At 48.4% G+C, this 144179-nt stretch overlaps 1 protein-coding gene across 1 annotated transcript; it reads right to left on the minus strand.

Annotated features, from left to right (window-relative positions):
- Positions 1–373: 373 nt before the first annotated feature.
- On the minus strand, positions 374–105507 carry LOC135054852 (gastrula zinc finger protein XlCGF57.1-like). Its single transcript, XM_063958256.1, has 4 exons — positions 105370–105507; positions 51953–52071; positions 50140–50263; positions 374–4981 (listed from the first exon to the last, which is right to left on the minus strand). The coding sequence occupies exons 3-4, from the start codon at positions 50222–50224 to the stop codon at positions 3120–3122; spliced, it is 1947 nt and encodes a 648-aa protein (XP_063814326.1). The 5' UTR covers positions 50225–50263; positions 51953–52071; positions 105370–105507; the 3' UTR covers positions 374–3119.
- Between the last annotated feature and the right edge of the window lie 38672 nt (positions 105508–144179).

Genomic DNA, 144179 nt, shown 5'->3' on the forward strand with positions numbered 1-144179 from the left:
CTTGTGATTTACCATTATGATAGTTATACACCAACATATACATACAATCCAGACAATATAATGCAAGCCTACTTCACTGTATGTGAGAGAAGATAGAGAGAAGGCACCAGCACACCCAAGCTATATATAGTAGCCTCAGTGAGGCTGCTAGCTGTAACTCAGTGAAACAGTGTATTTACATTTCTATCTTCCCTAATGGGACGTAGGAATATGCACAATAGCGGCTTTCCCCCTGAGTTACACCCTGTACCAGTAATCCAGCGTGTCCCAGTGTCTGGAGGAGCTGTGTGGGGCTGCTGCTGCTGTGCAGAGGAAGGCGCCAACATGCAGCTGAGCCTGCTGTGAGGTAGCTCTACCCCCCCCCCCCCCCCCCTCCCCCAATGATGCCGGAGATACTGATATCTTTATACTGGCAAAGTCTCCCAAAAGTGCTTAAAACGCCACACAAGTGTTAGGTTAAGCCACCGCTAGCCAGTTTACACAGGGGACTATAGCGGGTCCCCCCCCCTAGGAGGGTCCCATATGCCTACCCAGCTGACATATGTCAGCTGCACCATGAACCGGGGGCCCAGTCTGTACTCACCACTGTTGTCACCTTCAGGCTTAGGTTAGGGGTGTGTGGCGTGCTGTGATCGCGACAGCTAAGACGCAGTGCCCCGCTGAACAAACAACCTCTCAGGACGGTGGTCCTGCAGCGGGGAAGCTGCTCTGACACCTCGCGAGGCTGGTGACCCCGCGCCCCCCCCCCAGCTCCCATGGCGCAGGTATGAAATAAAACTGAAGAAAACCCTGGAGCTACAGAGATGTGCATCCTCTCCTGAGGGCACTTTTTTCGAAACTGCCTATGGGAGGGGGCATAGAGGGGAGGAGCCAGCACACCGAGTGAAGAAATTTAAAGTGCACTGGCTCCTTTGGACTCGGTCTCTACCCATCATACTAATGTGTCCCCAATATCCCTTATGGATGCTACAGAAACACTGTTTCGGTAGGACAAAACCCAGGACATGTGTGACACAATGGAACCCTTGCATTTGGAACAACTTTAGTACTTATTTCTACATTCTACCCTATCAACTATACAATTAGAAGAGTCTTACAGTGTGGTATTTAGGGCCTAATTCAAACCTGATCGCTGTGCTGCAAATTTGCAGAGGTCTGTGATCAGATAGTCACTGCCCAGGAAGAGTGAAAACCCGCCCCGTGCAAGTGTGCAAATGGTTGTGTACGGCGTGCGAAATTTCCGCCAGATAGCGGACAGCTGCAAATCCGTTAGCAACTCACTCACCATCGAATGATTTCACCAGTCTATGCGCAGCCCAGGACTTACTCCTACGTTGCGATACAAACCGGCTGTTTGGGTCCGGAGCCGACGTCACACACCCACCCTGAAAACGCTTGGGAACGCCTGCGTTTTTCCTGACACTCCCAGAAAAACAGCCAGTTACCACCCACAAATGTTTGCTTCCTGTCACTCACCTTGCGAACACCCGTGCAATCAAAATTTTCGCACCATCTTGTCGCTGTTTGGCGACGCACCTGTGCATTGCGGTGCATACGCATGCGCAGTCATTCAATAATCGGCTGCTGTGTAATTTCGCACAAAAGTGATCATGTCTGAATCGGGCCCTTAGCTCCATAAAGAGACCACCCCTATATTAACTATATACAAACCCCCCCAATCTAATTTGGTGGAAGTTACTTCTTTCCCAAACAGAAATGAGAATGGTGACCAAATCTCACAGGCAACAGCTCTGCAGGACAAGACTGGCAGGTAATCCAAGTCATCTATGGACAGGAGGTGTGGCTGGATTGTGAATTCTGATTGGTCAAGAGTCACGACCAAAGTACCGAGTTTACTTCTGTCTATAGTAAACGGAATACAGTAGACGGTTTCGGATCCCTCTCTCTAAAAGCTGCCAATCTACTTGGTAATTATTAAATATGGAGTTTGTTTCATTGTACACGGGCATGATCCATGTTTGCACGCACATGCCTACGCAATTGCAAATTTTAGGCTATGAACTTGCTTATCGTCGCAAGTGAAGCTGCCGCCCAGAAAAGAATACAAATGCCCACCATAGCCATCGTAAAGTCCACAGCAACTGTGTACACATAGGGAGCACCGGCGCAGTAACGAGGAACATTGACTCCTCGAGTGAGTCTATGGTGGTCACGCAGACTAGCCGCGGCGGTAGCGACGCTGGAGCCATGTTTCTCTACGTACATGATTGCAGATGAAGGCAGATACACGCCCCGAAAATAGCCGTGACACACCTTCCGTTTTTGCCACCACTCCCCGCAGATGTAACATGTGCAGAGAGAGTTAGATTTGGGTGGGGTGTGTTCAAACTGAAATCTAAATTGCAGTGTAAAAATAAAGCAACCAGTATTTACCCTGCACAGAAACAAAATAACCCTCCCAAATCTAACTCTCTCTACACAGGATCCCGTCTAGGTGCAAGAGCTCCATCAGGAACCGGATTCCCTTGCCTGTACGCACGACTCTAAACAGCACAGAGGTTTTGATACATGCCCACTGCACTCCAATAAGTCAGGACGGTTCTGTGTATTTGCATTGGTTGCCAACCTAAAAGACCCAATGTCACGGAGAGACAGATCTGACCGAGTTCTGTTCCACTCAGAATTAGAAGGAGATACTCAAAGATGAGTAAACTGGCATCTGTGCATGGCTGTATGCAAACACTCGCTGCTTGAGACCCAGCACTCAGATCTGCCCGACTCAGAAGCATTCCTATAATCTGTTCTCCTGATGAGATTTATCCATTACTATGTTTAAAATAACTGGACCAGCAAAAAACGTAAACTTGAGGGCACTTACAGAGGCTGGAATAGAACGATTGCCACAGAACAGTAAATAAACACGATTACAATAAATACCTCTTTTAAGTGTTGGAAATGACTAGTTTTAAAAAGGGACATTTACCTTTCATCAATGATGTCAATTAATACTCTTGGGTCCACTCCCATCTCCTCACTAGTATGTATAACGATGCCCTAATCTCTACACAGCAAATAAATACTCCCAAATGCACCCACAATGCTTTGCGATTAGCCCTCAACACCCTCCCTTCGGTACACGCATCCTTAGAGACCTCCTGTCATTTTTCTTCTTCTTCTTCGTGAGTTGCCTTATGCTTTGAAAGTTGTGCCTTCCTGAGGAAGCTTTTACCACACTTGGTACAACTGTATGGCTTCTTTCCCGTGTGAATTCTCTGATGGGTGGCAAAATTGGAGCTATTGTTAAAGCACTTCCCACACTCGCTGCAAGAGTAGGGTTTCTCCTTCGTATGGAGTCTTAGGTGTCTAGCGAGAGCGGAGTTACAGGTGAAGCTCTTCCCGCAGTCGGTGCAAACATAGGGCTTCTCTCCGGTGTGAATTCTCTGGTGAATAACCAGATGGGACTTCCGGATGAAGGACTTTTCACACTCTGAGCAGGCGAAGGGTTTCTCCCCTGTGTGGCTTCTCTGGTGCACAGTGAGGTTTGAGGCGCAGACGAAAAACTTTCCGCACTCAGTGCAAGTGTACGGCTTCTCTTCAATGTGAAGCCGCCGATGTCTAGCCAGAGCGGAGGTGTTGGTGAAGCCTTTGCCACACTCCGAACAACCGTAGGGCTTCTCCCTGGTGTGAATCCTCTTGTGTATGACGAGGTGGGAGCTGCTGATAAAGCGTTTCCCGCACTCGCAGCAGGAGTAGGGCTTCTCCCCCGTGTGGCTTCTCTGGTGGGCAATGAGGTTCGAGCTGCTGATGAAACACTTCCCGCACTCGAAACAGGAGTAAGGCTTCTCTCCAGTGTGGCTTCGCTGGTGCTTAATGAGGTCGGAGGTGCTGTTAAAGCATTTCTGGCAGGAGGGACAAGGGTAAGGCTTTTCCCCTGTGTGAATTCGTTTGTGTTTAACAAGCGCAGAGCTGTCGGTAAAACATTTCCCGCATTCTGAGCAGGAGTACCGCTTGTCGCCGGTGTGAATCCTCTGGTGCGTGGCACGTTCTGAGATGGTGGTGAAGTACTTCCCGCACTCGGTGCAGGAATAGGGCTTCTCCCCCGTGTGGATTCTCTCGTGCCTGACCAGGGTGGAGCTGTCGGTGAAGCACTTCCCACACTCGGTGCAGGAGTAGGGTTTCTCCCCTGTGTGGATCCTTTGATGCTTAATGAGATTGGAGTTGCCGGTGAAGCACTTACCGCACTCTGAGCAAGAGTAGGGCTTCTCTCCCGTGTGCACTCTCTGGTGCCGGACGAGTTCCGCGTTCCATCTAAAGCACTTCCCGCATTCGGGGCAGCGCAGCAGTTTCTCCTTCGATTGAAGTTTCTGCCCATTCTCACTGTGTTCCTCAGAATGAGTGGATGCGCTGGGTGTACTCCCATTAGCGTCTGTTATACTGTAATAGGATTCCTCCTTAATGATAAAAGATGTATACTGTATTTCCTCTGTGGGTGTGTACATGTCAGTGTCCGTGAGGTCTCCCTCTTCACAGGAGACGGATTCCTCCTTAATATGATTAGCTGTAGAGTGTGTATGATCTGTGGGTGTATAAATCTCAGTGTCCGTGAGATTATCATCATCACAGGAGACAGGTTCCTCCTTAATAGATGTATACAGTGTGTGATCTGTTAGTGTAAAAATGTCCGTGTCCGTGAGATCTTCGCTGGAAACAGATTCCTCCTTTATGTGAAAAGATGTTCTGTCAGTATAATCGTCACTGTCTGTGGGATCTCCCTCGTCACTCGAGACGGAGCTCTCCTTTATAGGAACAGAATCACTCTGCGTATGAGGTGTGTGTGTACAAACATCTGAATCTCCAATATTGCCTTCTTCACTGGAGGCCGATTCAGCCCTAATATCAGTATCCGTCTCTGGGGCCCGGCCTGCGGCTGCATTATCTGAGGGACTTCCTTCTTCACATGCGACAGAATCCTCCATATTATTAGTGGATGAATATTCCGATGTAGCACACTTACGTAAACCTGTTGGAAGAAAAATTAATTGATTAGATTGTGTTTAAAGTCAAACTAATTACTGATTCAGTGGTGAACATGAATTATAATGTGCTAATAATTCCATGGCAGCCCTTACCATGGGTATGAGGCCATTCTAGGTATGTAGAGACCAAGATGATTGGTTGGGCACCACGGATGGTGTAATTAGTTAGCATTACTGACTCACAGCACTGGGGTCATTGGTTCGATTCCCACCATGGCCCTAACTGTGTTGAGTTTGTATGTTCTCTCCGTGCTTGCATGGGTTTCCTCCAGGTACTCCGATTTCTTCCCACAACCCAAAAATTGGTAGGTTAAATGGCTCACAACAAAAAATTACCTCATGTGTGTATGTACATGTGGTAGGGAATTTAGATTGTAAGCTCCACTGGGGCAGGGACTGATGTAAATAGCCAAAGATCCTCGCTGCGGAATATGTGTGCGCTATATAAACGTTTATAAATATAATAGAGTCCCTTGCATGTTGTAAAAATATAAACATAATGAAACTATATGGGTGTGAAATCCGGGCTGCCATAGAGTGTTTTGATTTTGAACAAAAGTTCTAATTTGCCTTATTCCTCATTCATACTCCAAGGTGGTCCTTACAATGAGTTGTAATACAACTGGAAGTGAAAGCTACGAGACACACCACAACATGCTGCAAAATCAACATTTAATGAAGAGGGCATGTGGAGCACGTGACTCACAAAAGGAGTCGGAGGATAAAATATCCAACTGATAACGAATTGAGGACTATAGTATAGACAGATGCCCGTCCTGCTGCCTTGCAAAGGTCCGGCACCAGGGCCTGAGCCTTCTACGCCCAAGAAGATGCCACTGCTTCAGTAGAGCTTTTAGTATTTGTGGTCACTTTATGTCACTCTTCTGGCATGCATGTGATATACATGTAATGCACCTGGAAATAGTCTGGAAGATTGTGGCTTTTCTGTGCTCCAGTTGTAATCAAACAGCTGTATTCCTACGTCCTTCAGCCTAGACAAATACAGGGCTGTTATAATTAAAGCATTCCTACTTAGAGCACTCTGGAGCGTGCCGCGTACACACGGTGCGACCCGTGCGGCGGCCGATACGGACTATATTGATGCCGGAGGCATGAGCCTCCGATATAGTCAGTATCGGCCCTGCCTGCACCCACTATTTTTCCTTGCAAGGCCAGTCCCGCGGGACCGCGCATCAGCATCGCAAGGTGCATACACATGTGCGATATGCACTAGCTTTACTTCCGATATGGACTTGACTATATAGTCCATATCGGAGGTAAAATTGCACTGTGTGTAGGCCCCTTAAGGCTCATACTTTAGAGAGATTTGGGCAACAAGTACTGTTATACTAAGTTTTGTTACCAGGTGGCGTTGTGGAGATACAATCGTTCATTGGGACTTCCAGTGTGGTCAACATCAACTTCCATTCGAAGAACAGCAATTGCTACCAAAAGTCACAAGGCAAAATCTGATGCTCGGGGTGGACAATATGTCTGAAAGTAGAGGATGAGATCACGTTGTTAGGCAAAATGTAGCGCTATTCAAGTGATTTGAACGCCACCTGGTGCCAAATGTGTAACTTTTCGTAAATAAATTCCTAGAGAATAATCTGAAGTACCTGTTGTCCAAAGTTCTCTTCATTACAAAGTCTTAAGGGCCCCATACACTACAACGATATGTCTGAAGCTGAAGTCGGGAGTCATTTTCCTTGAACTCCCCCGGGACCTTCCCGGGAGTGATTCCATACGATTTGGTACTTATGTGCTATTTTTGCATGAGATATATCGCATGCGATTGATGAAGCCACTATACATCGCATGCAATGTATCGTACGGCATACAATTATACCATGAGATATATTTGATGGGCTGGATAGAGGGCTACGGGAGCTGGGAGTGTTCTGAGAATGCCAGTCAAACTTCCCTGTGATACATCGCATCCGATATATCACATGCACAAAAAACACACTTTTTTCATCCGATTCCATCCAATTCCGATATATCATTAGTGCAGCACCAACGACCTAGGGGATCCTATCAGACAGCCACGGGGACGTGCATCAGATTGGATACGATCTAAAACACATACGATTGTACACAATTTCATACAATATATCAGACGGATATATCGGAATTGTATAAAATCGTGTAAAATCGTACTAGTGTATGGGGCCCTTTAGAATTCGCTCCAGAGTATTCCAAGGGGTAGCAGTTGATTTACAGAGGGACACAATACCGATAGTCATAATTCCGACAGCCATTGACCGACAGTCAAAATATCAACACGGTCTAAATACCGACATTCATTATGCCGACATGTTCAAAATGCCGACATAGGCAAAATACCAACACGTCAAAATGCCGACATGCGTTTTTTTTAAAGGACTTTTTGCCCCAAAACAGAATTGTTCATACTTAATAGGGGGAATATAATAGTGTGCCGAGCGCACGCGGTACACTTACACGGTGTCCATGTCGACACTGACCAGAAAAACTCATACTGGTATTTTGACATGTCGGCATTTCAAATGTCAGTATTCTGATTATGTCGGCATTTTGAACATGTTGGCATAATGAATGTCTGCATGTTGACCGTGTCTGTATTTTGAATGTCGGTCAATGGCTGTCGGGATTATGACCGTCGGTATTGTGTCTGTTGGTAAATCATACTGAACCCGCTCCAAGTAGGGATACTTTAATATTAACAGCACGGTACACAGTGACTGCTCTCACTAGATCTAATGAAGTTTCTTATTTTTTTTCCCATCAACTGGCTGTGGATAACACTTTGCTAATAAAATATCCTTGTTGGTATGAAATACAACCTTTGACAGAACCACTGGATTGGCTCTTATGACCATTTCACTTAAAATAACGAGTTTTATGGTAAGAACTTACCTTTGTTAAAACTTTCTGCGAGGTACACTGGGCTCCACAAGTCTGGACAATGGGGTGTAGAGTAGGATCTTGATCCGAGGCACCAACAGACTCAAAGCTTTGACTGTTCCCAGAATGCATAGGACCGCCTCCTATATCACCCCGCCTCCCAGCACAGGAGCTCAGTTTTAGTTAACCAGCCCAATGCAGTAGCAGAAAAAGGGACGACAACGGTTAGTAGCCACATACACCACACTCTCACGACAAGAGAAGTGTCAGCGGCTAATGCCATATCAACCCAGAGAAGCTAAGTGCGTCAGGGTGGGCGCCTTGTGGAGCCCAGTGTACCTCGCAGAAAGAGTTTTAACAAAGGTAAGTTCTTACCATAAAACTCATTTTCTGCTGCGGGGTACACTGGGCTCCACAAGTCTGGACAATGGGGATGTCCTAAAGCAGTTCCTTATGGGAGGGGACGCACTGTAGCGGGCACAAGAACCCGGCGTCCAAACGAAGCATCCTGGGAAGCGGCAGTATCGAAGGCATAGAACCTTATGAACGTGTTCCCGGAGGACCACGTAGCCGCCTTGCACAATTGATCAAGGGTCGCACCACTGTGGGCCTCCCAAGAAGGTCCAACAGACCGGGTAGAATGGGCCGTAATATGAGCAGGAGCTGACAGACCAGCCTTCACATAAGCATGTGCAATCACCATTCTAATCTATCTGGCCAGGGTCTGCTTGTGAGCAGGCCAGCCACGTTTGTGAAATCCAAACAAAACAAAGAGAGAATCAGATTTTCGAAATAGAAGCAGTTCTCTTCACATAGATACGGAGAGCCCGTACCACATCCAAAGACCGCTCTTTGGGAGACAAATCAGGAGAGACAAAGGCTGGAACCACAATCTCCTGATTAAGGTGGAAATAAGAAACCACCTTAGGTAAATATCCGGGACGAGTCCTAAGAACCGCCCGGTCACGGTGAAAAATCAGATATGGGGAACTACAAGACAAGGCACCCAGATCCGACATTTTTCCAGCAGAGGCAATAGCCAGCAAGAACACCACCTCAAGGGAAAGCCACTTAAGGTCAGCTGAACCAAGAGGTTCAAATGGAGGCTCCTGCAACGCCTCCAAAACCACCGACAAGTCCCAAGGAGCCACAGGCGGGACATAGGGGACACACCCTGAGTGAAAGTATGAACATCAGGTAAAGTCGCAATTTTTCTCTGAAACCACACCGACAAGGCAGAAATATGAACCTTGAGGGAGGCCAGACGCAGGCCTAAATCTAGGCCCTGCTGCAGAAAAGCCAAAAGTTTGGCTGTACTAAACTTGGAAGCGTCATAATTGTTAGATGCGGACCAAACAAAGTATGAATGCCAGACCCTATGGTAAATCCGAGCAGAAGCCGGTTTCCGGGCCCGCAACATAGTTTTAATGACCTCTTCAGAAAAACCCTTATCCCTCAAGACGGAAGTTTCAAGAGCCACGCCGTCAAAGATAGCCGGGCTAGGTCCTGGTAGACACAAGGGCCCTGAACGAGGAGGGCGTTGTGGAAGTAGAAGTGGACGCTCTGACAATAGGCCTGGCAGGTCTGAGAACCAGTGCCATCTGGGCCACGCCGGAGCTATGAGAAGCAGATTTCCTTTTTCTTGCTTGAACTTCCGAATTACCCTGGGCAGGAGTGACACCGGAGGGAACACGTACGGCAGCCGAAACCTCCACGGCACCGCCAGCGCATCCACGAATGCTGCTTGAGGATCCCTTGTTCTTGCTCCGAAGACCGGAACCTTGTGATTGTGTCGAGACGCCATCAGATCCACATCTGGAAGACCCCACCTTTCCTCGAGGAGTTGAAACACTTCTGGATGGAGGCCCCACTCGCCGGCATGCACGTCCTGACGACTGAGAAAGTCCGCTTCTCAATTCAGGACTCCCGGAATGAATATTGCCGATATTGCCGGTAGATGGCGTTCTGCCCACTGTAGAATCCGTGAGGCTTCCTTCATTGCCAAACGGCTTCGAGTGCCGCCTTGATGATTTATGTAAGCCATTGTGGGGTGGCGTTGTCCGACTGTACTTGAACAGGATGGTTCTGAATTAAATGCTGGGCCAGGTTCAACGCATTGAAGACCGCCCGCAACTCCAGAATGTTGATCGAGAGGAGAGATTCCTCCTTGGTCCACCGACCCTGTAAAGAGTGCTGCTCCAGCACCGCGCCTCAACCTCTTAGACTGGCATCTGTCGTCAACAGGACCCAGTTGGATATCCAGAAGGGACGGCCCCTGCACAATTGTTGGTCCTGGAGCCACCAGAGCAGCGAAAGACGGACCTCCGGAGTCAATGAGATCATTTGAGACCTGATCCGGTGAGGCAGGCCGTCCCACTTGGCTAGAATCAGCTTCTGGAGGGGGCGAGAATGGAGTTGAGCACCTGCATCGCCGAATGTTTTGACACTTGCGGACGAGAAAGGAAGCAACGAATCCTGTCCTGAAGCTTCAGGACTTTCTCCTGAGACAAGAACAACCTCTGGTTGTCAGTGTCCAACAGCGCTCCCAGGTGCACCATGCTCTGAGCAGGGACCAGGGAGGATTTCTTTAAGTTGATGAGCCACCCGTGGGCTTGTAGAAACCGGACCGTCATATCCAGATGACACAGGAGAAGATCTGGGGAATTTGCCAGGATTAACAAGTCGTCCAGATACGGCAGTATCCTGACCCCTTGACGGCGGAGTACCCCTTCACCGCCATAACTTTGGTGAAGACTCGCGGAGCCGTTGTTAAACCAAAAGGTAACGCCCAAAACTGGTAATGGATGTTGCCAATAGCAAACCTCAGGTATTGTGAATGTGACACTGCTATAGGAATATGCAGGTAAGCATCCTGTATGTCCAAGGAGACCATGTAGTCCCTAGGTTCAAAGGCCAGAACTATAGAGTGAAGGGTTTCCATACGGAACTTGGAAATCTTCACAAACCTGTTCAATGCCTTGAGGTTGAGAATGGGCCGGGAGGACCCATTCGGTTTCGGGACTAGAAACAGCGGAGAATAGTACCCCCGGCCCCTCTGAGCAAGAGGCACCTGTACTACAACTCCTGTATCCAGGAGGGTCTGTACCACAGAGTGTAGAGTTTTAGCCTTTGTCCGGTCCAAAGGGACGTCTGTCTGGCAAAATCGATGAGGGGGTCGGTTTTTGAAGGCAATGGCGTAACCTCGAGTGACGACTTCCCGTACCCAGGCATCTGAAGTGGTCTTCAAACATTCCTGGGTATACCCTAGAAGCCAGCCCCCCACCCTGGGATCCCCCAGAGGGAGGCCCGCCCCGTCATGCGGCAGGCTTATCGGTCTTGGCAGCTGGCTGTTGGGCAGCCCAGGCTCTTTTGGGCTTCGGCTTACCAGGTTTGGAAGTGCGGGCCTGCTTATGGTACGCCTGACCTTTTGCTTTACCTGAAGGACGAAAGGACGTACCTTTAGCCTTCGACACAGAAGGAGCGGTATTAGGTAGACAGGCAGTTTTGGCAGTAGCCAAGTCAGCCACTATCTTATTTAAGTCCTCCCCAAACAGAATATCACCCTTGAAAGGGAGTACCTCCAGGGTTTTTCTAGAGTCCAGATCCACAGACCAGGATCTCAGCCACAATAGCCGTCGAGCCAGGACTGACGTAGTAGAGGCCTTGGCTGCCAGGATACCGGCATCAGAAGTCGCCTCTTTAATATATCGAGAAGCTGTGACAATATATGACAAGAATTGTCTAGCATGGTCAGAGGATATTTCAGCTTCTAACTCCAAGGCCCATGCTTCTATAGCCTCAGCAGCCCATGAAGCTGCAATAGTAGGCCATTGTGCAGCACCCGTGAGGGTGTAAATCGCTTTTAGACAACCCTCCACACGTTTATCCGTAGGCTCTTACAGAGACGTGACGGTAGTGACAGGTAGAGCTGAGGAAACCACCATCCTAGCCACATGTGAGTCCACTGGAGGAGGTGTTTCCCAATTCTTAGACAGCTCTGGCGCAAGGGGATAGCGAGCCAGCATCTTCTTTTGAGGCACAAACTTCGTACCCGGGTTTTCACTAGGTGACACTTGAACCAATCTGGTTTCTTAGGAGGCACAGATGGCTTGGGATCATCCGTAATCTGCAGAATTAACTTAATAGCCTCCAAAAGGTCAGGAACATCCACATGTGAACTACCCTCCCCATCAGCCGTATCTGAGTCAGAACCTCTGGGGTCAGTGTAAGTGCCGTCCTCATCAGACGAGGTGTCAGTGACAGCAGTAGATTGTGAGGAGACGAGCGCTCGCTTAGAGGACCTCTTGGACTTAGGCGAGTGTTGGTCAGACTTTTTAGTAGTCAAGGACTGGTTCAACTTCTTTAATTGAGCAGATAAATCGTCCGCCCACGGCCCACATACGGTTGTACCGGCATTGGGGGTCCCATAGGGGGTGTTAGTTTATGAACTAGCGTATGCAGAAGCGTGGAAAAAGCGGCCCACGGTGGGTCAGTATGTGCCTCCGTTGCCACAGTCCCACTGTGGGGCAAGGAGCCCCCAGAACCAGAGCCCACAGCTGCTATATTCTCCTCATATGTGCCTGTGGCTTCAGCAACACCAGCAGTGTGTTCCGCCCCAGAACCGTTACCCTCTAAAGCAGACATGATATAACTTGCAGTATGAGGTAACACAGTATAATTATCAGAAGCACAATATCCCAAACCCAAACCCCTGCGCAGTGTAGTCAGCACTAGCAGAGATAAAGGAGAGATATGGTGACCAAATCACAAAGAAAAATACGTAATACAGTATATCTTTGTGAAAATCCTATATTAGATAACACCTGACGCACCAAGCCCCCTCAGGTTATAGAATATAGGGATAGCAAGTTGAGTGAAAGACACGAGATGGACAACACCCAGCTATCAAATGCACACACAGAAGGTCACAGTTTGTACAATGCAGAGGTTATTACAGACAATAATACTGCACTGGACTAGCTTACACAGCTATATAACAGTAGATATAACAGTACACAGTAAGAACTGGATGTATATCACAGGGTAATTGTACTATAATAAAACCCTGACTAAATGCACTCTTTCTTAACTATCACTGTCTAAAAAGGCAGGTAGAATACTTAAGTGTCATGTAAAGGCACAGCACTGACAACCAGGCGGCTTTACATAGGAGGATTTGCCCAAGCAGTCCCAGGAATAGTGAGCTGAGGGATAGTGACGCCGCAGACACTGACAGGGAGTGAGAAAAAGACAGACATGCAGCTCCAGGGCGGGAACATTTCCGTGAAATGGCGCCCTGGGGCTGGGGGAGGGGCTTCAGGTCTAAGCCTTATCCCCCTTGCTGGCAAAACCTCCGGGTACTGTGGGCGATATAAGAAGTGGTTTAGAGAGAAAACCCGACCTGTGCCCATGCCCTGGTGATCTAGTGGGATCGCCTGTACGGCCACAGTGTCCACCGCCAGCGCGCGCGGCCCGCCTCCCACTGACCGCGCCGGATCGCGATAAAGACCGGGTCCTGCGAGCGGGACCCACTTACCACCTCCCGAAGCGCGGCCACGCGATCCTGGAGAGCCCCAGCCGTGTGTGTCTAACATGAAGAAAACCGGAGCCTCCGCTGTAGGTACCCGGCAACCAGGGCTCGGGAGTGTACAGCGCCGCTGGGGAGAGCTGGAGCTGCAGCAGTGAATGTCACAAAACATTTACCACCGCTGCTGCCCTTGAAGTCTTCACTTTTTACCTCATAAAAAGCTTTTCTCAGGGCTGCTTGAAGCAGCCCCTCTGTTAAGTGCCTGCTTACTGCAGCACCAACTGACAAACTGAGCTCCTGTGCTGGGAGGCGGGGTGATATAGGAGGCGGTGCTGTGCATTCTGGGAACATTCAAAGCTTTGAGTCTGTTGGTGCCTCGGACAAGATCCTACTCTAAACCCCATTGTCCAGACTTGTGGAGGCCAGTGTACCCCACAGCAGAATTTTTTTTTTTAACCACTTAACTGATGATTTATTTTGCCGAAAACCGCTCCGAAATTGTTGGGGTTTTTTAAGAGTGAATTAGGTGAGGAACATGACTTTACCATATCCCAAATGATTTTAGTTAAAAGGAAAAAAATCAAAAAATTGTAAAGACATTTTTAAACATCGAAACATTGATCGGAAACATCGCAACCATCGGAACATTGCGACTATTGCGGCTTTCATTTTGAAAGCCGGGACAGCCTGCAGGTACACAGGGGTGGCTTGGGAGGGTTAATTTACTCTCCCCAGCGGCTGCCATTGTCTGCAGCCGCTGGAGGGGACAGATCCTGCCGTGCTGACCGATCAGCAGTGATCGGCAGCACAGCAGACACATGGGGAGAGTGCAGGGAGGCAGAGGGACCTTCCGGTCCCATTGACAGCAGCAGCGGAGGGAAGTTTCTTTTCCCTGCCGCTGCTAACACTCTCTATCTGACTGGTCGCATCCCGTGCGACCAGGTCAGATACAGCACTTGCAGGTATGGTCGCATCTGATGCGAGCATGCCAGGCAAGTGGTTAAAGGGAACTTTGCCTCATAGTCCATTTAACTCACCCACTTCTGACAAGAGTAATTGCCACCAGAAACACTACTGTCACTGTCACTCATCTCATAGGAAACTCATTCAGTGGTTCAAACGGTGTTGCTGCAATGCTCTAAGCCAGCGGTTCTCAAACTGTGTGCCGTGGTCCCCTGGGGTGCCTCGGGACACTTGCAGGGGTGCATAGGGTCGACAGTCAGTAGGTCGACAATGACTAGGTCAACACCTGAAATAGGTCGACATGAGTTTTTTTACATTTTTTTGGTGTTGTTTACTTCGTAAAGTGACGGGGAACCCCAATTAGTGCACCGTATCCACTCGCCATGCTTCGGGCATGGTGCCTCGCTGCGCTCGGCACAGGTTACTATTTCCAATTGTAGTCCATGTGGATCGTAAACTATGAAAAAGTTCAAAAAAATTTATTTATTTTTTAAAATACTCACGTCGACCTTGCCCATGTTGACGTAGTGACCATGTCGAGCTAATGCATGTTGACCAATAGTGGTCGACCTAAGTGCTATCGACCTAAAGACCGGATACCCTGGATTAATGGTCCAGGACCAATTCAAATTATTCATGGTCAGTATAATAGGCAAAACCAGTGCTGGTGGCTGCCAGTCATAAAATATGTGGCCAAACAGAAGCAAATCTTGTCCCTCACCACATAACTGACCCTAAGGATGACATATAAACACAATTTAATTAGTGTAGTATTTCTTTCTAAATTTATCAACAAGAAACATTTGGCCTAGAGCAGGTATGTCCGAACTGCGGCCCTCCAGCTGTTGAGAAACTATACATCCCAGCATGCCCTGACACAGCTTTAGCATTCTCTGACAGCAAAACTGTGTCAGGGCATGCTGGGATATGTAGTTTCACAACAGCTGGAGGGTCGCGGTTTGGATATGCCTGGCCTATGGGTACCATGAAAAAAATTCTGATACTCTAGGGCGCCGTGATTCAAATAAGGTCGAGATTCACTGTTCTAACCAAGTTATGGTCCCAAAGAGCCATAAATAATTAGAGATGAGCGGGTTCGGTTCTCACAGAACCGAACCCTACCAGACTTCACGTCACGAGCCCAGATCCGAGTCAGGCTCGGGTTTTCCCGCCTGACTCGGAAACCAGAACGAGGCAAAACAACGTCATCCCGCTGTCGGATTCTCGCGGGATTTGGATTCCATATAAGGAGCCGCGCGTCGCTGCCATTTTCACTCTAGTCTCGGAGAGTGTAGTAAGAGGACGTATCTCCTTCCTCAGTGCCTGTGTGGGCGGGAAAGTGGGGTGGCGATTCTAGTGCTGTCTTGTACTGCTCAGTCCAGTGTAGTCAGTGTCTTATGCTGCATCAGTCCAGCCAGTCACAGTGTTGGTGTCCTCTGCTGCTATATGTCCCCAGTGCTGCTGGCTGCTGTATAAGTCCCTTGCAGTTTTGCGGTGTTGTCTTGCATCCGACCGGAGGTAGTGTCTTGTACAGCATCAGTCCAGTGACCAGTCACAGTGGTGGTGTCCTCTGCTGCCATATATCCAGTGTTACTGGCGTATAATACCAGTGATATTGCCGTATAATACCCGTGATATTGCCTTATAATTCCTGTGAAATTGCTGTATAATTCCCGTGATACTGGCGTATAATTACAGTGATATTGGCGTATAATTATCGGGATATTGGCGTATAATTCCTGTGATATTGCCATATAATTCCCGTGATACTGGCATATAATTATAGTGATATTGCCGTATAATTTTCGGGATACTGGCGTATAATTCCTGTGATATTGCCATATAATTCCCGTGATACTGGCGTATAATTACAGTGATAGTGCCGTATAATTCTTGGTATACTGGTGTATAATTACAGTGATATTGCCGTATAATTCCCGTGATACTGGCGTATAATTCCTGTGATATTGCCGTATAATTCTCGAGATACTGGCGTATAATTCCAGTGATACTGATGTATAATTCCAGTGATATTGCCGTATAATTTCCGTGATACTGGCATATAATTACAGTGATATTGCCGTATAATTCTCAGATACTGGCGTATAATTCCTGTGATATTGCCGTATATTTACAGTAATATTGCCGTATAATTACAGTGATATTGCCGTATAATTCCAGTGATACTGGCGTATAATTACAGTGATATTGTTGTATAATTACAGTGATATTGCCGTATAATTCCTGTGATACTGGCGTATAATTCCTGTGATACTGATGTATAATTCCAGTGATACTGATGTATAATTCCAGTGATATTGCCGTGTAATTTCCGTGATACTGGCGTATAATTACAGTGATATTGCCGTATAATTCTCAGATACTGGCGTATAATTCCTGTGATATTGCCGTATATTTACAGTAATATTGCCGTATAATTACAGTGATATTGCCGTATAATTCCAGTGATACTGGCGTATAATTACAGTGATATTGCCGTATAATTACAGTGATATTGCCGTTTAATTCCTGTGATACTGGCGTATAATTCCTGTGATACTGGCGTATAATTGCAGTGATACTGCCGTATAATTGCAGTGATATTGCCGTATAATTGCAGTGATATTGCCGTATAACTCCAGTGATACTGCCGTATAATTGCAGTGATATTGCCGTATAATTACATTGATATTGCCGTATAATTACAGTGATATTGCCGTATAATTACAGTGATACTGTCGTATAATTCCTGTGATACTGTCATATAATTCCTGTGATACTGGCGTATAATTCCTGTGATATTGCCATATAATTACAGTGATATTGCCGTATAATTACAGTGATATTGCCTTATAATTACAGTGATATTGCCGTATAATTCCAGTGATATTGCCGTATAATTACAGTGATATTGCCGTATAATTCCTGTGATACTGGCGTATAATTCCTGTGATACTGGCGTATAATTCCTGTGATATTGCCGTATAATTACAGTGATACTGCCGTATAATTACAGTGATATTGCCGCATAAGTCCAGTGATACTGCCGTATAATTACAGTGATATTGCCGCATAAATCCAGTGATACTGCCGTATAATTCCAGTGATACTGCCATATAATTCCAGTGATACTGCCATATAATTACAGTGATATTGCCGTATAATTACAGTGATATTGCCGTATAATTACAGTGATACTGTCGTATAATTCCTGTGATACTGTCATATAATTCCTGTGTCCTGTGATACTGGCGTATAATTCCAGTGATACTGCCGTATAATTGCAGTGATATTGCCGTATAATTACAGTGATATTGCCGTATAATTCCAGTGATACTGACGTATAATTACAGTGATATTGCCGTATAATTACAGTGATATTGCCGTATAATTACAGTGATATTGCCGTTTAATTACAGTGATACTGGCGTATAATTCCTGTGATACTGGCGTATAATTCCTGTGATACTGGCGTATAATTGCAGTGATACTGGCGTATAATTGCAGTGATACTGCCGTATAATTGCAGTGATATTGCCGTATAATTGCAGTGATATTGCCGTATAATTCCAGTGATACTGCCGTATAATTGCAGTGATATTGCCGTATAATTACATTGATATTGCCGTATAATTACAGTGATACTGTCGTATAATTCCTGTGATACTGTCATATAATTCCTGTGATACTGGCGTATAATTCCTGTGATACTGGCGTATAATTCCTGTGATACTGGCGTATAATTCCTGTGATATTGCCGTATAATTCCAGTGATATTGCCGTATAATTACAGTGATATTGCCGTATAATTCCAGTGATACTGGCGTATAATTACAGTGATATAGCCGTATAATTACAGTGATATTGCCGTATAATTCCTGTGATACTGGTGTATAATTCCTGTGATACTGGCGTATAATTCCTGTGATATTGCCGTATAATTACAGTGATATTGCCGCATAAGTCCAGTGATACTGCCGTATAATTCCAGTGATATTGCCGTATAATTCCAGTGATACTGGCGTATAATTACAGTGATATTGTTGTATAATTACAGTGATATTGCCGTATAATTCCTGTGATACTGGCATATAATTCCTGTGATACTGATGTATAATTCCAGTGATACTGATGTATAATTCCAGTGATATTGCCGTATAATTTCCGTGATACTGGCGTATAATTACAGTGATATTGCCGTATAATTCTCAGATACTGGCGTATAATTCCTGTGATATTGCCGTATATTTACAGTAATATTGCCGTATAATTACAGTGATATTGCCGTATAATTCCAGTGATACTGGCGTATAATTACAGTGATATTGCCGTATAATTACAGTGATATTGCCGTATAATTACAGTGATATTGCCGTATAATTACAGTGATATTGCCGTTTAATTCCTGTGATACTGGCGTATAATTCCTGTGATACTGGCGTATAATTGCAGTGATACTGGCGTATAATTGCAGTGATATTGCCGTATAATTGCAGTGATATTGCCGTATAATTCCAGTGATACTGCCGTATAATTGCAGTGATATTGCCGTATAATTACATTGATATTGCCGTATAATTACAGTGATATTGCCGTATAATTACAGTGATACTGTCGTATAATTACAGTGATACTGTCGTATAATTCCTGTGATACTGGCGTATAATTCCTGTGATACTGGCATATAATTCCTGTGATACTGGCGTATAATTCCTGTGATATTGCCATATAATTACAGTGATATTGCCGTATAATTACAGTGATATTGCCGTATAATTACAGTGATACTGTCGTATAATTCCTGTGATACTGTCATATAATTCCTGTGTCCTGTGATACTGGCGTATAATTCCAGTGATACTGCCGTATAATTGCAGTGATATTGCCGTATAATTGCAGTAATATTGGCGTATAATTACAGTGATATTGCCGTATAATTCCAGTGATACTGGCGTATAATTATAGTGATATTGCCGTATAATTACAGTGATATTGCCGTATAATTACAGTGATACTGGCGTATAATTCCTGTGATACTGGCGTATAATTCCTGTGATACTGGCGTATAATTGCAGTGATACTGCCGTATAATTGCAGTGATATTGCCGTATAATTGCAGTGATATTGCCGTATAATTCCAGTGATACTGCCGTATAATTGCAGTGATATTGCCGTATAATTACATTGATATTGCCGTATAATTGCAGTGATATTGCCGTATAATTACAGTGATACTGTCGTATAATTCCTGTGATACTGGCGTATAATTCCTGTGATACTGGCGTATAATTCCTGTGATACTGGCGTATAATTCCTGTGATATTGCCATATAATTACAGTGATATTGCCGTATAATTACAGTGATATTGCCGTATAATTCCAGTGATATTGCCGTATAATTCCAGTGATACTGGCGTATAATTACAGTGATATTGCCGTATAATTCCTGTGATACTGGCGTATAATTCCTGTGATATTGCCGTATAATTCCTGTGATATTGCCGTATAATTACAGTGATACTGCCGTATAATTACAGTGATATTGCCGCATAAGTCCAGTGATACTGCCGTATAATTACAGTGATATTGCCGCATAAATCCAGTGATACTGCCGTATAATTGCAGTGATACTGCCGTATAATTCCAGTGATACTGCCGTATAATTGCAGTGATACTGCCGTATAATTCCAGTGATAATGCCGTATAATTCCAGTGATACTGCCGTATAATTCCAGTGATACTGCCGTATAATTGCAGTGATATTGCCGTATAATTACAGTGATATTGCCGTATAATTACAGTGATACTGTCGTATAATTCCTGTGATACTGTCATATAATTCCTGTGTCCTGTGATACTGGCGTATAATTCCTGTGATACTGGCGTATAATTCCTGTGATAATGCCGTATAATTACAGTGATACTGTCGTATAATTCCTGTGATACGGTCGTATAATTCCTGTGATACGGTCGTATAATTCCTGTGATACTGGCGTATAATTCCTGTGATACTGGCGTATAATTCCTGTGATATTGCCGTATAATTACAGTGATATTGCCATATAATTACTGTGATACTGGCATATAATTACAGCGATATTGCCATATAATTCCCGTGATACTGGCGTATAATTACAGTGATACTGGCGTATATATATATATATATATATATATATATATATATATATATATAGGAAGAAGAGAACACAAGCGCCAAAATGTGTTTTAAACTTATAAAAAAAGGTGAAAGAAAGTATATGGGGTGATAGGTTTAGCTTGATCACTTATCTGGTTTATATATGCAATGATCTTTCAGCCTTCATTTGGATTCAGTACATGGAAATGAAAAACAGCAAAACATAGTGTGTACCATTCATAAACATATCGCATAACACTGTCTGAATCAGAGCGGCATCATTAGGGAATTAGCAAGTTCCCACTAGTAAATACTTCTTAGCCACATCAGTGTAAAATCCCCTTGATGAAGTCCAGACACTGACGGACGAAACGCGTTGGGCCGCTTTGCAGATATCCAATTTATGGACAGATAAGCTCTATATGTTTTAATTCTTGTACGTGTGTTATTCAGCCATTCTTATGTTATTGTATTAAATGTATGTTTTTAAATTTTACACTGATGTGGCTAAGAAGTATTTACTAGTGGGAACTTGCTAATTCCCTAATGATGCCGCTCCGATTCAGACAGTGTTATGCGATATGTTTATGAATGGTACACACTATGTTTTGCTGTTTTTCATTTCCATGTACTGAATCCAAATGAAGGCTGAAAGATCATTGCATATATAAACCAGATAAGTGATCAAGCTAAACCTATCACCCCATATACTTGCTTTCACCTTTTTTTATAATTTTAAAACACATTTTGGCGCTTGTGTTCTCTTCTTCCTATATTCACTGTATGTGTCTAACAAACACATTTTTCTGATTCACAAGCTGCCACTCAAAGAAAATTGAGGAGTGTTATGTATCAACTCTAGATGTTTATACCTCATTATATAAGTTTAGTACCGCAAACAGTACCTAAGCGCCGGCTCCTTCGCTTCTCTACATTATATATATATATATATATATATATATATATATAAAATATACACCCTGCTGCAAAGTGGATTACTGAGGCCATACAACTATGCTGGTGTTAGACGTGTGTCCAGTATCTGCCATTAGTGCAGTGGGACTGCAGTGCCAACCCTAGATGGGCCAGGTGTTGGTGCTGAACACTTATGTTTTTTATTTTTATATCTGCCCTCCTGTCTGACACTGCAGTGAAACTCCTAGATGGGCCAGGTGTTTGTTCCACACACTTGTGTCTCTTAGCTTAAGGCCCATACACACTTGACGATGCACACATCGTTAACGACCGTCGTTAACGACTTCCCTTGAACTTCCCTTGAACAGCTGAGCAAACGACATGAGCATACACACTACCAACGACCAAAGACGAAAGACCAAAGACGAAAGACCATAGACCATTCATCGTTGAAGCATCCAAGCTGAACAGTTTATTAAAATAATGAGCTGGGAACAGGGCTGGTGAACAGTGGCTTGGTCGTTGGTCTTTCACACCATACACATTCAACGACGTCTCTGGTCGGTAACGACCATAGTGGAAATTGAGCATACATGCTCCACAGATAAGCGAGGGTCGTTAACGTCCCGCGGGGCCGCGCATCGGTGGTCGTCGGATGCATACACACTTGACGATATAATGAGCGACGTCGTTGATGAGGGCTGAAATGAACGACGTCGTTCATTTTATCGTCAAGTGTGTATGGGCCTTTAGTCATACAGCTACCTCATTGCACCTCTTTTACATCTTTGCATGATGTGCTGTTTGGGGCCATTTTTATATCTGCCCTCCTGTCTGACACTGCAGTGCCACTCCTAGATGGGCCAGGTGTTTGTCCCGCTTGTGTCGCTTAGCTTAGTCATCCAGCGACCTTGGTGCAACCTTTTGGCCTAAAAACAATATTGTGAGGTGTTCAGAATAGACTGTAAATGAGTGGAAATGAATGTTATTGAGGTTAATAATACCATAGGATCAAAATTACCCCCGGATTCTGTGATTTTAGCTTTTTTTATGATTTTTTTCCAAAAATCATCCAGATCCAAAACCTAAACACGAAAGGGTGGTTTTGGCAAAACAAACCAAAACCAAAACACGAGCGGGGAATTAGAACCAAAACAAAAAAAGTGCCCACCGCACATCTCTATAAATAATATGATGGAGGGATGAATAGTTTTACTCCTTGGAGAAATAAAGATTAACCTGTCTGAAGCTAAATTCCAGTCTATGTGGATAGCGGATCATTGAGTGTAGATAAAGCAAGACACATGCACAGTCCATCATGCAAATAATTAAGCATCTGTGGGATCGTAACTTCACACCCAAGAGAGAAACCTCCAAGCTCTGTAATAAGCGAGTTCTTTTTCTCTGAAAGTCCCTGGTCCCTGAGCAGTTGTCCATGCCATTAAATGTAGCTGATTAGTCAGACTCCAATCCTTCACCGAAGTATAGAACAAGTAGGCAAAAATGGGAGAGGCCAGGATTCTGCCAGACTACTGACAACCATGCACGCAGTGACCAAAATTGGAAGGATCACTCTCACTTCTTTCTTCTCTTTATGTTTCTCAACGTGTGAGAGACGAGAGGGAATGCATAAGCTAGCTGGACATCCATGGGAGTGACAGGTGCATTTACTCCTACTGACTGATGCGGTGGGGAGAAAAGAGTTTTGGGAGTTTTGCAATTTGATCCATTGTGATTATGGGGAAGCAATTAGCTTCCAGGCAGATGGGATCCTGACGGTAAATGTACCAAGGGAGGACTCAATGCTGGAGTCTACATACCGACGCATCATATTACCGTCAGTCAGCATCCCGATCGTCCTCACAGCGGGACGCGCTGGCTGGGGGGGTAGTTTTAGGCAGAAGGGGGGTTAGGGAGCAGGGACGGGAAGTTTAGGGACCGGGGAGGGAGGGAGGGCTAAGTTTAGGCACATAGAAGGGGAAGTTAGGGTTAGGCATCAAGCGGGGATGGTAAGGTTTAGGCAGCGGGGAAGGGAGGGTTAGGGTTAGGCACCACCGGGAGGGTTAGGCACTCACAAGGGAGGGTTAGGGTAGAGAAAAGATGAGGGTTAGGGGGATTATTGGGGGTCTGTCAGAATTCTGATAGACGGGATGCCGCCGTCTGTATACTGACCGCGCATCGCTGTCGCCGGCACCCCTCCACATGGAGCGATGTTCAGCTAATTTCTAAGCAATCTAGTCAGATTGCTTAGAAATTAGCTGAACATCGCTCCGTGTGTACCCCTCTTAAATCTGACTGCCCTGGCTCAGTTAATCCTATTAAATCCTATCTGTATGTCCACTGCTTAAAAGACTAAGAGGTATATTTACAGGTTTCCCACTCAAAAAGTAAAGCAGCGTTAATAGTAAGTGCAAAACACATCGGGCTATGCATGTAACATTAGTGTTGCTTTACATTCTGAGCACAAACCTGTGGAGAAGTGATGGCGGTGGCTTGCAAAGGCAGCTGCTTTGTAAATATGCACTAAATCTTGTTATCAGTAGCTGAAAGACTGCTTGATATAGAGGCCCTTCTCTTGGGGTCACTAGCCTTCCCTCAGATAATCTACTACTACTTTTTCCATATGCCCGTGACATGGAAAGCGGAAAGTGACCTTACACTTACTTCTGGCCTACATCACAGGTCAGCTAGTTCTTTCAGCATTGCTCTGCTTCTGGTGCCCCCTTGATGATTTATGAAGCCACCCTGCTATGAATATCCTGACCTGCTTTCCCATCACTTGTAGATCAAACCTCTGTACTGTCTCGTTTCTAGTAGATTTAGATCATGATTCCTCTCTTTCTTTGACCACAGCCCTAGTGATAGGTCTAAGAGGACACAGGTTCCTCATGCCGTAGCACTATAATCTATCATTATGATTAGCCAGTGTCTTTATTCTGATCGCGCAATGGAAGAAATTTGTTTTTTGCAAGTCTGTAGAAGAGGCTATCTACCCTTGGCTGAGGTTCCCACCCAGGCTCGGACTGGGCCACCGGGAAGCCGGTGAAATCACTGGTAGGCCCCACCGATTCTTAGCCACACCCTCTTTTGTGTGCGGGCGGGCCTACTGTAGTAGTGTGGTGCTCGAGTAGCAGCGGCGAGAGGAGCCGCCTGGTTATAGTAAGATGAGTCGGCTCAGGGGCAGGAGAGGCGCGCTGCTCCCCGGCCCCGACACAGGAGTAGCAGCAGTCACGTGGCCACACCCCTTTCAGCATATGGCAATGCCCCGTAGGGGCCCCCTGTGATTGCGCCCCTGGTGGGCCCTTCATGCCCCAGTCCAACACTGTTTCCACACCTTGATGGTTTTGATGCGGCTGCAGTATGGAGGTGCTGTTTCTCAGCAAGTTCTGACATTGCTAGAAAATCAGTGCACAATGCAAATGGACGGACAGTGCGGATAATAAATACCCAAGTGGCTTTGATCACGTAAATAGGTAAGCATATGGAAATAGGATTTTTTTTTAAAATTGTTTTAATGAAACCACTTAAAAATATGTGCAGGGGGTGTGTGGCCTGTTGGCTGAGCAGGTAGGACGCATCCTCAGCGTGCTCCTGGGACCCTATCTCTAAATTCCCATCCTGACTCCTATTACCCCTAATCTGTGTCCCCCATTAGCCAGCTTCCAGACGTAAGAGGGCGCTGGACTCGGTGGGTTTTGGCTGCGGAATCGAGGAGCCGGTTTACTGGCTCCTGCGGGTTGCGACCGACTCGCCTGTGAACAGCCGGGATCTCGACTACCCCGTCCTCCCTGTATCCAGCTGTAACTCTCCCGTGGACGCCGCTGGTGAGACTAAACTTTTCCCCCGGGTGGACGGAACTCGGGCCACCGACACTGTGCCAGGAAGCGGAGGGGCGCTGTGGGTCTGAGGAGGCCAGGGACCCGTGGTACGAGCTCCGGAGCCTCAGAGTACCACAGACGCCGTTGGAGAGAAGCACCTTCCCCTCCGGGCAGACAGGATACAGCTCGGATCACAGGCTCTGCGCCAAGCAGAAGTGGAGCTCTGTGGAGCTGGGGGGGCCGTGGATCCGCAGTATACGCTCCGGAGACCTGGGCATACGATACGAGTGTGCGGCGGCCATCTATGCTCAGGAGGTTGGGCTCACAGGACTCTGCAACGTCTCACAGAGGGGTGCTCCCCTCCTGGAGCGACCAGATCTACAGCTCCTTTGGTCGGGTGAGGTCACTGTTTCTCCCCTCCTTTGCTCTGGCACCTTACACATTTATAGGGAGCCCTGGCCTTGCTTTCCAGAATTGTGCGGACCCGGAGGTGACCACCATCTGCATTTGGATCCCCTCAACAGGCTCTCATACTTTACTTTCCCACCCAGCAATGGCACCTCAGCTGAGGTACTGCATCTACATTATTGTCCACTGCAGGGGTAATCTCTCTTTTCTTATTGTGAATTATCTTCTAGCATAACTGTCACTCTAACGCCATCTAGTGTCCTTTTTATGATATAACTACCCTGGTTTATATTTCCTGATGGCAATTTCTCCTGGTGTTGCAATACAATTTGTGATGATTTGAACACTCCGTGGGGTAAATTTACTAAGATGGGAGTTCTGTTTAAGATAGGATGTTGCCCATAGCAACCAATCAGATTTCAGGTATTATCTTCTAGCAGGTACTAGATAAATGAGACGTAGAATCTGATTGGTTGCTATGGACAACAGCCCATCTTCAATAGAACTCCCATCTTAGTAAATTTACCCCCTTGTCTGTTCACCCGGAACCTCAACTTTCACAACTGGAACATACACACAAACATTCTCACTCCTCTCACGTTCTCACCCAGTTCCAGAGTGTCAGGGGGAGCTTCAATCCATTCTTGCTGAACGCACAAAAAAATCCCTCAGATATTTAAGCCAAAAATTCTCTGAAAAAAAGCACCAAATCAGACTCTCTTTTAGCTTCTAAATTTAGAGCATACAGAGCCTCCCAAACTATTTCTGCTATCCGAAATGATCGGAGTGACTTTATTATGATCCGGGACTTATCAATAAATCTTTCTACAAATATTACAAATCGCTCTATCATCTTAATGAACTAGAGGCTGGTCCCAACTTGTTATCAGCATTAGCACAGGATTACTTAGATACTTGCAACCTTCCTAAACTCTCAAATTCAGCTATAAATGCACTAAATTCCCCCAATACCCCCGAGGAATTAATTCAAGCATTAAAATCACAAAAACCATCTAAGACACCGGGTCCTGATGTGTCTTACTACAAGTCCTTTTCGGGGCTATTAGTTCCTCAATTGGTGGCGGTTTTTAATAAAGTTATGCTAGGAGATAGATTTCACGCCGAGTCGTTGAAATCAACAATCATTGTACTCCCCAAACCGGGCAAGGATCCCACAAGTTGCACGAGCTACAGGCCAATTTCACTCATTAACGCAGACATTAAGCTACTCGAAAAAGTTTTGGCCATGAGATTAAATTTATAACTGACGCTATTGATTGATGCAGATCAAGTGGGCTTTGTTCAGACAAGGCAAGCCCTTGATAATATGAGGCGATCAATCTGATTTCACACATCAACAAATCTAAAACCCAGGCGATTCTGCTGTCGTTAGACGCAGAAAAGGCCTTCGATCGCCTATCCTGGCCCTTTTTGTTTCAGACGTTGAGAGCTTGGTAGCTTTCTGTCTGCAGTGCAAGCTCTATATCATAGCCCGTTCACAGCAGTGTCCACGAATGGCATTTCTTCCCCTTCTTTTAGGTTATGTAACGGCACTAGACAGGGATGTCCCTTGTCTCCCTTACTATATGCACTTAGTATTGAACCCCTGGCAGCTCATATTAGGGGGAACCCTAATAAAAAAGGGATCGCTGTTCGGGGATCTCAATATAAAATTTCACTTTATGCCGATGACGTCCTGATCTCACTTTCCTCTCCTTTAACTTCACTTCCGAATTTACAGGCCGAACTCTCATTGTATGGCACTCTGTCAGGTCACAAAGTGAACAATACTAAATCGGAAGCAATAGCTTTCCACCTCCCCAGTGCTTCTGTAAGGCTGCTGGAATCGAATTTTGATTACGTCTGGCGGCCTAAATCTATCACATATCTAGGTATCCAGATTATAAAACACTATAATCAATTGTTCAAAGCCAATTATATCCCTATTCTGCATACTATGAAGAAGGATTTAGCTAAATGGGCCCCCTTGTACATCTCCTGGACGGGAAAAATAAATTTTATTAAAATGAATATCCTACCACGGCTGCTTTACTTGTTTCAAACCACTCCCATAGTTGTTCCGGCCTCATTCTTCCGCATCATACAATCTTTGTGTGGCAAATTTATATGGTCAAACAAAACCCCTAGACTTAGCAGGTCATGTCTAGCAAAGTCTTCACTCAACGGCGGCTTAGGCCTCCCTATTTTCGAACACTATTTCCAAGCAGCGCGACTGAGCCTTGTTGTAGCCTGGCACACTAAAGAAGGGGATAAGAAATGGGTGTCTCTGGAAAGCGAACTAATTAATCATCAATCGGTTAGCTTTCTCCCATGGTTACCATCCCGACTGAGACCAGCCTCGGTAGTGGAAATTCCATGCGTTTATTCTGTACTGAAAACCTGGGATTTCCTGAATAAGAAACTTCATCTAGCTCTGTACCCCTCCCCAATAACTGCTCTTTGGTGCCACCCTGATTTTCCCCTGGTTGTATGACACCCTATCTATGGCCATGGGTTTCGGTGGGTACAACCAGAGTATCGCATATTTCTGGGAAATTCGCTCCACAAAATTTCACGGAGTTATGTGAGAAGTACGATGGCCAGAACCTTAGATATTTTGATTACCTACAGATAATCAGTTTTGTGCGATCTCTCACCAAATCGGTTAAACCTAGAACCCCACACCCCTTCGAACGCTCTTTTGGCCGGCTCACCACCCGCTAAAGAAACATTTGAATTAGCCTGGGAACGGGATCTAGAAATAACGTTGGATGAGGAGGAGTGGTCAGAAATAAGGGAATTAGTTGCAAAAACCTCTATAAACTTGAATTTTAAAGAGAATGCTTTTAAGGTTTATTCACGGTGGTACATGGTCCCCACGGTCATACATCATATTTTCCGGGTTGTCTTCAGTATGCCGGCTGTCGGAATCCCGGCGCACAGTATACCGGCGCCGGGATCCCGACAGCCGGCATACCGACACTTATTCTCCCTCGTGGGGGTCCACGACCCCCCTGTAGGGAGAATAAAATAACGTGGCGCGCATAGCGCGCCACCGTACCCGCAGCGTGGCGAGCCCGCAAGGGGCTCATTTGCGCTCGCCACACTGTCGGTATGCCGTCGGTCGGTCTCCCGGAGCCGGTATGCTGGTCGCCGGGAGCCCGACCGCCGGCATACCATACTACACACATATTTTCCCATTCAGTTCAGATCAATGCTGGAGAAATTGCTGTTCTAAGGGCTCATTCATACATGTCTGGTGGGAATGCCCTCAGATTAGTTCTTATTGGGATGTAATTTTCTCCCTCTTGGGTAACATCTATAACTCCACCTTTCCCAAATGCCCTTTACAAGCTCTACTTTGTAAACCAGTGGAAGGGCCCTCGAACCCTAAAAGCAAATTATGTAATCATATATTTAACTCCGCCAAATTGTTGATTGCTGCAAATTGGAAACAACCCGCTGCTCCGTCCATTCAGGCTGTAATCAATAAGGTTTGGTTTGCAGCATCAATGGAATATATCACGGCTTTGCTTCATGATTCTGTAAATACCCCTGGTATTCATATTTTCAGAAACAGCTGCCCTGTAAGATGTAGGCATTACTTTTGGTCCTGTGGTGTGATTAACTTTTACTCTACTAATTAGTAGATTCTACACCTATAAGAGTATTTGAATGTCCATTTACCCCCCACCTATGTTTCCTTCTACTCCGGTCCCGCCCCCCCCCCCCCCCCCCCTCTCTCATTTCCCTTATTGTTATCTTATTTTAGTTGATGTTTGTTTACAAAGTACACAAACCCTAAGTGGTAACCACAGAAATCTTTTATTTCAAAATACACCACTTTCTTTCTGTTCCATCTGTTGGACTGTACTTTTTGTATGTTTTATGAACCGTGTATTTTTGTGATATATTGCACTGTTTACCACTTTTTCAAAATAAAGGAGTATAAAAAAAATACATGTGTAGGCTTCCCCTTCCTCAAAAAATGTATGAGTCACTCTTTATTTGTGCAGGGAAAGATCACTGTTTAAACACTGTTGCAGCATTTTTAGGGTTTTTGCATAAATGGGGATGTTTTCAGAATGTGCCACCAATCGCACGCAATCGTCGTCATCAGTGCTACAATTCCACCAGGATGAGTGCACTCGTAGTTCAGACCAGGGGCGTAGCCACAACTTTGCGGGGCCCCATATCTACATTTTAAAGGAGCCCCTTTCCAAATGCTTCTAGAGAGACACCTCTCTGTTGTTGTTGTTGTTGTTAAATTTATGACCAATAATAGTACCCTAGTTGATTTTCTGAACCATAGTAGTACCCTAGTTTACATTATGTCTAATTGTAGGGCTGTCAGTACACATTATGCAACACAGTACCCCCAATACACATTATGACATACAGTGTCCCCAGTTTATATTATGCCATGTTAGTGACCCCAGTTCATATTATGCCACATTTAAGTGCCTACACTTCAGATTGTGCCACATTACAGTGCCTCAGTTCATATTATGTAACATTTTAATGCCCTCCAGTTCATTTTATTTATTTAGTTATTATTTATTAACAGTTTCTTGTATAGCGCATCAAATTCCGTTGCGCTTTACAATTGGGTTGTGCTTTACACCACATTAAAATGAGCAGGTCCAGGGGCATAGCTAGATATATTGCATGCCCCAAAGCAAAAGTTTTTATGGACCCCTATTTATCTACCACTGGGGAAAAATGTATGTAAACAGAAGTAACTTTGACAGAGAAGGTGGGCCCCTCTCAGCTCTAGGCCCCATAGCAGCTGCACTCCCTGCACCTATGGTAGCTACGCCCATGGTTGAGACCCTACCAGGAGGTTACGATGGCGACGTTTAGATGGCCATATTAGTATTGATGCGTTCTTACAGTACTTTTGCACATATGCTTTCCCATTGCCCACATTTCAGGCCTAATCTCAGCCCTCTTGCCATGGGGATATGGACATAAGAATGTCTGCATTAGGTTTAGGCTGCAGCAGGAGGGTTAGGCCCGAAGGTGAGGGAGAGAATACTCAGCAGAATGCCCCTCATCCGATGTCTCTGCCGACTTACACATGTCGTCGGGACCAGAGATGGCTTGTCGACATTTTATCATGTTGACATGGCTCATAACGACATTATGAATGTCGACCAGGTATACCACACCCAAATAATGGGGTATGCTGTTACTTGGTTGTTGTTCTAATGCAGGGGTCAGGGAACTTTTTGACCTTTTACCCCAAAATATATTTAGATACGCCGACGTTACCCCCTTGATTTGAAAGGAAGGAAATCATATATTATTGTGCATATATATATATATATATATATATATATATATATATATATATATATATATACACTGGTTATCCCTGTTTATGTGGCTTTTCTGAGATATTGTGTGTGTGTGCGTGTGTGTGTGTGTGTGTGTGTGTGTGTGTGTGTGTGTGTGTGTGTGTGTGTGTAATTTTATTTTTATTATTTTTTATTATTTTCACCAATTCTTTTTTGGCAATGAATGGGTTAATTAACACTTTCTCCCCAAAACACCAGAATGAATGTAAGAAAGATGGATGAGGGGGGAAGACATGACTTTTAGGAGACAGATGGTCACATCCTCATCTCAGTAATGTCAGTGGGAATTTCCCACTGTTATGTGGGCCACTGTCTGGTCCTGTGGAACTCCGTCAGCAGTCAGTCACAGAACACTTCAAGTTCTGTGTGTGGGTTGGCGGGCCGCGGACGGGAGGACAGGACAGCGCAGGACAGGTGGGTGTGAGGGAGCGCGGTGTGACGTCAGCACTTCAAACCACAGCCAGGAACACAGCACAGGGCAACCAGGAGAATAGCGCAGGGCGGGCAGGAGGGAGCGTGGTGTGACGTCAGCATGTCACATTGCGAGCTAGCTGGTGCTGGCATGGGGCTGTGTCTCGGCAGTGTGACCGTCCATTACCCCCAGGAATTTCATTTTTACCCCATTTGGGGTAATTTATCCCTGTCCCCTGACCACTGTTCTACTGAAAGAACTGTGTTTCATCCTGCACCACAAATCAGTAGTTTAAACTGATGACCGTCAACCTTTTCTATAAGCGTTGCAGAACGCTGACCAGCTGTAGAAGAGCAGGGTTTCAATTGTTGGAGTTGAAAATGTTGACAATGCAGTATTGCCCCACTGTTTGTAGGTAAAGCTTTCTATCGCCTCTTCCAATTTGTTCCTCAGTACCTGGACAGTTACATTCACCTAATTCAGGCATTCCCAACCTCGGTCCGCAGCGCAGGTTTCAATGATATCCAGGCTTCAGCACTTAAGATCAAAATAACTGAGGTATTAATCACCTGTGCTCAATTCTGGATATCACTAAAACCTGGACTGTTAGTGTGCCTTGAGAACCGAGGTTGGGAATGCCTGACCTTTAGCTAGAACCTGACACGCTGCGACGGCCAATGGGGGTCATTCCGAGTTGATCGCACGTAGCAAGTTTTTGCTGCTCATGCGATCAACTTGACGCCGCCTATGGGGGAGTGTATTTTAGCATAGCAGCCCTGCTATGCTAAAAAAAGTTTACTGCAAAACAAGACCAGGGTCAGACCTACTTACCCTGTGCGACGGATCCAGCGACGAAGGTCCCGGGATTGACGTCAGACATCCGCCCTCCAAACGCATGGATCTGCCTGCGTTCGCCGCACCTTGCCTTGAAAACGGTCAGTTGATGCCCCGGAACGCCTCCCGCCGGTCAGTCTTCATGCGATCGCCGCTGTGATCACTTTCTGCGCTGGCGCCGTCGCTCGGTGGTCGCCAGGCAATGACGCACGGGCGCCGCGCAGCTACAGTCCCAACCCTTTCACACCGCAGCGAAGAACTGATGCGTGCGAACGGATCGGTATGACCCCCAATGCCTCCACTTTTCCAAATCACTGGAATGTCCATGCAAGACCCTGGCAACACCAGAGCCTCGGATCTTCCCGCTTTTCCATTTGTCAGAACAATTCACACTGCAGTTTTATAAGATTACATAAATTAGTTATCTGGTTATTATTTTCAGAGATAGAAAGATTCTCAATTCAATGATGCACCATTAAATATTGCTTTCTTCAAGATATAAGATCATTAAAATATTATATGGAAAAAAAGGGTGGGGAAAAAGACCAAAATGAAGAAAGTGATAGGCCACAAAAAAAAAAAAAAGTGTGAACTTTTATTTTTAATAAAATGTTTGTTATTTGACTATAATCTGGTGCAAAATCAGACTCTCTCACACTGCTATAAGCGAGAATTGAAGAACTAAAAATAATGGATTTGCGCTATAAAATGCGTTAGGTGGGCGGTGACAAAAATTCCTGAAGCAGGGGGGCAGAATAATGTATGGTGGCCACCATTAAGGACAAATCCCTCAACCACTTGCCTGGCACGGTCGCATCACACCAGGCTGGGCTTTATCTGACATGGTCGCATCTGATAATCTTCCAACAGTCACCAATCTCAGAGGGACCTCCCAGACCCTCTGCACCCGTGGCCCTGCCCCAATTTTTCCTGGTCATTTTGGCCAGCAGTGATAGGACAGCCCCCCCCCACACACACACACACACACACACACACGCCTGGCGGCTGCATAGAGCAAAAAAATATTACTTACTTGGTTAAGTTTTAATATATAAATTTTTGTTAAAACGTGTACAAAATGTCCCGTACGTGGCAGTGGAAAGGCCCAGCTGCAGTGTGGTTGCCTCCATCATGTCGGTGCTGCCAGGCCCCTCCAGCAACCTGGGGCGGTCTATACACGCCATTTACATCTGAATCTATCAGAACTGCTCCTGAGGCAGCAGACTGTAGTGTCCTGGGTAGCCAGGACTGTTCTGATCTGCAGCATGAAAGGTGGTGCGTTCCTGGGACACTCCAGAGATGGTAAGTCATTGAACGTTAAGGTTTGGCAGGCAGGTAGAAACACAGGAAGAGGAGGAGCTCCATAATATAACAACATACCAGGGAAGGGGGGTATGAAAAACTACTAGGGATGTGCACTTGAAATTTTTCGGGTTTTGTGTTTTGGTTTTGGGTTCGGTTCCGCGGCCGTGTTTTGGGTTCGAACGCGTTTTGGCAAAACCTCACCGAATTTTTTTTGGCGGATTCGGGTGTGTTTTGGATTCGGGTGTTTTTTTCAAAAAACCCTAAAAAACAGCTTAAATCATAGAATTTGGGGGTCATTTTGATCCCAAAGTATTATTAACCTCAAAAACCATAATTTCCACTCATTTTCAGTCTATTCTGAACACCTCACACCTCACAATATTATTTTTAGTCCTAAAATTTGCACCGAGGTCGCTGGATGACTAAGCTAAGCGGCCCAAGTGGCCGACACAAACACCTGGCCCATCTAGGAGTGGCACTGCAGTGTCATGCAGGATGGCCCTTCCAAAAAACACTCCCCAAACAGCAAATGATGCAAAGAAAAAAAGAGGCGCAATGAGGTAGCTGTGTGACTAAGCTCAACGACCCAAGTGGCCGACACAAACACCTGGCCCATCTAGGAGTGGCACTGCAGTGTCACGCAGGATGGCCCTTCAAAAAACACTCCCCAAACAGCACATGACGCAAAGAAGAAAAAAAAGAGGCGCAATGAGGTAGCTGTGTGAGTAAGCTAAGCGACCCTAGTGGCCGACACAAACACCTGGCCCATCTAGGAGTGGCACTGCAGTGTCACGCAGGATGGCCCTTCAAAAAAATACTCCCCAAACAGCACATGACGCAAAGAAAAATTAAAGAAAAAAGAGGTGCAAGATGGAATTGTCCTTGGGCCCTCCCACCCACCCTTATGTTGTATAAACAGGACATGCACACTTTAACCAACCCATCATTTCAGTGACAGGGTCTGCCACACGACTGTGACTGAAATGACGGGTTGGTTTGGACCCCCACCAAAAAAGAAGCAATTAATCTCTCCTTGCACAAACTGGCTCTACAGAGGCAATATGTCCACCTCATCATCATCCTCCGATATATCACCGTGTTCATCCCCCTCCTCACAGATTATCAATTCGTCCCCACTGGAATCCACCATCTCAGCTCCCTGTGTACTTTGTGGAGGCAATTGCTGCTAGTCAATGTCTCCACGGAGGAATTGATTATAATTCATTTTAATGAACATCATCTTCTCCACATTTTCTGGAAGTAACCTCGTACGCCGATTGCTGACAAGGTGAGCGGCGGCACTAAACACTCTTTCGGAGTACACACTTGTGGGAGGGCAACTTAGGTAGAATAAAGCCAGTTTGTGCAAGGGCCTCCAAATTGCCTCTTTTTCCTGCCAGTATAAGTACGGACTGTCTGACGTGCCTACTTGGATGCGGTCACTCATATAATCCTCCACCATTCTTTCAATGGGGAGAGAATCATATGCAGTGCCAGTAGACGACATGTCCGTAATCGTTGGCAGGTCCTTCAGTCCGGACCAGATGTCAGCATCAGCAGTCGCTCCAGACTGCCCTGCATCACCGCCAGCGGGTGGGCTCGGAATTCTGAGCCTTTTCCTCACACCCCCAGTTGCGGGAGAATGTGAAGGAGGAGATGTTGACAGGTCGCGTTCCGCTTGACTTGACAATTTTCTCACCAGCAGGTCTTTGAACCCCAGCAGACTTGTGTCTGCCGGAAAGAGAGATCCAAGGTAGGTTTTAAATCTAGGATCGAGCACGGTGGCCAAAATGTAGTGCTCTGATTTCAACAGATTGACCACCCGTGAATCCTTGTTAAGCGAATTAAGGGCTCCATCCACAAGTCCCACATGCCTAGCGGAATCGCTCTGTCTTAGCTCCTCCTTCAATGTCTCCAGCTTCTTCTGCAAAAGCCTGATGAGGGGAATGACCTGACTCAGGCTGGCAGTGTCTGAACTGACTTCACGTGTGGCAAGTTCAAAGGGCAGCAGAACCTTGCACAACGTTGAAATCATTCTCCACTGCGCTTGAGTCAGGTGCATTCCACCTCCTATATCGTGCTCAATTGTATAGGCTTGAATGGCCTTTTGCTGCTCCTCCAACCTCTGAAGCATATAGAGGGTTGAATTGAACCTCGTTACCACTTCTTGCTTCAGATGATGGCAGGGCAGGTTCAGGCGTTTTTGGTGGTGCTCCAGTCTTCTGTACGTGGTGCCTGTACGCCGAAAGTGTCCCGCAATTCTTCTGGCCACCGACAGCATCTCTTGCACGCCCCTGTCGTTTTTTAAATAATTCTGCACCACCAAATTCAAGGTATGTGCAAAACATGGGACGTGCTGGAATTTGCCCAGATTTAATGCACACACAATATTGCTGGCGTTGTCCGATGCCACAAATCCACAGGAGAGTCCAATTGGGGTAAGCCATTCCGCGATGATCTTCCTCAGTTGCCGTAAGAGGTTTTCAGCTGTGTGCGTATTCTGGAAACCGGTGATACAAAGCGTAGCCTGCCTAGGAAAGAGTTGGCGTTTGCGAGATGCTGCTACTGGTGCCGCCGCTGCTGTTCTTGCGGCGGGAGTCCATACATCTACCCAGTGGGCTGTCACAGTCATATAGTCCTGACCCTGCCCTGCTCCACTTGTCCACATGTCCGTGGTTAAGTGGACATTGGGTACAGCTGCATTTTTTAGGACACTGGTGACTCTTTTTCTGAGGTCTGTGTACATTTTCGGTATCGCCTGCCTAGAGAAATGGAACCTAGATGGTATTTGGTACCGGGGACACAGTACCTCCAACAAGTCTCTAGTTGGCTCTGCAGTAATGATGGATACCGGAACCACGTTTCTCACCACCCAGGATGCCAAGGCCTCAGTTATCCGCTTTGCAGCAGGATGACTGCTGTGATATTTCATCTTCCTCGCAAAGGACTGTTGGACAGTCAATTGCTTGGTGGAAGTAGTAAAAGTGGTCTTTCGACTTCCCCTCTGGGATGACCATCGACTCCCAGCAGCAACAACAGCAGCGCCAGCAGCAGTAGGCGTTACACGCAAGGATGCATCGGAGGAATCCCAGGCAGGAGAGGACTCGTCAGAATTGCCAGTGACATGGCCTGCAGGACTATTGGCATTCCTGGGGAAGGAGGAAATTGACACTGAGGGAGTTGGTGGGGTGGTTTGCGTGAGCTTGGTTACAAGAGGAAGGGATTTACTGGTCAGTGGACTGCTTCCGCTGTCGCCCAAAGTTTTTGAACTTGTCACTGACTTATTATGAATGCGCTGCAGGTGACGTATAAGGGAGGATGTTCCGAGGTGGTTAACGTCCTTACCCCTACTTATTACAGCTTGACAAAGGCAACACATGGCTTGACAAATGTTGTCCGCATTTCTGTTGAAATACTTCCACACCGAAGAGCTGATTTTTTTGGTATTTTCACCAGGCATGTCAATGGCCATATTCCTCCCACGGACAACAGGTGTCTCCCCGGGTGCCTGACTTAAACAAACCACCTCACCATCAGAATCCTCCTTGTCAATTTCCTCCCCAGCGCCAGCAACACCCATATCCTCCTCATCCTGGTGTACTTCAACACTGACATCTTCAATCTGACTATCAGGAACTGGACTGCGGGTGCTCCTTCCAGCACTTGCAGGGGGCGTGCAAATGGTGGAAGGCGCATGCTCTTCACGTCCAGTGTTGGGAAGGTCAGGCATCGCAACCGACACAATTGGACTCTCCTTGTGGATTTGGAATTTCGAAGAACGCACAGTTCTTTGCTGTGCTTTTGCCAGCTTGAGTCTTTTCATTTTTCTAGCGAGAGGCTGAGTGCTTCCATCCTCATGTGAAGCTGAACCACTAGCCATGAACATAGGCCAGGGCCTCAGCCGTTCCTTGCCACTCCGTGTGGTAAATGGCATATTGGCAAGTTTACGCTTCTCCGAAGACAATTTTATTTTAGATTTTTGAGTCCTTTTTTTACTGATATTTGGTGTTTTGGATTTTACATGCTCTGTATTATGACATTGGGCATCGGCGTTGGCAGACGACGTTGATGGAATTTCATCGTCTCGGCCATGACTAGTGGCAGCAGCTTCAGCAAGAGGTGGAAGTCGATCTTGATCTTTCCCTATTTTTGGAACCTCAACATTTTTGTTCTCCATATTTTAATAGGCACAACTAAAAGGCACCTCAGGTAAACAATGGAGATGGATGGATACTAGTATACTTATGGATGACGAGCGACTGCCGACACAGAGGTAGCTACAGCCGTGGACTACCGTACTGTGTCTGCTGCTAATATAGACTGGATGATAATGAGATAAAATTAAAATATATATATATAAATATCACACTAGTACTGCAGCCGGACAGGTATATATTATGTAATGACGGACCTGCTGGACACTGTCTGTCAGCACTGCAGACTCCTAAAGTAAGCTACTAGTATCAAGACGATAGGAAAAAAAAACCATGGGTAGGTGGTATACAATTATGGATGGACGAGCGACTGCCGACACAGAGGTAGCTACAGCCGTGGACTACCGTACTGTGTCTGCTGCTAATATAGACTGGATGATAATGAGATAAAATTAAAATATATTTCTCTGACGTCCTAGTGGATGCTGGGAACTCCGTAAGGACCATGGGGAATAGCGGGCTCCGAAGGAGGCTGGGCACTCTAGAAAGATCTTAGACTACCTGGTGTGCACTGGCTCCTCCCACTATGACCCTCCTCCAAGCCTCAGTTAGATTTCGTGCCCGGCCGAGGTTGGATGCACACTAGGGGCTCTCCTGAGCTCTTAGAAAGTAATAGTCTTGGGCGGAGGAGCCCTGAGGCAGCAATAAAAACACCTTGGCTGGCTAAAATACCTCAATATATAGCCCCAGGGGCTATATATGAGGTAAATACCCCTGCCAGAATTCCATAAAAAGCGGGAGAATAGGCCGCGAAAAAGGGGCGGAGCCTATCTCCTCAGCACACTGGCGCCATTTTTCCCTCACAGCTTCGCTGGAAGGAAGCTCCCTGGCTCTTCCCTGCAATCTACAGTACCAGTAAGAGGGAAAAGAGAGGGGGGGCATTAAATTTGGCAGTATATATATATTTTATTGAAAAGCAGCTATTAGGGACATAACTCAGTTAGTCCCTGTATATATATATATATATAGCGCTCTGGTGTGTGCTGGCATACTCTTACTCTGTCCCCCCAAAGGGCTTTTTGTGGGTCCTGTCCTCTGTTTGAGCATTCCCTGTGTGTGTGGAGGGTGTCGGTACGGCTGTGTCGACATGTTGGAGGAGGATAATGATGTGGAGGGGGAGCAGATGCCTTTAGCAGGGATGTCACCCCCTGGGGGGCAGACACCTGAGTGGATGAGTTTATGGCAGGAAATGAGTGCACGTATAGACTCCTTACATAAAAAATTTGACGACATGCCGACTGTGGGACAGCCGAGTCTTCAGCTCGTGCCTGTCCAGGTGTCTCAAAAGTCATCAGGGGCTCTGAAACGCCCGCTATCTCAGATGGCACAAGTAGATGTCGACACGGATACTGACACCAGTGTCGACGACGATGAGTCAAATTTAATGCTCGTTAAGGCCATTCACTGCATGATTGAGGCAATGAAAGAGGTGTTAAATATTTCTGATTTATATCCAGGTACCACAAAAAAGGGTATTATGTTTGGGGAGAAAAAACTACCTGTAGTTTTTCCCCCGTCAGATGAATTAAATGAAGTGTGTGAAGAAGCGTGGGCTTCCCCTGATAAGAAATTGGTAATTCCTAAGAAGCTACTAATAGCGTTCCCTTTCCCGCCAGAGGATAGGTTACGTTGGGAAACACCCCCTAGGGTGGATAAAGCGCTCACACGTTTGTCTAAAAAGGTGGCACTACCGTCCCAGGATACGGCCGCCCTTAAGGAACCTGCTGATAGAAAGCAGGAGGCGATCCTGAAGTCTGTATATACACACTCAGGCATTATACTTAGACCAGCTATTGCGTCAGCATGGATGTGCAGTGCTGCCGCTGCGTGGTCAGATAAACTGTCAGAAAATATTGACACATTAGACAGAGACACGATTCTGCTAACAATTGACCATATCAAAGACTCAGTCTTATACATGAGAGATGCACAGAGGGAAATCTGCCGGCTGGCATCTAAAGTAAGTGCATTATCCATCTCTGCTAGGAGATGCTTATGGACTCGCCAGTGGACTGGAGATGCAGATTCCAAAAGGCACATGGAAGTTTTGCCTTATAAAGGGGAGGAATTATTTGGGGATGGTCTCTCCGACCTAGTTTCCACAGCAACGTCTGGGAAGTCAGCATTTTTACCCCATGTCCCCTCACAGCCTAAGAAGGCGCCATTTTATCAGGTTCAGTCCTTTCGGACCCAGAAAAACAAGCGGGGAAAAGGAGGGTCTTTTCTGTCTAGAGGCAGAGGTAGGGGAAAAAGGCTGCAGCAAACAGCAGGTTCCCAGGAACAAAAGTCCTCCCCCGCTTCCTCTTCCAAGTCCGCCGCATGACGGTGGGGCTCCACAGGCGGAGCCAGGTACGGTGGGGGCCCGCCTCATGAATTTCAGCGATCAGTGGGCTCGCTCACAGGTGGATCCCTGGATCCTTCAAATAGTATCTCAGGGATACAAGCTGGAATTCGAGGCGGCTCCACCCCACCGGTTCCTAAAATCTGCCTTGCCGATTGCTCCCTCAGACAGGGAGGCGGTGCTAGCAGCGATTCACAAGCTGTATTCCCAGCAGGTGATAATCAGGGTACCCCTATTTCAACAAGGCCGGGGTTACTATTCCACACTATTTGTGGTGCCGAAACCGGACGGTTCGGTGAGACCCATTTTAAAATTGAAATCCTTGAACACATACATAAAAAAATTCAAGTTCAAGATGGAATCGCTCAGGGCGGTTATTGCAAGCCTGGACGAGGGGGATTACATGGTATCCCTGGACATCAAGGATGCTTACCTACATGTCCCCATTTACCATCCTCACCAGGAGTACCTCAGATTTGTGGTACAGGATTGCCATTACCAATTCCAGACGCTGCCGTTTGGACTCTCCACGGCACCGAGGGTATTTACCAAGGTTATGGCGGAAATGATGATACCCCTTCGAAAAAAGGGAGTTTTAATTATCCCATACTTGGACGATCTCCTAATAAAGGCACGATCCAAGGAACAGTTGTTAGTGGGAGTAGCACTATCTCAGGAAGTGCTGCGCCAGCACGGCTGGATTCTGAATATCCCAAAGTCACAGCTGGTCCCCACGACACGTCTAATGTTCCTGGGAATGATTCTGGACACAGTCCAGAAAAAAGTGTTTCTCCCGGAGGAGAAAGCCAGGGAGTTGTCTTCTCTAGTCAGAGACCTCCTAAAACCAAAACAGGTATCGGTGCATCACTGCACGCGGGTCCTGGGAAAGATGGTAGCTTCTTACGAAGCAATTCCATTCGGCAGGTTCCATGCCAGAATTTTTCAGTGGGACCTGTTGGACAAGTGGTCCGGATCGCATCTTCAGATGCATCGCTTGATAACCCTGTCCCCAAGAACCAGGGTGTCTCTTCTGTGGTGGCTGCAGAGTGCTCATCTTCTGGAGGGCCGCAGATTCGGCATACAGGACTGGGTCCTGGTGACCACGGATGCCAGCCTACGAGGCTGGGGGGCAGTCACAAAGGGAAGAAACTTCCAAGGACTATGGTCAAGTCAGGAGACTGCCCTTCACATAAATATTCTGGAACTAAGGGCCATTTACAATGCCCTAAGTCAAGCAAAATCCCTGCTCCTACACCAGCCGGTGCTGATCCAGTCAGACAACATCACGGCAGTCGCCCATGTGAATCGACAGGGCGGCACAAGAAGCAGGATGGCAATGGCAGAAGCCACAAGAATTCTCCGATGGGCGGAGAATCATGTACTAGCACTGTCAGCAGTGTTCATCCCGGGAGTGGACAACTGGGAAGCAGACTTTCTCAGCAGGCACGACCTCCACCTGGGAGAGTGGGGACTTCATCCAGAAGTCTTCCAAATGATTGTAAATCAATGGGGTCATCCACAGGTGGACATGATGGCGTCCCGCCTAAACAAAAAACTAGAGAGGTATTGCGCCAGGTCAAGAGACCCTCAGGCGATAGCTGTGGACGCTCTAGTGACACCGTGGGTGTACCGGTCAGTTTATGTGTTCCCTCCTCTACCTCTCATACCAAAGGTATTGAGAATAATAAGAAAGCGAGGAGTAAACACAATTCTCGTGGTTCCGGATTGGCCAAGAAGAGCGTGGTACCCGGAACTTCAAGAGATGATCTCAGAGGACCCGTGGTCTCTGCCGCTCAGACAAGACCTGCTACAGCAGGGGCCCTGTCTGTTCCAAGACTTACCGCGGCTGCGTTTGACGGCATGGCGGTTGAACGCCGGATCCTGAAGGAAAAGGGCATTCCGGAGGAAGTCATTCCTACGCTTATTAAAGCCAGGAAAGAGGTCACAGCAACTCATTATCACCGCATATGGCGGAAGTATGTTGCATGGTGTGAGGCCGAAAAGGCCCCAACAGAGGAATTTCAACTAGGTTGATTTCTGCATTTCCTGCAAGCAGGAGTAAATATGGGCCTAAAACTGGGCTCCATTAAGGTACAGATCTCGGCTCTGTCGATTTTCTTTCAAAAAGAACTAGCTTCAGTACCTGAAGTTCAGAAATTTGTGAAAGGAGTGCTGCATATTCAGCCCCCGTTTGTGCCCCCTGTGGCACCTTGGGATCTCAACGTGGTGTTGAGTTTCTTAAAATCACATTGGTTTGAACCACTAAAAACCGTGGATCTGAAATATCTCACGTGGAAGGTGGTTATGTTATTGGCCTTGGCTTCTGCCAGGCGAGTATCAGAATTGGCGGCTTTGTCCTGTAAAAGCCCTTATCTGATTTTCCATATGGATAGGGCAGAATTGAGGACTCGTCCCCAGTTTCTCCCAAAGGTGGTGTCAGCGTTTCACCTGAACCAGCCTATTGTGGTGCCTGCGGCTACTAGGGACTTGGAGGACTCCAAGTTGCTAGACGTTGTCAGGGCACTGAAAATATATGTTTCCAGAACGACTAGAGTCAGAAAATCTGACTCGCTGTTTATCCTATATGCACCCAACAAGCTGGGTGCTCCTGCTTCTAAGCAGACTATTGCTCGTTGGATTTGTAATACAATTCAGCTTGCACATTCTGTGGCAGGCCTGCCACAGCCAAAATCTGTCAATGCCCATTCCACAAGGAAGGTGGGCTCATCTTGGGCAGCTGCCCGAGGGGTCTCGGCTTTACAACTTTGCCGAGCTGCTACTTGGTCAGGGGCAAACACATTTGCAAAATTCTATAAATTTGATACCCTGGCTGAGGAGGACCTGGAGTTCTCTCATTCGGTGTTGCAGAGTCATCCGCACTATCCCGCCCGTTTGGGAGCTTTGGTATAATCCCCATGGTCCTTACGGAGTTCCCAGCATCCACTAGGACGTCAGAGAAAATAAGATTTACTCACCGGTAATTCTATTTCTCGTAGTCCGTAGTGGATGCTGGGCGCCCATCCCAAGTGCGGTTTATCTGCAATACTTGTACATAGTTACTGTTAACTAAATCGGGTTATTGTTGAGCCATCTGTTGAGAGGCTCTGTTGTTTCATACTGTTAACTGGGTTTCATATCACGAGTTGTACGGTGTGATTGGTGTGGCTGGTATGAGTCTTACCCGGGATTCAAAATCCTTCCTTATTGTGTACGCTCGTCCGGGCACAGTATCCTAACTGAGGCTTGGAGGAGGGTCATAGTGGGAGGAGCCAGTGCACACCAGGTAGTCTAAGATCTTTCTAGAGTGCCCAGCCTCCTTCGGAGCCCGCTATTCCCCATGGTCCTTACGGAGTTCCCAGCATCCACTACGGACTACGAGAAATAGAATTACCGGTGAGTAAATTCTTATTATATATATCACACTAGTACTGCAGCCGGACAGGTATATATTATGTAATGACGGACCTGCTGGACACTGTCTGCAGAATGCGTTTATAAAAACACCACACGACGAGTGTTTAACTTTTTCAGGCAGACAATCACAATATACTGGTGGTCAGCAGACAATCACAATATACTGGTGGTCAGTGGTCACTGGTCAGTCACACTGGCAGTGGCACTCTGGCAGCAAAAGTGTGCACTGTACTTAAAATATGTACTCCTGCTATAACTGCTCCCCAGTCTCCCCCACAATTAAGCTGTGTGAGCAGTGAGCACTCAGCACAGTCAGATAATGATATACAGTATTACATATGATGCAGCACACTGGGCTGAGCACAGATATGGTATGTGACTGTGTCACACTGTGTATCGTTTTTTTTTCAGGCAGAGAACGGCTTAATTAAACTGGTGGTGGTCACTGGTCACTGGTCACACTATCAGCAAGTAGTACTCCGTCCTAAGCAGACAATCACAATATACTGGTGGTCAGTGTGGTCACTGGTCAGTCACACTGGCAGTGTGGCACTCTGGCAGCAAAAGTGTGCACTGTACTTAAAATAAGATTTTACTTACCGATAAATCTATTTCTCGTAGTCCGTAGTGGATGCTGGGACTCCGTCAGGACCATGGGGAATAGCGGCTCCGCAGGAGACAGGGCACAAAATTTAAAAGTTTGACCACTAGGTGGTGTGTACTGGCTCCTCCCCCTATGACCCTCCTCCAAGCCTCAGTTAGGATACTGTGCCCGGACGAGCGTACACAATAAGGAAGGATTTTGAATCCCGGGTAAGACTCATACCAGCCACACCAATCACACCGTACAACTTGTGATCTGAACCCAGTTAACAGTATGACAAACGTAGGAGCCTCTGAACAGACGGCTCACAACAATAACAACCCGATTTTTTTTGTAACAATAACTATGTACAAGTATTGCAGACAATCCGCACTTGGGATGGGCGCCCAGCATCCACTACGGACTACGAGAAATAGATTTATCGGTAAGTAAAATCTTATTTTCTCTGACGTCCTAGTGGATGCTGGGACTCCGTCAGGACCATGGGGATTATACCAAAGCTCCCAAACGGGCGGGAGAGTGCGGATGACTCTGCAGCACCGAATGAGAGAACTCCAGGTCCTCCTTAGCCAGGGTATCAAATTTGTAGAATTTTACAAACGTGTTCTCCCCTGACCACGTAGCTGCTCGGCAGAGTTGTAATGCCGAGACCCCTCGGGCAGCCGCCCAAGATGAGCCCACCTTCCTTGTAGAATGGGCCTTGACAGATTTAGGCTGTGGCAGGCCTGCCACAGAATGTGCAAGTTGAATTGTGCTACAAATCCAACGAGCAATCGTCTGCTTAGAAGCAGGAGCACCCAGCTTGTTGGGTGCATACAGTATAAACAGCGAGTCAGATTTTCTGACTCCAGCCGACCTTGAAATATATATTTTCAATGCTCTGACAACGTCCAGCAACTTGGAATCCTCCAAATCGCTAGTAGCCGCAGGCACCACAATAGGCTGGTTCAGGTGAAACGCTGAAACCACCTTAGGCAGAAAGTGAGGACGCGTCCGCAGTTCTGCCCTGTCCGAATGGAAAATCAGATATGGGCTTTTATACGATAAAGCCGCCAATTCTGACACTCTCCTGGCTGAAGCCAGGGCCAGTAGCATGGTTACTTTCCATGTAAGATATTTCAAATCCACCGATTTGAGTGGCTCAAACCAATGGGATTTGAGAAAATCCAAAAACTACATTAAGATCCCACGGTGCCACTGGGGGCACAACCGGGGGCTGTATATATACTCCTTTTACAAAAGTCTGGACTTCAGGAACTGAAGCCAATTCTTTCTGGAAGAAAATCGACAGGGCCGAAATTTGAACCTTAATGGACCCTAATTTGAGGCCCATAGACAATCCTGTTTGCAGGAAATGTAGGAATCGACCCAGTTGAAATTCCTCCGTCGGGGCCTTCCTGGCCTCACACCACGCAACATATTTTCTCCAAATGCGGTGATAATGTTGTGCAGTCACCTCCTTCCTGGCTTTTACCAGGGTAGGGATGACCTCTTCCGGAATGCCTTTTTCCCTTAGGATTCGGCGTTCAACCGCCATGCCGTCAAACGCAGCCGCGGTAAGTCTTGGAATAGACACGGTCCCTGCTGAAGCAGATCCCTTCTTAGAGGTAGAGGCCACGGATCTTCCGTGAGCATCTCCTGAAGTTCCGGGTACCAAGTTCTTCTTGGCCAATCCGGAGCCACGAGTATCGTTCTTACTCCCCTTTGCCGTATAATTCTCAGAACTTTTGGTATGAGAGGCAGAGGAGGAAACACATACACTGACTGGTACACCCATGGTGTTACCAGAGCGTCTACAGCTATTGCCTGAGGGTCTCTTGACCTGGCGCAATACCTGTCCAGTTTTTTGTTGAGGCGGGACGCCATCATGTCCACCATTGGTCTTTCCCAATGGACCACAATCATGTGGAAGACTTCTGGATGAAGTCCCCACTCTCCCGGGTGCAGATCGTGAATCTGCGGCCCTCTAACAGATGAGCACTCTGCAACCACCATAGCAGAGACACTCTTGTCCTTGTGGACAATTTTATCCGCTGATGCATCTGCAGATGCGATCCGGACCATTTGTCCAGCAGATCCCACTGAAAAGTTCGTGCATGGAATCTGCCGAATGGAATCGCTTCGTAAGAAGCTACCATTTTTCCCAGGACTCTTGTGCATTGATGCACAGATACTTTTCCTGGTTTTAGGAGGTTCCTGACTAGATCGGATAACTCCCTGGCTTTCTCCTCCGGAAGAAATACCTTTTTCTGAACAGTGTCCAGAATCATCCCTAGGAACAACAGACGTGTCGTCGGGATCAGTTGGGATTTTGGAAAATTCAGAATCCACCCGTGTTGTTGGAGCACTACTTGGGTTAGTGCTACTCCGACCTCCAGCTGTTCTCTGGATCTTGCCCTTATCAGGAGATCGTCCAAGTAAGGGATAATTAAGACGCCTTCTCTTCGAAGAAGGATCATCATTTCGGCCATTACCTTGGTAAAGACCCGGGGTGCCGTGGACAATCCAAACGTCAGCGTCTGAAACTGATAATGACAGTTTTGGACCACGAACCTGAGGTACCCTTGGTGTGAAGGACAAATTGGAACATGAAGGTAAGCATCCTTGATGTCCAAGGACACCATAAAATCCCCTTCTTCCAGATTCGCTATCACTGCTCTGAGTGACTCCATCTTGAACTTGAATTTTTGTATGTACAGGTTCAGAGATTTTAGATTTAGAATCGGTCTTACCGAGCCGTCCGGCTTCGGTACCACAAATAGCGTGGAGTAATACCCCTGTCCCTGTTGTAGGAGGGGTACCTTGACTATCACCTGCTGAGAATACAGCTTGTGAATGGCCTCCAATACCGTCGCCCTGTCGGAGGGAGACGTTGGCAAAGCAGACTTTAGGAAACGGCGAGGAGGGGACTTCTCGAATTCCAACCTGTAACCCTGAGATACTACCTGCAGGATCCAGGGGTCCACCTGCGAGTGAGCCCACTGTGCGCTGAAATGTTTGAGGCGACCCCCCACCGCCCCTGAGTCTGCTTGTAAGGTCCCAGCGTCATGCTGACGCCTTTGTAGAAGCCGGGGAGGGCTTCTGCTCTTGGGAAGGAGCTGCTTGTTGCAGTCTCTTACCCTTTCCTTTGCCTCGGGGCAAATAGGAATGTCCTTTTGCTCGTTTGTTCTTATAGGAACGAAAGGACTGCGGCTGAAAAGCCTGCGGCTTTTTCTGCTGGGAGGTGACCTGGGGTAAAAAGGTGGATTTTCCGGCCGTTGCCGTGCCACCAGATCCGATAGACCGACCCCAAATAATTCCTCCCCCTTATACGGCAATACTTCCATATGTCGTTTGGAATCCGCATCACCTGACCACTGGCGCGTCCATAAACTTCTTCTGGCAGATATGGACATCGCACTTACTCTTGATGCCAGAGTGCAAATATCTCTCTGTGCATCTCGCATATAAAGAAATGCATCCTTTAACTGCTCTATAGTCAGTAAAATACTGTCCCTATCCAGGGTATCAATATTTTCAGACAGTGACTCCGACCAAGCCACGCCAGCACTGCACATCCAGGCTGAGGCGATTGCTGGTCTCAGTATAACACCCGTATGTGTGTATATACTTTTTAATGTATTCTCCAGCCTCCTATCAGCTGGATCCTTGAGGGCGGCCGTATCAGGAGACGGTAACGCCACTTGCTTTGATAAGCGTGTGAGCGCCTTATCCACCCTAGGAGGTGTTTCCCAGCGCGCCCTAACCTCTGGCGGGAAAGGGTATAATGCCCATAACTTCTTTGAAATTAGCAGTTTTCTATCTGGGGTAACCCACGCTTCATCACACACTTCATTCAGTTCCTCTGATTCAGGAAAAACTATCGGTAGTTTTTTCACACCCCACATAATACCCCTTTTTGTGGTACTTGCAGTATCAGAGATATGCAAAGCCTCCTTCATTGCCGTGATCATATAACGTGTGGCCCTACTGGAAAATACGTTTGTTTCTTCACCGTCGACACTGGATTCAGTGTCAGTGTCTGGGTCTGTGTCGACCGACTGAGGTAAAGGGCGTTTTACAGCCCCTGACGGTGTCTGAGACGCCTGGACAGGTACTAACTGGTTTGCCGGCTGTCTCATGTCGTCAACCGACTTTTGTAGCGTGCTGACACTATCCCGTAATTCCATAAACAAAGCCATCCATTCTGGTGTCGACTCCCTAGGGGGTGACATCACCCTTACAGGCAATTGCTCCGCCTCCACGCCAATATCGTCCTCATACATGTCGACACACACGTACCGACACACAGCAGACACACAGGGAATGCTCTGATAGAAGACAGGACCCCACTAGCCCTTTGGGGAGACAGAGGGAGAGTTTGCCAGCACACACCCAAGCGCTATAAATATATATAGGGACAACCTTAATAAGTGTGTTCCCTTTATAGCAGCTCAAATATTATAAATATCGCCAATAAGTGCCCCCCCTCTCTGTTTTTACCCTGTTTCTGTAGTGCAGTGCAGGGGAGAGTCCTGGGAGCCTTCCTCGCAGCGGAGCTGGGCAGGGAAATGGCGCTGTGTGCTGAGGAGAATAGGCCCCGCCCCCTTTTCGGCGGGCTTCTTCTCCCGGTTTTTTTGGAACCTGGCAGGGGTTAAATACATCCATATAGCCCCAGGGGCTATATGTGATATATTTTAGCCAGAATAGGTATATTACATTGCTGCCCAGGGCGCCCCCCCCAGCGCCCTGCACCCTCAGTGACCGCTGGTGTGAAGTGTGCGGAGAGCAATGGCGCACAGCTGCAGTGCTGTGCGCTTCCTCATGAAGACTGAGACGTCTTCTGCCGCCGGTTTCTGGACCTCTTCTCTATTCGGCATCTGCAAGGGGTTCGGCGGCGCGGCTCCGGTGACCCATCCAGGCTGTACCTGTGATCGTCCCTCTGGAGCTAGTGTCCAGTAGCCTAAGAAGCAAATCCATCCTGCACGCAGGTGAGTTCACTTCTTCTCCCCTAAGTCCCTCGTTGCAGTGAGCCTGTTGCCAGCAGGACTCACTGAAAATAAAAAACCTAACAAACTTTTTCTAAGCAGCTCTTTAGGAGAGCCACCTAGATTGCACCCTGCTCGGACGGGCACAAAAACCTAACTGAGGCTTGGAGGAGGGTCATAGGGGGAGGAGCCAGTACACACCACCTAGTGGTCAAACTTTTAAATTTTGTGCCCTGTCTCCTGCGGAGCCGCTATTCCCCATGGTCCTGACGGAGTCCCAGCATCCACTAGGACGTCAGAGAAAATATATTATTTATGTACTCCTGCTCTAACTGCTCCCCAGTCTCCCCCACAATTAAGCTGTGTGAGCAGTGAGCACTCAGCAGTCAGATATACAGTATTACATATGATGATGCAGCACACTGAGGCTGAGCACAGATATGGTATGTGACTGTGTCACACTGTGTATCGTTTTTTTTCAGGCAGAGAACGGATTAATTAAACTGGTGGTCAATGGTCACTGGTCACAGCAAGTAGTAGTACTCCAGTCCTAATATGCTCCCCAAAATTAGTAAATACTAAATAGTGTCTCTAACTCTCTACTCTCTTCTCTATAAACGGAGAGGACGCCAGCCACGTCCTCTCCCTATCAATCTCAATGCACGTGTGAAAATGGCGGCGACGCGCGGCTCCTTATATAGAATCCGAGCCTCGCGAGAATCCGACAGCGGGATGATGACGTTCGGGCGCGCTCGGGTTAACCGAGCAAGGCGGGAGGATCCGAGCCTGCTCGGCCCCGTGTAAAAAAAGCTGAAGTTCGGCGGGTTCGGATTCCGAGAAACCGAACCCGCTCATCACTAAAAACTACCTGTGTTTATATGTATTTATTGGATTTATACCCACAGTAAGGGCTGCCGTGGATATTCAAGGAAAAATATAAGTATGTTTAAAGTTCTCCAGCACACATATATATAGGTTAGTATATATGGAGATGATGTCTGCTATAGATACGCAAACAGCATAGTGATCTCCTCTTACCCAGTGATGTGTTTGGCCGGTGATTCTCCGTCATGGCGTCCTTGTACAGATCCTTGTGCCCCTCTACATACTCCCACTCCTCCATGGAGAGATAGACAGTGACATCCTGACACCTTATAGGAACCTGACACACACAATGACACAGTCATCACCCAGACACCTCCCCTGGTGACACTGTATAATGCCCCATTCCCAGCAGTCACCTCTCCAGTCATCACCCAGACACCTCCCCTGGTGTTACTGTATAATGCCCCATTCCCAGCAGTCACCTCTCCAGTCATCACCCAGACACCTCCCCTGGTGTTACTGTATAATGCCCCATTCCCAGCAGTCACCTCTCCAGTCATCACCCAGACACCTCCCCTGGTGTTACTGTATAATGCCCCATTCCCAGCAGTCACCTCTCCAGTCATCACCCAGACACTCCCCTGGTGTTACTGTGTAATGCCCCATTCCCAGCAGTCACCTCTCCAGTCATCACCCAGACACCTCCCCTGGTGTTACTGTATAATGCCCCATTCCCAGCAGTCACCTCTCCAGTCATCACCCAGACACCTCCCCTGGTGTTACTGTATAATGCCCCATTCCCAGCAGTCACCTCTCCAGTCATCACCCAGACACTCCCCTGGTGTTACTGTGTAATGCCCCATTCCCAGCAGTCACCTCTCCAGTCATCACCCAGACACCTCCCCTGGTGTTACTGTATAATGCCCCATTCCCAGCAGTCACCTCTCCAGTCATCACCCAGACACCTCCCCTGGTGTTACTGTATAATGCCCCATTCCCAGCAGTCACCTCTCCAGTCATTACCCAGACACCTCCCCTGGTGTTACTTTATAATGCCTCATTCCCAGCAGTCACCTCTCCAGTCATCACCCAGACACCTCCCCTGGTGTTACTGTACAACGCCCCATTCCCAGCAGTCACCTCTCCAGTCATCACCCAGACACCTCCTCTGGTGTTACTGTACAACGCCCCATTCCCAGCAGTCACCTCTCCAGTCATCACCCAGACACCTCCCCTGGTTTTACTGTTTAATGCCCCATTCCCAGCAGTCACTTCTCCACTCATCACCCAGACACCTCCCCTGGTGTTACTGTATAATGCCCCATTCCCAGCAGTCACCTCTCCAGTCATCACCCAGACACCTCCCCTGGTGTTACTGTATAATGCCCCATTCCCAGCAGCCACCTCTCCAGTCATCACCCAGACACCTCCCCTGGTGTTACTGTATAATGTGTTACTGTATAATGCCCCATTCCCAGCAGTCACCTCTCCAGTCATCACCGAGACACCTCCCCTGGTATTACTGTATAATGCCCCATTCCCAGCAGTCACCTCTCCAGTCATCGCCCAGACACTCCCCTGGTGTTACTGTATAATGTCCCATTCCCAGCAGTCACCTCTCCAGTCATCACCCAGACACCTCCCCTGGTTTTACTGTTTAATGCCCCATTCCCAGCAGTCACTTCTCCACTCATCACCCAGACACCTCCCCTGGTGTTACTGTATAATGCCCCATTCCCAGCAGTCACCTCTCCAGTCATCACCCAGACACCTCCCCTGGTGTTACTGTATAATGCCCCATTCCCAGCAGCCACCTCTCCAGTCATCACCCAGACACCTCCCCTGGTGTTACTGTATAATGTGTTACTGTATAATGCCCCATTCCCAGCAGTCACCTCTCCAGTCATCACCGAGACACCTCCCCTGGTATTACTGTATAATGCCCCATTCCCAGCAGTCACCTCTCCAGTCATCACCCAGACACTCCCCTGGTGTTACTGTATAATGTCCCATTCCCAGCAGTCACCTCTCCAGTCAGCAGCTGAATGATCTGGTTGGTGAGTTCCAGGATCTTCTGCTCATTGTCTCTCCCATGTGTCAGTGAGTGAGGTGGAGGCACTGCATTGCGGATATACCTCACAGCTCCTGACAAAGAAACAGAAATTAGTAAGTGTATCTGATGCTTCAAGCAGACCAGGTCTATTTCTGATAGCGTATCCACTATATTCCATAATAAAGAGCTGACCTCTAATAGGTTCTCAAATTCTAACAGCCTAGGGTCCTGTGGAAGAGGTTCTTTCATCTTCCTCTAAAATAGCAAGCCCCAGCTTCCCTGTAAAGCCTGGTTTGCAAGACTACATTGTTATAGCAATGTCCATCACATCATACACTGTAGTTACCCTTCATGAGCCTTTGCAAGACTAAAGTCTAATACGACTGCGGAGTTGGTAACCGATCCTTTTACTCAGAGTTGCCCATCAGTAAAGCAGGGGCTTTGAAGGTGTGGCTTACCGACTCCGCAGCCCTGCTTACCATTCCATACAGCAGAGGTTTCCAAACGCGGCCCTCAAGACACCCCAACGGTCCAGGTTTTAAATGTATCCATGCTTGGCCACAGGTGACTTAATTAGCACCTCAGTCAATTTGATTTAACCATCTGTGCTGAGCCACGGATATACCCAGAGCCGGATTAAGACAGGGGCGGCCGTCCTGGGGCCCCCACACACTTCATTTTGAATTGCAGATGTCACCCTATTACTATGGCCTGTCAGCAGGCATTAACTCCGCTGCTGGGGACCATGCTGGTGCTGCTGGCGGCAGGGACGAAGGAGACTCCAGGGCGGAGTGGACGTGTTTACTGATCGGGGTAAAGGTACGCAGCAGCTATGAGGCAGGAAACCCCGCTGGCGGCAGCGCACTAATGGCTCTGCTCCCACTTTCACTGTGCAGGAGTACCTCGGCGGCTCAGCTGTTTAGTAATAGCGGCTTTGAGTTTTCTGAGATTTCTTCTTTTTACCTTACTTATAACCCTTCACTTCAGGAAATAAATACTCTGTAAACAATTAAAAAAATGTGGGACTTTGCAGAATAGTCCGGCTCAAAATGAACATCCTACCCAAAGATTTATAGCTGTTTTTTTTTTTTGTAGGGAAGTTCCTTTTCCTCGGACATAAACACTACTTTAAAAAATTTCCCTTTAACAGAGTGAAAAAGAAAAAAATATATTTATTCCAAAACCAACCAAAAGAAAACCAAAACTCTCCCTTTAAAGATAAAAAAATAAAATATATATATATATATATATATATATATATATATATACACATACAGGTTGAGTCTCCCTTATCCAAAATGCTTGGGACCAGAGGTATTTTGGATATGGGATTTTTCCGTATTTTGGAATAATTGAATACCATAATGAGATATCAAGGTGATGGGACCTAAATATATATAAAAAATAATAATCATCATCATAATAAAAATAATTAATAAGTAACAAATTGTAAATAATAATAATAATAATAATACAGGTTTGAGTTTTGGATAAGGGATACTCAACCTGTGATAATAATAATAATAATAATAATAATAATAATAATAATAATAATAATAGGATTTTAATACCTACTGGTAAATCCTTTTGTCTTAGTCCGTAGAGGATGCTGTGGACACTTCAAGAACCATGGGGTATAGACGGGATCCGCAGGAGACATGGGCACTTTAAGACTTTGAAAGGGGTGTGAACTGGCTCCTCCCTCTATGCCCCTCCTCCAGACTCCAGTTATAGGAACTGTGCCCAGGGAGACTGACATTTCGAGGAAAGAATTCAATGTTAATTAAGGTGGGACATACACCAGCTCACACCTCAAACACGCCGTACAACATGGCATTTAACAGAAAACTCCAGTCAACGGCATGAACGTCGTCAGCAACAGGCTGACCATAACGTAACACAACCCATGTGAAAACATAACTAACAACTGCAGATAGAGTCCGCACTGGGACGGGCGCCCAGCATCCTCTACGGACTAAGAGAAAAGGATTTACCGGTAGGTATTAAAATCCTATTTTCTCATACGTCCTAGAGGATGCTGGGGACACTTCAAGAACCATGGGGTTTATACCAAAGATCTAGAACGGGCGGGAGAGTGCGGATGACTCTGCAGCACTGATTGACCAAACATGAGGTCCTCATCAGCCAGGGTATCAAACTTGTAAAATTTTGCAAAAGTGTTTGAACCCGACCAAGTAGCTGCTCGGCAGAGTTGTAATGCCGAGACTCCGCGGGCAGCCGCCCAGGATGAGCCCACTTTCCTGGTAGAGTGGGCCTTCACTGATTTCGGTAACGGCAATCCAGCAGTAGAATGAGCCTGCTGAATCGTATTGCAGATCCAGCGCGCAATAGTCTGCTTTGAAGCAGGCGTTCCAATCTTGTTGGCAGCATACAGGATAAACAGAGTTTCCGTTTTCCTAAGTTGAGCCGTACTGGCGACATAAATCTTCAAGGCCTTGACAACATCGAGAAATTTTGACTCCGCGAAGGCATCAGTAGCCACTGGTACCACAATAGGCTGGCTCATGTGGAACGATGAAACCACCTTCGGCAGAAATTGTTGACGAGTCCTCAACTCCGCTCTATCCTCATGGAAGATTAAATAAGGGCTCTCAACAAAGCCGCTAACTCAGACACTCACCTTGCGGTTGCTAAGGCCAATAGCATGACCACTTTCCAAGTGAGAAATTTCAACTCAACCTTCTGTAAAGGTTCATGTGATTGAAGAGAATGCAACACCACGTTAAGATCCCATGGTGCTACTGTGGGCACAAATGGAGGTTGGATGTGCAAAACTCCTTTCACGAAAGTCTGAACTTCTGGAAAGGAGGCCAATTGTTTTTGAAAGAAAACCAATAAGGCCGAAATTTGTACTTTAAATCGAGCCTAACTTTAGGACCACATCCACACCTGCTTGCAGGAAATGGAGAAAATTCTTCCGTAGGAGCCTACTTGGATTCACACCAAGACACATATTTTCTCCAAATACGGTGATAATGTTTAGACGTTACTTCTTTTCTAGCTTGAAGAAGTGTGGGAATAACTTCACTGGGAATACCCTTTCGGGCTAGGATCCGGCGTTCAACCGCCAAGCCATCAAACGTAGCCGCGGTAAGTCGTGGTACATGCACGGTCCCTGCTGTAACAGATCCTCTCGTAGAGGAAGAGGCCAGGGATCTCTTATGAGTAATTCCTGAAGATCTGGATACCAAGCCCTTATCACTGACCTGGTTTGGGAGTGTTGTGGACTCGGGGCTTCTTCCGATGACCGGGAAGAGGAACCGCCACTGGGTCGTAGTAGAGATGGCCGGATGTAGGTCTTCCTCATGCAGGACTAAGACGGCAGGCGGGAGGCCCAGAGGAATTCTTGAAGGTCTCCTGTAAGACAAGACTTGTAGAAATACTGAAGGCTGGGGTACTGAGATATTGGAGACACTGTGGTATTGGAGGCACTGAGGTGCTGGGAGTACAGGGAGTGCAGGGAGGCCCTTGGAGGCACGGAGGTGCTTGGAGGCACGGAGGTGCTTGGGGGCACGGAGGTGTTTGGAGACACCGAGGTGTTTGGAGGGATGAGGTGCTTGGAGGCACGAGGTGCTTGGAGGCACGGAGGTAACTGGAGGCACGGAGGTGCTTGGAGGCACGGAGGTGCTTGGAGGCATGGAGGTGTTTGGAGACACCGAGGTGTTTGGAGGGATGAGGTGCTTGGAGGCACGAGGTGCTTGGAGACACGGAGGTAACTGGAGGCACGGAGGTGCTTGGAGGCACGGAGGTGTTTGGAGACACCGAGGTGTTTGGAGGGATGAGGTGCTTGGAGGCACGAGGTGCTTGGAGACACGGAGGTAACTGGAGGCACGGAGGTGCTTGGAGGCACAGAGGTGCTTGGAGGCACAGAGGTGCTTGGAGGCACAGAGGTGCTTGGAGGCACAGAGGTGCTTGGAGGCACGAGGTGCTTGTAGGCACGGAGATAATTGGAGGCACGGAGATAATTGGAGGCACGGAGGTAATTGGAGGCACGGAGGTAATTGGAGGCACAGAGGTAATTGGAGGCACGGAGGTGCTTGGAGGCTCAGGATGCTTGGGGGCACAGGATGCTTGGAGGCACAGGATGCTTGGAGGCACAGGATGCTTGGAGGCACAGGATGCTTGCAGGGACGAGGGAGCTCTGGAATCACAGCTTCCGCAGGAGAAACGAAGATACTCAGGCACCGGATCTCTGCCTGGTATCTGATTTTAAATTCCCCGCCCTAGCCTGATTGGCGGAGCAGGCAGGTGACGTCAGACCTGCTCCGCCTCCTTGCCCTCGCTTGTGATGGCGGCGTCCTTGCTTCCGGGAAGCCGCCGGAGAGCAGCGCCGACCCGCCGCTGAAGCCGGAGACCGTCAGGGGAAGAGAGGCGCCGGACAGACCAGGCCACCCGCAGGGACAAGCGCGGTCGCCGCTGCCCGAGGTTCGTGACAGTACCCCCTCCTCCAGGAGTGGCCCCTGGACACTTCCCGGGCTTAGTCGGATGTCTGGAGTGGAAGATCCGAATCAGACGAGGAGCCGTTACTTCAGTAGCCCCAATCCAACTTCTCTCCTCAGGACCATAACCCTTCCAGTCCACCAAGTACTGTAATTTTTTATGAAGATAACGAGAGTCAAGAATAGCTTTGATTTCAAACTCCGCTCCAGCTTCTGCCACTACGGACGTTGGCCTAGGGAGTGCTGAGTGGAACCGATTCAGAATGAGGGGACGGAGTAGAGAAACATGAAAGGCGTTAGGTATTCGAAGATGGGCAGGCAAACCCAGTTTACAGACCACAGGATTTAAGACTTGTAGCACAGGGTAAGGACCGATGAACCTTGGAGCGAATTTCATGGTGGGCACCTTCAACCGGAGATTCCGTGTGGACAGCCATACCCTGTCCCCAACTTTATATTGAGGTGCGGCTTGCCGTTTCTTATCTGCGAAGAACTTGTACCGAACAGAAACCTGCTTAAGATTAGCATGAACCTTTCTCCAAATTTGTCCAAAGTGTCGTAGAGTGGACACTACAGCAGGAACCTCTATTATCGGAAGGCTTGGAAATTCTGGAACACGGGGATGGAACCCGTAGTTGACGAAAAATGGTGATTCCCCAGTGGAAGAATGAAACAAATGGTTATGGGCAAACTCCGCCCAAGGCAACAACTCCACCCAGTTGTCCTGTGAAGGAGAGAGATACAAACGAAGAAAAGTCTCTAGATCTTGATTGACTCGTTCCGATTGCCCATTAGTTTGGGGATGATAAGCAGACGAAAACTTAAGTTTAATGTGTAGAGTTGAACAAAGGGCTTTCCAAAACCTGGCGGTGAACTGTACTCCACGGTCAGAAACAATCTCTTGTGGCAACCCATGCAAACGAAAATGTTCTCGGATAAACAATAGAGCCAGTTTCGGTGCTGTCGGGAGACCAGTCAAGGGCACAAAGTGTGCCATCTTCGAAAAACGGTCAACGATAACCCAAACGGTGTTGCAACCCTTGGAACAGGGCAAGTCAGTGATGAAGTCCATGGAAATGTGAGTCCAGGGTCTCACAGGGATAGGCAGAGGACGAAGTAACCCTGCAGGAGGCAGACGAGGAGATTTATGTTGTGTACATTGGGGACACGAATTAACGCAATCTTGTACATCCTTCCTCATGGTGTTCCACCAGTAAGACCTTTGCAGAAACTTGTACATCTTCTGAGCGCCGGGATGACCGGAAAACTTGGAGTTATGGGCCCACAGTAGTATTCCTGGGCGGAATCTAGCTGGCACGGACATTCTTCCAGGAGGAGGAGCTGGAGTAGTTAAAGCAGCAGAGACAGAAACTGGATTCAGAATTAAACCCCGCTCCGGAGGTTCATCCTCGTCTGTGGGAACTTGTGAACGAGAAAGCGCATCTGCTTTAATATTGAGAGTCCCGGCCCGGTACTTGATAATGAACGAGAATCGGGAAAAGAAAAGTGCCCATCTCGCCTGGCGAGGATTCAAGCATTGTGCGGATTTGATGTACAGCAAATTCTTGTGATCCGTGTAGATGGTAAACACATGTTTAGCCCCTTCTAGAAGATATCTCCATTCTTCCAAGGCAGATTTGATTGCCAAGAGTTCCTGGTCTCCAATAGTGTAATTTCGTTCGGCTGGAGAGAATTTACGAGAATGGAAGCCACACGGATGTAATTTTTTATCAGAGGAATACTGGGAGAGAACAGCCCCAACCCCGACTGAAGATGCATCAACTTCTAAGAAGAAGGGTTCCTCGAAATTTGGTTGTTGGAGAACTGGAGCCGTCATGAAAGCTAACTTTAAGCGAGAAAAAGCTACAATGGCTTCCGGAGGCCACAAACTAGGATTAGAACCCTTCCTCGTCAGGGCAGTAATGGGCGCAACAATGGTGGAGAAACCCTTAATGAATTTCCTGTAGTAGTTCGCAAAGCCCAGGAACCTTTGTATTGCTTTCAGGGAAAGAGGCTGAGTCCAGTCACGAATGGCCGACAACTTTTCCGGATCCATGCGAAGCTCCGTCCCCGAGATGACATAACCGAGGAACGGAATAGATGTTACTTCAAAGGTACATTTGGAAAGCTTGGCGTAGAGATGATTCTCTCGTAAACGGTGTAGCACCTCTTTGACTTGAGTCCTGTGTTCGACAAGATTCTTGGAAAAAATCAGTATGTCGTCCAGATATACCACAACGCTCTGATACAGCATATCACGAAAGATTTCGTTGACGAACCCCTGGAAAACCGCGGGAGCATTACTAAGACCAAACGGCATCACCAAGTATTCGTAATGCCCATCTCGGGTATTAAAGGCAGTCTTCCATTCATCCCCCTCTCGGATGCGTATAAGATTGTAAGCTCCTCTCAAGTCGAGTTTTGAAAAAATGCGGGCACCACGAACCCTATCAAATAACTCTGTGATTAGTGGCAAGGGGTATTTATTCTTAATAGTAATGTCGTTTAGGCCGCGGTAGTCGATGCATGGTCTACTCTCAACCCCCCGTCCTTTTTCTTCACGAAAAAGAAGCCTGCACCGGCAGGGGAGGAAGAGGGGCGAATGAATCCCTTGAGCATATTGGACTTAATATACTCCGACATGGCTTGAGTCTCGGGAAGAGACAGAGGATATGTGCGACCACGAGGTGGCGTCTTCCCTGGGACAAGGTCAATAGGGCAGTCCCAAGGCCTGTGAGGTGGCAACAGGTCAGCAGCTTGTTCCGAAAATACGTCCTTGTACCCTTGATATGCCTCCGGAATGTGCTCTTCATCCGTTTTGGAGGTAACACGGAGCGGACAAACAGGAGTAAGACAATTAGTGTGACAAAAGGGACTCCAGGACAGAATTTGTGACGACTTCCAGTCGATGTGGGGATTATGACTTTTCAGCCAAGGCATTCCAAGAACCAGATCATGAGGCATTTCTGGGATTACCAAGAGTTCCAAATCTTCCTGATGTAGAGCCCCGACCTGCAGCTTAACTGGCCCCGTGCGCCACATTATAAGACCTTTGGAAATTCTAGTCCCGTTGATAGCCGTCAGTGAAATTGGCCGCTCGATAGGCCGTAACTTTAAACCCAAACTTTGGGCACAGAAAGAAGAAACGAAGTTCCCTGCAGCTCCGGAATCCAATAGGGCTTCACAAGACCTGGAGACTGAATTGGAGACTAGAGTTACTGGAAGCAAGCAGTCCGAAGTTGGAGAAGCTTTTGTCGTAACTCCCAGCTTGACTCCTCCGGAACAAGCTAGGCCTGCCCGTTTCCCGGACGGGCTTTACAAGATTTAAGAAAATGATCTGCGGCTCCACAGTAAAGGCAGAGTTTACCCTCACGACGACGCTGTCGTTCTTCCGGAGACAGTCGGGAGCGGTTAATTTGCATGGGCTCATCTGAGCTGGGTGAGGCCACCGGCCTAGGAGTAGGATTCCGGAACCTGGAACGATCCGAACGGCTACGTTCTCTTCCACGCTCCTGCATCCGAAGATCCACCTTGACGCAAAGGGAAATCAAATCTTCTAATGGATCCGGCAGATCTCTAGTAACCAGCTCATCTTTCAGCCGGTCGGAAAGACCGTTCCAGAAGGCAGCTCTCAGGGCGTCATTATTCCAGCGTAGTTCGGAAGCAATGGTCTGGAAATGAACCACGTACTGGCCCACGGAACGGGCGCCCTGCCGAACACGGAGCAAATCCGAAGAAGCAGTGGTCATTCTGCCGGGCTCGTCGAAAATCCTTCGAAAGGACGAGATGAAGTTGGTGTAGTTGGAAACCATGGGATCAGATCGTTCCCATAATGGAGACACCCAATCCAAAGCAGAACCTTCCAACAGAGAAATAATATATGCTACCTTGGACCGGTCTGTAGGAAAGTTGTGTGCAAGTAGCTCGAAATGTACCTCGCATTGGTTCAAGAAACCACGACAATTTTTGGGATTCCCATTATAGCGGGACGGAGTAGGCAACTGAAGGCGTGGAGTGACACCGGCCGATGGTTGAACATTGCTGGCAACGGCAACTGGTGCGACTACTGGAACAGGTGCCGGAATTACTGAGGCCAGAGACGCCTGAATCTGATCCAGACGCCCGGACAACTGCTGGAGGTACTGCATCACCTGGCCTTGCGCTGCTTCCTGACTTTGCACTCGAGAAGCCAGGTTCTGAATGGCACTCGCGTCCGTGTTCCGATTCCCCGAGTCCATGTGGCCTGAGTATACTGTCACTGACCTGGTTTGGGAGTGTTGTGGACTCGGGGCTTCTTCCGATGACCGGGAAGAGGAACCGCCACTGGGTCGTAGTAGAGATGGCCGGATGTAGGTCTTCCTCATGCAGGACTAAGACGGCAGGCGGGAGGCCCAGAGGAATTCTTGAAGGTCTCCTGTAAGACAAGACTTGTAGAAATACTGAAGGCTGGGGTACTGAGATATTGGAGACACTGTGGTATTGGAGGCACTGAGGTGCTGGGAGTACAGGGAGTGCAGGGAGGCCCTTGGAGGCACGGAGGTGCTTGGGGGCACGGAGGTGTTTGGAGACACAGAGGTGTTTGGAGGGATGAGGTGCTTGGAGGCACGAGGTGCTTGGAGACACGGAGGTAACTGGAGGCACGGAGGTGCTTGGAGGCACGGAGGTGTTTGGAGACACCGAGGTGTTTGGAGGGATGAGGTGCTTGGAGGCACGAGGTGCTTGGAGACACGGAGGTAACTGGAGGCACGGAGGTGCTTGGAGGCACGGAGGTGTTTGGAGACACCGAGGTGTTTGGAGGGATGAGGTGCTTGGAGGCACGAGGTGCTTGGAGACACGGAGGTAACTGGAGGCACGGAGGTGCTTGGAGGCACGGAGGTGCTTGGAGGCACGGAGGTGTTTGGAGACACCGAGGTGTTTGGAGGGATGAGGTGCTTGGAGGCACGAGGTGCTTGGAGACACGGAGGTAACTGGAGGCACGGAGGTGCTTGGAGGCACGGAGGTGCTTGGAGGCACGGAGGTGCTTGGAGGCACGGAGGTGTTTGGAGACACCGAGGTGTTTGGAGGGATGAGGTGCTTGGAGGCACGAGGTGCTTGGAGACACGGAGGTAACTGGAGGCACGGAGGTGCTTGGAGGCACGGAGGTGCTTGGAGGCACAGAGGTGCTTGGAGGCACAGAGGTGCTTGGAGGCACGAGGTGCTTGGAGGCACGAGGTGCTTGGAGGCACGGAGATAATTGGAGGCACGGAGATAATTGGAGGCACGGAGGTAATTGGAGGCACGGAGGTAATTGGAGGCACAGAGGTAATTGGAGGCACGGAGGTGCTTGGAGGCTCAGGATGCTTGGGGGCACAGGATGCTTGGAGGCACAGGATGCTTGGAGGCACAGGATGCTTGGAGGCACAGGATGCTTGGAAGCACAGGATGCTTGCAGGGACGAGGGAGCTCTGGAATCACAGCTTCCGCAGGAGAAACGAAGATACTCAGGCACTGGATCTCTGCCTGGTATCTGATTTTAAATTCCCCGCCCTAGCCTGATTGGCGGAGCAGGCAGGTGACGTCAGACCTGCTCCGCCTCCTTGACCTCGCTTGTGATGGCGGCGTCCTTGCTTCCGGGAAGCCGCCGGAGAGCAGCGCCGACCCGCCGCTGAAGCCGGAGACCGTCAGGGGAAGAGAGGCGCCGGGCAGACCAGGCCACCCGCAGGGACAAGCGCGGTCGCCGCTGCCCGAGGTTCGTGACAGCCCTCCTTGGCCAGTCCGGAGCAATGAGGATCACCTGAACCTTTGTTCTTCTTATGATCTTTAGCACCTTTGGAATGAGTGGAAGCGGAGGAAACACGTACACCGACAGAAACACCCATGGTGTTACCAGCGCGTCCACCGCTATTGCTTGAGGGTCCCTTGACCTGGAACAATATCTCTGAAGTTTCTTGTTGAGGAGAGACGCCATCATGTCTATTTGAGGAATTCCTCAAAGGCTTGTCACTTCTGTGAAGACCTCTTGATGAAGACCCCACTCTCCTGGATGGAGATCGTGTCTGCTGAGGAAGTCTGCTTCCCAGTTGTCCACTCCTGGAATGAAGATTGCTGACAGAGCGCTTGTATGTCTTTCCGCCTAGCGGAAAACTTTTGTGGCCTCTGCCATTGCCGCCCTGCTTTTTGTTCCGCCTTGGCGGTTTATGTGCGTTACTGCAGTTATGTTGTCCGATTGTATTAGGACGGGCCGGTATGCGAAGAAGACGTTCCGCTTGAAGAAGGACGTTGTAAATGGCCCTTAACTCCAGAACGTGTATGTGTAGACAAACTTCCTGGCTTGCTTTCCCCCCTGTGTGACTGCTCCCCAGCCTCGGAGACTCGCTTCCGTGGGTACTAGGATCCAGTCCTGGATCCCGAACCTGCGTCCCTCTAGGAGGTGAGAGCTGTGCAGCCACCACAGGAGTGAGATTCTGGTGTTGGAGGATAGAATTATTTTCCGGTGTATGTGCAGATGGGATCCGGACCACTTGTCCAATAGGTCCCACTGAAACACCCTGGCATGGAATCTGCCAAATTGAATGGCCTCGTAGGCCGCCACCATCTTCCCCAGCAACCGAGTGCATTGATGAATTGATACGCTCGCTGGTTTCAGAATTTGTTTGACCAAACTCTGAATTTCCAGAGCCTTCTCTTCTGGAAGAAAAACCCTCTGTAATTCCGTGTCCAGAATCATTCCCAAAAACAACAGCTGCTTCGTCGGATTCAACTGTGACTACGACAGATTTAGGAGCCAACCATGTTGTTGCAGAACTGTTACGGAAAGTGCAAGGGCCGTCTTAACAGCAGTGTAGGCCCCTGGGCACAGCAATGCACTGGGCCCCCTACCCATCCTCCAGCGGTAGGGATGGGGGGTGCCATCAGTGCAGCTTTGATATACTGCGGGCGGTAGGGGGGGTGCTATCTTTCGCTCAGCATGTAGGACCTGTAACAGTAATTTCTGCTAATTACTCCTTTACTGCACAGATGGGGCTAAACTGTAGAAGGGGGCATTGGGCTGAATGAACAAGCCCTGGTACATGACTTCCAGAGTGGTAGGGGGTGTTTAATAGATAGGGGGGGTGGATAGTGGAGTGGGCTTAATATTTATCATTTTCCGGTGGGAGGGCAGCTTGCTTGAAAGCAGATATCTCAAGTTACTGAAAAAATATTTCTTAGCTTTGAATGGGATAAAACACTAGAGAGTCCCACCTTTCTGAAGATTCTGGGGACCTGGGGATCAGAGGTCAGGAGCCAAAGCAATTCACCAACGAAAATCTAAAACTGTATATTAGGCATGTGGAGCTGGAGCAGGGACCAGCTGCTTGAAGGCTGATATCTCTGGTTCAAGGCATAGTAGAGACAAGCTGCCAGTGTCCACCAAAAGGGGAGAGTCTCAGCTTTTGGCTTATACCCTCAGAAATACTCTAAGTCAGACAAAACCCAAGATATCTGAGCGGGAAGAGCAATTAACAGGCTTGGTTTGCGACCACTGCTTTCAAGTCAGATATCTCCGGTTCCCCTGGGCCGATTTTCAAAAATCTGGTACCCCTGAAAAGAGGGGACCCTCAGCTATCAGCCTAGGGCCCTTTTGCTCCTGGGGCCCTTGCGTAAGAGCCCATTAAGCCCATACGAAAAGACGGCCCTGGTCCTGCTCCAGCTTGTCCTTGGACCTCTCCTTTATCAGGAGATCGTCCAGGTAAGGGAGAATTGTGTCTGCGAAGGAGAACCATCATTTCCGCCATTACCTTGGTGAAAATCCTCGGAGCCGTGGACAGACCAAACGGCAGCTTCTGAAATTGGTAATGACAATCCTGAGTAGCAAACCGCAGGTAAGCCTGATGCGGAGGATATATGGGGATGTGTAAGTAGGCATCCTTTATGTCGACCGACACCATGAAATCCCCTTCCTCGAGACTGGAGATTACTGCTCGGAAAGATTTCATATTGAACTTGAATTTTCTTAGGTAAAGATTGAGTGACTTTAGGTTCAGAATTGGTCTGATCGAGCCATCCGGCTTTGGGACCACAAACAGGCTTGAATAAAAGCCTTCTCCCTGTTGTGCCGGGGGAACCCTGACAATTACTTGATTCAGACACAACTTTTGAATTGCATCGCAAACTACCTCCCTGTTCGGAAGAGAAGCTGGTAAGGCTGATCTGAAAAAACGTTGAGGGGGAACATCTTGAAACTCCAGTTTGTACCCCTGGGACACTATTTCTAAAATCCACGGGTCTAAGGCCGAACGAGCCCAGAATTGACTGAAGAGCTTGAGACGTGCCCCCACCGGTGCGGACTCCCACAGAGGAGCCCCAGCGTCATGCGGTGGATTTGGCAGAAGCCGGGGAGGACTTCTGCTCCTGGGAACCTGCCACACCTGGAGATCTTTTACCTTTTCCTCTTCCTCTATTAGCAAGGAAGGAATAACCTCGGACTTTTTTGTATTTATTTGGCCAAAAGGACTGCATCTGCAAGTGGTGAGCTTTCTTTTGTTGTGGAGGAACATAAGGCAAAAATGACGACTTACCTGCGGTAGCCGTAGATACCAACTCAGCGAGACCTTCACCAAACAATACACAACCTTTATACGGTAGAGACTCCATAGCTTTCTTAGAGTCAGCATCAGCATTCCATTGATGAATCCATAATGCTCTTCTAGCTGAGACTGCCATGGCATTGGCCTTTGATCCCAAAAGGCCAATATCTCTTGCCGCTTCCTTTAGGTAGGCTGCAGCGTCCCTGATATAACCCAGCGTTAAAAGGATGTTATCCCTATCTACGGTATCTATATCAGATGACAAGTTATCTGCCCACTTTTCGATAGCACTACTCACCCACGCAGATGCAATAGCTGGTCTGAGTAGTGTACCTGTGGTGACGTAAATGGATTTTAACGTATTTTCCTGTCTACGATCCGCAGGATCCTTGAGGGCTGCCGTGTCAGGAGACGGTAAAGCCACCTTTTTAGACAACCGTGATAGCGCATTGTCCACAATGGGAGGTGACTCCCACTTTTCTCTATCCCCAGAGGGGAACGGATACGCCATTTGAATCCTTTTGGGAATCAGAAACTTTTTGTAAGGATTTTCCCACATTTTTTTCAAAAAGGGTATTCAGTTCATGAGAGGGAGTAAACGTTACCTCAGGTTTCTTTCCCTTAAACATACAGACCCTAGTATCAGGAACAGCAGGGTCCTCGGAGATATGCAACACGTCTTTTATTGCCACAATCATGTACTGAATGCTCTTTGCCAATTTTGGGTCTAATCTGGTATCGCTATAGTCGACACTGGAGTCAGTGTCCGTGTCGGTATCTGTGTCTGCTAACTGAGCAAACAAACGTTTGTGACCCCGAGGGGGTCTGGACCTGTGATAACACACCCTCCATCGATTTTTTCCATACCTGGTTCTGAGACTCAGATTTAGCTAATCTCTTATTAATAAGAGCCACATTAGCATTCGAAGCATTCAACACATTTACCCAGTAAGGAGTCGGCGGTGCCGACAGGGTCACTTCCACAGCCGTTTCTGCCCCCAATACAGTATCCTCCTGGGAAGAGCACTCCGCCTCAGACATGCCGACACACCTGTACCGACACCCACAGACACACTGGGCCAAAAGGGGGACAGACCCACAGTAAAGCCTGTCAGAGAAACACAGAGGGAGTTTGCCAGCTCACAACCCAGCGCCTGTCCCGGTTCTCAAACTTTACTATATAATGCCTCAGACCCTACAGCGCTTTATAAACACTTAATTTAGCACCAAATATGCTGTGCCCCCCCTCGTTTTGCACCCTGTTACTTGTATATAGCAGCAGTGAGGAAGGACCAGCGTCTCTACAGGTCTGGAGAGAAAATGGCGCTGAGGAGAGCTGTGAGGGCTAAGCCCCGCCCCCTGCATGGCGCGCTTCAGCCCGCTCTTTTTTTAAACTAACAATGCTGGCGGGGGCAAGAATTTAGTGCCAAGGCACTCCAATCTGACTTTGCCAGACTAAAAAGAGGATTTTTATGCTGCCCAGGGCGCCCTGCCCTGCACCCTACAGTGCCGCTGTGTGTAGGAGCATGGCGCGCAGCGCGATCGCTGTGCGGTACCTCAGAAGCCGTCACTGAAGTCTTCTTTTCTTCTACTCACCTGTCTTCTGACTTCTGGCTCTGCAGGTGGGGTGACGGCGGGCTCTGGGAGTGAACCCCTAGGCGTACCTAGTGTTCCAAACCCTCAGGAGCTAATGGTGTCCTGTAGCCAAGAAGCAGGGCCTTTAAACTCACTAGAAGTAGGTCTGACTTCTCTCCCCTAAGTCCCACGATGCAGGGAGACTGTTGCCAGCAGTGCTCCCTGAACATAAAAAACCTAACAAAGTCTTTTCGGAGAAACTCAGTAGAGCTCCTCAGTGTGCATCCAGTCTGCCTGGGCACATATTCTAAACTGGAGTCTGGAGGAGGGGCATAGAGGGAGGAGCCAGTTCACACCCCTTTCAAAGTCTTAAAGTGCCCATGTCTCCTGCGGATCCCGTCTGTACCCCATGGTTCTTGAAGTGTCCCCAGCATCCTCTAGGACGTATGAGAAAATAATAATGTTATTCCTGACAAGATGATGAAACAAACAAAATAAATGGTTGGAATATGAAGCAGACAGGGACTCTTCGGTCAAGAAGTGGTTAATAAGAACAATATTCATCATCATAGCCATAATAACCCCTAGTGTTCTCTGACTGGAGCACAGGAAAAATGGCCGCCACACACTTGCTGGTGCGCCTTTCTGTAGGAGCGGTGCAGTGACTCCCGATGGTAGGAATGAGCCGCCAGTGACTTCCAGCCGGTGTCAGAGTGCTGGGCTCATGTTCATATATTGCTTGTGCATACCCAACTACCGAGGCTGACACCAAGGGGTCCAATGCCCTGCCAGTGAGAGGTGGCATCTTGGCATGCTGGTACCATGATGGGCAGCTGCCCAGTCTGTATCCTATATTGAGCATGCAGACCTCTAACACAATGGTTATGTATTCTATCTGCATCCACAGCATTCTTCCACCCTCCTGCCTATAGAAGTATTATTTGCCTACCAGCATGGCACCCTCTGATGTATGTGAACAACACAGTGGCATAGTGGTTAGCACTACAGCCTCACAGCACTGGGGTCGTTAGCTCGATTTCCAACCAGGACCTCAGCGATGTGGAGATTGTATGTTCTCCCCATGCTTGTGTTGTCATGAGCTCAGCTCCCAACCAGGACCAGAGATCATGTGTGGAGTTGGTATGTTATCCCCATGGTTTTGTGGGTAAACCATTGCTGGTTAGCATCAATGGTATGAAAGCTAGTATAATTGGATGCTGACAGAATGTAACTTGAGTGTGTGCGCTTTGCATTATGGGGAATTGTAGAGGCAAATGTGTCAAGTTGTAATAACACCTTTTTGCAGCGTGCATTATTGCAGCTTCTCCAATATGTATTAAGTGTGTTCTCCAGCCACGCCTCTGGCTTCTGTTAATAATGTGGGTGGTGAGGTTTTCGTTGCTTGTCTAATAACATGTCTCAGGACAGTGCTATACTCTCTTATGCATTTCGCTGTTACCTCTGGAATTGCACATGCATTCACGGGCTGTTCTAAATGTAATATCGAGGGTTTTTTTTCCTACTACTTATCCCATCAGCACTAGGTGGATGCTATACAGACGGGTCAGAGATCTCCGGAGGGGTGAGTTATAACGTCTCTCAGTGGTGCAAGTAGAAAAAAATTCTTAGTGGTATTGTGGCCAGGGCCGGCTTTACCATTAGGCAGCTTTAGGCGGCTGCCTAGGGGCGCCAGCCTCTGGAGGGTGACACTGAATTAATCTAGCAAAAAACTGAATGATGTCTCTGTATGCGGCCTCCTCCTTTTACACTGTGCTGCCTGCTGCTGAGGGTCTAATCAGGTGCAGCCACCACTATCAGGCTGTAACACACAGTGCTTCAGCGCTTCCTCTGTGCAGACACGTGTAACATCAAGTCACATGAAGGCACACAGGAAGCGGATGTTACTATGGCTCCTGAGGTGCACCCCCGTGGCGGCTCCTCATAGCTCTGATGCACTTCCTGCAGGAGGGTTGCAGGTTAGGGGGCACCAAGTTGAGGCTTTGCCTAGGGTGCAGTGAGACCTTGCACCGGCCCTGATTGTGGCCCTCATTCTGAGTTGTTCGCTCGCTAGCTGCTTTTAGCAGCAGTGCAAACGCTAAGCCGCCGCCCTCTGGGAGTGGATCTTAGCTTAGCAGAAGTGCGAACGAAGGATCGCAGCGTTGCTACAAAAAAAGATTGTGCAGTTTCAGAGTAGCTGCAGACCTACTCCTAGCTAGCGATCATTTCAGTCTGTTGAGTTCCTGTTTTGACGTCACAAACGCCCTGCGTTTGCCCAGCCGCGCCTACGTTTCCGCAGCCACTCCCGCGTTTTTATCTGGCACGCCTGCGTTTTTACACACACTCCCTGAAAACGGTCAGTTACCACCCAGAAACACCCACTTCCTGTCAATCACTCTGCGGCCAGCAGTGCGACTGAAAAGCGTCGCTAGAGCTTGTGTAAAACTGCATCGGCTTTTGTGAAAGTACGTCGCACGTGCGCAGTGCGCACCATACGCATGCGCAGAAGTGCCGATTTTTTGCCTGATCGCTGCGCTGCGAACAACGGCAGCTAGCAGTCAACTCGGAATGAGGGCCTGTGTGCGCGCGTGCCAAAAAATGGGTTTGGCCAATGAAATGTGATACACATATGGGGGCCAAATACACATGACCCCAATAGTGCAGTGCCAGATACACATATGCCCCCCAATAGTGCCAGATACACATATGCCCCCAATAGTGCAGTGCCAGATACACATATGCCCCAATAGTGCCAGATACACATATGCCCCCAATAGTGCCAGATACAAATATGCCCCCACAGTGCAAGATACACATATGCCCCCAAAGTGCCAGATACACATATGCCTCCACAGTGCCAGATATGCTCCTACAGTGCCAGATACACATATGCCCCCACAATGCCAGATATGCTCCTACAGTGCCAGATACACCTATGCCCCCCCAAGTGCCAGATACATATAAGTCCACACAATACCAGATATGCCCCCCAATGCCAGATATGCCCAAACAGTGGCAGCTACACACATGCCCCCACGGTGCCAGATACACATATGCCCCCCCCCCAGTGCCAGATACACATATGCCCCCAATAGTGGCAGATACACATATGCCCCTCAACAGTGCCAGTTACACATATGCCCCCAATAGTGCAGTGCCAGATACACATATGCCTCCACAGTGCTAGATACACATATGCCCCCCCAGTGCCAAATACACATATGCCCCCACAGTGCCAGATATGCCCCACAGTGCCAGCTACACACTTCCCCACAGTGACAGATACACATATGCCCCCCCAGTGCCAATTATGATCCCACAGTGGCAGGTATACACATTCTCCCCTGCTCACCGCTACTGCTGCTGTGTGTGAGGGGAGCAAAGCGCGCGCCTCTCCTGCCCCTCAGCGCTCAGTTCGCTCTCCGGTGGCGGCGTGTATCTCAAATGAGTCGTCGGTTTGGGAGCCAATCAAAGCTCGCAGTACGGAAGCCAATCAGCCGCAGCTGCCGGTCCGCGAACTCGGATTGGTTACTGGCTGGCAATTTCTTACCGGTACGCAGAACCGCCCCATACTGCCATACTTGCAGCACTGCCTCTCCCACTACTTTTCTCTGACGTCCTAGTGGATGCTGGGAACTCCGTAAGGACCATGGGGAATAGCGGCTCCGCAGGAGACTGGGCACAAAAGTAAAGCTTTAGGACTACCTGGTGTGCACTGGCTCCTCTCCCTATGACCCTCCTCCAAGCCTCAGTTAGATTTTTGTGCCCGGCCGAGAAGGGTGCACACTAGGGGCTCTCCTGAGCTTCTTAGTGAAAGTTTAGTTTTAGGTTTTTTATTTTCAGTGAGACTTGCTGGCAACAGGCTCAGTGCATCGAGGGACTAAGGGGAGAAGAAGCGAACCTGCCTGCTTGCAGCCAGCTTGGGCTTCTTAGGCTACTGGACACCATTAGCTCCAGAGGGACCGAACACAGGCCCAGCCTCGGAGCTCGGTCCCAGAGCCGCGCCGCCGGCCCCCTTACAGAGCCAGAAGCAAGAAGAGGTCCGGAAAAATCGGCGGCAGAAGACATCAGTCTTCAACAAGGTAGCGCACAGCACTGCAGCTGTGCGCCATTGTTACTCAGGCACACTTCACACTGAGGGTGCAGGGCGCTAGGGGGGGGCGCCCTGAGCAGCAATGTAAACACCTTGGCTGGCATAAATACACCACATATAACCCCCAGGGCTATATGGATGTATTTTAACCCCTGCCAGAACTCACCAAAAAGCGGGAGAAAAGGCAGCCGAGAAGGGGGCGGAGCCTATCTCCTCAGCACACGGGCGCCATTTTCCATCACAGCTCCGCTGGAAGGAAGTCTCCCTGACTCTCCCCTGCAGTCCTGCACTACAGAAAAGGGTAAAAAAAGAGAGGGGGGCACTAATTTGGCGCAGTTTTAATACTAACAGCAGCTATAAAGGGAAAAGCACATTTTATAGTGGTATTCCTGTCTATATATAGCGCTCTGGTGTGTGCTGGCATACTCTCCCTCTGTCTCCCCAAAGGGCTAGTGGGGTCCTGTCCTCTATCAGAGCATTCCCTGTGTGTGTGCGGTGTGTCGGTATGATTGTGTCGACATGTTTGAGGAGAAAAATGAGATGGAGGCGGAGCAATTGCCTATTATAGAGTTGTCACCCCCTAGGGAGTCGACACCTGAGTGGATGAGCTTATGGAAGGAATTGCGTGACAGTGTCAGCTCTTTACGACAACAGACAGTTGACGACATGAGACAGCCGGCTACTCAGCTTGTGCCTGTCCAGGGGTCTCAAACGCCATCAGGGGCTTTAAAACGCCCGTTACCTCAAATGGCAGACACAGACACGGATACTGACTCCAGTGTCGATGATGAGGAGACAAACGTGACTTCCACTAGGGCCACACGTTACATGATTGAAGCAATGAAAAATGTATTGCATATCTCTGATAATACAAGTACCACTAAAAAGGGTATTATGTTTGGTGAGAAAAAACTGCCTGTAGTTTTTCCTGTATCCGAGGAATTAAATGAAGTGTGTGATGAGGCGTGGGTTTCCCCCGATAAAAAACTGATAATTCCTAAAAGGTTATTGGCATCGTACCCTTTCCCGCCAGAGGATAGGGCACGTTGGGAAACACCCCCTAGGGTGGATAAAGCGCTCACACGCTTGTCTAAACAGGTAGCACTACCCTCTCCTGATACGGCCGCCCTAAAGGAACCTGCCGATAGAAAGCTGGAGAATATCCTAAAATGTATATACACTCACACGGGTGTTATACTGCGACCAGCAATCGCCTCAGCCTGGATGTGCAGTGCGGGCCTGGCGTGGTCGGATTCCCTGACTGAAAATATTGATACCCTAGATAGGGACAGTATATTACTGACTATAGAGCATTTGAAGGATGCATTTCTATATATGCGTGATGCACAGAGGGATATTTGCCGACTGGCATCAAGAGTTAGCGCGCTGTCCATTTCTGCAAGAAGAGGTTTATGGACACGGCAGTGGTCAGGTGATGCGGATTCTAAAAGGCACATGGAAGTATTGCCTTATAAGGGGGAGGAGTTATTTGGGGTAGGTCTATCAGACCTGGTAGCCACGGCAACTGCTGGAAAATCCACATTTTTACCCCAGGTAGCTTCTCAACCTAAGAAGACGCCGTATTATCAGGCGCAGTCCTTTCGGCCCCATAAGGGCAAGCGGGCAAAAGGCGCCTAATTTCTGCCCCGTGGCAGAGGGAGAGGAAAAAGGCTGCAACAAACAGCCAGTTCCCAGGAACAAAAGCCCTCTCCCGCCTCCGCAAAGTCCTCAGCATGACGCTGGGGCTTTACAAGTGGACTCAGGCACGGTGGGGGCCCGTCTCAAGAAGTTCAGTGCGCAGTGGGCCCACTCGCAAGTGGACCCCTGGATCCTTCAGGTGGTATCTCAGGGGTACAAATTGGAATTCGAGACGTCTCCCCCTCGCCGTTTTCTAAAGTCTGCTTTACCGACGTCTCCCTCAGACAGGGAGGCAGTATTGGAAGCCATTCACAAGCTGTATTCCCAGCAGGTGATAATCAAGGTACCCCTCCTACAACAGGGAAAGGGGTACTATTCCACACTATTTGTGGTACCGAAGCCGGACGGCTCGGTGAGACCAATTTTAAACCTAAAATCCTTGAACACTTACATACAAAGGTTCAAATTCAAGATGGAGTCACTGATTGCAAACCTGGAAGAAGGGGACTATATGGTGTCTCTGGACATAAAAGATGCTTATCTACATGTCCCAATTTACCCTTCTCACCAAGGGTACCTCAGGTTTGTGGTACAGAACTGTCACTATCAGTTTCAGACGCTGCCGTTTGGATTGTCCACGGCACCCCGGGTCTTTACCAAGGTAATGGCCGAAATGATGATACTCCTTCGAAGGAAGGGAGTTTTAGTTATCCCTTACTTGGACGATCTCCTGATAAGGGCAAGATCCAGGGAACAGTTGGAAGTCGGGGTAGCACTATCTCAGATAGTGCTGCGCCAGCACGGTTGGATTCTCAATATTCCAAAATCGCAGCTGATCCCGACGACACGACTTCTATTCCTAGGGATGATCCTGGACACAGTCCAGAAAAAGGTGTTTCTCCCGGAGGAGAAAGCCAGGGAGTTATCCGAACTAGTCAGAAATCTCCTAAAACCAGGCCAAGTCTCAGTGCATCAATGCACAAGGGTCCTGGGAAAGATGGTGGCTTCTTACGAAGCAATCCCATTCGGCAGATTCCACGCAAGAACCTTCCAGTGGGATCTGCTAGACAAATGGTCCGGGTCGCATCTTCAGATGCATCAGCGGATAATCTTGTCACCAAGGACAAGGGTGTCTCTCCTGTGGTGTCACAACTGAGGGCCTGAGCTGACGGGAGGCAGCCTCAGTTGTAGGGGCTGAGATGTACCGGAACCTGGGAGGTTGTATCAGACCCCTGGACATGTAAGTAACATGAATAATAACTGCCCGAAGGCGTGACCACGACAACTTAGATAAAAGTCAATGATGTTTATTATGACAACTCCGCATCACAGCAGCAATAAAAGAAAACGTAAAAGTCAGCAAAGAATAAATACAGTTCCTGAGTACTACAGCATGGCAGGAGCCACAGGGCACTGGTAGTGTGAGATAGTTCTTATGATCTTCTAGATGGAAAGTCCTTACCAGGCCCGGCTGTAGCAATGGAGATAACCCAGGATTGTACCAGCTGGTGTTCCAGGAAGAGCTGGGTTGCTGAAGGTAAAACAGCTGCTGTGGATACTGGCTGGAACCAGACTGTTGTTAGCACGGAGTGGATACTGGCTGGAACCAGTTAAATAATAAATGAACTTTGGGAGCGATGAAATGTGAACTGAAATGTAGAACTTGAGAGCGGAGAAATAATAATTCCGGTGGAGAGTGGTAAAGTGTAGAAAGGACACCGGCCCTTTAAGGGAAGCTGTACTCTGCTGGAAGCTGAGGCTGGAAGCAGGTAGTGTTGTAGCTGGAAACAGATGAATCCACAATGGATTGGAGAGTCAGGCTACACCGCAGGTGGAATGCTGGTGCGGGTCTCTATGGTGGAAGTCTTGAGACAGGAGCTGGAACCTGGAAGACAATCATAGAAGAGAGACAAACAGGAACTAGGTTTGACAACCAAAGCACTGACGTCTTCCTTGCTCAGGTACAGCTTACTTATACCTGCAGCAAGGAAGGGGTTGGCTAGGCAATTATGCAAATCAACAACACAGACAGCAGATTGGTGGAAATGATCAGATGACAGAATCCAAGATGGCTGCGCCCATGCAGACACTTGGAGGGAAGTTTGGTTTGTAATCCATGTGGTCTGGGAAACAGTAATGGCGGCGCCGGCCACCGGAGACAGGAGACGCCAGGCTGATAGATGCACATTTAACCACGCGGGCACAGCGGAGGCCGCGGCTGATGAAAAGACCACTCTGCATGTGGAAACTCAGGAACAGCGGAATCCGGTCCTGGAACGCTGAGCCCGCCTTAGGAGGCATCTGAAGGGTAAGTAATGGCGTCCAGATACCCGGATCGTGACAGCACCCCCCCCTTTAGGAGTGGCCCCAGGACACTTCTTAGGCTTTAAAGGAAACTTTGCGTGGAAATTTCGGACCAAGGCAGGAGCATGGACGTCAGAGGCATTGGTCCAAGAGCGTTCTTCAGGACCATAGCCCTTCCAGTCAATGAGATACTGAAGTTGACCGTAACGGTGACGTGAGTCCAGGATCTTGGCCACTTCATACTCAACGCCTCGTTGAGTTTGGACTTTCGGAGTTGGTGGAAGTGAGGAATGAAACCGATTCAAGATTAGCGGTTTCAACAGGGAAACATGGAATGTCCTGGGTATTTTTAAGAAGGGAGGTAACTGGAGTCTGTAAGCAACAGGATTGATGACTTGATCAATTTTAAAAGGACCGATGTAGCGAGGTGCAAACTTCATACTGGGAACTCTTAACCTCAAATTCTTCGTGGATAACCATACCCGATCACCCACCTTGAGAGCAGGAACTGCTCGACGCTTCTTATCCGCAAACTTCTTGTACCTGAACGATGCCTTGAGCAGAGCTGATCGTACGCTCTTCCAGATATTGGCAAACTGATGCAAGGTGATATCCACTGCGGGAACAGAAGTTGCTGGAAGCGGTTGGAACTCAGGGACTTTAGGGTGGAATCCAAAGTTGGTGAAGAATGGTGTTGAGGAAGATGAAGAATGATACTGGTTGTTATGACAGAACTCGGCCCAGGGAAGTAATTGAACCCAGTCATCTTGAGAGGAGGACACATAGATGCGGAGGAAGGCCTCCAAGTCCTGATTCACCCTCTCAGTTTGACCATTGGTCTGAGGATGGTAAGCCGTGGAAAACTTTAACTTGACTTGGAGGACTTGACATAAACTTCGCCAGAATTTGGCTGTGAATTGAACTCCTCGATCTGAGATAATTTCTTCTGGAAGACCGTGGAGTCGGAAGATCTCTTGTATGAATACTTGAGCCAACTTGGAAGCTGACGGAAGACCGGTGAGAGGAATGAAGTGTGCCATCTTGGTGAACCGGTCAACTACCACCCAGATGGTATTGAACTTGTTGCACATGGGCAAATCTGTAATAAAATCCATCGACAAATGGGTCCATGGTCGACGGGGAACAGATAGTGGAACCAGTTGCCCCGCAGGCGACTGGCGGGATACTTTATGTTGAGCACACTTTGGGCAAGATGCAATAAACTCCAAAACGTCCTTTTTCAGAGTTGGCCACCAATAGGACCTAGAGATAAACTCCAGGGTTTTTTGGATACCTGTATGTCCGGCAAAACGGGAAGCATGGGCCCAATGCATGAGCTTCTTCCTTAGTGTCGGCTTCACAAAACTTTTCCCTGATGGGGGCGTAGAGTCCATCCCTACCGTGGAGAATGCCAACGGATTTATAATAGGATGCTTGTCTGAAGACTCTGACTCATTTTCTTGCTCCCATGAGCGGGAAAGGGCATCGGCCTTGCGATTCTGAGAGCCCGGACAGAACTGGAGTTTAAAGTCGAACCTGGAAAAGAAAAGTGCCCATCTGGCCTGACGAGGGTTGAGACATTGTGCGCCTTTTAGATATAGAAGGTTCTTGTGGTCTGTAAGGATGGTGATTGAATGAGAAGCTCCCTCCAACAGATATCTCCACTCCTCTAGAGCGAGCTTGATGGCTAGCAACTCCTGGTCGCCAATGGCATAGTTGCGCTCCGCTGGGGAGAACTTCCGTGAGAAGAAACTGCAAGGATGTAAATGACCATCTTTAGCCCTCTGAGATAACACCGCTCCTACTCCAACGGAGGAGGCATCCACCTCTAAGATGAAAGGAGAGTCGATGTCAGGCTGTTTCAGGACAGGTGCAGAGATGAACCTCTGTTTTAAAAGATGAAAAGCTTGCATGGCTTCTTCAGACCACTTGGACGGGTTAGCACCCTTCTTGGTGAAAGCAGTAATAGGCGCCACAATGGTGGAAAAGTCTCGTATAAACTTTCGGTAATAATTGGCGAACCCTAAGAACCTCTGGACCCCTTTGAGGGTTAAGGGTACCGGCCAATTCTGGATTGCCTGTAGTTTCTCAGGATCCATCTCTAGTCCGGAACCGGACACAATGTACCCTAGAAACGGAATGGACTTGACTTCAAAGACGCATTTCTCTAATTTGCAGTAGAGATGATTGACACGGAGACGGGACAGAACCTCCTTTACCCAGAAACGATGTTCCTCTAAATCGTTGGCAAAAATGAGGATATCATCTAGATAGACCACGACATGACGGTATAGAATGTCTCTGAAGATCTCATTGACGAAATGCTGGAAGACAGCTGGAGCATTGCTCAATCCGAAGGGCATGACGAGGTACTCATAATGTCCGTCACGGGTGTTAAATGCGGTCTTCCACTCGTCACCCTCACGGATCCGGATGAGATTGTATGCACCTCTCAGGTCCAGCTTTGTAAAGATGGTAGCTCCGCTAACTCTGTCAAAGAGCTCAGTAATCAGGGGTAAAGGATAGCGGTTCTTGATGGTAATGTCGTTCAAACCTCTGTAGTCGATGCACGGCCGCAGACCACCATCTTTCTTCTTTACAAAAAAGAAGCCTGCGCCGGCTGGAGAAGAAGAAGGTCGAATGAACCCCTTTGCTAGGTTCTCTTTAATGTATTCCTCCATAGAATGCGTCTCGGGGAGAGACAACGGATAAGTTCGGCCTCGAGGTGGAACCTTCCCTGGAACGAGATCAATCGGGCAGTCCCATTCTCTATGAGGAGGAAGGATATCAGCTGAAGCTTTACTGAACACATCCGTGAAATCTTGATATGGAGGAGGTGGAACATCAGACGACCTGGGGGAGGAAGAACAGACAGGCAACACTTTAAACAAACATGTTTTAGTACAGGAGGAACCCCATGCCAGGATTTGCGTAGTCGTCCAATCAATAGTAGGATTGTGAAGACGGAGCCATGGAAGGCCCAGGACCACAGGATGTGTGGCTCTAGGAATCACTAAAAGTGAAATAAGTTCGGAATGAAGAACTCCCACTCTCAGACGAACTGGTAGAGTCCTTAGAGAAATAACTGTATCAAAAATTTTACTGCCATCCACAGCAGTTAAGGAAAAGGACGAAGGAAGTCTCTCGGTGGGTAGGGACCACCGTTTAACATAGGCTTCAGTAATAAAGTTCCCAGCTGCTCCGGAATCCAGGAGGGCAATGACGTTCTGATAACGTTGAGCAACTTGAAGCGAGACTGGGAGGTTACAATCTTGAGGAGATGGAGAGGAGATCATTACTCCTAGCCGGCCCTCTCCTTGGCGAGCTAGGATTTGGAGTTTCCCGGACGTTTGGGACAGGCATTAATGGTGTGAGACGGAGCTGCACAATACAGACAGAGAAACTCGGAGAGACGTCTTCGGCGCTCAGCAGGAGTTAAACGGGAACGACCAATTTGCATGGGTTCATCTTTAGTTGGTGACAGTTGGCGAGGAGGAGGAGCAGAAGATTTTGGAGCAGATGATCTTCCACGCTCAGTTGCTCTCTCTCTGAAACGTAAGTCAACTTTCGTACAAAGTGAGATTAGCTCATCTAACTTGGAGGGTAAGTCTCTGGTAGCTAACTCATCTTTAATACGCTCGGATAAACCATGCCAGAATGCAGCATACAGGGCCTCGTCGTTCCATGCCAGTTCGGATGCCAGGATCTGGAACTGTATAAGATATTGTCCTACAGTACGTGATCCCTGGCGTAAACGGAGAATCTCAGACGAAGCTGAAGTTACCCGGCCTGGCTCGTCGAAGATGCGCCTGAATGTTGACACGAATGCAGTGTAAGAAGATAGCAGGGTGTCGGACCTCTCCCATAACGGTGATGCCCAATCAAGGGCTGAGCCACTGAGAAGAGAAATAATGTAGGCAATTTTTGTACGGTCACTGGGAAAATTGCCAGGTTGTAGCTCAAACTGAATCTCACACTGGTTGAGAAATCCCCTGCAGAATCTTGGAGATCCGTCAAATTTTGCTGGCGTTGGAAGATGAAGACGTGGAGCAGAAATGGGTAAGGTGGGTGGGGTTATAGCTGGAGTCACTGTGGTTGACGCACCAGACGCGCCTGATCCACGGAGAGTTGTCTGAATCCCATCCAGCCGAGTAGAGAGATCCTGGAGACAGCGGATGATGTGGCCCTGTGCAGCCTCCTGATGTTCTAGTCGGGCTGCCAGTTCTTGCATCGGCCTGGCCGCTTGATCCTGGTCTCCGGCTGGATTCATTAGGTCAGTGCTTACTGTCACAACTGAGGGCCTGAGCTGACGGGAGGCAGCCTCAGTTGTAGGGGCTGAGATGTACCGGAACCTGGGAGGTTGTATCAGACCCCTGGACATGTAAGTAACATGAATAATAACTGCCCGAAGGCGTGACCACGACAACTTAGATAAAAGTCAATGATGTTTATTATGACAACTCCGCATCACAGCAGCAATAAAAGAAAACGTAAAAGTCAGCAAAGAATAAATACAGTTCCTGAGTACTACAGCATGGCAGGAGCCACAGGGCACTGGTAGTGTGAGATAGTTCTTATGATCTTCTAGATGGAAAGTCCTTACCAGGCCCGGCTGTAGCAATGGAGATAACCCAGGATTGTACCAGCTGGTGTTCCAGGAAGAGCTGGGTTGCTGAAGGTAAAACAGCTGCTGTGGATACTGGCTGGAACCAGACTGTTGTTAGCACGGAGTGGATACTGGCTGGAACCAGTTAAATAATAAATGAACTTTGGGAGCGATGAAATGTGAACTGAAATGTAGAACTTGAGAGCGGAGAAATAATAATTCCGGTGGAGAGTGGTAAAGTGTAGAAAGGACACCGGCCCTTTAAGGGAAGCTGTACTCTGCTGGAAGCTGAGGCTGGAAGCAGGTAGTGTTGTAGCTGGAAACAGATGAATCCACAATGGATTGGAGAGTCAGGCTACACCGCAGGTGGAATGCTGGTGCGGGTCTCTATGGTGGAAGTCTTGAGACAGGAGCTGGAACCTGGAAGACAATCATAGAAGAGAGACAAACAGGAACTAGGTTTGACAACCAAAGCACTGACGTCTTCCTTGCTCAGGTACAGCTTACTTATACCTGCAGCAAGGAAGGGGTTGGCTAGGCAATTATGCAAATCAACAACACAGACAGCAGATTGGTGGAAATGATCAGATGACAGAATCCAAGATGGCTGCGCCCATGCAGACACTTGGAGGGAAGTTTGGTTTGTAATCCATGTGGTCTGGGAAACAGTAATGGCGGCGCCGGCCACCGGAGACAGGAGACGCCAGGCTGATAGATGCACATTTAACCACGCGGGCACAGCGGAGGCCGCGGCTGATGAAAAGACCACTCTGCATGTGGAAACTCAGGAACAGCGGAATCCGGTCCTGGAACGCTGAGCCCGCCTTAGGAGGCATCTGAAGGGTAAGTAATGGCGTCCAGATACCCGGATCGTGACATGTGGTGGTTGCAGAGTGCTCATCTTCTAGAGGGCCGCAGATTCGGCATTCAGGACTGGGTCCTGGTGACCACGGATGCCAGCCTGAGAGGCTGGGGAGCAGTCACACAGGGAAGAAATTTCCAGGGCTTGTGGTCAAGCCTGGAGACATCACTTCACATAAATATCCTGGAGCTAAGGGCCATCTACAATGCTCTAAGCCTAGCAAGACCTCTGCTTCAGGGTCAGTCGGTGTTGATCCAGTCGGACAACATCACGGCAGTCGCCCACGTAAACAGACAGGGAGGCACAAGAAGCAGGAGGGCAATGGCAGAAGTTGCAAGGATTCTTCGCTGGGCGGAAAATCATGTGATAGCACGGTCAGCAGTGTTCATTCCGGGAGTGGACAACTGGGAAGCAGACTTCCTCAGCAGACACGACCTCCACCCGGGAGAGTGGGGACTTCACCCAGAAGTCTTCCACATGATTGTGAACCGTTGGGAAAACCAAAGGTGGACATGATGGCGTCCCGCCTCAACAAAAAACTAGACAGGTATTGCGCCAGGTCAAGGGACCCTCAGGCAATAGCTGTGGACGCTCTGGTAACACCGTGGGTGTACCAGTCAGTGTATGTGTTCCCTCCTCTGCCTCTCATACCCAAGGTACTGAGAATCATAAGAAGGAGAGGAGTAAGGACTATACTCGTGGCTCCGGATTGGCCAAGAAGGACTTGGTACCCGGAACTTCAAGAGATGCTCACAGAGGACCCGTGGCCTCTACCTCTAAGAAGGGACCTGCTCCAGCAGGGACCCTGTCTGTTCCAAGACTTACCGCGGCTGCGTTTGACGGCATGGCGGTTGAACGCCGGATCCTGAAGGAAAAAGGCATTCCGGATGAAGTCATCCCTACCCTGATCAAAGCCAGGAAGGATGTAACCGTACAGCATTATCACCGTATTTGGCGTAAATATGTTGCGTGGTGCGAGGCCAGGAAGGCCCCTACAGAGGAATTTCAACTGGGTCGTTTCCTGCATTTCCTGCAAACAGGACTGTCTATGGGCCTAAAATTAGGGTCCATTAAGGTTCAAATTTCGGCCCTGTCGATTTTCTTCCAGAAAGAACTGGCTTCAGTTCCTGAAGTTCAGACGTTTGTCAAGGGGGTACTGCATATACAGCCTCCTTTTGTGCCTCCAGTGGCACCTTGGGATCTCAATGTAGTTTTGGGGTTCCTAAAATCATATTGGTTTGAACCACTCACCACTGTGGACTTAAAATATCTCACATGGAAAGTGGTAATGCTGTTGGCCCTGGCTTCAGCCAGGCGTGTCTCAGAATTGGCGGCTTTATCCTATAAAAGCCCTTACCTAATTTTTCATACGGACAGGGCAGAATTGAGGACTCGTCCTCAATTTCTCCCTAAGGTGGTTTCAGCGTTTCACTTGAACCAGCCTATTGTGGTACCTGCGGCTACTAGGGACTTGGAGGACTCCAAGTTGCTGGACGTAGTCAGGGCCCTGAAAATATATGTTTCCAGGACGGCTGGAGTCAGAAAATCTGACTCGCTGTTTATCCTGTATGCACCCAACAAGCTGGGTGCTCCTGCTTCTAAGCAGACTATTGCTCGTTGGATTTGTAGTACAATTCAGCTTGCACATTCTGTGGCAGGCCTGCCACAGCCAAAATCTGTAAAAGCCCATTCCACAAGGAAGGTGGGCTCATCTTGGGCGGCTGCCCGAGGGGTCTCGGCTTTACAACTTTGCCGAGCAGCTACTTGGTCAGGGGCAAACACGTTTGCTAAATTCTACAAATTTGATACCCTGGCTGAGGAGGACCTGGAGTTCTCTCATTCGGTGCTGCAGAGTCATCCGCACTCTCCCGCCCGTTTGGGAGCTTTGGTATAATCCCCATGGTCCTTACGGAGTTCCCAGCATCCACTAGGACGTCAGAGAAAATAAGAATTTACTTACCGATAATTCTATTTCTCGTAGTCCGTAGTGGATGCTGGGCACCCATCCCAAGTGCGGATTGTCTGCAATACTTGTACATAGTTATTGTTACAAAAATCGGGTTATTATTGTTGTGAGCCATCTTTTCAGAGGCTCCTCTGTTATCATGCTGTTAACTGGGTTCAGATCACAGGTTGTACGGTGTGATTGGTGTGGCTGGTATGAGTCTTACCCGGGATTCAAAATCCTTCCTTATTGTGTACGCTCGTCCGGGCACAGTATCCTAACTGAGGCTTGGAGGAGGGTCATAGGGGAAGGAGCCAGTGCACACCAGGTAGTCCTAAAGCTTTACTTTTGTGCCCAGTCTCCTGCGGAGCCGCTATTCCCCATGGTCCTTACGGAGTTCCCAGCATCCACTACGGACTACGAGAAATAGAATTATCGGTAAGTAAATTCTTATTTATTTTTTTTTGCATTGCAGTCCTAAGACATTTAGGCCGATTCAATTGGTTTTGGTGGGACTTTTTAGTCACAATTGTCACAATTCAATTGTGTTTGGGCCCCAATGTACATCATGCATGTCGCTCCCAAGCAGACTGGGCTTAGCCGCCTAAAACAGCTAAACCCTTCTAAACTCCCTGCTTTGGGCGTGCAAACTCTCGTTTGGATGCCCAAAGTGCAGAGTTTCCACACATTTTTCTTATCACTCTTCAGGAAGCTACGAGAAAAAATGTCAGACCTAAATTGAGCAACAGTTAAATTGCTCTGTTTTGCACCCCCTATTGGTAGCCACGGGGTACAACAACTGAATCAGCCCCCTTGCATTGCACTGATTACAGGATGTATCTTAGCGCTGAGAAAGGGACTTTTTTGTTTTTGTTTTAAAATCCCCCCTTTAGACTGGAAGCTACGATCATTCACAGTGACATGGGTGGGTGGGTGTGGGTGTGGGGGGGGGGCGGGGGGAGACACCCAGCACAGGGCTAGTCCGCCACGCATGTCAGTGCCGCCCCCGCCCCCCGCAGAAGTGTGAAGGCATCGCACAGCGGCGATGCCTTTGCACTTCAAGAGTAGCTCCCGGCCATCGCAGCTTTAGCGTCCCCCGTTCGGTCCGGCCACGCCTGCGTTGGCCGGACCACTCCCACGAAACGGCGGACAAACTACGCCGTTCCTCTCCCCCAGTGACCGCCTCTGCCTGTCAATCAGGCAGAGGTGATCGCAGCTCTGCTACGGCCTTCAGCCGTCTGGCATGCGCCGGCGCACTAGGGCGCCGGCACATGCGCAGTAGAGACCCGTTCGGTCGACTGCGACAAACAGCAGCGAGCGGGTCAGAATGACACCCACAGTCCCTTTCCCCCCAATTATTTTCTATTGCATTGTTGTTACAAAGGCCTAAGTGTATGACACTCAGTGCTATTTTTTAAGGAAAATAGTTCAGGAACTGGAAGCGGGTCAGAGGTGGGTGGTGACATGCAGGGCCGGATTAACAATGGGGCGGATGGAGCTGCAGCTCCAGGCCCCCCATTGCAAACAGGCCCACAGGAGACTGACAGCCATGACAGGAAAATAACTTTTTCCTGTCACAGACTGTCAGTGACTGCCCTCTCTCCCATGCCCCGAGTCCCGACGCCAGCACTCTCACCAAGAGCCACAGAACGGTGCAGGCAGTGTGGTGGCAGCATCTCTCCCCCAGTCTCTCCTTCTTCGGGGTCCTGACTGACCCTGTCACTCACAAGCTCCCCCCCCTCAGACTACACGAGGAGCTGCTGCTGCTGCATGAAGCCTGGTAATTGTAAGTTGTACAATGGCTTCTGGATAAGTAGCATCGACTGCTTTGTGTGTGTAGTGTCATACCCTCCAACTGTACCTTTTTAATAGGTACAGTACCTTTTTTTCATGGTCTGTACCGATTTTTGCCTCTCCAAACTTCCATTGAAAGTATAGGAAAAGGGGCGTGGCCACGCCCCCTTTACACGCGGCCACGCCCCTTTTTCGGATTTGTACCGATTTTTCTGTGTAAAATGTTGGAGGGTATGTAGTGTTTGTGTGCATGTAGTGGTGTGTATGTCTGTACATGTGATGGTGTGTACTGTATGTGTGTTTGTGTGTACTGTATGTCTGTGTAGTGTGTACTGTGTGTAGTGTATGTGTGTAGTGTGCACTATGCACTATGTGGTGATGTGTGTGTACTGTCTGTGTGTATATGTGGTGGTGTGTGTCCGTGTACTGTGCATGTGTATATGCAGTGGCGTGTGTGTATAAATATATATATATATATATATATATATATATGTGGTGGTGTGTGTACTGTGTGTAGTGATGTGTTTGTGTACTGTATGTGTATGTAGTGTATACTGTGCGTGTGTATATGCAGTGGTGGTGTGTGTACTGTATGTGTGTGTATGGAGTCTATATGTGGTGGTATACGTGTGTGTGTGTGTGTGTGTGTGTGTGCGCGCATATTTGGTTGTGGGTGGGTGTGTGCTTTATGTGTGGTGTGTGTACTGTGTGCGTGTGTATATGTCGTGGTGTGTGTACTGTGTCTATATGTGGTGGGGAGGTAGTATGGTAAGTCGGCGGCCGGGCTCCCTGCAACCAGCATACCGGCGACGGGAGCCCGACCGCCGGCATACCGACAGCGTGGCGAGCGCAAATTAGCCCCTTGCGGGCTCGCTGCACTCGCCACGCTATTTCTCTAAAGTCCTAGTGGATGCTGGGGACTCCGTAAGGACCATGGGGAATAGGCGGGCTCCGCAGGAGACTGGGCACTTTAAGAAAGAATTTGGATTCTGGTGTGCTCTGGCTCCTCCCTCTATGCCCCTCCTCCAGACCTCAGATCTGTGCCTGGATGAGCTGGGTGCTACTTAGTGAGCTCTCCTGAGCTTGCTATAAGAAAATATTTTGTTAGGTTTTTTATTTTCAGGGAGCTCTGCTGGCAACAGACTCTCTGCCACGTGGGACTGAGGGGAGAGATGCAGCCCTACTCACTGAAGATAGGTCCTGCTTCTTAGGCTACTGGACACCATTAGCTCCAGAGGGATCGTACACAGTATCGCACCCTTGGTCGTCCGATCGCGGAGCCGCGCCCCGTCCCCCTCGCAGAGCCAGAAGACAGAAGCCGATGACAGAAGCAAGAAGACTTCGAAATCGGCGGCAGAAGACTTTAGTCTTCATATGAGGTAGCGCACAGCACTGCAGCTGTGCGCCATTGCTCCCACACTAAACCCACATACTCCGGCCACTGTAGGGTGCAGGGTACAAAGGGGGGGGGGGGGGGGGGGGGGGGGCGCCCTGGGCAGCAATTAGAGACCTCTTGGCAAAAGTGGGCATATATACAGTTGGGCACTGTATATATGCATGGGCCCCCGCCATATTTTTACACAGAAACGCGGGACAGAAGCCCGCCGCTGAGGGGGCGGGGCTTCTTCCTCAGCACTCACCAGCGCCATGTTTTTTCTCCACAGCACCGCTGAGAGGAAGCTCCCCAGCCTCTCCCCTGCAGTTACACGGTAGAAGAGGGTAAAAAGAGAGGGGAGGCACATAATTAGGCGCAAAAATCAATATAAGCAGCAGCTACTGGGTTAACATTAAGTTACTGTGTTATTCCTGGGTTAAAAGCGCTGGGGTGTGTGCTGGCATACTCTCTCTCTGTCTCTCCAAAGGGCCTTATGGGGGAATTGTCTTCAGATGAACATTCCCTGAGTGTGTGGTGTGTCGGTACGTGTGTGTCGACATGTCTGAGGTAAAAGGCTCCCCTAAGGAGGAGATGGAGCAAATATGTGTGTGAGAGGGTGTCTCCGTCGACAACGCCGACACCTGTTTGGATATGTGTATTAAGTGCTAAGGTGAATTTATTGCACAACGATTAGAGAACAGACAGGGAATCTACCCATGTCTGTCCCTATGTCGCAGAGACCTTCAGAGTCTCTCAATGCTCACTATCCAAAATAATAGACACTGATATCGACACAGAGTCTGACTCCAGTGTCAACTACGATAATGCAAAGTTACAGCCAAAACTGGCAGAAAAGTATTCAATATATGATTATTGTAATAAAAGATGTTTTGCATATCACTGATGACTCATCTGTCCCTGACACGAGGGTACACATGTTTAAGGGGAAGAAAGCTGAGGTAAATTTCCCTCCTCTCATGATGAAAAAGAGCGGGAATCTCCAGACAAGAGACTGCAGTTTCCCACAAAGAATTCTCAGGCAGTATCCTTTCCCCACTAGGGCCAGGATATGATGGGAATCTTCCCCTAGGGTGTCACGTTGGCTCAAAAGGTAGCCCTGACGTAACAGCTATTCTCAGGGATCCTGCAGATAGCGTGCACATTCTGGTACACTACTCAGACCGGCGATTGTGTCGGCATGGGTTTATAACGCTGTGGCAGCGTGGACAGGTACCTTATCAGCAGAGATTGAGACCCTAGTGTGTGTGTATATATATATATATATATATATATATATATATATTTCTCTGACGTCCTAGTGGATGCTGGGAACTCCGAAAGGACCATGGGGAATAGCGGCTCCGCAGGAGACTGGGCACAACTAAAGAAAGCTTTTAGGTCACCTGGTGTGCACTGGCTCCTCCCACTATGACCCTCCTCCAAGCCCCAGTTAGATTTTGTGCCCGGCCGAGGTTGGATGCACACTAGGGGCTCTCCTGAGCTTCTAGAAAGAAAGTATATAATTAGGTTTTTTATTTTACAGTGAGACCTGCTGGCAACAGGCTCACTGCAGCGAGGGACTAAGGGGAGAAGAAGCGAACCTACCTGCTTGCAGCTAGCTTGGGCTTCTTAGGCTACTGGACACCATTAGCTCCAGAGGGACCGACTGCATGGAACTGGCCTTGGTGTTCGGTCCCGGAGCCGCGCCGCCGTCCCCCTTACAGAGCCAGAAGTAAGAAGAGGTCCGGAAAATCGGCGGCAGAAGACATCAGTCTTCACCAAGGTAGCGCACAGCACTGCAGCTGTGCGCCATTGCTCCTCATACACACTTCACACTCCGGTCACTGAGGGTGCAGGGCGCTAGGGGGGGGCGCCCTGAGCAGCAATAAAAAGACCTTGGCTGGCAAAAATACCACAATATATAGCCCCAGAGGCTATATATGTGATAATTACCCCTGCCAGAATCCATAAAAAAGCGGGAGAATAGTCCGCGAAAAAGGGGCGGAGCTATCTCCTTCAGCACACTGGCACCATTTCTCCCTCACAGCTCCGCTGGAAGGAAGCTCCCTGGCTCTCCCCTGCAGTCTACACTACAGAAAAGGGTAAAAAAGAGAGGGGGCACTAAATTTAGGCGCAGTATATATAACAGCAGCTATAGGGGACATAATTCAGTTAGTCCCTGCATTATATAGCGCTCTGGTGTGTGCTGGCATACTCTCACTCTGTCTCCCCAAAGGGCTTTTGTGGGTCCTGTCCTCTGTTAGAGCATTCCCTGTGTGTGTGCGGTGTGTCGGTACGGCTGTGTCGACATGTTTGATGAGGATAATGATGTGGAGGCGGAGCAGATGCCTATAGAAGGGATGTCACCCCCTGCGGGGCAGACACCTGAGTGGATGGACTTATGGAAGGAATTGCGTGCACGTGTCGACTCCTTACACAAAAAATTTGACGACATGCCAAATGCGGGACAGCCGGCTTCTCAGCTCGTGCCTGTCCAGGCATCTCAAAGGCCATCGGGGGCTCTAAAACGCCCGCTACCTCAGATGGCAGACGCGGATGTCGACATGGATACTGACACCAGTGTCGACGACGATGAGTCTAGTCTAATGTCCACTAAGGCCATTCGTTGCATGATTGAAGCAATGAAAGAGGTGTTACAAATTTCTGATATAAACCCAGGTACCACTAAAAAGGGTATTATGTTTGGGGAGAAAAAACTACCCGTAGTCTTTCCCCCATCAGAAGAATTAAATGAAGTGTGTGAAGAAGCGTGGGCTTTCCCTGATAAAAGATTGGTAATCTCTAACAAGTTACTAATGGCGTTCCCTTTCCCGCCAGAGGATAGGTCACGTTGGGAGACACCACCTAGGGTGGATAAAGCGCTCACACGTTTGTCTAAAAAGGTGGCACTACCGTCTCCGGATACGGCCGCCCTCAAGGAACCTGCTGATAGAAAGCAGGAGGCTATCCTGAAGTCTGTATATACACACTCAGGCATTAAACTTAGACCTGCTATTGCGTCAGCATGGATGTGCAGTGCTGCCGCTGCGTGGTCAGATTCCCTGTCAGAAAATATTGACACCCTAGACAGGGACACTATTCTGCTAACCATAGAGCATATAAAAGACTCAGTCTTATACATGAGAGATGCACAGAGGGAGATCTGCCGGCTGGCATCTAAAATAAGTGCACTGTCAATTTCTGCTAGGAGAGGCTTATGGACTCGCCAGTGGACAGGGGATGCAGATTCAAAAAGGCACATGGAAGTTTTGCCTTATAAGGGTGAGGAGTTATTCGGGGATGGTCTCTCGGACCTAGTTTCCACAGCAACTGCTGGGAAGTCAGCATTTTTACCCCATGTTCCCTCACAGCCTAAAAAGGCGCCGTTTTATCAGGTACAGTCCTTTCGGACTCAGAAAAACAGGCGTGGAAAAGGCGGGTCCTTTCTGTCCAGAGGCAGAGGTAGGGGAAAAAGGCTGCAACAAACAGCAGGTTCCCAGGAGCAAAAGTCCTCCCCCGCTTCTTCCAAGTCCGCCGCATGACGGTGGGGCTCCACAGGCGGAGCTAGGTACGGTGGGGGGCCGCCTCAAAAATTTCAGCGATCAGTGGGCTCGCTCACAGGTGGATCCCTGGATCCTGCAAATAGTATCTCAAGGGTACAAACTGGAATTCGAGGCGTCTCCACCCCACCGGTTCCTAAAATCTGCCTTGCCGACAACTCCCTCAGGCAGGGAGGCTGTGCTAGAGGCAATTCACAAGCTGTATTCCCAGCAGGTGATAGTCAAGGTGTCCCTACTTCAACAAGGACGGGGTTACTATTCCACACTGTTTGTGGTACCGAAACCGGACGGTTCGGTGAGACCCATTTTAAATTTGAAATCCTTGAACACATACATAAAAAAATGCAAGTTCAAGATGGAATCGCTCAGGGCGGTTATTGCAAGCCTGGACGAGGGGGATTACATGGTATCCCTGGACATCAAGGATGCTTACCTGCATGTCCCCATTTACTATCCTCACCAGGAGTACCTCAGATTTGTGGTACAGGATTGCCATTACCAATTCCAGACGCTGCCGTTTGGTAAACACCCTCGGTGCCGTGGAGAGTCCAAAGTAATGGCGGAAATGATGATACTCCTTCGAAGAAAGGGAGTTTTAATTATCCCGTACTTGGACGATCTCCTAATAAAGGCGAGGTCCAAGGAGCAGTTGTTGGTGGGAGTAGCACTATCTCAGGAGGTGCTACACCAGCACGGTTGGATTCTGAATATTCCAAAATCACAGCTGGTTCCGACGACACGTCTACTGTTCCTGGGTATGATCCTGGACACAGTCCAGAAAAAAGTGTTTCTCCCGGAGGAGAAAGCCAAGGAGCTGTCATCTCTAGTCAGAGACCTCCTGAAACCGAAACAGGTATCGGTGCATCACTGCACGCGGGTCCTGGGAAAGATGGTGGCTTCTTACGAAGCAATTCCTTTCGGCAGGTTCCATGCCAGAATCTTTCAGTGGGACCTGTTGGACCAATGGTCCGGATCGCATCTTCAGATGCATCGCCTAATAACCCTGTCTCCAAGAACCAGGGTGTCTCTGCTGTGGTGGCTGCAGAGTGCTCATCTTCTAGAGGGCCGCAGATTCGGCATACAGGACTGGGTCCTGGTGACCACGGATGCCAGCCTTCGGGGCTGGGGGGCAGTCACACAGGGAAGAAACTTCCAAGGACTATGGTCGAGTCAGGAGACTTCCCTACACATAAATATTCTGGAACTAAGGGCCATTTACAACGCCCTAAGTCAGGCAAAATCCCTGCTTCTACACCAGCCAGTACTGATCCAGTCAGACAACATCACGGCAGTCGCCCATGTAAATCGACAGGGCGGCACAAGAAGCAGGATGGCAATGGCAGAAGCCACAAGGATTCTCCGATGGGCGGAAAATCACGTACTAGCACTGTCAGCAGTGTTCATTCCGGGAGTGGACAACTGGGAAGCAGACTTTCTCAGCAGGCACGACCTCCACCCGGGAGAGTGGGGACTTTATCCAGAAGTCTTCACGCTGATTGTAAATCGATGGGAACGTCCACAAGTGGACATGATGGCGTCCCGCCTAAACAAAAAACTAGAGAGATATTGCGCCAGGTCAAGGGACCCTCAGGCGATAGCTGTGGACGCTCTGGTGACACCGTGGGTGTACCAGTCAGTTTATGTGTTCCCTCCTCTGCCTCTCATACCAAGGGTACTGAGAATAATAAGAAAACGAGGAGTAAAAACAATACTCGTGGTTCCGGATTTGCCAAGACGAGCGTGGTACCCGGAACTTCAAGAGATGATCTCAGAGGACCCATGGCCTCTGCCGCTCAGACAGGACCTGCTGCAGCAGGGGCCCTGTCTGTTCCAAGACTTACCGCGGCTGCGTTTGACGGCATGGCGGTTGAACGCCGGATCCTGAAGGAAAAGGGCATTCCGGAGGAGGTCATTCCTACGCTGATTAAAGCCAGGAAAGATGTAACTGCAAAGCATTATCACCGCATATGGCGGAAATATGTTGCTTGGTGTGAGGCCAAAAAGGCCCCAACAGAGGAATTTCAACTAGGTCGATTTCTGCATTTCCTACAAGCAGGAGTGACTATGGGCCTGAAATTAGGCTCCATTAAGGTACAGATCTCGGCTCTGTCGATTTTCTTCAAGAAAGAACTGGCTTCACTACCAGAAGTTCAGACGTTTGTGAAGGGAGTGCTGCATATTCAGCCCCCGTTTGTGCCTCCAGTGGCACCTTGGGATCTCAACGTGGTGTTGAGTTTCTTAAAATCACATTGGTTTGAGCCACTTAAAACCGTGGATCTAAAATATCTCACGTAGAAAGTGGTCATGTTATTGGCCTTGGCTTCGGCCAGGCGTGTGTCAGAATTGGCAGCTTTGTCATGTAAAAGCCCTTATCTGATTTTCCATATGGATAGGGCAGAATTGAGAACTCGTACTCAGTTTCTCCCTAAGGTGGTATCAGCTTTTCACTTGAACCAACCTATTGTGGTGCCTGCGGCTACTAGGGACTTGGAGGATTCCAAGTTGCTGGACGTAGTCAGGGCCTTGAAAATTTATGTTTCCAGGACGGCTGGAGTCAGGAAAACTGACTCGCTATTTATCCTGTATGCACCCAACAAGCTGGGTGCTCCTGCTTCTAAGCAGACTATTGCTCGCTGGATTTGTAGCACAATTCAGCAGGCGCATTCTGCGGCTGGACTGCCGCATCCTAAATCAGTAAAAGCCCATTCCACAAGGAAGGTGGGCTCATCTTGGGCGGCTGCCCGAGGGGTCTCGGCTTTACAACTTTGCCGAGCTGCTACTTGGTCAGGGGCAAACACGTTTGCAAAATTCTACAGATTTGATACCCTGGCTGAGGAGGACCTTGAGTTCTCTCATTCGGTGCTGCAGAGTCATCCGCACTCTCCCGCCCGTTTGGGAGCTTTGGTATAATCCCCATGGTCCTTTCGGAGTTCCCAGCATCCACTAGGACGTCAGAGAAAATAAGATTTTACTCACCGGTAAATCTATTTCTCGTAGTCCGTAGTGGATGCTGGGCGCCCGTCCCAAGTGCGGATTGTCTGCAATACTTGTACATAGTTACTGTTAACTAAAGGGTTATTGTTGAGCCATCTGTTGAGAGGCTCAGTTGTTTTTCATACTGTTAAACTGGGTATAGTATCACGAGTTATACAGTGTGATTGGTGTGGCTGGTAAGAGTCTTACCCGGGATTCAAAATCCTTCCTTATTATGTCAGCTCGTCCGGGCACAGTGTCCTAACTGAGGCTTGGAGGAGGGTCATAGTGGGAGGAGCCAGTGCACACCAGGTGACCTAAAAGCTTTCTTTAGTTGTGCCCAGTCTCCTGCGGAGCCGCTATTCCCCATGGTCCTTTCGGAGTTCCCAGCATCCACTACGGACTACGAGAAATAGATTTACTGGTGAGTAAAATCTTTATATATATATATATATATATATATATATATATATATATATATATATATATATATATATATATATATATATAGAGAGAGAGAGAGAGAGAGAGAGAGAGAGAGAGAGAGAGAGAGAGAGAGAGAGAGAGAGAGAGAGAGAGAGAGAGAGAGAGAGAGAGAGAGATTAAAGATGCTGTCTTAAGAGATATATATAATAAAACATGCCCAAAGTGACATGAGTATACTGGGTCCTAGAGTCAAAAGTTTGACGTGTCCTGTAGAATATGCAATGGACAGATGATGCAGACTTAAGAGGCATATGGAAGGCTGAGGATTGTGTGGAGAGGGGTTCTCGGACCTGGTCTCCACAGCTATAGCTGGTAATTCTGATATTTTGCCTTATATTCCTGCACAGCCTAGGAAAGCACGTCATTATCAAATGCAGCCTTTCGAACAAAAAAACAAGAAAGTCCGAGGTGCGTCCTTTCTTGCCAGAGGCGGGGGCAGAGGAAAGAAGCTGCACAACACAGCTAGTTCCCAGGAACAGAAGTCCACCCCGGCCTCTACAAAAATCCACTGCATGTCGCTGGGGCTCCACAGGCGGAGCTAGGCCCGGTGGGGGCACGCCTTCGTAAGTTCAGCCACAAGTGGGTTCACTCCCTGTTAGATCCCTGAGCAATAGATATTGTGTCTCAGGGAAACAAGCTGGACTTTGAGAAGATGCCTCCTCACCGACGGCCCTGCCGGCTTCCCCCCACGAGAGGGAAACAGTGTTAACTGCAATTCACAAATTGTATCTTCAACAGGTGGTGGTCGAGGTTCCCCTCCTCCAACAAGGAGGGGGTTATTATTCGACCATGTTGTAGTCCCGAAACCAGAAGGTTCGGTCAGACCCATATTGAATTTAAAATCCCTGAACATATACCTGAAAAGGTTCAAGTTCAAGATGGAATCGCTAAGAGCGGTCATTGCAAGCCTGAAAGGGGGAGATCTTATGGTGACTCGGGACATAAAGGATGCATACCTTCATGTCCCCATTTATCCACCTCATCAGGCGTACCTCAGAATTGCGGTACGGGATTGTCATTACCAATTTCAGACGTTGCCGTTTGGTCTCTCCACGGCCCCGAGAATATTCACCAAGGTAATGGCGGAAATGATGGTGCTCCTGCGGAAGCAAGGTGTCACTATTATCACGTACTTGGACGATCTCCTCATAAAAGCGAGATCAAGAGAGCAGTTGCTGAACAGAGTATCACTTTCTCTGGAAGTGTAACGGCAACACGGCTGGATTCTATATATTCCAAAAGTCGCAGTTGGTTCCTACAGCTCATCTGCCTCTCCTAGGCATGATCCTAGACACAGACCAGAAAATAAGATTTTACTCACCGGTAAATCTATTTCTCGTAGTCCGTAGTGGATGCTGGGGACTCCGTAAGGACCATGGGGAATAGACGGCTCCGCAGGAGACTGGGCACATCTAAAGAAAGCTTTAGGACTATCTGGTGTGCACTGGCTCCTCCCCCTTTGACCCTCCTCCAAGCCTCAGTTAGGACACTGTGCCCGGAAGAGCTGACACAATAAGGAAGGATTTTGAATCCCGGGTAAGACTCATACCAGCCACACCAATCACACCATATAACTCGTGATAGGAACCCCGGTTAACAGTATGATAACAATGGAACCTCTGAATAGATGGTTCGCAATAACAACCCGATTTGTGTATCAATAACTATTTACAAGTATTGCAGACAATCAGCACTAGGGATGGGCGCCCAGCATCCACTACGGACTATATAGGCAGCTATAGGGGAAAACACTCTGTATAGTGATATCCCTGTGTTATATAGCGCCCTGGTGTGTGCTGGCATACTCTCCCTCTGTCTCCCCAAAGGGCTTTGTGGGGTCCTGTCCTCTGTAAGAGCATTCCCTGTGTGTCTGCTGTGTGTCGGTACTGCTGTGTCGACATGTATGAGGAGGATAATGATGTGGAGGCGGAGCAAATGCCTGTGAATGTGATGTCACCCCCTGCGGGGTCTACACCAGTGTGAATGGACTTATGGAAGGAATTACGTGACAGTGTCAGCTCCTTACATAAAAGGTTTGACGACATAGGACAGCCGGCTACTCAGCTTGTGCCTGTCCAAGCGTCTCAAATGTCATCAGGGGCTGTAAAACGCCCGCTACCTCAGATGACAGATACAGATGTCGACACGGATACCGACTCCAGTGTCGACGATGATGAGACGAGTGTACCCTCCAATAGATCCACCCTTTATATGATTGAGGCTATGAAAAATGTTTTACACATTTCTGATGATACCCCAGGTACCACAAAAAAGGGTATTATGTTTGGTGAGAAAAAACTACCAGTAGTTTCTCTGACGTCCTAAGTGGATGCTGGGGACTCCGTCAGGACCATGGGGAATAGCGGCTCCGCAGGAGACAGGGCACAAAACTAAAGCTTTAGGATCAGGTGGTGTGTACTGGCTCCTCCCCCTATGACCCTCCTCCAAGCCTCAGTTAGGTTTTTGTGCCCGTCCGAGCAGGGTGCAATCTAGGTGGCTCTCTTAAAGGAGCTGCTTAGAAAAAGTTTTTAGGTTTTTTATTTTCAGTGAGTCCTGCTGGCAACAGGCTCACTGCATCGAGGGACTTAGGGGAGAGAAGTTCAACTCACCTGCGTGCAGGATGGATTGGCTTCTTAGGCTACTGGACACCATTAGCTCCAGAGGGAGTCGGAACACAGGTCTCACCCTGGGGTTCGTCCCGGAGCCGCGCCGCCGACCCCCCTTGCAGATGCTGAAGATTGAAGGTCCAGAAACCGGCGGCAGAAGGCTCTTCAGTCTTCTTGAAGGTAGCGCACAGTACTGCAGCTGTGCGCCATTGTTTGTCACACACTTCTCACCAACGGTCACGGAGGGTGCAGGGCGCTGCTGGGGGCGCCCTGGGCAGCAATGTAAATACCTTTTATGGCTAAAAAATACATCACATATAGCCCTTGAGGCTATATGGATGTATTTAACCCCTGCCAGATATTACAAACTACGGGAGAAAAGCCCGCCGGAATAGGGGGCGGGGCTTATTCTCCTCAGCACACAGCGCCATTTTCCTGCTCAGCTCCGCTGTGAGGAAGGCTCCCAGGACTCTCCCCTGCACTGCACTACAGAAACAGGGTAAAACAGAGAGGGGGGGCACTTTTTTTGGCGATATTTTATATATTTAAGCTGCTATAAGGATACAACACTTATATAAGGTTGTTCCCATATATATTATAGCGCTTGGGTGTGTGCTGGCAAACTCTCCCTCTGTCTCCCCAAAGGGCTAGTGGGGTCCTGTCTTCGATAAGAGCATTCCCTGTGTGTCTGCTGTGTGTCGGTACGTGTGTGTCGACATGTATGAGGACGATGTTGGTGTGGAGGCAGAGCAATTGCCGGTAATGGTGATGTCACCCCCCAGGGAGTCGACACCGGAATGGATGGCTTTGTTTATGGAATTACGTGATAATGTCAGCACATTACAAAAATCAGTTGACGACATGAGACGGCCGGAAAACCAGTTGGTACCTGCCCAGGCGTCTCAGACACCGTCAGGGGCTGTAAAACGCCCTTTACCTCAGTCGGTCGACACAGACCCAGACACGGACACTGAATCTAGTGTCGACGGTGAAGAAACAAACGTATTTTCAAGTAGAGCCACACGTTATATGATCACGGCAATGAAGGAGGCTTTGCATATCTCTGATACTGCAAGTACCACAAAAAGGGGTATTATGTGGGGGGTGAAAAAACTACCTGTAGTTTTTCCTGAATCAGAGGAATTGAATGATGTATGTGATGAAGCGTGGGTTAACCCAGATAGAAAAGTGCTAATTTCAAAAAAGTTATTGGCATTATACCCTTTCCCGCCAGAGGTTAGGGCGCGCTGGGAAACACCCCCTAGGGTGGATAAGGCGCTCACACGCTTATCAAAACAAGTGGCATTACCGTCTCCTGATACGGCCGCCCTCAAGGATCCAGCTGATAGGAGGCTGGAAACTACCCTAAAGAGTATATACACACATACTGGTGTTATACTGCGACCAGCCATCGCCTCAGCCTGGATGTGCAGTGCTGGGGTGGTCTGGTCGGATTCCCTGACTGAAAATATTGATACCCTGGATAGGGACAGTATTTTATTGACTATAGAGCAATTAAAGGATGCTTTTCTTTATATGCGAGATGCTCAGAGGGATATTTGCACTCTGGCATCGAGAGTAAGTGCGATGTCCATATCTGCCAGAAGTAGTTTATGGACGCGACAGTGGTCAGGTGATGCGGATTCCAAACGACATATGGAAGTATTGCCGTATAAAGGGGAGGAATTATTTGGCGTAGGTCTATCGGATCTGGTGGCCACGGCAACTGCCGGAAAATCCACCTTTTTACCTCAGACCCCCTCCCAACAGAAAAAGACACCGTCTTTTCAGCCGCAGTCCTTTCGGTCCTATAAGAACAAGAGGGCAAAAGGACAGTCATATCTGCCCCGGGCAGAGGAAGGGGTAAGAGAGGGCAGCAAGCAGCCCCTGCCCAGGAACAGAAGCCCTCCCAGGGTTCTGCAAAGCCCTCAGCATGACGCTGGGGCTGTACAAGCGGACTCAGGAGCGGTGGGGGGTCGACTCAGGAATTTCAGCGCACAGTGGGCTTGCTCACAGGTGGACCCTTGGATCCTGCAGGTAGTATCTCAGGGTTACAGGTTGGAATTCGAGAAGTCTCCCCCTCGCCGGTTCCTAAAGTCTGCTTTGCCAACGTCTCCCTCAGACAGGGCGACGGTATTGGAAGCCATTCACAAGCTGTTTTCTCAGCAGGTGATAGTCAAGGTACCCCTCCTACAACAGGGAAAGGGGTATTACTCCACGCTATTTGTGGTACCGAAGCCGGACGGCTCGGTAAGACCTATTCTAAATCTGAAATCTTTGAACCTGTACATACAAAAATTCAAGTTCAAGATGGAATCACTCAGAGCAGTGATAGCGAATCTGGAAGAAGGGGACTTTATGGTGTCCCTGGACATAAAGGATGCTTACCTGCATGTCCCAATTTGCCCTTCACATCAAGGGTACCTCAGGTTCGTGGTGCAAAACTGTCATTATCAGTTTCAGACGCTGCCGTTTGGATTGTCCACGGCACCTCGGGTCTTTACCAAGGTAATGGCCGAAATGATGATTCTTCTGCGAAGAAGAGGCGTATTAATTATCCCTTACTTGGACGATCTCCTGATAAGGGCAAGGTCCAGAGAACAGCTGGAGGACGGAGTAGCACTAACCCAAGTAGTGCTGCAACAACACGGGTGGATTCTGAATTTTACAAAATCTCAGTTGACCCCGACAACACGTCTGCTGTTCCTGGGAATGATTCTGGACACGGTTCAGAAAAAGGTGTTTCTTCCGGAGGAGAAAGCCAAGGAGTTATCCGAACTTGTCAGGAACCTCCTAAAACCAGGAAAAGTGTCTGTGCATCAATGCACAAGAGTCCTGGGAAAGATGGTGGCTTCTTACGAAGCAATTCCATTCGGCAGATTCCACGCACGAACTTTTCAGTGGGATCTGCTGGACAAATGGTCCGGATCGCATCTGCAGATGCATCAGCGGATAACCTTATCGCCACGGACAAGGGTGTCTCTTCTGTGGTGGTTGCAGAGTGCTCATCTGTTAGAGGGCCGCAGATTCGGCATACAGGACTGGGTCCTGGTGACCACGGATGCCAGTCTGAGAGGCTGGGGAGCGGTCACACAGGGAAGAAACTTCCAGGGAGTATGGTCAAGCCTGGAGATGTCTCTTCATATAAATATACTGGAGCTAAGAGAAATTTACAATGCTCTAAGCCTGGCAAAACCCCTGCTTCAGGGTCAGCCGGTGTTGATCCAGTCGGACAACATCACGGCAGTCGCCCACGTAAACAGACAGGGCGGCACAAGAAGCAGGAGAGCAATGGCAGAAGCTGCAAGGATTCTTCGCTGGGCGGAAGATCATGTGATAGCACTGTCAGCAGTGTTCATTCCGGGAGTAGACAACTGGGAAGCAGACTTCCTCAGCAGACACGATCTACACCCGGGAGAGTGGGGACTTCATCCAGAAGTCTTCCACATGATTGTGAACCGTTGGGAAAAACCAAAGGTGGATATGATGGCGTCTCGCCTCAACAAAAAACTGGACAGGTATTGCGCCAGGTCAAGAGACCCTCAGGCAATAGCTGTGGACGCTCTGGTAACACCGTGGGTGTACCAGTCAGTGTATGTATTTCCTCCTCTGCCTCTCATACCCAAAGTACTGAGAATTATACGGCAAAGGGGAGTAAGAACGATACTCGTGGCTCCGGATTGGCCAAGAAGAACTTGGTACCCGGAACTTCAGGAGATGCTCACGGAAAATCCGTGGCCTCTACCTCTAAGACGGGACCTGATTCAGCAGGGACCGTGTCTATTCCAAGACTTACCGCAGCTGCGTTTGACGGCATGGCGGTTGAACGCCGAATTCTAAAGGAAAAAGACATTCCAGAAGAGGTCATTCCTACACTGGTTAAAGCCAGGAAGGAGGTGACTGCACAACATTATCACCGCATTTGGAGAAAATATGTTGCGTGGTGTGAGGCCAGGAAGGCCCCCACGGAGGAATTTCAACTGGGTCGATTCCTACATTTCCTGCAAACAGGATTGTCTATGGGCCTCAAATTGGGGTCCATTAAGGTTCAAATTTCGGCCCTGTCGATTTTCTTCCAGAAAGAATTGGCTTCAGTTCCTGAAGTCCAGACTTTTGTAAAAGGAGTACTACATATACAGCCCCCGGTTGTGCCCCCAGTGGCTCCGTGGGACCTGAATGTAGTTTTGGATTTTCTCAAATCCCATTGGTTTGAGCCACTCAAATCGGTGGATTTGAAATATCTTACATGGAAAGTAACCATGCTACTGGCCCTGGCTTCAGCCAGGAGAGTATCAGAATTGGCGGCTTTATCGTATAAGAGCCCATATCTGATTTTCCATTCGGACAGGGCAGAACTGCGGACGCGTCCTCATTTTCTGCCTAAGGTGGTGTCAGCGTTTCACCTGAACCAGCCTATTGTGGTGCCTGCGGCTACTAGCGATTTGGAAGATTCCAAGTTGCTGGACGTTGTCAGGGCATTGAAAATATACATTTCAAGGACGGCTGGAGTCAGAAAATCTGACTCGCTGTTTATACTGTATGCACCCAACAAGCTGGGTGCTCCTGCTTCTAAGCAGACGATTGCTCGTTGGATTTGTAGCACAATTCAACTTGCACATTCTGTGGCAGGCCTGCCACAGCCTAAATCTGTCAAGGCCCATTCCACAAGGAAGGTGGGCTCATCCTGGGCGGCTGCCCGAGGGGTCTCGGCATTACAACTCTGCCGAGCAGCTACGTGGTCGGGGGAGAACACGTTTGTAAAATTCTACAAATTTGATACCCTGGCTAAAGAGGACCTGGAGTTCTCTCATTCGGTGCTGCAGAGTCATCCGCACTCTCCCGCCCGTTTGGGAGCTTTGGTATAATCCCCATGGTCCTGACGGAGTCCCCAGCATCCACTTAGGACGTCAGAGAAAATAAGATTTTACTTACCGATAAATCTATTTCTCGTAGTCCGTAGTGGATGCTGGGCGCCCATCCCAAGTGCGGATTGTCTGCAATACTTGTACATAGTTATTGTTACAAAAAAATCGGTTTGTTATTTGTTGTGAGCCGTCTGTTCAGAGGCTCCTACGTTTGTCATACTGTTAACTGGGTTTAGATCACAAGTTATACGGTGTGATTGGTGTGGCTGGTATGAGTCTTACCCGGGATTCAATATCCTTCCTTATTGTGTACGCTCGTCCGGGCACAGTATCCTAACTGAGGCTTGGAGGAGGGTCATAGGGGGAGGAGCCAGTACACACCACCTGATCCTAAAGCTTTAGTTTTGTGCCCTGTCTCCTGCGGAGCCGCTATTCCCCATGGTCCTGACGGAGTCCCCAGCATCCACTACGGACTACGAGAAATAGATTTATCGGTAAGTAAAATCTTATTTTTTCCTGCATCTGACGAATTAAATGAGGTGTGTGAGGAAGCGTGGACTTCCCCAGATAAGAAATTGATCATTTCTAAACGGTTAATGGCTGCGTACCCTTTCCCGCCAGAGGATAGGTCACGCTGGGAAACACCCCCTAGGGTAGATAAAGCATTGACACGCTTATCAAAGAAGGTGGCACTACCGTCTCCGGATACGGCCGCCCTAAAAGAACCTGCTGATAGAAAGCTGGAAAGTACCCTAAAAGCTATATACACACACACTGGCATTATATTGAGACCCGCTATTGCATCAGCTTGGATGTGCAGTGCTGCTGCTGCGTGGTCCGACTCCCTGTCGGAAAACATTGATACCATGGATAGGGACAATATTTTGCTAACGATTGACCATATAAAAGATGCGGTCTTATACATGCGTGATGCACAGAGGGATATTTGCCGGCTGGCATAAAAAATAAGCGCTATGTCCATTGCCGCCAGACGGGGGTTATGGACTAGGCAATGGTCAGGTGATGCCGACTCCAAGCGGCACATGGAAGTTTTACCCTATAAAGGGGCGGAACTTTTTGGGGAAGGTCTTTCAGACCTCGTTTCCACAGCTACTGCTGGGAAATCGACTTTTTTGCCTCAGGCTACCCCACAGCAAAAGAAAGCACCGTATTATTAGGTACAGTCCTTTCGGCCCCAGAAAAATAAGCGGTCTAGAGGCTCATCCTTTCTGCCAAGGGGCAGAGGAAGGGGGAAAAAGCTGCAGCACACAGCTAGTTCCCAGGAGCAGAAGTCCTCCCCTGCGTCCGGTAAGTCCACAGCATGACGCTGGGGCTGCTCAGGCGGAATCGGGAACGGTGGGGGCACGTCTCAGGTTTTTCAGCACACAGTGGGCTCTCTCACAAGTGGATCCCTGGGTCCTTCAAGTAGTATCTCAAGGGTACAGGCTGGAATTCGAGACGTCTCCCCCCCGCCGTTTCCTAAAATCTGCCTTGCCGGCAACTCCCTCTGCCAGGGAGGCAGTGTTGGTGGCTATTCAAAAACTGTATTCACAGAAAGTGATCGTCAAGGTACCCCTCCTTCAGCAAGGAAAGGGTTACTACTCCACAATGTTTGTGGTACCGAAACCGGACGGTTCGGTGAGACCCATCTTAAATTTGAAAACCTTGAACACTTATATCAAAAGGTTCAAGTTCAAGATGGAATCGCTCAGGGCGGTTATTGCGAGCCTGGAGGAGGGGGATTACATGGTATCCCTGGACATCAAGGATGCGTACCTGCATGTCCCCATTTACCCTCCGCACCAGGAGTACCTCAGATTTGTGGTACAGGACTGTCACTATCAGTTCCAGACGCTGCCGTTCGGGTTATCCACGGCACCGAGGGTCTTTACCAAGGTAATGGCCGAAATGATGATACTCCTTCGCAAGAAGGGAGTTTTAATTATCCCGTACTTGGACGATCTCCTGATAAAGGCGAGGTCCAAAGAACAGTTGATAGTGGGGGTGGCACTTTCTCAGGAAGTGCTACAACAGCACGGCTGGATTCTAAACATTCCAAAGTCACAGCTGGTCCCGACGACACGTCTTCTGTTCCTGGGAATGATTCTGGACACAGACCAGAAAAGAGTGTTTCTTCCACTGGAAAAAGCCGAGGAATTGTCATCTCTGGTCAGAGACATTCTAAAACCAGGAAAAGTGTCTGTACATCAATGCACACGAGTCGTGGGAAAAATGGTAGCTTCGTACGAAGCAATTCCATTCGGAAGGTTCCACGCAAGGACGTTCCAGTGGGACCTGTTGGACAAATGGTCCGGGTCCCATCTCCAGATGCAACTATCGGCCAGAACCAGGGTGTCGCTGCTGTGGTGGCTGCAGAGGACTCATCTACTAGAGGGCCGCAGATTCGGAATACAGGACTGGGTCCTGGTGACCACGGATGCCAGCCTTCGGGGCTGGGGGGCAGTCACAAAGGGAAGAAATTTCCAAGGACTGTGGTCAAATCAGGAGACTTCTCTTCACATAAATATCCTGGAGCTAAGGGCCATTTACAATGCCCTAAGCCAGGCAAGACCCCTGCTTCAAAACCAGCCAGTACTGATCCAGTCAGACAACATCACGGCGGTCGCCCATGTAAACAGAAGCAGGATGGCGATGGCAGAAGCCACAAGGATTCTCAGATGGGCAGAGAATCATGTGTTAGCACTGACGGCAGTGTTCATTCCGGGAGTGGACAACTGGGAAGCAGACTTCCTCAGCAGGCACGACCTCCACCCGGGAGAATGGGGACTTCATCCAGAAGTCTTCCAAATGCTGGTCAACCGGTGGGAAAAACCACGGGTAGACATGATGGCGTCCCGCCTCAACAAGAAGTTGAAAAGATATTGCGCCCGGTCAAGAGACCCTCAGGCGATAGCGGTGGACGCTCTAGTGACACCATGGGTGTACCAGTCGGTTTATGTGTTTCCTCCTCTACCTATCATACCCAAGGTACTGAGAATAATAAGAAGGTGAGGAGTGAAAACCATACTCGTGGTTCCGGATTGGCCAAGAAGAGCTTGGTACCCGGAACTTCAAGAGATGCTTACAGAGGACCCTTGGCCTCTGCCGCTCAGACAAGACCTGCTGCAGCAGGGACCCTGTCTGTTCCAAGACTTACCGCGGCTGCGTTTGACGGCATGGCGGTTGAACACTGGATCCTGAAGGAAAAGGGTATTCCGGAGGAAGTCATCCCTACCCTGATCAAAGCCAGGAAGGATGTCACCGCAAGACATTATCACCGCATTTGGCGAAAATATGTTGCTTGGTGTGAGGCCATGAAGGCCCCAACGGAGGAATTTCAACTGGGTCGATTCCTGCACTTCCTGCAAGCAGGGGTGACGTTGGGCCTCAAATTGGGGTCCATAAAGGTCCAGATTTCGGCTCTGTCGATTTTCTTCCAAAAAGAACTGGCTTCACTGCCCGAAGTTCAGACTTTTGTCAAAGGAGTACTGCATATTCAGCCTCCTTTTGTGCCCCCAGTGGCACCTTGGGATCTCAATGTGGTTCCGGCATTCCTGAAATCACATTGGTTCGAACCACTTAAGACTGTGGATTTAAAATATCTCACGTGGAAAGTGGTCATGCTGTTGGCCTTGGCGTCGGCCAGGCGGGTTTCAGAATTGGCGGCTTTGTCTTGTAAAAGCCCTTATCTGATTTTCCATATGAATAGGGCAGAATTGAGGACTCGTCCTCAGTTTCTCCCAAAGGTGGTCTCAGCTTTTCACTTGAACCAACCTATTGTGGTGCCTGCGGCTACTAGGGACTTGGAGGATTCCAAGTTGCTGGACGTAGTCAGGGCCCTGAAAATTTATATTTCCAGGACGGCTGGAGTCAGAAAGACTGACTCACTGTTTATCCTGTATGCACCCACCAAGCTGGGTGCTCCTGCTTCTAAGCAGTCTATTGCGCGCTGGATTTGTAGCACTATTCAGCTGGCGCATTCTGCGGTAGGCTTACCGCAGCCTAAATCTGTAAAAGCCCATTCCACACGGAAGGTGGGCTCATCTTGGGCGGCTGCCCGAGGGGTCTCGGCTTTACAACTTTGCCGAGCTGCTACTTGGTCAGGGGCAAACACGTTTGCAAAATTCTACAAATTTGATACCCTGGCTGAGGAGGACCTGGAGTTCTCTCATTCGGTGCTGCAGAGTTATCCGCACTCTCCCGCCCGTTTGGGAGCTTTGGTATAATCCCCATGGTCCTTACGGAGTCCCCAGCATCCACTAGGACGTCAGAGAAAATAAGAATTTACTCACCGGTAATTCTATTTCTCGTAGTCCGTAGTGCAGGCCTGGCCAACCTGTGGCTCTCCAGCTGTTGTGAAACTACAAGTCCCATCATGCCTTGCCACAGTTTTGCTATTAGGGAATACTAAAACTGTGGCAGGGCATGCTGGGATGTGTAGTTTCACTACATCTGGAGAGCCACAGGTTGGCCAGGCCTGCCGTAGTGGATGCTGGGCGCCCATCCCAAGTGCGGATTGTCTGCAATACCTGTACATAGTTATTGTTACAAAAATCGGGTTTTGTTGTGAGCCATCTCTTCAGAGGCTCCATTTTGTTATCATACTGTTAACCGGGGTTCCTATCACGTGTTATATGGTGCGATTGGTGTGGCTGGTATGAGTCTTACCCGGGATTCAAAAATCCTTCCTTATTGTGTCAGCTCTTCCGGGCACAGTTCCTAACTGAGGCTTGGAGGAGGGTCATAGGGGGAGGAGCCAGTGCACACCAGATAGTCCTAAATCTTTCTTAGATGTGCCCAGTCTCCTGCGGAGCCGTCTATTCCCCATGGTCCTTACGGAGTCCCCAGCATCCACTACGGACTACGAGAAATAGAATTACCGGTGAGTAAATTCTTATTTTTAATTAAGTTTTAACCAACCCATAAATCTACATTTATTACCATATAGCTAGAAGTGCTTAATTTTGAGTAACAAAGGAGATGGTGGGTGGCTGATAAGGTAGGGGTGACAGGAGGACAGAAGGTGACTGGGTGGGCTGGGGTGAGAGGGATAGAAGGTGACTTGGTGGGCTGGGGTGACGGGAAGGGGGAATAGAAGGTGACCGAACAGGCTGGGGCGACAGGGGGATAGAAGGTGACTAGGCGGGCTGGGGTGGCAGTTGGGGATAGAAGGTGACTGGGCAGGTTGGGGTGACATGGGGTGTAGAAGGTGACAGGGCGGGCTGGGGTGACAGTTGGAGATAGAAGGTGACTGGGCAGACTGAGGTGACGGGGGGGGGGGGGGGGGGGTAGATGGTGACTGGACAGGCTGGGGTGACGGGGGGGTGGGTGAATAGAATGTGACTGGGCGGGCCAGCGTGACAGGGATATAGAAGGTGACTGGGTGGGCCGGGGTGACAAGGATATAGAAGGTGACTGGGCGGGCTGGGGTGACAGTTGGGGATAGAAGGTGACTGGGCCGGCCGGGATGACAGGGGGATAGAAGGTGACTGGGCGGGCTGGGGGGGATAGAAGGTGACTGGGCGGGCTGGGGGGGATAGAAGGTGACTGGGCGGGCTGGGGTGACAGGGGGATAGTGGATGATTGGACCTCTGAGCAGGAAGTTACAGCTGTGTGTGAATGCAGCTACTAATATATACTGTAATTTCCAGGCAGTAAACAGTTAACAGTGTGAGGTGTGTGCTGGCTGACAGCAGGATACTCACATTGTGCCCTTCCTTTCCTGTAATCGGACACTGCAGGGAGAAGGCAGAGGGGAGAGCAGGCTGCTCTATCAGCTCGGCAGTGACTCCAGGAGCTTCTGGCTGTGCTGCGGCTTTTTGTATACCATCATGATTGTGTCTATGTTCCCCTCGTGGAAAGGACCAGGAAGTGACAGCACAAGAGGGCACTGCAGTAGAGAACTTCCGCCCTTACAGCGCGTTAATGTTATATCCATTCTCCGTTAGTTTGAGGTTATTTTGTTTTATCTATGCAGTATGTACCATTGTACGCTCGCCTCGCTTCGGGTTCGGTGTCTCGCCACAGGTCACTATTCCAAATACTTGGTGACATGGACCCAGGGGATTATGGGAAAGGTCCTCTCCATGAAGGGTAACTATGGCTATGATCATGGCCGAAAGGACACCAAGGAGGACCTTGGGGCTGTTCATCCAACTGCCTGCGGAAGTCTGTAGTGCTCATTGCTCATAATCCCCAAGACCCGAGCATGGAATAGTGGTACAGTTTGCCAGCTTCTCTAATACCCCTTTCACACCGCAGCTTGTATCCGGTAATTTGCCGTTTTTACTGGCTTCCTAAATGGTTCGAGCTGCGATGTGAAAGGGCCACCTTCAATTTACCGTTTACAAAATACCGGTATTTTGAAACGGTAAAAAAGCAGGGTCCTACCTGTTTCAGACCCGTTTAATTGTGCAGTGTGAAAGAGTCTGAAACGGTATTTGCAAGCCCCAGAAGGTGATAGGCTGTCTCCATGTGTGATCTCACCAGGCAGAAGCAGGAAATAAACATTTAAAATGACAACCACTGTTTTGTATGGGTGAAACGGGTTCAGTGTGAAAGGTACCAAAACGGTAATGAAATGGTAATATACTGGTTACAACATGCGATGTGAAGGGGGTTTAACTGCTCAGACCCGTTTTAAGAACAGTTTAAAGAACCGTTTCAAAAGCAGGTTTTGCGATGTGAAAGCAGCTTAAGGGTGAGATGTACTAAGCAGTGATAAGAGTGGAGAAATTAGCCAGTACAGAAGTTGCCCATGGCAACCAATCAGCTGCTCTGTATAATTTTAAAGTATGCAAATTTTAAATGTTACGTCAATGCTGATTGGTTGCCATGGGCAACTTCTCCACTGGCTCACTTCACACTTTTCATTGCTTCATGAATAGACCAAATGCTGTGTTCTAATAAATAGTTCCTGTTCTAATATATAGAGGGGTCAGAGATAGGAGTGATAAGAGTCAAATTTGAGAAAATGCATCTCAAAGTTTTAGAACTGTAATTAATTAACCATGGACTTTTAATTGTTTTTACTGCTTCAATAACAATGACATGTTTAACTTGCACTATTTTCTAAAATATAATGTTTCCACGGTACCTTAGCAGTTCATTCATGGTACAGTGGTACCCCTTTTACACGGCCGCAATAACCTAGGTTATTGCCAGATTAACCAGGGTCGTGACTCTGTGTTAGAGCGTAGCGAGCAGTATTGGGCCCGGATAACAGGGCAGTGTAAACGGGTGAGACCTGCGTCCTGTTAGTAGCCTGTGTAGAGCTGGATCACTGGCATTCGGAGATTGTCATCTCCATGTGCCAGCAGTGATCTAGGGGTCTATTCATGAAGCAGTGAAAACAGTGTGGAGAAATTGCCCATGGCAACCAATCAGCTGCTCCGTACAATTGTATAGTATGCAAATTCTAAATGTTACTTCAATGCTGATTGGTTGCCATGGACAACTTCTTCACTGTCTCACTTCTCCACACTTTTCACTGCTTCATGAATAGACCCCATAGTAGGCCTATATTATTGTTTATATAGCACCACCAGTTATTCAGCATTGTACAGCGTTTATTTTATGTTCATATTAGTCCATACTTGCCTACTTTTGAAAAAAGCATTTCAGGGAGATTGTGAAAGTAATAACTAAAAGCGCGGACGTGTACTGCTACATCAGGGAGGAAAATGACTTACATCCAAATGTAAATGAGGGCCAAACTTAGTAAGATCTATTTGTTGAAGAAAATACACTGATATTTTGCAGAATTTGTTTGGTAATTGTGTTTTACAAGAAGTTCCATATACTGTAGGGGGCCACAGGAACCTTATTTAAAATGCATGTAGCCATAGGGATCATTGCGCCTTATAACCAATGTAGAGAAATGAACTGATGATCCCATTTGAATGTATTTATCTCTGATTTCTTTTTTACCCCAAGAATGTAATAGCTACAATGGGGATAAGGTGCAATCAGGGAGATTGCTGGACTATTCAGGGAGTGAGGGAGATTGCTGCTATTTCAGGGAGTCTCCTGCAGAATGAGGGAGGGTAGGTAACTATGTATTAGTCCCTGCCTCCCAATTGTCAATTACAGTTTAAATGCACATAAACAATCATTAGGGAACATCATAGCCAGCAGACAATTAACCCTTCCAGTGGGCCTCAGGTGCATTGTTATCTGTGTCTTTCTCTGACGTCCTAAGTGGATGCTGGGACTCCGTAAGGACCATGGGGATTAGCGGCTCCGCAGGAGACTGGGCACAACTAAAGAAAGCTTTAGGACTACCTGGTGTGCACTGGCTCCTCCCACTAAGACCCTCCTCCAGACCTCAGTTAGATTCTTGTGCCCGGCTGAGCTGGATGCACACTAGGGGCTCTCCTGAGCTCCTAGAAAGAAAGTATATTTTAGGTTTTTTATTTTACAGTGAGATCTGCTGGCAACAGACTCACTGCAGCGAGGGACTAAGGGGAGAAGAAGCGAACCGACCTAACTGGTGGTAGCTTGGGCTTCTTAGGCTACTGGACACCATTAGCTCCAGAGGGATCGACCGCATGGAACCGGCCATTGGTGTTCGGTCCCGGAGCCGCGCCGCCGGCCCCCTTACAGAGCCAGAAGCAAGAAGTGTTCCGGAAAATCGGCGGCAGAAGACTTCAGTCTTCACCAAGGTAGCGCACAGCACTGCAGCTGTGCGCCATTGCTCCTCATGCACACCTCACACTCCGGTCACTGATGGGTGCAGGGCGCTGGGGGGGGGGGGGGGGGCGCGCCCTGAGCAGCAATATAAACACCTTGCCTGGCAAAATCATCACAATATATAGCCCCAGAGGCTATATATGTGATAAATACCCCTGCCAGAATCCATAAAAAAGCGGGAGAAAAGTCAGCGAAAAAGGGGCGGAGCTATCTCCCTCAGCACACATGCGCCATTTTCTCTTCACAGTGCAGCTGGAAGACAGCTCCCCAGGCTCTCCCCTGTAGTTTTCAGGCTCAAAGGGTTAAAAGAGAGGGGGGGGCACTAAATTTAGGCGCAATATTGTTTATACAAGCAGCTATTGGGGGAAAAATCACTCCGTTATAGTGTTAATCCCTGCATTATATAGCGCTCTGGTGTGTGCTGGCATACTCTCTCTCTGTCTCCCCAAAGGACTTTGTGGGGTCCTGTCCTCAGTCAGAGCATTCCCTGTGTGTGTGCTGTGTGTCGGTACGGCTGTGTCGACATGTGGGATGAGGAAGGTTACGTGGAGGTGGAGCAGAGGCCGATAAATGGGATGTCGCCCCCTGTGGGGCCGACACCAGAGTGGATGGATAGGTGGAAGGTATTAACCGACAATGTCAACTCCTTACATAGAAGGCTGGATGACGTAAAACAGCTGTGGGACAGCCGGCTTCTCAGCCCGCGCCTGCCCAGGCGTCTCAAAGGCCATCAGGGGCTCAAAAAAGCGCCCGTTACCTCAGATGGCAGACACAGATGTTGACACGGAGTCTGACTCCAGTGTCGACGAGGTTGAGACATATACACAATCCACTAGGAACATCCGTTACATGATCTCGGCAATGAAAAATGTGTTACGCATTTCTGACATGAACCCAAGTACCACATAAAAGGGGTTTTATTTTTGGGGAGAAAAAGCAGCCAGTGTTTTGTTCCCCCATCAGATGAATGAATGAAGTGTGTAAAGTAGCGTGGGTTCCCCCGATAAGAAACTGTTAATTTCTAAAAAGTTACTGATGGCGTACCCTTTCCCGCCAGAGGATAGGTCACGTTGGGAGATATCCCTTAGGGTGGATAAGGCGCTCACACGTTTGTCAAAAAAGGTGGCACTGCCATCTTAGGATACGGCCACCTTGAAAGAGCCTGCTGATAAAAAGCAGGAGGCTATCCTGAAGTCTGTATATACACACTCAGGTTATATACTGAGACCTGCAATTGCCTCAGCATAAATAGTGCTGCTGCAGCGTGGTCTGATACCCAGTCAGATAATATTAATACTCTAAGACAGGGATAATAGTTTGCTAACATTGAGCATATTAAAGACGTCGTCTTAGATATAAAGGATGCACAGAGGGATATTTGCCGGCTGGCATCCAGAATTAATGCAATGTCCATTCTGCCAGGATGGTATTAGAAACCCGGCAGGGGACAGGTGATGCTGCCTATAAAAGGCACATGGAGATTCTGCCTTATAAGGGTGAGGAATTGTTTGGAGATGGGTTCTGGGACCTCGTATCCACAGCAACAGCTGGGAAGAAATTTTTTTACCTCAGGTTTCCTCACAGCCTAAGAAAGCACTGTATTTTCAGGTACAGTCCTTTCGGCTTTAGAAAAGCAAGCGGGTCAAAGGCGCTTCCTTTTTGCACAGAGACAAGGGAAGAATAAAAAAGCTGCACCAGCAGCCAGTTCCCAGGATCAAAAATCTTCCCCCGCTTCCTCTGAGTCCACCGCATGACGTTGGGGCTCCACAGGTGGAGACAGGTGCGTAGGGGCGCGTCTCGGGAACCTTCAGGGACCAGTGGGCTTGCCCACAGGTGGATCCCTAGGTTCTGCAAATAGTATCACAGGGATACAGTGTCACGATCCGGGTATCTGGACGCCATTTCTTACCCATCAGATGCCTCCTAAGGCTGGCTCAGCGCTCCAGGACCGGATTCCATCTGTTATCCTGATGTGTACATTCCTGTATCCTCTCCTGTCACTCTGGGACGCTGTCACAGTAAACGCCATATTACACCTGGCATGGCGTCTCCCGCGGCCTCTGCCGCCGTCCCTGAACTTCTGCATGCAGAGTGTCTGAGTGGCGATTACGTCAGCCGCGGCCTCCGCTGTGTCCGCGTGGTTGGATGTGCATCTGTCAGCCTGGCGCCTCCTGTCTCCGGTGGCCGGCGCCGCCATTACTGTTTTCATTACCACATGGATTACAAACCAAACTTCCCTCCAAGTGTCTGCATGGGCGCAGCCATCTTGGATTCTGTCAGCTGATCATTTCCACCAATCTGTTCTCAGTATTGATAATCTGCATAATTGCCTAGCCAATCCCTTCCTTGCTGCAGGTATAAATACACTGTGCCTGAGCAAGGAAGGCGTCAGTGCTTTGGTTGTCAAACCTAGTTCCTGTTTGTCTCTCTCCTGTGATTGTCTTCCAGGTTCCAGCTCCTGTCTCAAGACTTCCACCATAGAGACCCGCACCAGCATTCCACCTGCGGTGTAGCCTGACTCTCCAATCCATTGTGGATTCATCGGTTTCCAGCTACAACATTACCTGCTTCCAGCTCAGCTTCCAGCAGAGTACAGCTTCCCTTAAAGGGCCGGTGTCCTTTCTACACTTTACCACTCTCCACCGGTATTATTATTTCTCCGCTCTCAAGTTCTACATTTCAGTTCATATTTCATCGCTCCCAAGTTCATTTATTATTTAACTGGTTCCAGCCAGTATCCACTCCGTGCTAACAACAGTCTGGTTCCAGCCAGTATCCACAGCAGCTGTTTTATCTTCAGCAACCCAGCTTTTCCTGGAACACCAGCTGGCACAATCCTGGGTTATCTCCATTGCTACAGTCGGGCCTGGTAAGGACTTTCCATCTAGAAGATCATAAGAACTATCTCACACTACCAGTGCCCTGTGGCTCCTGCCATCCTGTAGTACCCAGGAACTGTATTTATTCTTTGCTGACTTTTACGTTTTCTTTTACTGCTGCTGTGTTGCGGAGTTGTCATAATAAACATCATTGACTTTTATCCAAGTTGTCGTGGTCACGCCTTCGGGCAGTTATTATTCATGTTACTTACATGTCCAGGGGTCTGATACAACCTCCCAGGTTCCGGTACATCTCAGCCCCTACAACTGAGGCTGCCTCCCGTCAGCTCAGGCCCTCAGTTGTGACAGTAAGCACTGACCTAATGAATCCAGCCGGAGACCAGGATCAAGCGGCCAGGCCGATGCAAGAACTGGCAGCCCGACTAGAACATCAGGAGGCTGCACAGGGCCACATCATCCGCTGTCTCCAGGATCTCTCTACTCGGCTGGATGGGATTCAGACAACTCTCCGTGGATCAGGCGCGTCTGGTGCGTCAACCACAGTGACTCCAGCTATAACCCCACCCACCTTACCCATTTCTGCTCCACGTCTTCATCTTCCAACGCCAGCAAAATTTGACGGATCTCCAAGATTCTGCAGGGGATTTCTCAACCAGTGTGAGATTCAGTTTGAGCTACAACCTGGCAATTTTCCCAGTGACCGTACAAAAATTGCCTACATTATTTCTCTTCTCAGTGGCTCAGCCCTTGATTGGGCATCACCGTTATGGGAGAGGTCCGACACCCTGCTATCTTCCTACACTGCCTTCGTGTCAACATTCAGGCGCATCTTCGACGAGCCAGGCCGGGTAACCTCAGCTTCATCCGACATTCTCCGTTTACGCCAGGGGTCACGTACTGTAGGACAATATCTGATACAGTTCCAGATCCTGGCATCCGAACTGGCATGGAACGACGAGGCCCTGTATGCTGCATTCTGGCATGGCTTATCTGAGCGTATTAAAGATGAGTTAGCTACCAGAGACTTACCTTCTAAGTTAGATGAGCTAATCTCACTCTGCACGAAAGTTGATTTACGTTTCAGAGAGAGAGCAACTGAGCGTGGAAGATCATCTGCTCCAAAATCTTCTGCTCCTCCTCCTCGTCAACTGTCACCATCTAAAGATGAGCCCATGCAACTTGGCCGTTCCCGTTTAACTCCTGCTGAGCGCCGAAGACGTCTCTCCGAGTTTCTCTGTCTCTATTGTGCAGCTCCGTCTCACACCATTAATGCCTGTCCCAAACGTCCGGGAAACTCCAAATCCTAGCTCGCCAAGGAGAGGGCCGGCTAGGAGTAATGATCTCCTCTCCATCTCCTCAAGATTGTAATCTCCCAGTCTCGCTTCAAGTTGCTCAACGTTATCGGAACGTCATTGCCCTCCTTGATTCCGGAGCAGCTGGGAACTTTATTACCGAAGCCTATGTTAAACGGTGGTCCCTACCCACCGAGAGACTTCCTTCGTCCATTTCTTTAACTGCCGTGGATGGCAGCAAAATTTTTGATGCAGTTATTTCTTTAAGGACTCTACCAGTTCGTCTGAGAGTGGGAGTTCTTCATTCCGAACTTATTTCTTTTTTAGTGATTCCAAGAGCCACACATCCTGTGGTCCTGGGCCTTCCATGGCTCCGTCTTCACAATCCTACAATTGATTGGACGACTACGCAAATCCTGGCATGGGGTTCCTCCTGTGCTGAGACATGTTTGTTTAAAGTATTGCCTGTCTGTTCTTCCTCCCCCAGGTCGTCTGATGTTCCACCTCCTCCATATCAAGATTTCACGGATGTGTTCAGTAAAGCTTCTGCTGATATCCTTCCTCCTCATAGAGAATGGGACTGTCCGATTGATCTCGTTCCAGGGAAGGTTCCACCTCGAGGCCGAACTTATCCGTTGTCTCTGCCTGAGACGCATTCTATGGAGGAATATATTAAAGAGAACCTAGCAAAGGGGTTCATTCGACCTTCTTCTTCTCCAGCCGGCGCAGGCTTCTTTTTTGTAAAAAAGAAAGATGGTGGTCTGCGGCCGTGCATCGACTACAGAGGTTTGAACGACATTACCATCAAGAACCGTTATCCTTTACCCCTGATTACTGAGCTCTTTGACAGAGTTAGCGGAGCTACCATCTTTACAAAGCTGGACTTGCGAGGTGCATACAATCTCATCCGGATCCGTGAGGGTGACGAGTGGAAGACCGCCTTTAACACCCGTGACGGACATTATGAGTACCTCGTCATGCCCTTCGGATTGAGCAATGCTCCAGCTGTCTTCCAGCATTTTGTCAATGAGATCTTCAGAGACATTCTATACCGTCATGTCGTGGTCTATCTAGACGATATCCTCATTTTTGCCAACGATTTAGAGGAACATCGTTTTTGGGTTAAAGAGGTTCTGTCCCGTCTCCGTGTCAATCATCTCTATTGCAAATTAGAAAAATGCGTCTTTGAAGTCAAGTCCATTCCGTTTCTAGGGTACATTGTGTCCGGTTCCGGACTAGAGATGGATCCTGAGAAACTACAAGCAATCCAAAATTGGCCGGTACCCTTAACCCTCAAAGGGGTCCAGAGGTTCTTAGGGTTCGCCAACTATTACCGAAAGTTTATACGAGACTTTTCCACCATTGTGGCGCCTATTACTGCTTTCACTAAGAAGGGTGCTAACCCGTCCAAGTGGTCTGAAGAAGCCATGCAAGCATTTCATCTTTTAAAACAAAGGTTCATCTCTGCGCCTGTTCTGAAACAGCCTGACATCGACTCTCCTTTCATCTTAGAGGTGGATGCCTCCTCCGTTGGAGTAGGAGCGGTGTTATCTCAGAGGGCTAAAGATGGCCATTTACACCCTTGCAGTTTCTTCTCCCGGAAGTTCTCCCCAGCTGAGCGCAACTATGCCATTGGCGACCAGGAGTTGCTAGCCATCAAGCTCGCTCTAGAAGAGTGGAGGTATCTGTTGGAGGGAGCTTCTCATTCAATCACCATACTTACAGACCACAAGAACCTTTTATACCTGAAGGGCGCACAATGTCTCAACCCTCGTCAGGCCAGATGGGCACTTTTCTTTTCCAGGTTCGACTTTAAACTCCAGTTCTGTCCGGGCTCTCAGAATCGCAAGGCCGATGCCCTTTCCCGCTCATGGGAGCAAGAAAATGAGTCAGAGTCTTCAGACAAGCATCCTATTATAAATCCGTTGGCATTCTCCACGGTAGGGATGGACTCTACGCCCCCATCAGGGAAAAGTTTTGTGAAGCCGATGCTAAGGAAGAAGCTCATGCATTGGGCCCATGCTTCCCGTTTTGCCGGACATACAGGTATCCAAAAAACCCTGGAGTTTATCTCTAGGTCCTATTGGTGGCCAACTCTGAAAAAGGACGTCTTGGAGTTTATTGCATTTTGCCCAAAGTGTGCCCAACATAAAGTATCCCGCCAGTCGCCTGCGGGGCAACTGGTTCCACTATCCGTTCCCCGTCGACCATGGACCCACTTGTCGATGGATTTCATTACAGACTTACCCATGTGCAACAAGTTCAATACCATCTGGGTGGTAGTTGACCGGTTCACCAAGATGGCACACTTCATTCCTCTCACCGGTCTTCCGTCAGCTTCCAAGTTGGCTCAAGTATTCATACAAGAGATCTTCCGACTCCACGGTCTTCCTGAAGAAATTATCTCAGATCGAGGAGTTCAATTCACAGCCAAATTCTGGCGAAGTTTATGTCAAGTCCTCCAAGTCAAGCTAAAGTTTTCCACGGCTTACCATCCTCAGACCAATGGTCAAACCGAGAGGGTGAATCAGGACTTGGAGGCCTTCCTCCGCATCTATGTGTCCTCCTCTCAAGATGACTGGGTTCAATTACTTCCCTGGGCCGAGTTCTGTCATAACAACCAGTATCATTCTTCATCTGCTTCAACACCATTCTTCACTAACTTTGGATTCCACCCTAAAGTCCCTGAGTTCCAACCGCTTCCAGCAACTTCTGTTCCCGCAGTGGATATCACCTTGCATCAGTTTGCCAATATCTGGAAGAGCGTACGATCAGCTCTGCTCAAGGCATCGTTCAGGTACAAGAAGTTTGCGGATAAGAAGCGTCGAGCAGTTCCTGCTCTCAAGGTGGGTGATCGGGTATGGTTATCCACGAAGAATTTGAGGTTAAGAGTTCCCAGTATGAAGTTTGCACCTCGCTATATCGGTCCTTTCAAGATTGAACAAGTCATCAATCCTGTTGCTTACAGACTCCAGTTGCCTCCCTTCTTAAAAATACCCAGGACATTCCATGTTTCCCTGTTGAAACCGCTGATCTTGAATCGGTTTCATTCCTCACTTCCTCCAACTCCGAAAGTCCAAACTCAACGAGGCGTTGAGTATGAAGTGGCCAAGATCCTGGACTCACGTCACCGTTACGGTCAACTACAATATCTTATTGACTGGAAAGGTTATGGTCCTGAGGAACGTTCATGGACCAATGCTTCTGATGTCCATGCTCCTGCCTTGGTCCGGAGATTCCATTCCAAGTTTCCTCAAAAGCCAAAGAAGTGTCCTGGGGCCACTCCTAAAGGGGGGGGGGTGCTGTCACGATCCGGGTATCTGGACGCTATTTCTTACCCATCAGATGCCTCCTAAGGCTGGCTCAGCGCTCCAGGACCGGATTCCATCTGTTATCCTGATGTGTACATTCCTGTATCCTCTCCTGTCACTCTGGGACGCTGTCACAGTAAACGCCATATTACACCTGGCATGGCGTCTCCCGCGGCCTCTGCCGCCGTCCCTGAACTTCTGCATGCAGAGTGTCTGAGTGGCGATTACGTCAGCCGCGGCCTCCGCTGTGTCCGCGTGGTTGGATGTGCATCTGTCAGCCTGGCGCCTCCCGTCTCCGGTGGCCGGCGCCGCCATTACTGTTTTCATTACCACATGGATTACAAACCAAACTTCCCTCCAAGTGTCTGCATGGGCGCAGCCATCTTGGATTCTGTCAGCTGATCATTTCCACCAATCTGTTCTCCGTATTGATAATCTGCATAATTGCCTAGCCAATCCCTTCCTTGCTGCAGGTATAAATACACTGTGCCTGAGCAAGGAAGGCGTCAGTGCTTTGGTTGTCAAACCTAGTTCCTGTTTGTCTCTCTCCTGTGATTGTCTTCCAGGTTCCAGCTCCTGTCTCAAGACTTCCACCATAGAGACCCGCACCAGCATTCCACCTGCGGTGTAGCCTGACTCTCCAATCCATTGTGGATTCATCTGTTTCCAGCTACAACATTACCTGCTTCCAGCTCAGCTTCCAGCAGAGTACAGCTTCCCTTAAAGGGCCGGTGTCCTTTCTACACTTTACCACTCTCCACCGGTATTATTATTTCTCCGCTCTCAAGTTCTACATTTCAGTTCATATTTCATCGCTCCCAAGTTCATTTATTATTTAACTGGTTCCAGCCAGTATCCACTCCGTGCTAACAACAGTCTGGTTCCAGCCAGTATCCACAGCAGCTGTTTTATCTTCAGCAACCCAGCTTTTCCTGGAACACCAGCTGGCACAATCCTGGGTTATCTCTATTGCTACAGTCGGGCCTGGTAAGGACTTTCCATCTAGAAGATCATAAGAACTATCTCACACTACCAGTGCCCTGTGGCTCCTGCCATCCTGTAGTACCCAGGAACTGTATTTATTCTTTGCTGACTTTTACGTTTTCTTTTACTGCTGCTGTGTTGCGGAGTTGTCATAATAAACATCATTGACTTTTATCCAAGTTGTCGTGGTCACGCCTTCGGGCAGTTATTATTCATGTTACTTACATGTCCAGGGGTCTGATACAACCTCCCAGGTTCCGGTACATCTCAGCCCCTACAACTGAGGCTGCCTCCCGTCAGCTCAGGCCCTCAGTTGTGACATACAGGCTGGAGTTCGAAGCGACTCCCCCTCGCCGTTACCTCACATCAGCCTTGCCTGCTGCCCTCGGAGAAAGGTAGTACTGGCGGCAATTCACAAGCTGTACTTCCAGCAGGTGAAATCAAGGTACCCCTCCTTCAACAAGGCCGGGGTTACTATTCCAAAATGTTGTGGTACAGAAACCAGACGGTTCGGTGAGACCCATTCTAAAATTGAAAGCCTTGAACACTTATATACGAAGGTTCAAGTTCAAAATGGAATCGCTCAGGGCGATTATTGCAAGCCTGGAGAATTTCATGGTATCACTGGACATCAAGGATGCTTACCTGCATGTCCCTATTTACCCTCTTCACCAGGAGTACCTCAAAATTGTGGTACAGGATTGTCATTACCAATTCCAGACGTTGCCGTTGGTCTGTCCCCGGAACCGAGGTATTTACCAAGGTAATGGCCGAAATAATTATCCCGTACTAGGACGATCTCCTTATAAAGGCGAGGTCCAGGGAACAGTTGTTCGGCGGAGTAGCACTATCTCGGGAAGTGCTACAACAGCACGGCTGGATTCTGAATATTCCAAAGTTGCAGCTGGTTCCTACGACGTGTCTACTGTTCCTGGGTATGGTTCTGGACACAGAACAGGATAAAAAGGGTTTCTCCCGGAGGAGAAGTCCAAGGAGTTGTCGTCTCTAGACAGAGACCTCCTAATACGTATACAGGTGTCGGTGCATCAATGCACGCGAGCCCTGGGAAGGATGGTAGCTTCTTACGAAGAAATTCCATTCGCCAGGTCCCATGCAAGGATTTTCCAGTGGGATCTGTTGGACAAGTGGTCCGGGTCGCATCTTCAGATGCATCGGCGGATAACCCTGTCTCCAAGGGCCAGGGTGTCGCTGTTGTGGTGGCTGCAGAGTGCTCATCTTCTAGGGGGCCGCAGATTCGGCATACAGGACTGGGTCCTGGTGACCACGGATGCCAGCCTTCGAAGCTGGGGGGCAGTCACACAGGGAAGAAACTTCCAAGGCTATGGAAAAGTCAGGAGACTTCCCTACACATAAATATTCTGGAACTAAGGGCCATTTACAATGCCCTAAGTCAGGCTAGACCCCTGCTTCAACACCGGCCGGTGCTGATCCCGTCAGACAACATCACGGCGGTCGCTCACGTAAACCGACAGGGCGGCACAAGAAGCAGGATGGCGATGGCAGAAGCCACAAGGATTCTCCGATGGGCGGAAAATCATGTGTTAGCACTGTCAGCAGTGTTCATTCCCGGAGTGGACAACTGAGAAGCAGACTTTCTCAGAAGACACGACCTCCACCCGGGAGAGTGGGGACTTCATCCAGAAGTATTCCAAATGATTGTACACCGTTGGGAAAGGCCACAGGTGGACATGATGGCGTCCCGCCCCAACAAAAAGCTACAAAGATATTGCGCCAGGTCAAGGGACCCACAGGCGATAGCTGTGGACGCTCTGGTAACACCGTGGGTGTACCAGTCGGTGTATGTGTTCCCTTCTCTGCCTCTCTTACCCAGGGTAATGAGAATAATAAGAAGGAGAGGAGTAAGAACTATACTCATTGTTCCGGGTTGGCCAAGTAGAGCTTGGTAACCAGAACTCCAAGAAATGATCTCAGAGGACCCATGGCCTCTGCCGCTCAGACAGGACCTGCTGCAGCAGGGGGCCTGTCTGTTCCAAGACGTACCACGGCTGCGTTTGACGGCATGGCGGTTGAACGCCGGATCCTGAAGGAAAAGTGCATTCCGGAGGAAGTTATCCCTACGCTATTTAAAGCTAGGAAAGAAGTGAACGCAAACCATTATCACCGTATATGGTGGAAATATGTTGCGTGCTGTGAGGCCAGGAAGGCCCCAAAGGAGAAATTTCAGCTAGGTCGATTTCTGCACTTCCTACAGTCAGAGGTGACTATGGGCCTAAAATTGGGTTCCATTAAGGTCCAGATTTCGGCTCTATCGATTTTCTTCCAAAATAGAACTGGCTTCACTGCCTGAAGTTCGGACTTTTGTTAAGGGAGTGCTGCATAGTCAGCCCCCGTTTGTGCCTCAAGTGGCACCGTGGGATCTCAACGTGGTGTTGGATTTCCTGAAGTCGCATTGAGTTGAACCACTTAAATCCGTGGAGCTACAATACCTCACATGGAAAGTGGTCATGCTGTGGGCCGTGGCGTCGGCCAGGCGTGTATCAGAATTGGCGGCTTTGTCATACACAAGCCCTTATCTGTATTTTATATGGATAAGGCGGAATTGAGGACTCGTTCCCAATTCCTTCCTAAGGTGGTATCAGTTTTTCATGTGAACCAACCTATTATGGTGCCTGCGGCTACTTGGGACTTGGAGGATTCCAAGTTACTGGACGTAGTGAGGGCCCTGAAAAGTATATGTTTCCAGGACGGCTGGAGTCAGGAAAACTGACTCGCTATTTATCCTGTATGCACCCAACAAGCTGGGTGCTCCTGCTTCTAAGCAGACTATTGCTCGCTGGAACTGTAGCACGATTCAACTTGCACATGCTGCGGCTGGACTGCCGCACCCTAAATCTGTAAAAGCCCATTCCACAAGGAAAGTGGGCTCTTCTTGGGCGGCTGCCCGAGGGGTCTCGGCTTGACAACTTTGCCGAGCTGTTACTTGGTCGGGTTCAAACATTTTTGCAACAGTCTACAAGTTTGATACCCTGGCTGAGGAGGACCTAGAGTTTGCTCATTCGGTGCTGCAGAGTCATCCGCACTCTCCCGCCCGTTTGGGAGCTTTGGTATAATCCCCATGGTCCTTACGGAGTCCCAGCATCCACTTAGGACGTCAGAGAAAATAAGATTTTACTCACCGGTAAATCTATTTCTCGTAGTCCGTAGTGGATGCTGGGCGCCCATCCCAAGTGCGGATTGTCTGCAATACTTGTTTATAGTTATTGCCTAACTAAAGGGTTATTGTTGAGCCATCTGTTGAGAGGCTCAGTTATATTTCATACTGTTAACTGGGTATAGTATCACGAGTTATACGGTGTGATTGGTGTGGCTGGTATGAGTCTTACCCGGGATTCAAAATCCTTCCTATTTGTGTCAGCTCTTCCGGGCACAGTATCCTAACTGAGGTCTGGAGGAGGGTCTTAGTGGGAGGAGCCAGTGCACACCAGGTAGTCCTAAAGCTTTCTTTAGTTGTGTCCAGTCTCCTGCGGAGCCGCTAATCCCCATGGTCCTTACGGAGTCCCAGCATCCACTACGGACTACGAGAAATAGATTTACCGGTGAGTAAAATCTTATTTTTAGTGCAGTCACGTCTGTGACTTTACGCTATTGCTGCTACAAAGCCCATCCCTGGTGTACATCTGTGCGTCTGCATGTGCAAGAACTAAGAAACCCACCTTGAGGGTCTTCAGATGCAGCTTTAGGTGCACCATCGAAACTTCAGTTTCTCTAACGTCCTAGTGGATGCTGGGGACTCCGTAAGGACCATGGGGAATAGACGGGCTCCGCAGGAGACTGGGCACTTTAAGAAAGAATTTGGATTCTAGTGTGCTCTGGTCCTCCCTCTATGTCCCTCCTCCAGACCTCAGTTTGAATCTCTGCCCGGACGAGCTGGGTGCTGTTTAGTGAGCTCTCCTGAGCTTGCTATAAGAAAGTATTTTGTTAGGTTTTTTATTTTCAGGGAGATCTGCTGGCAACAGACTCCCTGCATCGTGGGACTGAGGGGAGAGAAGCAGCCCTACTCTCTGAAGATAGGTCCTGCTTCTTAGGCTACTGGACACCATTAGCTCCAGAGGGATCGTACACAGGCTCTCACCCTTTGTCGTCCGATCCCGGAGCCGCTCCGCCGTCCCCCCCGCAGAGCCGGAAGACAGAAGCCGGGTGAAAGAAGCAAGAAGACTTCAAAATCGGCGGCAGAAGACTGCAGTCTTCAAACTGAGGTAGCGCACAGCACTGTAGCTGTGCGCCATTGCTCCCACACTACACCCACATACTCCGGTCACTGTAGGGTGCAGGGCGCAGGGGGGGGCGCCCTGGGCAGCAATTAGGACCTCTTGGCAAAAGTTGGGCATATATACAGTTGGGCACTGTATATATGCATGAGCCCCCGCCAAAAATTGTACATTAAAGCGGGACAGAAGCCCGCCGTCGAAGGGGCGGGGCTTCTTCCTCAGCACTCACCAGCGCCATGTTTTTTCTCCACAGCACCGCTGAGAGGAAGCTCCCCAGACTCTCCCCTGCAGTTACACGGTGGAAGAGGGTAAAAAGAGAGGGGGGGCACATAATTAGGCGCAAAAATCAATATAAACAGCAGCTACTGGGTTAACATTAAGTTACTGTGTTATTCCTGGGTTAATAGCGCTGGGGTGTGTGCTGGCATACTCTCTCTCTGTCTCTCCAAAGGGCCTTATGGGGGAATTGTCTTCAGATGAGCATTCCCTGAGTGTGTGGTGTGTCGGTACGTGTGTGTCGACATGTCTGAGGTAAAAGGCTCCCCTAAGGAGGAGATGGAGCAAATGTGTGTGAGAGGGTGTCTCCGTCGACAAAGCCGACACCTGTTTGGATATGTGTAATTAAGTGCTAAGGTGAATTTATTGCACAAAAGATTAGAGAACAGACAGGGAATCTACCCATGTCTGTCCCTATGTCGCAGAGACCTTCAGAGTCTCTCAATGCTCACTATCCAAAGTAATAGACACTGATTTATCGACACGGAGTCTGACTCCAGTGTCGACTACGATAATGCAAAGTTACAGCCAAAATGGCAGGAAAGTATTCAATATATGATTATTGTAATAAAAGATGATTTGCATATCACTGATGACTCATCTGTCCCTGACACAAGGGTACACATGTTTAAGGGGAAGAAAGCTGAGGTAAATTTCCCTCCTCTCATGATGAAAAAGAGCGGGAATCTCCAGACAAGAGACTGCAGTTTCCCACAAGGAATTTTCAGGGAGTATCCTTTCCCCACTAGGGCCAGGATACGATGGGAATCTTCCCCTAAGGTGTCACGTTTGCCCAGAAGGTAGCCCTGACGTAACAGCTATTCTCAGGGATCCTGCAGATAGCGTGCACATTCTGGTACACTACTCAGACCGGCGATTGTGTCGGTATGGGTTTATAGCGCTGTGGCAGCGTGGACAGGTACCTTATCAGCAGAGATTGAGACCCTAGTATGTATATATATGTATGTATATATAGAGATATATATATATATATATATATATATATATATATATAAGTATGGTATGTAGGCGGCACTCGTGGACTTAATTCAAATAAGAAACCCGGACACTCCTGGGTTGAATACAACGTTTCGGATTTATTATCCTTCGTCAGGTATATAACAAATGCAAGAAATCAAGCTTACCTTTATGCAGTTAAGAAACACCAAGTGAAAGTGAAAGTAAGTGCAAAAACACTCCCCATGCTGCTGCTGCTGACGTCATCACCAATAGACGGCGCCTGAGCAGTGACTGGGACAAAGTGAAAATGAAAGTGAAAGTAAAAACCGTTACCATGGTTACAATGATACATTGTACAAACGGACATTACTACAAATGATCTTACAGCAATACTACAAAAAATAGTAACATAACCATTATAAGAAACAATTAAAGGAAATCATTTCATTCAGTCCATGCGGGGAAACAGTATTCAAAAGATGTATCCATTTAATTTCTAACTGCAGAAGGATCTTTCCTCTATCACCCCCCCTGATATCTTCCTTGACATGGTCCAACATCATGTAGCGTAATGAGGAGAGACTGTGCTTGCAAGTTTTAAAATGTTTGGCAACAGGCTGATCTATGTTTTTCCCTTCCAATATCTGCTTAATGGCGCTACGGTGTTGTGCCATTCTTTCTTTGAACTGGCACACCGTTTTGCCTATGTAATATAAGCTGCAAGGGCACCTAATGCAGTAGATCACATATTTGCTGGTGCAAGTAAAAACATGTTTTAATTTGATCTGTTTACCACTATGTGGATGCCTGATATAATTGCCGGTGTCCAGATAGGTGCAAGTAGTGCAACCTAAGCACCTGTAGTTTCCTGGTTTTTTAGTCATGAAGTGTTTAGGATATGTGGGTGACATGTTAGCAATGTCAACATGTATCACATGGTCCCCGATGTTTTTACCCCTTGTATAACAAGGTAGTAACGCACTTTCAGACAATTCTGCAAGGTCTGGGTCTGCTTGGACTACTGGCCAAACCCTTTTAGCGGTACTGACAATGGTCTTAGTAGATACCGTGTAATTGTTGACCCAAATCATGGTAGTGTCTATTTTATTAGGTTTGGGACAGGTGATATTCTTTACTTTAGGTGCTTTGAGTGCCTTAATTTTGGCTGATTGTAAATCCTTGTTGCTGTACCCCCTTTCTAGAATTTTTTTTTTCATAAGTTCCATTTTATTCACCTCATCAACAGGATCACTGCAAATGCGGTGAACCCGTAAGAATTGCGAGTAGGGGAGACCTCTTTTAAGGGAGCTCGGATGGTGGCTGGAGGCATGCAACATATTGTTGCAATCAGTGGGTTTCTGGTAAATAGATGTACTGAAGTCAACACCACGTATTTTTACCTCTACATCTAAAAAATGTATGTTTTCCTTTTGAATGTATCATTGTAACCATGGTAACGGTTTTTACTTTCACTTTCATTTTCACTTTGTCCCAGTCACTGCTCAGGCGCCGTCTATTGGTGATGACGTCAGCAGCAGCAGCATGGGGAGTGTTTTTGCACTTACTTTCACTTTCACTTGGTGTTTCTTAACTGCATAAAGGTAAGCTTGATTTCTTGCATTTGTTATATACCTGACGAAGGATAATAAATCCGAAACGTTGTATTCAACCCAGGAGTGTCCGGGTTTCTTATTTGAATTAAGTCCACGAGTGCCGCCTACATACCATACTTATATCAAACTCAGAAGGAAGGCACCGGGCAAGATGTCTACATTTATTTGGCGGAGTGCCGAGTGTATCTTTACTCTATATATATATATATATATATATATATATATAGAGAGAGATATATATAGAGAGATATATATAGAGATATATATATATATAGATATATATTAAAGATGCTGTCTTAAGGAATATATATATATATATAACACATGCCCAAGGAGACATGAGTCTACTGGGTCCTAGAGACAAAGCTATGTCGATTTCTGCTTGACGTGTCCTGTAGAATATGCAATGGACAGATGATGCCGACTTAAGAGGCATATGGAAGGCTGAGGATTGTGTGGAGAAGGGTTCTCGGACCTGGTCTCCACAGCTATAGCTGGTAATTCTGATATTTTGCCTTATATTCCTGCACAGCCTAGGAAAGCACGACATTATCAAATGCAGCCTTTCGAACAAAGAGACAAGAAAGTCCGAGGTGCGTCCTTTCTTGCCAGAGGCGGGGGCAGAGGAAAGAAGCTGCACAACACAGTTAGTTCCCAGGATCAGAAGTCCTCCCCGGCCTCTACAAAATCCACTGCATGTCGCTGGGGCTCCACAGGCGGAGCTAGGCCCGGTGGGGGCACGCCTTCATAAGTTCAGCCACAAGTGGGTTCACTCCCTGTTAGATCCCTGGGCAATAGATATTGTGTCTCAGAGGTACAAGCTGGACTTGGAGGAGATGCCCCTCACCGACGGCCCTGCCGGCTTCCCCCCACGAGAGGGAAACAGTGTTAACTGCAATTCACAAATTGTATCTTCAACAGGTGGTGGTCAAGGTTCCCCTCCTTCAACAAGGAGGGGGTTATTATTAGACCATGTTGTAGTCCCGAAACCAGACGGTTCGGTCAGACCCGTATTGAATTTAAAATCCCTGAACATATACCTGAAAAGGTTCAAGTTCAAGATGGAATCGCTAAGAGCGGTCATTGCAAGCCTGAAAGGGGGAGATTTTATGGTGACTCTGGACATAAAGGATGTATACCTTCATGTCCCCATTTATCCACCTCATCAGGCGTACCTCAGAATTGCGGTACAGGATTGTCATTACCAATTTCAGACGTTGCCGTTTGGTCTCTCCACGGCCCCGAGAATATTCACCAAGGTAATGGCGGAAATGATGGTGCTCCTGCGGAAGCAAGGTGTCACTATTCTCACGTACTTGGACAATCTCCTCATAAAAGCGAGATCAAGAGAGCAGTTGCTGAACAGCGTATCACTTTCTCTGGAAGTGTAACGGCAACACGGCTGGATTCTATATATTCCAAAGTCGCAGTTGGTTCCTACAGCTCATCTGCCTCTCCTAGGCATGACCCTAGACACAGACCAGAAAAGGGTTTATCTCCCGATAGAGAGAGCTCAGGAGCTCATGACACTGGTCAGGAATCTATTAAAACCAAAACAGGTGTCAGTGCATCACTGCACTCGAGACCTGGGAAGGATGGTGGCATTATACGAGGCCATTCCCTTCGGCAGGTTCCATGTGAGGAACTTCCAATGGGACTTACTGGACAAGTGATCCGGATTACATCTTCAGATGCATCGGTTAATCACCCTATCCCCCAGGGCCAGGGTGTCTCTCCTGTGGTGGCTGCAGAGTGCTCACCTCCTCGAAGGTCGCAGATTCGGCATTCAGGACTGGGTCCTGGTGACCACGGATGCAAGCCTCCGAGGGTGGGGGGCAGTCACACAGGGAAGAAATTTCCAAGGGCTGTGGTCAAGTCAAGAGACTTGCCTTCACATCAACATCCTGGAACTAAGGGCCATATACAACGCCCTACGTCAAGCGGAGTCCCTGCTTCGCGACCAACCGGTTCTGATTCAGTCAGACAACATCACCGCAGTGGCTCATGTAAACCGCCAAGGCGGCACAAGGAGCAGGGTGGCGATGGTAGAAGCCACCAGAATTCTTCGCTGGGCGGAGAATCACGTAAGCGCACTGTCAGCAGTGTTCATTCCGGGAGTGGACAACTGGGAAGTAGACTTCCTCACCAGACATTCGTCCTGGAGAGTGGAGACTTCATCAGGAAGTCTTCGCACAGATTGCAGTTCGGTGGGGACTGCCACAGATAGACATGATGGCGTCCCGCCTCAACAAAAAGCTGCAGAGGTATTGCATCTGGTCAAGAGACCCTCAGGCAGTAGCGGTAGACGTTCTAGTGACACCGTGGGTGTTCCAGTCAGTCTATGTATTTCCTCCTCTTCCTCTCATATCCAAGGGTTGAGAATAATAAGAAAAAGGAGGAGTGAGAACAATCCTCATTGTTCCAGATTGGCCACGAAGGATCTGGTATCCGGATCTGCAGGAAATGCTTACAGAAGATCCGTGGCCTCTTCCTCTAAGGCAGGACCTGTTGCATCAGGGCCCATGTCTGTTCCAAGACTTACCGCGGCTGCGTTTGACGGCATGGCGGTTGAACGCGGGATCCTAGCGGAAAAAGGCATTCCGGATGAGGTCATTCCTACGCTGATAAAGGCTAGGAAGGACGTGACATCTAAAAATTATCACCGTATATGGCGAAAATATGTTTCTTGGTGTGAGGCCAGGAATGCTCCTACGGAAGAATTCCATCTGGGCCGGTTCCTTCACTTCCTACAAACTGGAGTGAATTTGGGCCTAAAACTTAGGCTCCATTAAGGTTCAGATTTCGGCCCTATCCATTTTCTTTCAAAAAGAATTAGCTTCTCTACCAGAAGTTCAGACTTTTGTGAAGGGAGTGCTGCATTTTCAGCCTCCTTTTGTACCTCTGGTGGAGCCCTGGGACCTTAACGTGGTGTTAAGTTTCCTTAAGTCACACTGGTTTGAACCACCTAAAACGGTAGAGTTAAAATATCTCACTTGGAAGGTGGTCATGTTATTAGCCTTGGCTTCGGCTAGGCAAGTGTCGGAGTTTGGCGGCTTTGTCTCATAAAAGCCCCTATCTGGTTTTCCATGTCGATAGAGCGGAGTTGCGGACACGTCCTCAATTCCTGCCTAAGGTGGTATCATCCTTTCATATGAACCAGCCTATTGTGGTGCCTGTAGCTACGCGTGACTTGGAGGACTCCAAGTCCCTGGATGTGGTCAGGGCTTTGAAAATTTACGTGGCCAGAACGGCTAGAGTCAGAAAAACAGAATCACTGTTTGACCTGTATGCTGCCAACAAGCTTGGCGCTCCTGCTTCAAAGCAGACTATTGCCCGCTGGATTTGTAACACCATTCAGCAGGCTCATTCTACGGCTGGATTGCCGTTGCCTAAATCGGTTAGGACCCATTCCACTAGGAAGGTGGGCTCTTTTTGGGCGGCTGCCCTAGGGGTCTCGGCATTACAGTTGTGCAGAGCTGCTACTTGGTCGGGTTCAAACACCTTTGCAAAATTCTATAAGTTTGATACCCTGGCTGAGGAGGACCTCATGTTTGCTCAATCGGTGCTGCAGAGTCATCCGCACTCTCTCGCCCGTTTGGGAGCTTTGGTATAATCCCCAGCATCCTCTAGGATGTTAGAGAAAATAAGATTTTAATCCTACCGGTAAATCTTTTGCTCGTAGTCCGTAGAAGATGCTGGGCGCCCGTCCCAAGTGTGTACTACTTCTGCAATACTTGTATATAGTTATTGCTTCAATAAGGGTAATGTTATATTTGCATCGGTCCTGAACTGATGCTATGTTGTTTCATTCTGTTAACTGGGTAGTTTATCACAAGTTATATGGTGTGATTGGTGTGGCTGGTATGAATCTTGCCCTTGGATTAGCAAAATCCTTTCCTCGTACTGTCCGTCTCCTCTGGGCACAGTTTCTCTAACTGAGGTCTGGAGTAGGGGCATAGAGTAGGGGCATAGAGGGAGGGCATAATTTCTGTCAGCATTTACCTTGGTTATAATCACTGTCAGTATTTACCTCATTCGGACCTAGGCAATTTTTCTTTATTGTGACGGACCTTCTTTCAATTCCATACTTGTCTATATTTCCGGACTCTCATCCGTGATTCTGGGAAATCCCAGTCTAACACTGACAGCAGATCCATGCCATTACCCCCTTTTCCCCCCTCGGTGCACTCTCATTAGTGTATCGGAGATACTACCTTGCCATCCCATCTACGACAATACCTCACCGCCTATGCCCAACCTCGTCTGATCTTGGAAGCCAAACGGTGGTGGGCTAGATTAGTACCTGGAAGGGGGACTCCCAGGGAATATCAAGTGTAACTAGTATGGCAATTGGTGAATTCCAAGTATCCACTAACAGCAGGATCACCAAAATCTATTTTCTTTCAATCTATACTTAGTTGGTATTCTAGGTAGGACAATTTAAGCATTCCCTATAAGCATAAATTTGACCAAAGAGTCAGGTGATTATAACATTTCTCTGACATCCTAGTGGATGCTGGGGACTCCGTAAGGACCATGGGGAATAGCGGCTCCGCAGGAGACTGGGCACAACTAATAAAGATTTAGGACTACCTGGTGTGCACTGGCTCCTCCCTCTATGCCCCTCCTCCAGTTAGAATTTTGTGCCCGGCCGAGCTGGTTGCACACTAGGGGCTCTCCTGAGCTCTTAGAAAAGAAAGTATATTTAGGTTTTTTATTTTCAGTGAGATCTGATGGCAACAGACTCACTGCTACGAGGGACTGAGGGGAGAAGAAGCGAACCTACCTGCTTGCAGCTAGCTTGGGCTTCTTAGGCTACTGGACACCATTAGCTCCAGAGGGATCGAACACAGGCCCAGCCTCGGTCGTCCGGTCCCGGAGCCGCGCCACCGTCCCCCTTGCAGAGCCAGAAGCAAGAAGAACGTCCAGGAAATCGGCGTCTGAAGACTCCGGTCTTCATTAAGGTAGCGCACAGCACTGCAGCTGTGCGCCATTGCTCCCCATGCACACCACACACTCCGGTCACTGATTGGTGCAGGGCGCTGGGGGGGGGGGGCGCCCTTGGCTGCAATAAGAGTACCTTAGCTTGGCAAAAAAACACATAATATAGTCAGTAAGACTATATATGTGTAAAATCCCCTGCCAAAAATATCCTAAAAAAAGCGGGAGAAGTCCGCCGAGAAGGGGGCGGGGCTATCTCCCTCAGCACACTGGCGCCATTTCCTCTCACTGCTCCGCTGGAAGGACGCTCCCAAGGCTCTCCCCTGCAGTTTCCAGGCTCAATAGGGTAAAAAAGAGAGGGGGGGCACTAAATTTAGTCGCAAACTGTGTATTATAGCAGCTATAGGGGAAAAATCACTGTGTGTAGTGTGAATCCCTGCATTATATAGCGCTCTGGTGTGTGCTGGCATACTCTCTCTCTGTCTCCCCAAAGGACTTTGTGGGGTCCTGTCCTCAGTCAGAGCATTCCCTGTGTGTGTGCGGTGTGTCGGTACGGCTGTGTCGACATGTTTGATGAGGAGGCTTATGTGGAGGCGGAGCAGGTGCCGATAAATGTGATGTCACCCCCTGCGTGGTCGACACCTGAATGGATGGACATGTGGAAGGAATTACGCGACAGTGTCAACTCCTTACATAAAAGGTTTGACGACATAGATGTGGGACAGCCGGCTTCTCAGCCCGTGCCTGCCCAGGCGTCTCAAAAGCCATCAGGGGCTCTAAAACGTCCACTACCTCAGATGGCAGACACAGATGTCGACACGGATACTGACTCCAGTGTCGACGACGATGAGACTAGTGTACATTCCAATAGAGCCACTCGTTATATGATTACGGCAATGAAAAATGTGTTGCACATTTCTGATATTACCCCAGGTACCACAAAAAAGGGTATTATGTTTGGGGAGAAAAAGCTACCAGTGGTTTTTCCCCCATCTGATGAATTAAATGAAGTGTGTGAAGAAGCGTGGGCTTCCCCCGATAAGAAACTGGTAATTTCTAAAAAGTTACTAATGGCGTACCCTTTCCCGCCAGAGGACAGGTCACGTTGGGAGACATCCCCTAGGGTGGATAAAGCGCTCACACGTCTGTCAAAAAAGGTGGCACTACCGTCTCCGGACACGGCCGCCCTAAAGGAGCCTGCGGATAGAAAGCAGGAGGCTATCCTGAAGTCTGTATACACACACTCAGGTATTATACTGAGACCGGCTATTGCTTCAGCATGGATGTGCAGTGCTGCAGCTGCGTGGTCAGATTCCCTGTCGGAAAACATTGATACCCTAGATAGGGACACTATATTGCTAACCATAGAGCATATTTCTCTGACGTCCTAGTGGATGCTGGGAACTCCGTAAGGACCATGGGGAATATCGGCTCCGCAGGAGACTGGGCACAAAAAGTAAAAGCTTTAGACTAGCTGGTGTGCACTGGCTCCTCCCCCTATGACCCTCCTCCAAGCCTCAGTTAGATTTTTGTGCCCGAACGAGATGGGTGCAAGCTAGGTGGCTCTCCTGAGCTGCTTAGAAGTAAAAGTTTAAATAGGTTTTTTATTTTCAGTGAGTCCTGCTGGCAACAGGCTCACTGCATCGTGGGACTAAGGGGAGAAGAAGCGAACTCACCTGACTGCAGAGTGGATTGGGCTTCTTGGCTACTGGACATTAGCTCCAGAGGGACGATCACAGGTTAAGCCTGGATGGGTCCCGGAGCCGCGCCGCCGGCCCCCTTACAGAGCCAGAAGAGCGAAGAGGTCCGGAGAAAGCGGCGGCAGAAGACGTTCCTGTCTTCAAATAAGGTAGCGCACAGCACTGCAGCTGTGCGCCATTGCTCTCAGCACACTTCACACTCCGGTCACTGAGGGTGCAGCGCGCTGGGGGGGAGCGCCCTGAGACGCAATAAAAACGATATAAAAACCTTATATGGCTAAAAAAAATGCATCACATATAGCTCCTGGGCTATATGGATGCATTTATCCCCTGCCAGTTTCCTGAAAAAAGCGGGAGAAAAGGCCGCCGTGAAGGGGGCGGAGCCTTTCTCCTCAGCACACAAGCGCCATTTTCTTTCACAGCTCCGCTGGAAGGACGGCTCCCTGACTCTCCCCTGCAGACTACACTACAGAAACAGGGTAAAACAAGAGAGGGGGGGCACTATTGGCAGCTAATATATAATACAGCAGCTATAAAGGGAGTAACACTTATATAAGGTTATCCCTGTATATATATAGCGCTCTGGTGTGTGCTGGCAAACTCTCCCTCTGTCTCCCCAAAGGGCTAGTGGGGTCCTGTCCTCTATCAGAGCATTCCCTGTGTGTGTGCTGGGTGTCGGTACGATTGTGTCGACATGTATGAGGAGGAAAATGATGTGGAAGCAGAGCAATTGCCTGTGTTAGTGATGTCACCCCCTAGGGAGTCGACACCTGACTGGATGGTAGTAATTAGAGAATTACGTGACAATGTCAGCACTTTGCAAAAAACTGTTGACGACATGAGACAGATGGTCGACACAGACCCTGACACGGATACTGAATCCAGTGTCGACGGTGACGAGACAAACGTAATGTCCAGTAGGGCCACACGTTACATGATCACGGCAATGAAGGAGGCATTGAACATTTCTGACACTACAAGTACCACAAAAAAGGGTATTATGTGGGGTGTGAAAAAACTACCAGTAGTTTTTCCTGAGTCAAATGAATTAAATGAGGTGTGTGATAAAGCGTGGGTTTCCCCCGATAAAAAACTGCTGATTTCTAATAAATTATTGGCACTATACCCTTTCCCGCCAGAGGTTAGGGCACGTTGGGAAACACCCCCTAGGGTAGATAAGGCGCTCACACGCTTATCAAAACAAGTGGCGTTACCGTCTCCTGATACGGCCGCTCTCAAGGAACCAGCTGATAGAAGGCTGGAAAATATCTTAAAAGGTATATACACACATACCGGTGTTATACTGCGACCAGCGATCGCCTCAGCCTGGATGTGCAGCGCTGGAGTGGCTTGGTCGGATTCCCTGACTGAAAATATTGATACCCTGGATAGGGACAGTATATTATTAACTATAGAGCATTTAAAGGATGCATTACTATATATGCGAGATGCACAGAGGGATATTTGCACCCTGGCATCTAGAGTAAGTGCGATGTCCATTTCTGCCAGAAGAACGTTATGGACGCGACAGTGGTCAGGTGATGCGGAGCAGACTCGGGCACGGTGGGGGGCCGTCTCAAGAATTTCAGCGCGCAGTGGGCTCACTCGCAAGTGGACCCCTGGATCCTGCAGGTAGTATCACAGGGGTACAAATTGGAATTCGAGACGTCTCCCCCTCGCCGGTTCCTGAAGTCTGCTCTACCAACGTCTCCCTCCGACAGGGAGGCAGTATTGGAAGCTATTCACAAGCTGTATTCCCAGCAGGTGATAATCAAGGTACCCCTCCTACAACAGGGAAAGGGGTATTATTCCACGCTGTTTGTGGTACCGAAGCCGGACGGCTCGGTGAGACCAATTTTAAATCTAAAATCTTTGAACACTTACATAAAAAGGGAACAGTTAGAGGTCGGAGTAGCACTATCTCAGGTAGTGCTACGTCAGCACGGGTGGATTCTAAATATCCCAAAATCACAGCTGATTCCAACAACACGTCTACTGTTCCTAGGGATGATTCTGGACACAGTCCAGAAAAAGGTGTTTCTCCCGGAGGAGAAGGCCAGGGAGTTATCCGAGCTAGTCAGGAACCTCCTAAAACCAGGACAAGTGTCAGTGCATCAGTGCACGAGAGTCCTGGGAAAAATGGTGGCTTCTTACGAAGCGATTCCATTCGGAAGATTCCATGCAAGAACTTTTCAGTGGGATCTGCTGGACAAATGGTCCGGATCGCATCTTCAGATGCATCAGCGGATAACCCTATCTCCAAGGACAAGGGTATCTCTCCTGTGGTGGTTACAGAAGGCTCATCTTCTAGAGGGCCGCAGATTCGGCATTCAGGATTGGATGCTGGTAACCACGGATGCCAGCCTGAGAGGCTGGGGAGCAGTCACACAGGGAAGAAATTTCCAGGGCTTGTGGTCAAGCATGGAAACGTCTCTTCACATAAATATCCTAGAGCTAAGGGCCATTTACAATGCCCTAAGTCAAGCAAGGCCTCTGCTTCAGGGTCAACCGGTATTGATCCAGTCGGACAACATCACGGCTGTCGCCCACGTAAACAGACAGGGCGGCACAAGAAGCAGGAGGGCAATGGCAGAAGCTGCAAGGATTCTCCGCTGGGCGGAAAATCATGTGATAGCACTGTCAGCAGTGTTCATTCCGGTAGTGGACAACTGGGAAGCAGACTTCCTCAGCAGACACGACCTCCACCCGGGGGAGTGGGGACTTCATCCAGAAGTCTTCCAAGTGATTGTAAACCGTTGGGAAAAACCAAAGGTGGACATGATGGCGTCCCGTCTCAACAAGAAACTGGACAGATATTGCGCCAGGTCAAGGGACCCTCAGGCAATAGCGGTGGACGCTCTGGTAACTCCGTGGGTTTTCCAGTCGGTATATGTGTTCCCTCCTCTTCCTCTCATACCAAAAGTACTGAGAATCATAAGAAGGAGAGGAGTAAGAACGATACTCGTGGCTCCGGATTGGCCAAGAAGAACTTGGTACCCGGAGCTGCAAGAGATGCTCACGGAGGACCCGTGGCCTCTACCTCTAAGGAAGGACCTGCTCCAGCAGGGACCTTGTCTGTTCCAAGACTTACCGCGGCTGCGTTTGACGGCATGGCGGTTGAACGCCGGATCCTGAAGGAAAAAGGCATTCCAGATGAAGTCATCCCTACCCTGATCAAGGCCAGGAAGGATGTAACTGCAAAACATTATCATCGCATTTGGCGAAAATATGTTGCGTGGTGTGAGGCCAAGAAGGCCCCTACGGAGGAATTTCAACTGGGTCGTTTCCTACATTTCCTGCCAGCAGGATTGTCTATGGGCCTAAAATTAGGATCCATTAAGGTTCAAATTTCGGCCCTGTCGATCTTCTTCCAGAAAGAACTGGCTTCAGTGCCTGAAGTTCAGACGTTTGTCAAAGGGGTACTGCATATACAGCCTCCTTTTGTGCCTCCAGTGGCACCTTGGGATCTCAATGTAGTTTTAGGGTTCCTAAAATCACATTGGTTTGAACCACTTGCCACAGTGGATTTGAAATATCTCACATGGAAAGTGGTAATGCTGTTGGCCCTGGCTTCAGCCAGGCGCGTATCAGAATTGGCGGCTTTATCCTATAAAAGCCCTTACCTGATATTTCATTCGGATAGGGCGGAATTGAGGACTCGTCCTCAATTTCTCCCTAAGGTGGTTTCAGCGTTTCACATGAATCAACCTATTGTGGTACCTGTGGCTACTAGGGACTTGGAGGACTCCAAGTTGCTGGACGTAGTCAGGGCCCTGAAAATATATGTTTCCAGGACGGCTGGAGTCAGAAAATCTGACTCGCTGTTTATACTGTATGCACCCAACAAGCTGGGTGCTCCTGCTTCTAAGCAGACGATTGCTCGTTGGATTTGTAGTACAATTCAACTTGCACATTCTGTGGCAGGCCTGCCACAGCCAAAATCTGTTAAAGCCCATTCCACAAGGAAGGTGGGCTCATCTTGGGCGGCTGCCCGAGGGGTCTCGGCTTTACAACTTTGCCGAGCAGCTACTTGGTCAGGGGCAAACACGTTTGCTAAATTCTACAAATTTGATACCCTGGCTGAGGAGGACCTGGAGTTCTCTCATTCGGTGCTGCAGAGTCATCCGCACTCTCCCGCCCGTTTGGGAGCTTTGGTATAATCCCCATGGTCCTTACGGAGTTCCCAGCATCCACTAGGACGTCAGAGAAAATAAGAATTTACTTACCGATAATTCTATTTCTCGTAGTCCGTAGTGGATGCTGGGCGCCCATCCCAAGTGCGGATTGTCTGCAATACTTGTATATAGTTATTGTTACAAACAAATCGGGTTGTTTATTGTTGGAAGCCATCTTTTCAGAGGCTCCTACGGTTATCATACTGTTAACTGGGTTCAGATCACGAGTTGTACGGTGTGATTGGTGTGGCTGGTATGAGTCTTACCCGGTATTCAAGATCCTTCCTTATTATGTACGCTCGTCCGGGCACAGTATCTTAACTGAGGCTTGGAGGAGGGTCATAGGGGGAGGAGCCAGTGCACACCAGCTAGTCTAAAGCTTTTACTTTTTGTGCCCAGTCTCCTGCGGAGCCGCTATTCCCCATGGTCCTTACGGAGTTCCCAGCATCCACTACGGACTACGAGAAATAGAATTATCGGTAAGTAAATTCTTATTTAAAGACGCTGTCTTATACATGAGAGATGCACAGAGGGATATTTGCCTGCTGACATCTAAAATAAACGCAATGTCCATTTCTGCCAGAAGAGGATTGTGGACTCGGCAGTGGACAGGAGATACAGATTCTAAAAGGCACATGGAAGTTTTGCCTTACAAGGGTGAGGTGTTGTTTGGGGATGGTCTCTCGGACCTCGTTTCCACAGCGACAGCTGGGAAGTCAGCATTTTTACCCCATGTTCCCTCACAGCCAAAGAAAGCACCGTATTATCAGGTACAGTCCTTTCGGCCCCAGAAAGGCAAGCGGGTTAGAGGCGCGTCCTTTCTGCCCAGAGGCAGAGGTAGAGGGAAAAAGCTGCAACATACAGCCAGTTCCCAGGAACAAAAGTCCTCCCCCGCTTCCTCTAAGTCCACCGCATGACGCTGGGGCTCCACAGGCGGAGCCAGGTACGGTGGGGGCCCGTCTCAAGAACTTCAGCGACCAGTGGGCTCGCTCACGGGTGGATCCCTGGATTCTACAAGTAGTATCTCAGGGGTACAAGCTGGAATTCGAGACGTCTTTCCCTCACCGTTTCCTCAAATCTGCCTTGCCGACAGCTCCCCCGGACAGGGAGGCAGTGCTGGAGGCGATTCACAAGCTGTATTCTCAGCAGGTGATAATCAAGGTACCCCTCCTTCAACAAGGACGGGGTTACTATTCCACAATGTTTGTGGTACCGAAACCGGACGGTTCGGTGAGACCCATTTTAAATTTAAAATCCTTGAACACTTATATAAGAAGGTTCAAGTTCAAGATGGAATCGCTCAGGGCGGTGATTGCAAGCCTGGACGAGGGGGATTACATGGTATCACTGGACATCAAGGATGCTTACCTGCATGTCCCCATTTACCCTCCTCACCAGGAGTACCTCAGATTTGTGGTACAGGACTGTCATTACCAATTCCAGACGTTGCCGTTTGGTCTGTCCACGGCACCGAGGGTATTTACCAAGGTAATGGCCGAAATGATGATACTCCTTCGGAAAAAGGGAGTTTTAATTATCCCGTACTTGGACGATCTCCTTATAAAGGCGAGGTCCAGGGAACAGTTGTTGATCGGAGTAGCACTAGCTCGGGAAGTGCTACAACAGCACGGTTGGATCCAGAGTATTCCAAAGTCGCAGCTGGTTCCTACAACGCGTTACTGTTCCTGGGGATGGTTCTGGACACAGAACAGAAAAAAGTGTTTCTCCCAGAGGAGAAGGCCAAGGAGTTGTCATCTCTAGTCAGAGACCTCCTAAAACCAAAACAGGTGTCGGTGCACCACTGCACGCGAGTCCTGGGAAAGATGGTGTCTTCTTACGAAGCAATTCCATTCGGAAGGTTCCATGCAAGGATCTTTCAGTGGGATCTGTTGGACAAGTGGTCCGGATCGCATCTTCAGATGCATCGGCAAGGGCCAGGGTGTCGCTGCTGTGGTGGCTGCAGAGTGCTCATCTTCTAGAGGGCCGCAGATTCGGCATACAGGACTGGATCCTGGTGACCACGGATGCCAGCCTTCGAGGTTGGGGGGCAGTCACATAGGGAAGAAACTTCCAGGGACAATGGTCGAGTCAGGAGACTTCCCTACACATAAATATTCTGGAACTAAGGGCCATTTACAATGCCCTAAGTCAGGCAAGACCCCTGCTTCAACACAAGCCGGTGCTGATCCAGTCAGACAACATCACGGCGGTCGCCCATGTAAACCGACAGGGCGGCACAAGAAGCAGGATGGCGATGGCAGAAGCCACAAGGATTCTCCGATGGGCGGAAAATCATGTGTTAGCACTGTCAGCAGTGTTCATTCCCGGAGTGGACAACTGGGAAGCAGACTTTCTCAGCAGACACGACCTCCACCCGGGAGAGTGGGGACGTCATCCAGAAGTCTTCCAAATGGTTGTACACCGGTGGGAAAGGCCACAGGTGGACATGATGGCGTCCCGCCTCAACAAAAAGCTAAAAAGATATTGCGCCAGGTCAAGGGACCCTCAGGCGATAGCTGTGGACGCTTTAGTGACACCGTGGGTGTACCAGTCGGTTTATGTGTTCCCTCCTCTTCCTCTCATACCCAAGGTACTGAGGATAATAAGAAGGAGAAGAGTAAGAACTATAATCATTGTTCCGGATTGGCCAAGAAGAGCTTGGTACCCAGAACTTCAAGAAATGATATCAGAGGAACCATGGCCTCTGCCGCTCAGACAGGACCTGCTGCAGCAGGGACCCTGTCTGTTCCAAGACTTACCGCGACTGCGTTTGACGGCATGGCGGTTGAACGCCGGATCCTGAAGGAAAAGGGCATTCCGGAGGAAGTCATCCCTACGCTGATTAAAGCTAGGAAGGAGGTGACCGCAAACCATTATCACCGCATATGGCGAAAATATGTTGCGTGGTGTGAGGCCAGAAGGGCCCCAACGGAGGAATTTCAGCTGGGTCGATTTCTGCACTTCCTACAGTCAGGGGTTACTATGGGCCTCAAATTAGGTTCCATTAAGGTCCAGATTTCGGCTCTGTCGATTTTCTTCCAAAAAGAACTGGCTTCACTGCCTGAAGTTCAGACGTTTGTTAAAGGAGTGCTGCATATTCAGCCCCCTTTTGTGCCTCCAGTGGCACCTTGGGATCTCAACGTGGTGTTGGATTTCCTTAAGTCACATTGGTTTGAGCCACTTAAAACCGTGGAACTAAAATATCTCACGTGGAAAGTGGTCATGCTGTTGGCCTTGGCTTCGGCCAGGCGTGTGTCAGAATTGGCGGCTTTGTCATGTAAAAGCCCTTATCTGATTTTCCATATGGATAGGGCGGAATTGAGGACTCGTCCCCAATTTCTTCCTAAGGTGGTATCAGCTTTTCATTTGAACCATCCTATTGTGGTGCCTGCGGCTACTAAGGACTTGGAGGATTCCAAGTTGCTGGACGTAGTCAGGTCCCTGAAAATCTATGTTTCCAGGACGGCTGGAGTCAGGAAAACTGACTCGCTATTTATCCTGTATGCGCCCAACAAGCTGGGTGCTCCTGCTTCAAAGCAGTCTATTGCTCGCTGGATCTGTAGTACGATTCAACTTGCACATTCTGCGGCTGGACTGCCGCATCCTAAATCTGTAAAAGCCCATTCCACGAGGAAAGTGGGCTCTTCTTGGGCGGCTGCCCGAGGGGTCTCGGCTTTACAACTTTGCCGAGCTGCTACTTGGTCGGGTTCAAACACATTTGCTAAATTCTACAAGTTTGATACCCTGGCTGAGGAGGACCTTGAGTTTGCTCATTCGGTGCTGCAGGTTCATCCGCACTCTCCCGCCCGTTTGGGAGCTTTGGTATAATCCCCATGGTCCTTACGGAGTCCCCAGCATCCTCTAGGACGTCGGAGAAAATAAGAATCTACTCACCAATAATTCTATTTCTCGTAGTCCGTAGTGGATGCTGGGCGCCCATCCCAAGTGCGGATTGTCTGCAATACTTGTATATAGTTATTGCCTAACTAAAGGGTTATTGTTTGGAGCCATCTGTTTGAGAGGCTCAGTTGTTATTCATACTGTTCACTGGGTATAGTATCACGAGTTGTACGGTGTGATTGGTGTGGCTGGTATGAGTCTTACCCGGGATTCCAAATCCTTTCCTTATTGTGTCAGCTCTTCCGGGCACAGTTTCCTAACTGAGGTCTGGAGGAGGGGCATAGAGGGAGGAGCCAGTGCACACCAGGTAGTCCTAAATCTTTCTTAGTTGTGCCCAGTCTCCTGCGGAGCCGCTATTCCCCATGGTCCTTACGGAGTCCCCAGCATCCACTACGGACTACGAGAAATAGAATTACCGGTGAGTAAATTCTTATTATAAGATCGATAATAGATCTTCATTAAAATACAAGCTAAAGCTTGTACTGGTGGGGCAGAACGCGGGTGTGGTACTGCCAGTGTACATACCCTCCTGCCAATCTATGTGGATATAGATATACCAGAATACATTTAATATTTTAACTTTTCCAATTGGTTCAGAAATTATTTTTTCCCAATTATCTCTTGATATTTCTTTCTTTATTACATTTTTTTGTCTGTTCAAATAATGGGATACAGTACATGTTATAACTAACGGTAATAAAAGTTAAGTTTAAAAAAATATTTTCAAAATTTTCCTATTTCAATTAAAGAGTGCGCCCACCCAAGAGTCTTCTTTCCATTTCCCCACTGTGTCAACCTCCTGGACGCAACGGACACCAGCTCTTGGGACTGGTAAGTATAAATCCCTGGGGGGAGGGCTGTTTGAGGCACGGGGGTAGTCACAACGGGAGGATCCCGGCGGCGGTAGCGACAGACCGCGGCATAGCGCAGAAGGACATCAGGGTATGGTGCTGTGGAAAGGCATCGCAGGGACAGAGCTTTCTCGCAAGCTCTATCCCTGCATGTGATAATTGATACATCCATGCGATGTACTCAATTATCACATTGCGTGTTGGCCGATATTATAACCTGTCATCCGCATCATCAGATGCGGATGGTGATACATCAGCGCCTATAACACTAGCATGGATGCACAAATATAGGGCCTAATTTAGTAATGAACGTAAAATTAGCAAATCGCAATTCGGACGATTATTTAATGACTCCGCATGCGCAGCATTCGCATTGCGCATGTACTAGCAAAAACAGTGACCAAAAATGCGTACACATTGTGATCACAATGCAGCCGCTGTTTGAGTGACAGGAAGCCGGCGTTTCCGCCGTTTTCTGGGTGTATCTGAAAAAACGCAGGCGTGCTCAGGCGTTTTTAAGTAGGGCCTCTGACGTCAGCGATGACCACTTCCAGCCTCTTATTTACCAATAAATGTGGATAACCTTGTCTGGCGCAGTGAGGAAAAATCTGCGATGTTCCGGTAATTGCATGTGATTTTGCAATCAGACCGCATATTTGCGATGCATTCGTCATTTTTACGATGGGCGTTTTTTCCCTATTTCTGGACGGCAACTATTTAATTGCAGAAACTGCATTTAGCAGAAACGGCAATCCTTACTGAATTATGCCTATAATATGTTCATTATATCATGAGACTGATGGTTTCTTATTTCCTTATTTCATTGGCATTAAACGAAAAATAGGGATTGCAGCAGATTTTGTCTCCAGGTAATTTATTACACTACAAAACTCTATGTAAGGCTAGTTATCATTGGGGCCATGATGGTGAAGTTAACTTATCACTGTAGTATCTGCATATCTCACTTGGCAACATTCAAGAATATTCAAACACAACACTCATGGTGCCCATACACTTGTGCGATGAAATCGCACCTGAACTGCCAAAGTGATTACCATGCGATCATGCGATAGATCGCATGGTAATCATGTGATGGGCACGTCACCGCAGAGTGGGAGCGGCCTCTGGCACATCGCAGTGCGATATATAGCATGTGGTTTTAAAAATACGTGATCGCACTGCGATTCGATAAATATTAAGTGCAGCACATACTATCTTGAGACGTGAGATTCGACCAGCGTGCCTGCGCATCACGTCGAAAGGTACCGAAAATGCGCATACAATCCTTCAATTTATCTCACAGATGCGGTCGACAGGGCCGTAACTAGGTGTGTGCCAGAGGTGCCTTGCCCACAGCGCATATGCGCACCATCTGGCAGCACCACCAGCGCGGACATACCCTCTCAATCAAACCCACCCACTTCCCCTGCCCGCCGCTGCAGCGCTGACTTTTGGTGTGCGCTCCTCTGCTGCTGAGCGCACCCACTATGAAAGAATCGGATGCTCCCCTGCCGTCAGTGCCAGATTAAGAGGGGTGTACAGGGGGTGAGTAACCCCGGGCCCCTGTCTCCCTGTTCGGCACTTCTCTGATAAAGCCAAATATTTATCTTATATAACACACTATAAAGAGGTTAAGAAACACAGTACGCAATTGGCGCACGAGGTACCGTAAGGGTACGCTCTTAGCGTAGCGGACGCTGTATCAGGAGCGAGCCGCTCGAGCGACACAAACGCTCGCGAGAATACGCTGTTGGTATTGGGCACACTATAGGTGAGCGACTACCGTAATGCTACGCTATCAACGTAGCGGACGCTCGAGACCACGAGGAGATCACGAGCGGCGCAGACGCTCACAAGATAACAATCAGTAGACCTTGAATGTAACACACAGAAATGATATTCTTATACTGTAAACCTTGTACTGAAACACTGTAGCGATATAACGCTGCTTAACCTTGTTTACACTAAAGCTGTTTGAGCGATAGAGACGCTCCTATTACCCACTGCAATATAATGAACCTCACAATACCGGTCTAAGGGTCTAACGCCTTTTAAGGAAATGAATGAACGTTCAAAAGAATAATACAATACAAGTCATACACTACCAAAATAACATTGAATATCTAACCAAGTAACTACACGTAAAATACAATAGCAGAACAATAACACTTTGAGAGAGAGAGAGAGAGAGAGAGAGAGAGAGAGAGGGAGAGAGAGAGAGAGAGAGATATGGCCCACAATAACAAGAAAAGACAATATGATTGCGGAGAAACTTACGCACAAAGGGTAACAATCGCATGCGCCTCCTGGATATCCAGCTCCCGATTATCAGCAATGAGAACCGTTGAAGAGAATAGAGAGCTGGTCCAGATCGGCTTGTCCTTTTATACCCTACACAAAATACAGTACAATGGTCCCTATATTCTTATTGTTCATTGGACACAGGAATTCGTCTTCGCATTATAACAAAAGGTCATAGGTTAATTCATACAGGTGGGCTGTGACTATTTCCAACTGCTCAGGTGGGTGGGAAACTAGGTTTTTACCGCCGCATGGATAATAAAGTGCAAATATAGTAAAAGTCCATAAACTTCTTATGTCCATAACTATTCGCACGAGCGAGTTATCCGCTTCAAACCAACACCGGAATATTGCTAATTAAATACTCTTCCGATGGATACTAAACACCACTGTATAACCCTTGTCTGACCCTTCGTATCAAACAAAGAGGGATCTCTTTGTCCATGAACATGCTACATTAACTAAACTTTCAAATTCTATCAGAGAGACCATGATCTACAAAATACATTATATGGTTAAAATATGTAACGATTGAGTCGCACGCTAGACGCATACAAACTCTACCGTAAATGCGCATACCGTGCGCCTGCGGGTGCACGCAACAGCGAGTATGCGCACGCACGGGAGAGCACATGCACGCGCAGCGAGGACACGCATGAGGTGCAAATATGGCAGTGTGCATAGTGATATTTTTCTGACTTTGACAGTCCACCCTTTGGCAGTCACCAATTACTGCCACTTTCTAAAACATTTCAAAAAGAGAAAAATATATGTCATGTGTAAATACATTTCTATGATTGGGTAGGGGAGGAGAGGAGAAGGTAGGAAAGGGTATGACCTAGTGAGATAGCAGAAGCATGTGTGTATGAATCCATGTTTGGGGGGTCATGTATCATCGTGCCGTACATGTTTTAAATCAAGCTTCGAGGTATTGCGAAGTATACATTTGAATTCCTTCTTATCCCGTATTAAGGGTCTGTGGATGGGCTGTCAAACTTTACCGAGCTCTTTTCGGCTTTTGGTTGCAACAAAATGGGGGAGCACATTTTAGTTGATGATACATGAATGGGGGAATATGTGAGTGCTGATATCTGTGCCTGTATTCCCTATCGACTATGTGTGTCATTACCTGAAGGTTGCAGAGATGAAGATAAGAAACAATTATGGTAAATGCAGTGATATTCTATGTGAGGTTAATATACATTTGCCGATTGAGGTCTTGTCTTGTCTCGATGTACATCTTGACTGTAGTCTCTTTGTGCTTTTGCCAATAAACGCAAGCAAAGCTGTATCAATGTCCATAGACTTACAAAAAGTGTTGGGCTAGCGTAAAATTAAAAGTACTAGGGATATGGGGGTCTATGGCATAGTCCATCAGTTGTCTGTGTAAAAGGTTGTCAAACTTCTTCTTTAGCCCATCTGTTGTCTGTATACAAGGCTGTCAAAATCTTCTTCCAAGCGGGTCTTTTTACCTTGGAGAAAAACGAGAAACAGGTGAAAGAAACGGACCGTAGAATCACATTTTCATCACAACAGTGTCTCTATCGTTGGGTCATAAATCACATCAGTCGTTGTTATTACAGTATCTTCACTCCTTAAACTCATCACTCGGGCGCTACGTTTGCACTTTGTTAAAACCCGAACGCATCTAAATATCAGACCGACTAATATGATGACACCCAGAACACACAAAAGGAATTTCCCTACATCCATGATAATACCTTGGGTCCATTCTCCTAAACCAGAGAACCAATTTCGCGGGTTCAACCATGACACCCAACTGGTCAGCTCATTACCCACAGCGGCAAGGGTGAGATTGTGTTTCCTTCGGAACTCCCATTTTAATTGGAGAATGTCGTCCATCTTTTGGTCTATGACCTCGACCGGGTCCTCGGTGCTGTTTGTGATATACGTGCAGCACTTTATTCTATACTGAGTTGCTAGGTGACACAATACCCACCCGTCACAGCTGTGAGATAATTGAGAATCATCCTATGCTGAACCAGTTCTGTTTTATAAGCTTGGAGCTCCCTTCCAGTATACCTGAATGTGTCATCATACATTTCAGTGATGTTGTCTAATAAATTTGCAAGCGCAGATATATATTTATAATTTATCACTCCTCTGGCGGTGCGAGTGATATCTAACGCGATTAGGAATTGAATACCGGTGGATTCACTGATCAGGTCAGAGGCCGGATGCTCTGTTCTCTCTATCAGGTGCCGTTTAACGATGTGCTCGTAATGAGTGTGAGTATAAGGAGCTTGGGCACTGCAGTGAATATCTTTCATTTTAGTATGTGATACAGTCATTACTTCAGGCAGTACTTTTCCAATATAACATAACCCTTCTGAATTTGGGGCAAGCCACTTATACGCCTTCCTCCCGCATATGAAATATGCATCATCGGGGAGAACATATGGGACGGAG

The sequence above is a fragment of the Pseudophryne corroboree genome, chromosome 3 (genome assembly GCF_028390025.1).
Source record: "Pseudophryne corroboree isolate aPseCor3 chromosome 3, aPseCor3.hap2, whole genome shotgun sequence".
Taxonomy (NCBI): domain Eukaryota; kingdom Metazoa; phylum Chordata; class Amphibia; order Anura; family Myobatrachidae; genus Pseudophryne; species Pseudophryne corroboree.

Coding starts and splice junctions, on each gene's coding strand:
- LOC135054852 (XM_063958256.1), bottom strand. CDS start 50,224: ATGGAGGAGTGGGAGTATGTAGAGGGGCACAAGGATCTGTACAAGGAC. Junction 4,982..50,139: donor CCGGCCAAACACATCACTGG/GTAAGAGGAGAT, acceptor TTCTTCCAACAG/GTTTACGTAAGTGTGCTACA.